At 45.6% G+C, this 129,132-nt stretch overlaps 6 protein-coding genes across 7 annotated transcripts; 2 read left to right on the top strand and 4 right to left on the bottom strand.

Moving 5' to 3' along the window:
- Window positions 1-16,543: 16,543 nt before the first annotated feature.
- On the bottom strand, window positions 16,544-21,484 carry thoc3 (THO complex 3). Its single transcript, XM_023797713.2, has 6 exons — window positions 21,286-21,484; window positions 20,203-20,359; window positions 19,838-20,042; window positions 19,369-19,530; window positions 18,603-18,703; window positions 16,544-17,452 (listed from the first exon to the last, which is right to left on the bottom strand). The coding sequence occupies exons 1-6, from the start codon at window positions 21,463-21,465 to the stop codon at window positions 17,289-17,291; spliced, it is 969 nt and encodes a 322-aa protein (XP_023653481.1). The 5' UTR covers window positions 21,466-21,484; the 3' UTR covers window positions 16,544-17,288.
- An 845-nt stretch (window positions 21,485-22,329) lies between these two features.
- shtn3 (shootin 3) lies at window positions 22,330-50,539 on the bottom strand. Its single transcript, XM_072717636.1, has 17 exons — window positions 50,164-50,539; window positions 46,596-46,656; window positions 38,127-38,221; window positions 37,130-37,292; window positions 36,481-36,578; window positions 35,155-35,236; window positions 32,565-32,659; window positions 31,896-32,042; window positions 30,601-30,754; window positions 29,962-30,121; window positions 28,956-29,026; window positions 28,749-28,852; window positions 28,360-28,374; window positions 26,857-26,919; window positions 26,229-26,349; window positions 25,287-25,455; window positions 22,330-24,785 (listed from the first exon to the last, which is right to left on the bottom strand). Exons 1-17 carry the CDS (start codon window positions 50,245-50,247, stop codon window positions 24,629-24,631), a joined length of 1,839 nt encoding a protein of 612 aa, XP_072573737.1. The 5' UTR covers window positions 50,248-50,539; the 3' UTR covers window positions 22,330-24,628.
- A 1,470-nt stretch (window positions 50,540-52,009) lies between these two features.
- On the bottom strand, window positions 52,010-54,808 carry tmem216 (transmembrane protein 216). 2 transcript variants are annotated; one of them, XM_023797685.2, is made up of 6 exons: window positions 54,730-54,808; window positions 53,856-53,869; window positions 53,648-53,741; window positions 53,332-53,424; window positions 52,776-52,977; window positions 52,010-52,387 (listed from the first exon to the last, which is right to left on the bottom strand). In XM_023797685.2, the coding sequence occupies exons 1-6, from the start codon at window positions 54,740-54,742 to the stop codon at window positions 52,372-52,374; spliced, it is 432 nt and encodes a 143-aa protein (XP_023653453.2). In that variant the 5' UTR covers window positions 54,743-54,808; the 3' UTR covers window positions 52,010-52,371. The 2 variants fall into 2 exon arrangements, with proteins under 2 accessions (XP_023653453.2, XP_023653452.2); XM_023797684.2 differs by having other exon boundaries at window positions 53,856-54,793.
- Window positions 54,809-55,135: 327 nt separating this feature from the next.
- Window positions 55,136-80,962, bottom strand: matr3l1.2 (matrin 3-like 1.2). The gene is made up of 39 exons (XM_072717047.1): window positions 78,450-80,962; window positions 77,861-77,922; window positions 77,635-77,673; window positions 77,206-77,309; window positions 76,425-76,471; window positions 76,193-76,309; window positions 75,736-75,861; window positions 75,477-75,638; window positions 75,185-75,309; window positions 74,457-75,030; window positions 73,954-74,068; window positions 73,466-73,485; window positions 73,215-73,337; window positions 72,938-73,066; window positions 72,727-72,849; window positions 72,435-72,565; window positions 71,979-72,306; window positions 71,554-71,698; window positions 71,264-71,379; window positions 70,635-70,666; window positions 67,648-67,874; window positions 66,155-66,312; window positions 65,758-65,819; window positions 65,613-65,651; window positions 65,407-65,483; window positions 64,659-64,705; window positions 64,416-64,532; window positions 64,132-64,257; window positions 62,446-62,562; window positions 62,230-62,354; window positions 61,388-62,057; window positions 60,853-60,973; window positions 60,694-60,719; window positions 60,446-60,577; window positions 59,951-60,081; window positions 58,756-59,158; window positions 57,953-58,097; window positions 55,886-56,007; window positions 55,136-55,501 (listed from the first exon to the last, which is right to left on the bottom strand). The coding sequence occupies exons 1-39, from the start codon at window positions 79,281-79,283 to the stop codon at window positions 55,439-55,441; spliced, it is 6,360 nt and encodes a 2,119-aa protein (XP_072573148.1). The 5' UTR covers window positions 79,284-80,962; the 3' UTR covers window positions 55,136-55,438.
- Window positions 80,963-81,872: 910 nt separating this feature from the next.
- LOC111836424 (polyadenylate-binding protein-interacting protein 2) lies at window positions 81,873-85,389 on the top strand. The gene is made up of 4 exons (XM_023797687.2): window positions 81,873-82,031; window positions 83,245-83,409; window positions 83,876-84,055; window positions 84,347-85,389. Exons 2-4 carry the CDS (start codon window positions 83,272-83,274, stop codon window positions 84,401-84,403), a joined length of 375 nt encoding a protein of 124 aa, XP_023653455.1. The 5' UTR covers window positions 81,873-82,031; window positions 83,245-83,271; the 3' UTR covers window positions 84,404-85,389.
- Window positions 85,390-95,892: 10,503 nt separating this feature from the next.
- Window positions 95,893-96,945, top strand: neurog1 (neurogenin 1). The gene is made up of 2 exons (XM_023797443.2): window positions 95,893-96,037; window positions 96,149-96,945. Exon 2 carries the CDS (start codon window positions 96,159-96,161, stop codon window positions 96,810-96,812), a length of 654 nt encoding a protein of 217 aa, XP_023653211.1. The 5' UTR covers window positions 95,893-96,037; window positions 96,149-96,158; the 3' UTR covers window positions 96,813-96,945.
- The last annotated feature ends 32,187 nt before the right edge of the window (window positions 96,946-129,132 follow it).

Here is a 129,132-nt window from a genome sequence, read left to right on the forward strand (position 1 = left end):
TGGCATTTGTAATGAAAGACAAGCGAATGCAGGAAAATAATTGAATAACAAAGCCATCAGCGGCCAAGGGGGATTTAAGGGGGAAATGACAGAAGGGACCCAAAAACTTCACTTAAGTTGGGAGTATAAATATATTTTGCTGTCCTTTCTATGCTAATGATTGATAAAATAGTTAATGAAAGACAAGCAGAGTTTCTGAAAGGGTGTTTGAAGAGTTCCCACTTAGGTAATACTTTTAAAATCCAAAATGATGTACAATTCCACTCATTTGCATAAATGGATTTTTCTTCGGACCGGTTCAGGTTCACTAGGCCACCCTGCTCTGTTGCTCTATTTACGACAGTTAGCGTGATCCCTTAATGGAACCGCTAACCTTCAAACTGAAAGTCATCGCCTGTAACCACCGTGATTAGCTGGCAAAGGGATACTGTGTAGCTCAGCGGCCCAGTTAGGGATCAGCGCCCGCGTCTGGAACATCGTGGCTTAGAATCCCAGCCGGGATTCCTGTGCAGAGTAATTATACCACCGTTGGACCCTTGGGTAAGCCTCTTAACCCCGATGCCTCCTGCGAGAGGCTAGTTATGCTGTCGGATCTCCACTTTCCTCACGACTTGGATAAAAGCATCTGCTAAATATTTACTTTTTTTTTTTATTTAACTGATGTTTATATCCGAAGTGACTACATTTATCAGAAAGCAGGGTCTTGGGAGAGATTTGGGCTTAAGATCCTTGCTTAATGGCCCAGTGGTGAAAAATGCTATTCCGACATCTGAGACTCAAACCAGCAACCTTCCGACGGCAGACACAGCAGCATAATCTGCTGAGCCGTGTAAGCGATATGACACCAGCTGACCACGTCCATCCATCTTCCAGCTGCTTATCAGAGACATGGGGCTGTGTTTGTTCGAGCCTGCGAGGGGGATTCCTCCCTTCCCTGTACGGCCCTTTCCATGTTCAGGCCCGATGGCTGAACACACTGGAGATAGCAGTAACTTCCGGCTCATCGTCCGTCATTAGCGGGTTGCTGCGCACAGTGGGGGCTTTAGACTGGGTCAGGGGAGCCAAACTCACCCCCTCTATGGAGCAATTATCAGCTGTCCTGCTGGCCCTCCTCGCGGTCAGGACTGTACTTCCCCATGCCAGTGGGGCTGATTGTCATCCACTAGGGTTTAGCAGACCCCCGAACCTCTCCCCCCCCCCCCCCCCCCTACCCATACCCCTGGCCTCACAAGCCTGGAGGAAGCTCTGGCCAGGGGACACCCCGATTGGGACACAAACCTAACCAATACCGGCAGCACAGGATATCAGTTCAACTACTTATTTGTTTTTGCATTATGGGAAAAAATCAGGTTGTTTCCGAATGAATTCTGCATATTTATGCATATTTATGACTTATGAATACACTTCATTATGAATATACTTATGATTAAGTCAATACAAAAGCGTGTCACAGGAATTGTAGGGATTTAGGAATCACAAACAACTTGTGGGATTTGGGATTAAGTTGTCAGTCAAGGCGTGTTTAAACCAATGCAGGTATTACCAGAATTCTGTATATTGGGAATAATTATCACACTTTTCCGTATAATTAGTTTGCTATGCATTACATTAGTTTATCTGTTAGTTACTTTGTTTTTACATGCCGTTAATCTACAGCTTCAAGAAAAATAGAGACACATTTATAAGCCGTAATAGCACAGCCTCTTTGAGCCCTCAGATCAGGGGATTTACCAACATTCATTAATTCGTCAGACACGGCAGGACACGGTGAAAGTCATCTGTGACCTCCTGGCTTATTCGCGGTTTGGCTGAGCGACGGGTAATGCGTCATGTTAGCGCAGGCTGCTCCTGGATCAGCTCCAGGGAAAGCCGCTATCTTCTCCCGATTCGGTGCCCGGCGGACAAATTGTCTTCCATTCGGATGGCCTCCGCAGGCTACGGGCACACGGCCCCAAGAGGAGAAGGCAGGATGTCACACGACCAGCGTGACAGGCGGATATACTCATAGAATGATATTGAAGATGCCACAGTTTACAGTTTCTTTTCTGCTGTTGATCAAGATAAACCTGGACTCAAATAGGGGGTAGAATCCCGGCCACGTAAGGGAGCATGGCCTCTGTGGTCCAGTGGTTCTGTGCTAGAAGATGTTTTCACACACATTGTGGCGTATAGTTTTTATGTTCTTTATAAAGTATTGCTTTTTTAGTTACGGATCTTTTTTTACAGGTGCCAGAGCAATTGGTCCAGAATCACTAGAAACATGAGAAAGATTAAAAAAAAAAAAAAACATGAAATAGCATATTTAGGGAAAATTTTGCTTTATTCTATTCCTTTGGGTGCTGTTTAAAGTATATTTTTCAGTCTTCTATATAATGCAACTACAAGAATTATTTCCTTTTATGGAGCCTGCATGACCACCCAATTAATTAAACAAGGTCTAGGGACCCCTATCATTAATTTTTTTGGGTCCTGCTTGGATATTGTACTCTCCGTGGAGAAAGGTCACCCTAGAATATTTTTTTATGCAGGGATGGAGCAGGTGGTTCATAGCGCGGGTGGCTCATGACACAAGTTGCAGCATAAGTAGAATGCATGAATGTACCCACAATGCATTTCTGCGGGTGCCCTGAAGCTCTTCTGTGGAGGGAGACGCAAGTGTAGAATGACAACAAACACAACCTGTGCTCAGGGGCCAGTTTGTTCCTGTCTGATAAGCCAAGCAGCCTGCTTCACTAAAGAGCGATTCAGGCAGCAAGACCTACAAACGGTCAAGAGGCTCAACGAAGCACTGGAGCGGCTAAGACACCTGATCTATGCGCAGATCAAACAAGCAACAATCAGTGCTGTCGATGGTATTATAATGGGCTCGGGAATTAGAATATAAATCACACTCATCGACCGTCTGACATGACAGCGACTCGGACTGGTCGATATACAGGATGCTAGAGTTCCTTTATAAGGCTACACTTATAAATATGGATGGAGTCTATAAATAAAGGCATTGTGTCTAGAATTGCCCATTGTATTAGTAGATGGGGGAAACCCAGTTAAGTCTAACTAGTATAAAATATTAATATGATTTTATATAAATCATTAAAGCTGCTAAATTAGGCAGCGTCCTTTGATTGGCCGTAGCGTGACCGTGGGTGTGAGCATGTTATCTGTGAGTTTTCTGGGATGGTTTTACTGTGAACCTACAATGGATACATGGAAAGGATGGTTGGATGGATGGATGGATGGATGTTAAACACTGAATGTATTATGACAATCTCATATAACAACGCGGATCCTTTTGCGCTGTTTGAAAGATCGTTCAGTTGGAATCCTCGATCCCGGAACAGCCGACATCCGGTTTTCGCTGCCCTAGTAACCGTCATGGGCAGAGTGATGGCAGCATGTGCAGCTGCTCGTGGGCTGTGGAGGCTCAGGCCTCATGGGAAACACGCAAGACAGGCACAGATTTAGCAGGAGGCATGGAAGGTCGCTATCGCTAAGGGCCCTGGCTCCACCCTCCTCTGTCTGCACACGGCTCCCTGCTCATTAGCGGGAATCAGTCTGCCAGTGGTGTCACCGTCTTGGCTGGCAAACAGGGAAATTGAAACACATGTTGAAATGCACAGCAATTCTAATCTGAATGGAGGTATTGCGAAGGTCTAGCTACTGACATGTACCCTAAATTTCGCCTATTCTTCCTGAGGCTTGGTTAATGTTCGATTAATCATGACGACTCTTCCTACAGAGCCATTTGACAAGTGTTTTCTTTACACCACTGTGTATGGGAAACATTTTGTAGTCCGTTTATTTGAGATCCATCCATCCATCATCAATTCATCAGCCACCCATCCTCCATCCATCCATACATCCATCCACCTTCTAACCTCTCAGTCTGAGCAGGGTCACAGGGGGCCTGGAGCCAATCCCAAGGCAGCACAGACACATTCACACTCGTACGCTCTGGGCGATTGAAGGACGGTAATTAGACTGGCTGTATGTCCGTGGACTGCAGAAGGGAGCCAGAGAACCCAGAGAACACGCAAGGAGAACACGCAAGGAAAACATGGAAGGGGAACACGCAAGGAGAACACGCAAGGAAAACATGGAAGGAGAACACGCAAGGAGAACATGCAAGGAGAACATGCAGACTCCACATTCATGCAGAACAGAGGTGAGATTAGAGCCTTCAACCCTGGGGTTTTGAGGAACCATACCGCCCACCTCATGGAATTAATCTTTGATTAGGTTTTATTTTCCATGCAGGATGTAATGTTTTATACATCGCCATTCGTTTCACTTGAGCAATGAAGGGGTTTTGATCGCTTTTAGCCCCCACATGCAAACAGCCCCCCCAGAAGTGACGGTGGAAAGGTAATTTTCTCCAGTAATAGGGCACGATTGATTTTGACAAGCTTGGATAATCAGAGTGAGATATGGGCCGGATTTTGGGAACTCAGAATATCGTCTGAAAAGCGTCCAGATTGCAGCAGAGCGTTTAGATGTGTGAATCTTCAGGGACGCGCGTGCCAGATCTGCCAGCCAGCTACATAAATTGTTTTTGTATCTATCTATTTATTACAGACGTCAGAGTTAGACAGGCTGGTCCGATTGTGATTTGACGATTCATCTGGTACATTTTCTCATTATTTCTTCCAAGAACCATAAAACCTTTTCATTTCATTTACTCATTTATTATTTATTTTTCGTTTGTTTTGTTACATCTGGACAAACCTGTAGCTTTGTGGGTAGCGCTGTCGCCTCCAGGGTTGGGGGGGGGAATCCCGCCTCTGCTTGGTGTGTGTGTGGGCTGCATGCCCTCCCCATGTGGCATAGGACACCCCCCCCCCCCCCAAATAAATAATGATGGGCATGTTCCTTATCCTTTATTATGAATCTACGTTACTGAGGCCAATTCTCTGTGGACGACCCACATACTGAATGAAGATTGTAATCCTGTATCAGACAAACTCATTTTATCACATGGATCAGTTATTTCTTACACATCGTCCTTTCACAATGTGACTATTGCATGTGTGTCCACTACATTGTCATGATACACATCACACCCTCCCAGGGGCAAATTCAAGGCCCCCAATGTGAAACTGTTTCTGGCATCACTGATTAGCACCCTGACTGGGGTGGTACTCCAGCCCCTGTGCTTCTTCAGATAGAAATCCTGGGCCCACGTGACCTTGGAGGAGAAGCACTTGGGAATGGATGGATGGATGATCGTAAAAATATTTATCTAGATATATTATCATTAAAAAAATTAAAAGATTGTGTTTTCTGAAAAATGTGGAGAAAACCATATGAGGAATATGAGAACGTAAATGCTCTCAAACCGCCCTTAATGCCGCGAAGAAGACGGACCCTCAAAGCCCTCAGATAACTGATGAGGCTCTCGGCCCAGTCGGGTCCCTGGTTCTTGGTCTGGAGGACACCCTGAAGAAGAGGCTTCAGCAGTGAAAGCAGCAGCTCCGCCATGACAGAAAGGCAACCTTCTGGAATTGTGTGTCAGATACACACGGCTACTGCGCTCTACTCGGAAGCCTTTACTGGCCACATCCCATGTATCGTTAATTAGATCTGCCTCTTTGAAAATGAACTGTGAAGGTGGAACTGAGGATGTCGGCTGTGTCAGCTGGTAAATAAGCCCAACGCTTCACATAAGTATTGATGCCATCCAGTCAATGCCTGTCAAAGCCTGACAGACAGGAAGTGGTGTGCAGAGCAGTTTATTCCAAAGCAGATCTAATGTGGATCTGAACCACCCCCTTCACTTCTTCCAGTACAAAAAGGATTATTGCTTTGTCATTTATGCTCAGAGCAATCACTGCCCCCAGTAAGGTGGGCTGGAATTTGTAGGAGCACTCTGATTTCCCCTGACTCCCAATAAGATGACCTTGGATTGAAGGCAGAGTTCCCTTTTCAGTAAGATGGAAGCAGATTGGGCCCCATCTGTTGCCAATGCCTTTGTGATTTTGAACAAGCTGAGTGTGGATTGGTGGAGATGCCCGGCAGTGAGTAAGATGGAGGCGAAGTGATGGATGTACACCTCGCCACCCTCTCCGCATACAGCTGACCAATCAGGGGGGCTCTTTCTTTTCTCCAGCGGCCGCTGCTGGAAGAACTGCTGGCCCAGTGTGGAGTCAAAGCTCTGTATTTCTCTGCCCGGGGCGATGCAGCAGGTGAAGGACATTTTGCCCTCCAGGACACGCGAAACACAGAATATATAAGCTGTTGCAAACCTCTGCAGAGCTCTGCCTGCTTCTGCTGTGGCTCTGAAGACAGAGCTGCGGTTTGAAAGCTGTCCAGAAGTATCAGGAAGCTCAACAAGCCTCCAACAAACAGGATCTCAGACACGTCAAGGAAGGCATCTGTCATCTCTGTTTGGTCAAGTGTCAGAATCAGAATGATCAGTATCGGCCAAGACGCAAGGAATTTCACTTGGTGGTTTCGTCCCGATATAACAAATAATATGCAAGACAATTCAAGACAATATACAAGTATGAAATTTTACACATATTTTTAACACTAGACTGTCTACCTACAGTTAGGAGCAACATGGATGGAATAAAGAGCAAATGTAAACCAAAAGAAACAATGACATGAATGAATAAGCAGATTAGATAGACAGACAGACTATATGGACTAAAGTATTGGGACACCTTTCCATTACACCTACAGGAACTTTTATGACGTCCCATTCTAAATCCACAAGCATCGGTATGGAGTTGGCCCCTCATTTGCAGCTGTAACAGCTGCCACTCTTCTGGGAGGCCTTTCCACAAGATTTTGGAGTGTGTCTGTGGGAATTTTTGCCCTTAAATCCAGAAGAGCATTTGTGAGGTCAGGCACTGATGCTGGACGTGAAGGCCGATGGGGTTGAGGTCAGGGCTGTGTGCGGCCAGTCAGGTTCTTCTACACCAGACTCACAAAAGCATGTTTCTATGGATCCTTGCTTTGTGCAATGAGGCACAGTCAGGCTGGAACAGATAAGGGCCGCCTTCCCCAAACTGTTCCCAAAAAGTTGGAAGCATAGAATTGTCCAAAATCTCTGTGTGCTGAAGCATTAATAGTTCCCTGCACTGGAACTAAGGGGCCAAGCCCAACCCCTGAAAAACAACCCCATACCATTATCCCTCCTCCACTAAACTTTACAGTTGGCACAAGGCAGGTAGTCGGTCAGGCAGGTAACGTTCTCCTGGCATCTGCCAAACCCAGACTCGTCCATCAGACTGCCAGATAGAGAAGTGATTCGTCACCCCACAGAACACATTTCCACTACTCCAGAGCCCAGTGGCAGTGTGCTTTACACCACTCCATCTGACGCTTGGCATTGCGCTTGGTGATGTGAGGCTTGCATGCAGCTGCTCGGCCATGGAAGCCCATTCCATGAAGCTCCCGGCGCACAGTGTTTGTGCTGGAGTTAATGCCAGAGGAAGTTATTGAGTCAACAGAGCACTCAGCACTCAGCAATCCCACTCTGCTGGTTTATACGCTCTGCCACTGCATGACTGAGTTTCTGTTGTTCCTAAATGTTCCACTTTGCAATAACACCACTTATCTAGCAGGGAAGACATTTCACAAACTGACTTACTGCAAAGGTGGCATCCTGTGACAGCACCACACTTGAATTCACTCTTCAGAATGACCCATTCTTTCACAAATGTTTGTAAACCTGACTGCATGGCCAGGTGCTTGATTTTATACACCTGTGGCAATGAATTCTATTCAATGATTGAATAAGAGGTGTGTCCCAATACTTTTGTCCATATAGTGTAGATGGGGAATATAGGTTACCGTATCACAGACAGCATATCACATATACTGTATACCCTTGCATTGATCCAGCATTGATGTAATAAATAATGACAAAGCAGGTGAGCAGATGTGTTTCTCTGGGCAATCAGCCCTGATGGAATCAGACTCGGTGACACTGCATTTCTGCAATTGTTCAGAACAGAAGGATTCTGGTGCTGGTCTGTTTAAGAGTAAATGCAAGCCAGGTTTTGCTTCAAAATAAATTGAAAGTGTATAAGTAAAATGCTGCTAAATATCCATCCAGTGGAGGGTCTGGAGCCTAACACTGGGCCTGGAACCTAACCCAGGAAGCAAGGGCGACAGGCACAGGACGCCCTGATTGGTCCATCAAAGGGTGTATGTGTGATATACTGCATGTTGGCCATATCTTGCCTCACCACAAGCACACCTCTGATTGTGAGTGCTGGGTGCCATTAAATTAAGCACAAGAGCTCCCTCTATCCTGACCTGGAGAAACTGCATAGATCTGACATAGACGTTAAAGATCCCAGGAGAGAATCTGCTGTCTGCCCTGCACATGCTGAAGTTCACCGCCTTGGTTAATGGCCTACTTTGTAGGTACTTTACTACTGTAGATAAACGAGAGCACAACATAAGCTGGAATAGAACAGAACTACCTGCTTAATTAATGCCTTTAAGGAGAACGGCATTAATGTTTTAGGAATTAGGAATGTTTTATAGGGATGTCACGTGTTCAACAGTGCACACTGCACTCTGAGCACAGCACACTGTAAGCTGTATCCTACTGGCAGTGCCAGAAGCATGGCACAGCAACACAGCAAAGAAGACATTTCCTAATTGATTCATTTAAATATTTAGTTCTAAATCGCTTCAATCGGTGTCTATAAAAACCTGTACTAGACATAAATTTTTGCTGACATTTTCATATACAGAGACTTTGAACCTTCAGCTTGTGTATTTATAGTGGAAAATATTTAGCCATCACAAGAAAGAATGTCAGACATTTTAATATATATTTATAAACCTTATCAGTGCCCCTTCCCAGAGTGCACCTCAGTACAGCCGAGAGCATGCTGGGTCATGGGGGGGCATTCAATAAGCCATTTTGAAAATGAGCTTCTCCGTGGGAGGGCTGGGATCCCCCTCCGACAGCCTTTGCAGGCGTCCCCTTTCGGAAAGCGAAATTGGCCGGCTTCTGTCGTAATCCGTGATCTCGGCAGGAGGTTAACAGGAGCGCAGGGGGGGTGTCAGCTTTCATGGCATAGCACAGGGCCCTCTGGGGTCCGGCAGGGCAGCTTTAGCAGGCCGCTGTCATTCCCACACGGAGCAGACTAAGGGATTAGAAGTGTCAGCCAATCAGCTGCAAGCAGAGTGCAGCCTATCAGGTCAGTTTCTCCAGCGGATGTAGAGTCATACCATGTTGGTGTTAGCCACAGCTACGTATTAAAACTAGACCGACCAGCTAACACAGTAATACTAAAGATATAAAAAATATTCTTTGTCTTATACTCAATAAATTTAGATAGCTACACAATTATACATCGTGATGATGATGTCCCACTACCTCTCCCCCCCCACACATACACGCCCCCATCAGACAGCAGGTCATGGGAACAGGGTCATATTTACTGCAAACTAACCCCCACCGGCTTCTTATGAGCTTGGTGACGGGGCTGGTGAAATGAGACAGGGGTGTGGGCGTACAGCACAGTGAGGTGTATTTTTACGGATAAGCTGGAACAAGCTGTGGGGCCACATTCTGCTAACGATGGAGGGCTGATCATCCCGCTAACGAGGGAGGGCTGATCGCCCCGCTAACGATGGAGGGCTGATCATCCTGCTAACGAGGGGGGGCTGATCGTCCCGCTTAGGGTGAAGGACTGATCGTCCCGCTAACGATGGAGGGCTGATCGTCCCGCTTAGGGTGAAGGTCTGATCGCCCCGCTAACGATGGAGGGCTGATCATCCTGCTAACGAGGGAGAGCTGATCGTTCCGCTTAGGGTGAAGGGCTGATCGTCCCGCTAACGATGGAGGGCTGATCGTCCCACTTAGGGTGAAAGGCTGATCGCCCCGCTAACAATGGAGGGCTGATCATCCTGCTAACGAGGGAGGGCTGATCGTCCTGCTTAGGGTGAAGGACTGATCGTCCCGCTAACGATGGAGGGCTGATCATCCCGCTAACGAGGGAGGGCTGATCATCCCACTAACGATGGAGGGCTGATCGTCCCGCTTAGGGTGAAGGGCTGATCGTCCCGCTTAGGGTGAAGGGTTGATCGCCCCACTAATGATGGAGGGCTGATCATCCCGCTAATGAGGGAGGGCTGATCATCCCACTAACGATGGAGGGCTGATCATCCTGCTTAGGGTGAAGGGCTGATCGTCCCACTAACGATGGAGGGCTGATCATCCCGCTAACAAGGGAGAGCTGATCATCCCACTAACGATGGAGGGCTGATCGTCCCGATAATGAGGGAGGGCTGATCATCCCACTAACGATGGAGAGCTAATCATCCCACTAATGACAACTGGCTGATCATTCCATTAACGACAGAGGGCTGATTGTCCCACTAATGATGACGGACAGACAAGCAGCTGGGTACAGAAGAGTAATCTGCCTGTATATGTGCTCTGGTCTTCCTGGGACAGACCCTAGACTCACCATCACCCATACTGGATAAGCAGTTATGGAAGGCAAATGGGGATAGATTTAGGCATACTGTCAATGGAAAGCTTGTTAACAATTAGTGACAAATATCTACAGGGAAGGACAGGTTAAATACAGAAATATAGGCCTGGGAAGAGAATCAGTCACCAGTCCCTTTTTATACTGTCTGTCATGGGTTTAAAACCCCTATGTTTATTACAGAAACTTGTTATTACAATAACTGGCCCCTTGAACCATTTTCAGTTGTATTGTGAAGCTTTGCATTTCTGACATACATCTTCAGCCTTCCCATAATACCTGTACTAGACCATCATGGATTTTCTTATGAAGATGTATCTCTCACAAACCCATGCTCACTCCCAACTCTGCCCACATCTGTGACACCAGAAGGTCATGGGGTCTACGCCTATGCTTTATTACGACCTTAACAATGTCCACCGAGCACAGTCAGATCACCACTTTCATAGGCAACGGGCACCTTGATTTATAATGGCTGCCTGATTAACCATTTAACGTCATTTGATGAAATTTTGGTCACGCTTCTGTCCAACGGGCTGAAGGAAACAGGATATGTCCATGACATGAGGGAACCAGGTTTGATTATAGCCAGGAAAGCTGGGATAAAACAGAAAAATGTGCGATTGGATGTATGATTAATTCCCTAACAGCCATTATTAATAAACATGGTTAATTACTCAACATTACACAAGCAGGAAATTATTGTTTGGGCAGGTTCACGACAGAGGGAGGACATGCAAACCCCACAGGCAGAGTGAGGAGTCAGGATTCAAACCCACCAGCCTGGGCAGACATTGAGCCACAAACAAACCCACACCATGTATCAGCAGCTACATTTGATTGATAAAAGTGAAGAAACGAGCTACATGTCACACAACGTCCATCAGAAATGCCCCCGGCCAGCATAAAAGTGGTACGGTCCATTTGTCCTGAGGCCAGGTCCAGGTTATTTTGTCAATGACAGTGTTAAACATCAAATGGCCATCATCAGAACCTGGCCAAATGCATACAGCCTCTGCCTGGCTTTTAATTTTATTCCCCTGCCTGGTTTGGCATGCGACGGGGGGCTGGTAAGACCTGTGTGACCCCCTCCCTTACCAGCCCCCACCTTGTCATTTTTAATAAAGGTGCCTGAGGCACCGCTATCTTTAAATAAATCTACTCACTCCCCTCCCCTCAAATAGGCAGCGCTGTGCAATTAATAATACCCCCCCCCCCATCACCAGGGACGTCACATCTGGGCTGTTAAAGGAATGGTAAAAATAGACCTTTTGGGGAGGCTGGTTCACGTTACCCTTTCTATGCGGAAGGTGCCGGATCACCAATGGCTCTTGCTGAGATGGTCCACAGTAGCCTGGCGTCATGCCCTTATATGGCGCTGCTGCATGGAGAGCTACATAAGGTCGTTCCTACCTTTCGCCATTAAACCAGGGGTGACCAGCCCTGATCCCGGACTGCCGGATGGAAAACCTGCTGGAGATTGGCAGACCGGGATCAGGGCTGCTCACCCCTGCATTAGACTCCACGATGAGTCAGCCTATGGCAGTGGAGGACGACCAATCAGAAACACTTGGGCCCATCCACTGAGCATTCATTTGTTCACTGTTCAGCCCACCGTGCAACATTATTCATTTCTGAGCCATTACTAAAGAATTCCATGCAATACTTTCTCTGATTTTCTTTGCACTGTTACTTTATTGTTGCTTATTATTTATTGCTACTGTCTATTAATGTTAAAATGTGTTCTTATGGCCTAAAAGTCTGTACTATAATATTGTAAAGCTGTGATTTCCTTTAATAAAGTATCTATCTATCTATCTATCTATCTATCTATCTATCTATCTATCATTTACATGCTGGGGCCTTCAGGGATGTGTAGTGATCTGCTGAGTGAGCAGCAGCCCCGTCAAACTGAAATTTAGAGTGTACCTGCTGTCAGACAAACTCTGTGATTCCGGTTTATCCCGCCTCATCATTTGAGCTGAGCGCCAGCTATCAGCCATTATTGGCCAGTGCTCAGGATCTTCGGCTCGGTTTACAGAGACACGGGCCTGTCCAGACCGCGGGGACAGCAGCTTAGCCGGGTCAATTTTCCAGCGCTCCAAATTCAGGCCGTCGGTGCGGCTCCATCCCGTGGAGTGAAGACTTCCCCCCCCCCCCCCCCCGCTATCCGTCTGTGCTCTGCAGACACAGGACCAGAGCGAGTCGGTAAGTCTTCAGCAGCAGTGGTGTCCGGCTGTGTGAGAGAACGCCGGTGATCCATTGGGGACGATCTTCACGGAACAGACTCTGGACGAGACCTCGTTTGTGGAAGGCAGACTGGCGGAGGGATGGTTGGGTTGCGCTTAAACGACGGCGTCAGTTCAATCCGCAGCCTTTACCACTGTCGTCAGCCACTTGTGGTTGTTTCTGGATTTTTCTGCTCATTACCAATGTTCTGTGACTCAGTCACCTCTCTACTGTATGTTACTCACACACCTTTCTGTGAATCATGCACCTCTGTCCCACATACATATCTGTGACTCATCTTTGTGACACATATACTTTTCTGTGACTCACATACCTTTCTGTGAATCATGCACCTCTTTGTCCCACATACATATCTGTGACTCACACATCTTTGTGACTCATATACCTTTTAGTGACTCACATACCTTTCTGTGATACATATATTTCCATCACTCACATGCCTTTCTATGACACACACCCCTCTGAGACGCTCACCTTTCTGTGACTCGTACACCTATTTATCCCATGTACGCCTTTTGGTAACTCATACATCATTCTGTGACTAGCACATGTTTCTGTGACTTGTGCACCTTTCTGTGATGTGTACATCTTTCTATGGCTCACAGGCCTTTCTGTGACTCACTCTCTGCCCCTGCTGTGCTGATGCTCTTCTGCAAGCCCACGGTGGGCCGATCCACCAAAATCTGATCACAGTCTGTAAATAGTTCGATCAGAAAATATCAGTCGCTTACACCCACCCTGCTAAGAAAAAGAAAAATGAACAGCATGGTGGGTGCCGGACTTTTAAGGATGAAGGCATGACAAACCCCGGGTGTGTGTTCTGGGGAGATTTTTTTTTAAGCCCAAACTGCCGTTACTTTTTAATTGCCCTCATATCTGCATATCCTTCCCTGTGGGGGGACAAGACCACCACCTGTCCTGAGGGGAGGAGGGCAGGCTGACTGGGTTTACTTGTATTGATTCATCCACCTGTCCCTCGCGGTCAGCGATCTGGACCCATTGCCCTGTTCCGTTCCGGTTCACGTCCAGCAAGCCTGCTCAGATTCCTGGTGCCAGCTCATGCCTGAAGCACAGGATTGAGTTTTTTCGGCCCTGTTTCACACCCCCATATTTGCAATCTCCTCTCACCCCCCGGAGAAACAGCCAGCTTTGCTGATTCTAATACCCCCATAGTACCCCCTCTCTCCCGTCACGTTTCCCGGATATATGGACCGGTCCGCCGCCTGGGGGCCCCATTGCAGCTTTGGGAGCGACGGCGACTCCGCGAACGCCTGAAACGCAACGGCACGCGGATGACACACACGGCACAGCAGAGGGAGGACGATCGTAACAGATGATTGCTCATCGACCAACAGATGGCTGTCCACCTCCTCTCTCAAACACCGAGACCGCCGAATGTGTCACGTGGACGAGGTGTAATAACGCCCCCCAGAGCTGCCGTCGGGGGGGGGGGGGGGGGGGGGGGACAGTAGGGAAAATGTCCCAGGCCCAGGGTGGCCCAGGAGAGGATCCAGATGGGAGGGGATGTGTGTCATTGGGGTCTGGGAATTATGCACGGCAGCCCCCCCCCCCCCCAGAAATAGCAACCCACAATGAGGAAGATTGATGTCACCAACAAGGAGTACATGCTGGGGGGGGAGCCGTCCGTTTGACAAAACAAATTCCCCTCGGCCATAAATCGTCATCTCATCCCATTAGGACCATGGCAAGTCTCTGTGTGCAGCTCTGGGGCGGAGGGGGGAGACGGAACTCCGGGATCGATCAGGGGGCCGTCCGCCAATTTGCCTGGCCAATTAACGAGACGCGACCTTTTTACAGAGTCTGGTATCCCAGTCCGGCCCGTGGGACGCCCAGGCAGGAAAACTCAATTACCGGGCCACAAGCAAGAATCAGACTCCATCCTGCCGCATGTTTGGGACCTTTGGCAGTGTATTCCGTCGCATGGCGGGCTGCAGTGGCGATGGCACAGTAAGAAACCCGATATCTACTTCTGGACAAAGCAACAGGGGCGATTCTGGGAATTTGTATGGTGGAGGGCATCAGAGAGGCCAGTCTTTAGCCAATGATATGTTTTGAATTGGAGAGTGACAGAGGAGGGGACCAATCAGCTGGGGTCAGTGCCTGTGGCCCCGCCCCAACATATACCCTAGAGAAGCTGAATCCCTCCAGCTGTTCCTGGCTAATTAGATTTCTGCCAGTCATTTTCATTCCAATTTGACCACCCACCCCGTAACAGCCACAGATCCAGCCCTGACCTTATCAAAGTGCCGATTACGCCGTGCCTCCCCACCTCAGAAAGTAGTCTGTCACCCCGGGCTCCCACTGCTACCCAGATTTGATGTTAAGATGTGTAGCCTCTTTACCCAGGGTTCCCCTTTCCATGACGCTCCAAACTTTAAAGCTCCTTTTGAAGCTCCTGCTTTGATGAAATATTTCATGTTACGCAACTTGAAGATGAAAACATTAACGATAAAAAATGAAAACCTTTGCTTGTAGTGTAAAATGCATCTTTCAAGTGGTCAGAAATGTTACAGTTCATGTAAAGAACTACAGACATTTGTAAACACGTTAAGATCTCTAGGAAAATATGCAAGGTCAGCTACCTGAGATTCAATAAAAATAAGTGCTCTGTTTCGCGCTGCATGTCTGCAGATCCGCAGAGCAGGATTCACATACATTACCTTAATGCTGCAGTCGACTGCGATGACTCTAACAAAAAATCGCAGCTCGGAAACTCAGGTGTGTCATGTGACCAGCTAAAGGAAGATCAGCGGGTGCCCCCCCAGCGAGTGCTGGCCGGCGAAGCCGAAACAGGCTTTAACTAAATTAATTTAAATTAAGGAGCAATCAGAGAGAACTTGTTCCATCACGCTGGGTGCAGGAAGTTACGTACGCAGACATCCTGGGCCCCGCGGTTCTGGAAGGGAGCAGCCAGCTGCCACGGCCCAGGTGGAGGGCCCCCCCAATCTGGGCACCGCAAGCTCTCATGCTGGGTGGGTCTGTCACCGCCGGGGGAGATCAGCACCGCCGCCCGGGCCTGGCCCCAAGCCTCCTGAAATACTGGCCCTGAGTCTGCCCCTGTCTCCTGACCCCCCCCGGCCCGCCCGCCGGTACCACACTGTGCCAGGACCTCCGCACTGCCGCCAAGGAAGCCTTCCCTGCACGCTGCCTCTCACAGTGCAATGTCCGCGGCACGAGAGGGTCCAGAGGTCACCTGCCCACCTGGTCTATTTTAATGGTGCAGCGCAATGAACTCATCCTGCAGGAAACGTGACACGGCAGAGAAGGGGGGCAGAGCAGCACCAAACAAACCCACCCACGTTTCCATTGGGTGGAGGGCGGAGCCTGGAAGGACGGAAACGGACCAGGGAGAGTCGTCACGGAAACCAAGCAGGACTCTGAATGCGGCAGGCGGGGGCCCTGAGAAGCACATGGCATGCTGCCACCGTACCCGAGTAGCTGTGTTACCATACCATGCCCTCGGGGGGGGGATTGGGGTGGGGCCTCCGGCCACCACGGTACGCTGAGGAGGAACAGAAAGGAAACAGCCGACAAAGACTTAAAGTCCGGAAGATTTACATCATGGTCAGATCAACAGATGCATAATCAAAGGGATGTAAAAAGAATATTTTATATCCACGCAGGGAAACACAGTATCAGCAATCTATTATTATTCTAGGCCATTAAAAGAAGCAATATTGGACAGAGGAGGAGGAACCTTAACAGGGATGTTGACCTCAGAAGTCCCCATAACACGGGGGGGGGGGGGGGGGGGGGCAATGTGAGCGCATGTGTCATTTAAGAAAGGAGTGTAATATTTATACAATGAAGAATATCATATGCAATTTAATAATGTCAAGTACAGAGATGGACCTCACAAGGGGGAGTTTAGCTGAATCTGAAGATAGTGAACAGCCCCCCCCCCCCCCAGTGGGCCTAGTAACACCTCACACCTCTCCTCAGATCTCATTTACAGTATCGCAGCGGCGCTTGTGTGCCCAGATGAGGTCACACAGGCACCTCAATACATAAGGCAAACCAGACTATGTGACCACAGACCATTTTTACAGACTAACAGACTCTTTATTTTCCTGTCAACCTCTTTAATACTATTAAAAAATTCCTTTACGGTTCATAAAATATGGTACAAAACAAAAAAAAAACAAATATCACACCATTATGACACAGAAAAAATACTAGACACAGGTGATGGAGAAAGAAAGCCCCCTGGTGGCTGACAAGAGAACAGCAACTTTCCAATCTAGTCACCATCCTCAGCTAGTCCACATTTTTGCCGCGTTCCACCACCTACACACCTAATTATAAGGCCTTGTGTTACCTGGCTGCAGCATGCAGACGGCGACTAGAACAAAAGCACGGGGCAGCCGTTCCACCAGCTAACCAGGATCCCTTCTTTGGTGACAAGCTACTGACCTTTATTGTCCAGGGGGTGGAGGGTCCAACAAAACTATTATGGTGTGGGCAAAAACACAAAAAAAAGGATTCCCACAAATATTCAGTTCTCGTGGTCACACGGGGGTTGGACCCGGTCAGGTCCACGACGCTCCTCACTCCTCACGAGTCAGTAGGCAAGCCGAAGAGCTTGACGGTGCCCGCCTCGCGGTTGCTGTCGTATTTGCCGTCCTTGTCGTCGCAGGCGTACGCCAGCAGGGGGCGCCTGGGGTGCCAGGCCACCGTGAAAGTGGGGGACTCGCACTGCACCTCCCACAGCTTCTCTCCTGAAAACAAAGGACAACAAAAAAAAAAGGGCTCGGAACGGCAAATTCTTCCATCCTTGGATGAAATTCCGCAGGCAATTCAGATCCTGGGATACATTAAGGTGCCCGGGCACAGGGCCAGCGTTAGCGTCAGAGCGGATCCAACTGACGGCCAAGTTTATATTTTTATATATACTGTATATATAATGTCTAATTTCAGGTCAAAGGCATATGTCAGATGTCACAAACACTTATTAAAACTAAATACCAATATATGGTTTTCTTCCCCGTTTGCAAATATTGAACTATTCACTATAGATATTTTCATTATTCCAAACAGAAGACTGAGACAAAAACACATGATGCCTGCATCAGTGCTGCAGGAATCTGATAAAGCAGCGACACTGACAACCACAGAAAGTGAACTAAATTGGAAAGACCATCATTTTAAATTATTATTCTACACAAAATAAAACAAGAATCGGAAATTATGATATTTTAAACCTGCGAGCCACGTGTCAATGTTTTGAAACAAAAAGAAATAAGTAAGAATGATTCCTGGCCTTCCCCTCCATTAAAATCCCCACAAGATGCTAACTGAATGTTTTTTAGCTGTGAATATTCTGGACGTCACGACCGAAGCTCTCGTATTGTTTACAACCGGGAAGGAAGACAATTGGTTTTGATCAAAAATCATTATTTGAGCCCTAATTTTAATGCACAATTAAAGCATGTCAATATAAACAGGGTATATCTCATTTTGAAAATATACTGATATATCGTAAAAATTCGATATACTGCCCCACCCTAGGTGAGGGTAAATATTGTTGGGGGGGAGGAGGTGGATAAGCAGACGATCTGTAGCTACACCTCTGGGAGAGGTCGGCAGATGGGCTTGTTTGTCTTAGGGTGAACACCTTTATTAAAAAAAAAAATGAAATAAAATGAAAATGAAAAAAATTATAGTCGATGACCTTCATGGGCGGTACTGGGAAGGGGGCACAATGGCTCATTGGGGGGGAAATTACCTGTGAATGCCCCCCCCCCCCCATGACGCCTACCCTGCAGAGGGTCCCAGAGACTCGCTTGGTGTTACAGCAGTCGGTAGGGGGCGAGAACCAACAACCAACGCACTCAGGCAAACGGGCAAATCACGGGCCGGTCGGCTCACCAGTTTCCACCTCGGCGATGTCGATGAAGTGGTCCTCGGATGCCGATGCCAGCATCTTGCCATCGTGACTGAAGCTCAGGGTCCGGACGGGCCAGTCGAGCCTGACCAGCATTTGGGGGGAGGGAAGTTAACCTAATGTCATGCTCACTGTTTTCAAAATGTTTTTGTTTTCCGTTTTTCAGCTTTATGATGATTTGCTACACTGGGATGGTTACTGGTCAGCTGAAGCCGAATATGACATCACCAAGACTAATGGGAACATTTTTTTATCTTAATGAACAGACAGCAAATTTCCTCCCAAACTGTCTCCCATGTAGTAAATGATTAAGCTTTTCAGGATTTAAACGTCACTGCTAAAAACGGGTTCTATCCTTAGGCTGCACGATTCATGATTTCATTATTACGGGTGTATATAATTATGCACGGAGGCAGAGACTGCTCTAGTTTTCAGTTCTGTGGTTTAAAGAATATCCCTAGTTGCTATGGAAAAGTACTGAACTGAACTCAAATTCCTGTCAGACCATATTTATCCGCAACTAAATGCTTCTTCTGCTTTGACTAGAGCTGGATTAGAAGCAACACAGCTTCCTTCCCAAACCACCCCAGGCAGCCGCTGCTTTTCCCCTGTCTAAGTCCAAACACAATCCAGGGTTATGAAAACTCCAGCCTCTATGAAGAAGCCAACCTAAAAAGCTCATCTCACTGATTCTCTGAGGTCTTCACAGACTTGACTCATTTACAGGTCGGAATGAACCAGCGCCCTCACCTGGAGAAGCAGCGCACGCACACCAGCTCCTCCACGTCCCACAGGCTGACCAGGGCATCCGCGCTGCCTGTGGCGAAGTACTTCCCCGTGGGGTCAAACTTGATGCAGATGCAGTTGGACGGGTGAGCATTGATGGACTGGATTGGCTTTAACTCAGGGTAGCTGAAATGGTCAGGGGTTACATTTTGTGCTGTTGGCTTGGTTCGGATACAAGATTTAAAAATGTAGACTTTGAAACCATAATCCACATTAACATTGAGCACCAATCTACATACTGCCCAGTCTTTGCATCACGAGACGACATCATGCACAAGAGCTCCGATTTCAAAGGAAAATTTAATTTGTTAACATGTACTGCAGAATGTCACATGACCTTTAACCAGCGCGATCTTGCCTGGGCTCCAAACATTTACAGTGATGCTAAGCGAATGCTAACACGAGGCGTCCCCGACGTGCGCGCCGCCCGTACCTGAGCACGTTGATGCAGCCGTTGCCGTTGGTGAGGAAGAACATGTCGTTGTCGTTGTTCCAGGAGATCTCGTTCACCTCGAACTTGAACTGCTCCTCCGCCCGCGATCGGTGCGTTTTGGCATCGATGAAGGTCACCACGTCGTCCTTGTTCCCCACGGCGATGGTCTGCCCGTCCGGACTCCAGCATATGTTAATGTTTTCCCCTGCAGGCCGAACAGCCGTCAACGGTCAGAGTGCTGGATCGTCGCAACCCAGACCGCTTACATAAAAACAGTTTTACTTGTTTTAAGGAATTGCGTGAACTATCAGACAAGTATAACTCCACCATCTAATTGCAAAGCATCATTAAAATTAAGGTCTTGCCTTTCGTGCTGACAGACGCGATGCACTTGGTCGTCCGAACATCCCAGATGCGGATGGTCTTGTCCCCTGAGGCGGTGACGAACAGGTCCGGGTTTGTGGGATGCCAACACAGCTGGTCGACGCTGTCTCCATGGCCGCGATAGTTGTTTTCCTTCACCTGTAATGAAGTGCAACATGGTATCCTTCTACACAGTTACCCCACCCCCTCATCTCATTTGTACAGCTGATTGTTAGTCAGTTACTACACTGAGTGTCCATTGCAATCTGCACACCTATATTTATGACTACACCACTTGCGCTCTCCTCTCCTTTGCAGCATAAAATGTATATTTTCAATAAATAATCATTATATACATCCCTATTTACATTCCATGCACCGCCCCCCTTTATATGGTATTTTATTTTAAAATGTATTTAAATTTCTTTTGTACAGTCTGAAAATCAACCAAATTTGCATTTCACTGTAACCTGCAGACCTGTATATAAGTTGTATAACTATATATGCCGAACAAAAATCTTGAATCTCTTGGACTGATTAAAATATCACGGAGCGGACTTTAAAGGCCCAAATGTGCGCTTGGTTTACTGGACACGAAAAGCCAGTAGAAAGCTCCGTTAGTTTTAAAAATCCTGCCCTATGAATACTGGGAGTTCCACTAGTTTGTGAGGAGGTTTGTATAATAAAAAAGAAAAATGGACGACATCAGCATTGAACCTTCTGGTAAGGCGGAGTATTAGCGGTGCAGGTGAACAGTCTAATCGGGGAAACCAAACAAATAAGCCGTCGGACATCGTGCCCTTTTAGCTTTATTGAAACGTCCTGGTGTCTCCACATAAACACCGCCATGCAAAGCCGTGTAACACCGAGCTCCACATTTACAAACCTGCGGATGGAAGACAACCTGCTCTACAACTGCAGTTTCATTGCAGTCAATGAAAGGCTAATTAAAATGATTTAATCTCACATTATATTTCCGGCATTTGAGCAGCGTTTATAAATTCGCTTATCAAGTGTTATTTTCCCATTTGAGAGTGGCTGCTACCCAGTGGCTAGGCGTTCGTTAGCATCGAATGAAGACGTACCAGGCGGTCTTTCTCCAGGACAAACACGCTCGCCGTCTTATCAAACGATCCTGAAGCCAGACGCCGGCCATCACAGCTCCAAGCTACCGAGTGAACTTTAGCGCTGTGGGCCGGAAACTCGCGACTCTTGTTATTATTTTTGAAACTCTCCTGCATCTCTTGGTAGTACTGCGACGCCATGTTGGAGACGTGAGTAATATCGAGGAGGAACGGGGGGGGGGGGCGAGATTAACTTTCAAAAACATTTACTTATTAACCCCGCATTAATGTTATTGATAAACTGAAGACATTTCAAAGTGTATATGTTTCGTTCTTTATTTAATACAATATGTTAATTTGGATAGGTTTTAGTAACTGAGATGAAATTGCAAAACCTTAAAACGTCAAATGGTTCAGTCCATTCAAAAACGAATAAAACTTTATTTAAAGTCATAGACATTGATATTCGTCCATTCAACTGCTGTTTTGCCTATCGTCGCTAGGGGGCTGTTCTAGGCGTTACAAAGCTGGGGTTTTCATAAACAAATGCTCCTTTCCTGGTCTTTAATTTCATCCTCATATATTACATATGGATCAATAAGGACATTATACAAACTCAAAAATAGTCTTAGTAAACTGGTTTGCCATGGAATTTATTTCATTAGCCTCAATTCCGCAGTACTCTGAACTTCTAAACAAATATGGTATTTCTATCGCAAGGGAATGTGCTTTATTTTTTCATGCAATCCTTTCTAGTATCATGATGATTCTTAGAAACATCACCCCTGGATCCTGTTGTTACTGGTGCTGATCGCCTCTAAAACAGCAATAATTACCAGGATATACAAGCGTTGTATCAAAAAGAAATTATTTACTGGAATAATCTTACTTGAGACCTGGACTGGAAGAAAAATTATGTGCTGTCTACCTTCTAAACATTTGATTACAAATTAAGTTAAGGAAGTGACTCTTACAATAATAATTTTATACTTACAAGGTATTTCTGAAGAGGTATAAAGGTATAAAGGACACTGCTCATTTTGTCAGCTGGTTCCAGAAGATTTATATAATTTATTTTGCTCTTGTTCCAACACTGGTACTTTTGGCAGGTGGTCTGTACCTTCAGTTCCCAATAGCTGTATTGATTCAAAATTTTCCCTTTCCTATAATAATGTATTGTTTTGCTTTTTTACTTAAAATTTACTTTTTTACTACAATTCAAACAATATATGACTTCAATCCTATACTGTCAAAATAGGAACGGTAGTAAAACCTTGAATTTTTGTTTATCATTTTTTAAAATTGATTAATTAGTTAATTGACCACTAATATAGAAAAAAGGTTTTTGCATGATAAAGCATGTAGTAGATTAAATAGTAGAATGAAGTAGTACAACGATTGTCTTGTTTAGTGTGGTTATTAACATATTCCAATAATATTGTTTAAAAATGAGACATTTGGATAATTTGAGGAGAGCTTATAGACACTGACAGAGACAGATGGGGTTGAATTTGTAACAAAATAAAGCTGATGGTCTTTAAAATGCATTCAATTATGAATGGAACAAAGACAGTTGAGTATTTCAATGGCCAAACTTTTATTTCCTTAACTAAAAAAGAATGCTTAATGATTATGAAAGCGATGAAAAGGTTTATAAACTTAAAACTGAGGACAGTCTGTTTTCCATCTTAAACACACATTTTAGTCAAGGTACAAGCACACTCGCACAAACAAATAATTACGATAGTGTTAACGAATTGTCAGAATAAAAGGAAGCTTTAAGGAATCTGAAAAGGTTGATAGCCAATCATTGCAAATCAAGGACATCCTAATATACAAATTTTATGAGAGGTGGACAGAAGCATTTTTGTTGTAGCTTTTTGCTACAGCCCAAAGTTCAGATGTTCAGATCTCCTCTGTCCACATCTTTTCGCTTTAATAGACAGATATACAATATGCAAGCAAATAGATAAGGTCAATCACTCTTATGTTCATTTTCATTGATTGGATGGGGGCACGCATTTATAATTGGTTCTACATTATGGAAATGTTTCGTTTTTATTGCAGAGATGGAGTAACAGATCTTCCAGCTTTTTGTTTCAGTCCACAGACTCCAAGGCATAGACAGCACTGCTGCAGAGTCACATCTGAAGGTGGCGTGATCCTGCCCTATCACCCCAACAGTGCCTTAATGCAAATAACTAGTGATGGCCAAGTGAAGCTATGAACCATATGCTATATTTTTTGTCCCCACTAGGTGGCTCTCTTGGCTTGCTTTGGGCCATGCTTTGAGCCTTTTTTTGAACAGACGGCGCCATCTAGTGGGGTCAGAAAAAAAGTAAGTGGTTCACGAAGCTTCATTTGGCTATCACTACAAACACCATCAGCTCCTCGACTGCTGCACCTTCCGTGCATCCACATATAGCTTGACCGCAAGATATAGCACCTGGTCCCCAGTGAGGCAACGAGAATGTCACAGCGGATGCTTTACCCCTGAATTCTCAGGCGATCACTTAGAAGTGCAAGATCCTCCAAGGAAGGAATGGAAGACATTTTTTTAACTATGTGGTATCGCTCCCTTCCAGTTATTACCCATTTTTCCGAAGTTAGTAGATGTACAATTTAGGATTAGTCAGGAGGTGAAGTGTGTCTGTTTGGAGGTAGGCTGAATACATTAGCACTTGTTTCCAGGTGTGCGGAGACACCATCCTTTTTTGGTCGGCTAGATCTGCTGACATCAGGTGACATATGAGACACGTGAATGTAGTAAACAAAACCGGGTTCACGTGCCCCTAGGTATGTTTATGTGCAACGCTCAACGCTGTTGATTTGTCGGGGATTTAACTAATGGCCACTGTAAAACGACCAATGGTCACCATATTGTTGTTGGCGCATCAAGCGTTTTAGTACGTTCTGAGATATGTCGATCCAGTTTTAGCATATTTTAAGAAGGCATTAATACATTGCAATTATAAAATTAGAACTGAAGGCAATACTTTATGTAATTATAAGAAGAAAAGTAATAATATCAAAAGCCAGTTTTTAGAAATTATGAAATAAATATGTGAATGGGTTTTCTTACATGTGAGAGAGCAAGTGTTTGAATTTTCTATTTTTCCTAATGATAGAATAAGGGCACAAATCTATTGTATATGTTGCATACTAAACAGGACAATAGTGCATTCCTTAATCAGTAAAAATCCACACCAGATGTCTGTGCAGGTAAAATGAGAAGGAAAACTAAAGCTCTTCAAATCATGTGTCTCAAGTTACAAACTGAAGTTCTGTGCAAATAGTGCAACCGTCCTTGCCCTGTCCTGCTCTGCTCAACACTGCCCTCTAGTGACCACCTATGGAACTGACGTTAACACTCTGCATCAGTGCCCCCGATCAGCGGGCTGACACCATCTGGTGAGGCTGGCGTGAGCATGGCCTGCTTTTCCTGGTTCAGGACGGTGTGATTCTCTCCATTAGACTCTGCTGGTGCAGGCTTCTCCTCATTTGTCTTCTCCTCTTCCCCACTGAGAGAAACAAACAAGCACAAATCAGCACAATTTGCTGCTAAGGAGCAGGATGGTGGAGCCCTTGATTTGTGCCCTGGAGGTTTACAGGATGCACTGCTATTGTACTCTTGAGAAAACTCTTGATTTCCCCTTAATTGAATCCGTAAATATCCAGCAGACTCCCTTAAAGTCCCAGATCCAGTCATGTGACCCATTTCAATCTCTTCCATCAAGGTGAGCTTGGTCACACTCCCTAAGGTGTTTGTAGGGACAGGGTTGCAAGCAGGTCCAGGTCCAACCCCCATGTACTACCTTTCATCACCAGACACAAAAACATCTTATCTATTCACCATTGTATGTGATTTCTCAACTGGGTTAACATTGCTGAGTTAAGAGTTTAAGATTTTGATTGTAATCTCTGTCATAGCATGGAATATGGCTAAGAATGATTGGTAGAACAGCAGCACCCCCTTGAGGGAGGAATCAGTATTGCAAAGAGAGGACTCTGAGGAAGACTACCTGTCACAGCTGCCATTGGCGAACAGCTCAGAGATGCCCTTGTCCGATGAGGAGCTCCTGGTGCTGCCCCCTCGCCGTGGCCCCCACGCCTCTTTGCCCGAGTCGGAGCTGTGGCGGGCGTTCAGGCTCTCGGAGGAGGACACCTTGCTGATCTCACTGTCCTTCTCATCTGCAGGAAAAGTGCCAAGCGAGTGCCAGAGGGAGTGTCAGAGCTCGCAGATTCAGGGGGACTCTGCTCAGATCTGTTGACTTTTCAAAGCGTGAGGAGCTGCGATAGATGATGAATGATGCAAAACGGTCTGCTGTGAATAGCTAGTATTAGCGCAACAGAGTTTGGAAGCTGGAGAGACTGCAGTGGCAGCACATTGATATTATTTCCACTGCCTTGCTGATGTACTATAATGTGCCAATTTCAGCAGTCATTAAGGAAATTGGTAAGCCATGCATGGTACCAGTGGAAGCCCATGTGGTGCTCTAGGCAAGCTTCAATGCCGGCACCCCCTCAGAAGATGGCACTCTAAGCCAGTGTTTCCCCACCCGGTCTTCGGGAACTCCCAGCCTGTTCGTGTTTTTGCTCCCTCTCAACTCCCTGCCAGACCACATTTTTGCTCCCTCCCAGGTCCAAAAAACTTGCAAAAATGTGGATTATCTGGGGGTTTCCAAGGACCAGGTTAGCAGCCACCTTTGACGCCTAATGGTTTAACTGGCACTGGCCATAAATTCCATAGGCTGGAGCGTCGAGGGCATCCCCTAACTGCCAGGTGAATAGGGCACAGTTGAGGGGGTACCAGCGTGGATGTGGCTTTGGGGGTGAAACAGTTGGGGTGGGTTTGTATAGGTAGGGACAGAGCCTTGAACCTGGGTTTGAAGGATTGGGTGTGGTTTCAGGACACGCTCTGGGGGCCGTGGGCGCGGTGGGGTCACCGTGAGACCGGGCATCACCTCCAGCTGTGGCATCACAGGCCTGCTTACGCCTCCTCCTGAGAATCACCTCCAGCTCGCTGTCCCTCTTGCTAGGTGGAGCCTCCGGGAATCCCCGGCTTGGGCTCCTCTTCACTGTCTCCTGTGGGTCCAAACAGAGCACATAGGGGGCGCCACTGAGTACCACTAACTGACAGTGGGGACAGCATGCATATATGGTCACCCAAGACATAAAATTGGGTCATTAAATGTTATCTACCACCATTATATTAAAATATCTACCCAAGTGCTAAAAACAAAGTTGAAGAATATAAAGTATAGACTGTGTATGTAATTTTCTCAAAAATAAATGCTGCCATTATAAAAGTAATAAGTGCCACTCCTTGTAAATTAGCATTGGTCAGAAGTGGCAAGTTCAGGTTCAGAAAGTACAAATCCAGACCAAGTTTTACTTTCAACCAACCAATTGAGTACTCTGAGAATGTGACTCTTTATACTCAACTGGTTGGTTGAAAGAAAAACGTGGTGTGGATTTGTACTCTCTAAAGCTGAACCTTCCACCTCTGGCATTGATACTCTGATAATAATATGACATGTGAGTTGCCTTAGCAAACATGGCTGCTGGATTGATGACATCTTCGCACCGTACCAGGATACCCTTCAGCTCCTCCATCGCGCTCTCCTGCTGCTTCTCTTCACCTGCTGGGGGAGGCTGGGGGGGGGGGGGGGGGGGGGGGGAGGATAGCATAGTGTCACCCATGAGACCGCTGTATGTCACATGGGTGGAGCCCAGAGGCCCCCGGTGGTGCTGGTGATATTTCTCAGCATGACAGCAGATGTGCAGTTTCCCCCGTGACCCCTGACCCCGCGTCACTATGGCCGCCGCGTATTGACCACACTGTGATGAATGGCAGTGGCCGAAGTAATAAATGTGAAGCACGTGCTGGGGTCCCTACAGGCCATGCTGTCCTCCTGATTTCACTCACGTCACATGACCCAAGTTGCCATAAAATGATCCACAGGGACAAGACAGGATTATTAGACAATCTGCACCCCCCCCCCATACTATTCAATATGTGTTAAACACCCTATATTTGTTTAACGCACTCTGGGGGCAAGGCTGGCCATCTCTCTTCTTCCGTAGATTCCCCATAAAAGCATGCCCTCTCTCTGTTGTCTTTTTTTCCCCCGACAGCGACTCTTGACTGCTTTAGACGAGCCGCCTATCTCTGAGGCTGCTGTTTTGTTCCAAAATGCTAAATGCTAAGTCTTACGGGGGCCATAACATTGCAGTAGCTGCCATAAAAAGATTAACTAAATGCACCATCCCGTCAGGCAGAAATAAAATTTCAGTCCGGTGGTTGACGTCTGTTTGACTACTGGGATTAATCCCGCAATCTTTTGGATCACCACTCGATAATGATGTGGCATACAGCTGATTTACATGCATTAAATAACGGCAGCCATGGATGAAGGGTGTTGTGGTGGTGCAGTGGTTAGCATTATTGCCTCACATCTTTGGGATCAGGGTTCAGGACTCAGTGTGTTTTTGTATACACACAAGAAATCTATGGATGGTTATGAATAATACTGCATGTACCCCACAGAGCTAGTAGTAAAAATCATATGCGTGGATGTTTTAAATGCTTGCAGTTTAATTTATACAAAAATGTTCTGAGGGCAGACTGAAAAATTATTGGTTTAGAGAGATAATCAATCAGATTGTTGAGGAGGTGGGCCCAAACAACTACTGGAGGTGGGACCAACCAATCAGATGTCTTGGTCCCACCTCCTCTAGTTGCTTTGACCCACCTCCTCTACATTCTGATTGGTTATCCCTCTTAACCAAACATTTCTTTTGTGTAACTAAAACTCCCATGAGCTTTAAAGTTAATCAATAAAGGCCGCTCAAATCAGAACATCCCATAACCCTCCAGGAAATTCCAAGACAGCCAAGGGAAAGAGTGGCTTCGAGGAAACAGGAGAGGCTTTCTTCGATATCAGATTTCAAAAACTGAGGCTGAAAGGGGACAGCCATGCTGCTCGTTGCAGGCAAAAACGCTTGCATTTGGTTTTCCAGTTTGTCCTGTGCACATGCCGACGTCTGATCAGGGATGGAAGATGCCGGGAACGGCACCATCACACGGCTCACCTTTATGCCGAACCTCTTCAGGAAGACCATCCATCAGCACAGAAACAGAACGGGGGAACCAAAAGGAGAACAATCATTAAATACAGACTAGTGTGTCAACTGCTAGAACAAATAACAGCAGAGCTTTGTATGAACCATCCACCTCAAGCACGTTCATTAAAGTAAAAAAAATATATCCATCGATCAACGTTCTACTCCACTCACCCAGACGACTTGCCGACCCTGACTAGGTGTCTCCATCAGAATATGGATGGATAGACAGGTTATGCAGTTGACGATCATGGAGACTATGAATATGTATCAGGTAAATAGACCTGAAAGCTAAACCAGACACTCCCCAGGCCCTACACCGGAAGAGATCACACGGCGGTCTGGCGGGGGACGCCCACCTTGGTGTCCTGTCCCTTCACGGGCCGCAGCACCACCCCGTGCTTGATCCGCTCCATCATCTCGTTGACCGCCTTCACCTTCACGTCGTCCATGCCAGCACTCGCTTTATGGTGGAGAGAGGGTGTGGGAGTCACAGCAGTCACAGACAGAACCCCCCCCCCCCCATGTGAGATTTGGTAGCGACGGGCCTGGAGGAGGACACTTACGTGGGGCTGGCTCCATCTTCAGCGGCCCCTTGGAGCTCTTGGAGGACTTCCTCATTATGGCAATTAGGGAGCTGTTACACAGGAAAAAAAAACACTATAATCAATAAATTAACAAAATTGACCTGTTACATACAATATTTCCCCTCTTGAAATAATTACGCTCATTAGAAACATAATAAAAGGCATCTTAATAACTTTTACCATTCTGTGCTTGTTCATGTGCAGATTAAATCCCAACTCCCCCCCCCCAAACCATGAAAGCATACATAATAGGTCTGAGTACTTCCTACTAAGCAGACACTGTGGTTCCCCACTGGGAGGGGTAGTAGGAAACTGGACCCCACCCATAGTTTTCTGTAGCACTTATGGTATATTCACACTTGGCCCGATTGCCTTGTACTGTGCCTGAGAATGATTGCTCCACCCCCCCCCCCCTCCACTCCCCTGCTGGTTTGCACTCACATTGTGCTTAAGATTCTGGGCTAAATCACGCTTTCATCATCAGCGTGAGACTTTTGATACTGAAGAAAACATAGGAAGCGCTACCACACAGCACAATGGAGTTCATGATTAATGTTCTTATTTTGTGGTTTATTTGGAATCGTTTTGCATGCAATGACACATGGCCCTCTTATGAATTTATTAAGTGCACATAGCAGCGATTTTCAATTAATTATACTGCACATAATGGTATATTGGTATATAATGGTATATTGTCGCATATTTTGCCAAATTATCTTGGAGTTTCTGTGTGCTACATCTAGTTATTCCTAGTTACTATCGTGAGCTCAAATTTACAACAAACACTGCACCTCTGACATAGACTAACATCATCCCTTCGCCGCCATGATTGTTAAATGGCCAGTCATATCATGGACGCCATGTTTGTATATAATGCTAGTGATCACACTGGTCAAACTGGACTTCAGGACTCAAATGTGCTCGGGCACAGTACGGGTCACCTAGTGGCAGTACACCCTTAGAGTTCCGGACGGCCCAGAGTTACCTGAGGGGGTTGCACCGCGAAGGAGGGGGGGGGGGAGGCGGAGGCGGAGGTGGGGGAGGGGGTGGGGGGGGCTGCGGTGGGGGCGCAGGGGGAGGGGCAGTCCCTGGGGGTGGCCCGTGTGCAGGACTCCGCTTCTTCGGAGCCTCCAGTAGCTCTTGCACTGTGAGACAGGGAGAGAGATAACCTGCTTGAGTTGGGGACTATTTAAGCATAAACATATGGCAAAAACCAGTTCTTAAAAATGTGCATGTTGTGTTTCCAGTATAACGGCGTACCGCTGAGACAGATTATGTGATATAAACATAACAGGTGTTTGGTGCATGGGGTAACAGTCATGAGGCAGGTTATGGAATATAAATGTACAGCAGGTGTTTGGTGCGTGGGGTAACAGTCAAGAGGCAGGTTATGAAAAATAAACGTAGCAGGTGTTTGGTGCGTGGGGTAACAGTCAAGAGGCAAGTTATGGAATATAAACGCAGCAGGTGTTTGGTGTGTGAGGTTTCAGTTGAGTAGCAGGTTATGTGACATGAACCTGACAGGTGTTTGGTGAGTGTTGTTTGTATGCTGGATTATATGACATGTACAGCTATAAGGCCGCTGTGCCTCAGAGTCACAGTCCGGGTCACTGTCAGCCCCCACCTCGGTTCTCCAGCGTTTTGTTCTGCTTCTCCACCTCCTGCAGCCGAGATTCAACCTCCCGCTTCTCCTCCTCCAGTAGCTCCATCTGTTTCTGAACTTCCGCCAGCTGCCTACGGAGGGCGCACTCCTCCAGCTCTACTTCTAGGGCCTTTACCTGAGGAGTGATGGAGGTCCTTCAAAAGCCAGAGCCAGATGTCTGCTCCTTTTATCATTTTTGAAATAAAATGCAGTCATATTGCTATTTAATGTTTTTTTTCTCTTTCCTGTGTCCATTTCTTTCTGACATCAAAGCCATTATTACTTGTATCACATCTAGATCCTGGGAACAGCCCATATTAGGAACCGCATGTCCATTCAGGCTGCAGATGGCCACACATCCAGAATGCACTTGGATTTGCATTTTTATCAAAACACTGCCATCTGCTGGCAGTGTAGGAAAGTTGGGAAAGACTGAGCTTTTCAAATGCTTTCACATCGGTCGGCTCGGGAACTGAGCAGGTCAGCACTCTGCTTTGGAGCATGAAATGATAAGGAGACGGAATTTCTCGATGGAGGACCGGTGCATGCAGGTGATGACAGAAAAAGTGGAGCCAGTGTTTGTCACCATTCAGGTGACAAGTTTTCTAGTGAAAACTGCACAACACATCATCTGTGCCCCCCCCCGATTTATTTATATCCCCTCTTGTAAATATTACCTCAAAAGCACCTTATACTACTATTTGCACTTCTGGTCAGATACAACACTGCATTTTGTTGTGCTTGAACTTGTCTCATGTGCAATATCAATAAGGTTAAATCTTAATCTTAATCTTTTGGGGAAATTGCAGCTGTGCCAGCTGGTGTTCTATGTTAGTGAACTTTGGGAACAACTTGTATGTGGTGGTTGCTGGAAGCAACCAATGTTCTGGGACCTCCTTGAAGAGCTTGGATCCTGGGGAAGCACTGCAGGTCGAGGTGCACGAGAGACAGTAGAAAGTGAACGGGCTTTCTATCGTCTCCATGCCTTCTCCTGGGTGATCTGACCAATCCCATTCCGCTCAGACAGAGCCCATGTCTGATTGGATGATTCTTATGGCTGCCATCATTTCCAAATTAACAGTTGGTTTTGATATTTCAAGCCCTAAAATAAGAGTTTTTTTTAGCCACCAACCATGTTGTGATGAACAGAAGTCGACCCACCAACTTTCAAAAAACAGTGGTCTGGGTTCCTGTAATACTACCCCAGGTAGACCACCAGTCCTTCAGGGATGTGAATACCCAGGCGGTGTGGGCTGGATGCCAATCTGATGGCCTACCTTCTGCTGGTGCTGCAGGCGTTCTTGCTCCAGCGTCTTGGTGAGGTGGGCCAGGTCCTCCAGGGCCTTCAGCAGCTGGAGGCTGGGCTCAGACTGCTGCAGCAGCACCATACTCTGCCGGTTGGCCTCCTTCTGTTTCACCAGCATCTGCACAATGGGGGGGGGGGGGGGTCGATCACTTCAGCCTATCGACCCAGAGCTGTGCGTCTCCCCAAGCCGGCGGCACCAGTGAGGCACCACTTTAGGCAGACCTTGGCTTGTACACACACACTTAAAAAAAACAAGACCCTGAGCACCTCCTACAGGTTAGGAAGGGTACCACAGTCTGTAAACAAAAAATCAATATCCAAACACACCTGTCGCGAAAGCCGACCGTTTGATTATTAAAGATACCAGCAGCTTTTCAGATCATATTTTAATTTTAGACAGATATAAGTACAGCATTACATACTGTGTGAATCATTTCCCATCACATGTAATCCCTGTTTTAATTTGATAATTATAATTTGGTCTTGTTTGGCGGCTGGGTTGCCAGGTGCTACTGCCTCATATGAAGTCCAGGGCTTCGTCGATGAAGCCGAAGATGATGATGAGCAGGACCGTGAGCAGCAGGGCCAGCAGCAGTGCAGTGGGCCCACGGCCCCCGCAGCGCGACCTCTGACCCCGTACCTCGTGCGCATAGCTCTCCGCCTTCTGCCTCAGGCTCTGCTCCAGGTCCAGCTGTTCCCGCAAGCCCTCGTATTCCTGTGCAGCCATCATCGACACTGTTTATTTGTGCAGGGGGGAGGGGTGGGGAGAGAGGGCAGGGCAAAAGTCAGATAAGACTGTGCAAGCACATTAACACAGTATATAACCCTGTGCGGTCACAGAAAGCCAATATCAGTCCCTGTGCAGACACAGCAAGTCAGTGTAAGGCTTTGCGCAGACACATTAACACAGTGTGCAACCCTGTGGAGACAAAGAAAGACTGTTTCAGTCTCTATGCAGACACAGAGGGTCAGTATAAGGCCTTGTGTAGGCACATTAAAACAGTGTACAACCCTGTGCAGACACAGAGAGTTGGTGTAAGGCCCTGTGCAGACACAATAACACAGGGTACAACCCTGTGCAGACACATGAACACAATGTACAACCCAGTGCTGACACAGAGTTAGTGTAAGCCCCTGTGTAGACAGACACATTAACACAGTGTACAACCCTGTGCAGACACAGAGAGTTAGTGTAAGCCCCTGTGTGGACACATTACCACAGTGTATAACACTGTGCAGTGACTCTGTATTCTGTATTCTGAGTACATCTTGGTCGAGAAACACAGTATGTAAATATTTGAATCTGACCAATCAGCCTGCAGAATACCCCCTAACCCCCAGCGCTGTGCTGGAAATGCAGACTTATCTCTGGGGACCTGGGACTCTGTGCTGATGCTCCTTTATCTAGGTCACGGGAAGCACTGTGTTTTTAACACCGGGGGATTTCATGCTCAGTCTGCTGCACCAACAGAACAGACTGAGGTTCAGGAATAACAGTGTCACAGGTAGTTCCATTTAATGCTCCAGTGAATTATTTTACAGACATCCCATCCAGGGTGCACCCCTGCCTTGTGCCCTGCGCCGCCTGTCATAGGCTCCAAGCCCCACCCACATGACCCAAAGCAGGACAGGCGGTCGAAAGAAGGATCAGTAAATGGATGATGTATTTTAGTGATGCTGTGTGTTTGCCCAGAGACGTGTGTATGTGTGAGTGAGTCAGTGCAAACCAGATGCACAGAGACCCTCTGGGAATGACATCATCATCTGGCTGAGCTCCGACATTGTTCCTGGGTCAAATTAATGGCTGTATGAACATGGACCGGATGCCCTTGGTGACATACTAGTATACATTTCATTCCCATCACCGCAGGATCTGCTGTGGCCCTGTCACACATTTATGTACAGTGTCTGCCCCACCATTTACCAAAGCATGGCCAAGCGTGACCTTTGACCTCGGGGGGGGGGGGGGGGGCGACAATGGCTGTCATTCACAGTTAGTGTTAGCATCAATTTCCTTCAGATACTATTCAGCCAATACTGACGCATGAGAGTGATTGTGGAAATGGTCTACATTTAGGGGAAGGCGGGGATCCCGATACTGTCATCCAATGAGATTTAGTGACACGTACTCTTAGCGGCGACCTGGTGAGATTGATGGCGACATAAGCAAATGGCAGTCCCTTACTCATTCTTCATGCCGTGGCTTTGCTTTTATGTCAAGACATTTCGATTACAAGAATAGACTAATCCCCCCCAGAGAAAGTGCATGTTTCTGGTCAGAATTGCATCGATCCACACGGTCTCCGCTTCAGCTCGCTTGCTGGCGGGTTCTGTCTAAGTTCAGCAGATCTGTTTCACTGCCCCTGACCCTCTGAGGCATCACGTTGCCCTTGAAGATGCTACAGGTCACCCCCACTGCCAGGATCCACAGGTTCACCTAAGCGTGCTAAAACAGGAGGTTTGTTTTTAAATGCTGCACACCGTAAACACCTCGGAGATGATGAATGTGACTTCAGGCAGGTGAACGCCTGTGTATGTTTAGGAGTTTGCAGGGTAGGCTACACCTCAGCCGTCGTCCCGGTAACAGAAGAACGGTGCAAAGACAGTCCCGCTCCAGCTGGGATTGGGTGGGGGGATCCCTGTCACCATGGATCTCCCCAGACACTGTCAGGACACCCCATATATCATAATCTTACTGCTACCATGACACACTGCTCTACCAATGGCTCAGGTCCAGCTTTAAGATATGGGGGAGGGGGGCAGAGATGGTGTTTGGCTGTGAGAGTTAGCTTGTCTACCTTTCTTCCTATTTACAATAATATATAAAATTTGTGACTGGCTGGTATTTGCCTGGTTCTGAGGTCTGCCCCCCATCGCCCCCCCCCCTCCACGGAGTCAGCCTATCCTCTACCTCACCCCCCATTTCAGTGAGTTCAAGCCACAGGCCCACTGTCCCGTTGGTGTGGGGTGTGCTGGTTGTGTGGGGGGTCGTTTGTGATGCAACACACCTGAGCTTGTCTCAATCCATGGCTTTTAACCTCACTGTAAAGGAGAAGGATCCGCCTGGTCCATTGACTGTACTACAGCTCCCTCCTAAATCCTAAACAGATTATCGCTAAGGCTCTTCTGTTTCGTTTATCTTACTTTCTCTTTCAGCTGGTGTCCTTAAGTTGGTCTTTAGCATGTTTTTGGACACAAGTCTGGTCCCCATCTCAGTGTGCCTCGCTTACCTCGGTTAAATTTCTTGATAGTCCTGTTCTGCTGCTCCATGGTCTTCTGGAGCTCCTTTATCTCCAGCTGGTCCTTCTCCCTCTGGAGAAAGGAATGGGACAGTCAGAATATCAATGCCTCAGAAGTAAGGGCTGGGAACCTGGGAAATTGCACTTAAAACATTTGTAAATGATGTTGTTTGTAGTATATATTCTTGTTTGTTTTCCAATGTGTTCTGTAGTGTAGGAAAACAAACAATACTCATATGAAAAGTGTTTAATTGTTCTTTTTTGTTCTGACTGAACATCTGTGTATCCAGACAATTTCTTGCTGAGCTGCTTCACACAAACACAAACACACACACACACACACACACACAGAGGTTTATCTTTGTGGGGACTCTCTATTCATTTCTATGGGGAAAACTCTAATCACAACATGACAACCTTAACCCCTACCCAGCCCTAACCTTAACCGAAAGTAACCAAACAAAATACAAGAGTTTTGGCATTTTTACTTTTCCAAAACACAGATTTGTATAAAATTGAGGTTATCCAAATGGCGACCTGAAAAAATGTCCCCAAAAGTAAGGAAGTTTCGGGGTTTACCACACTTTGGGGACATTTTGGTCCCCAAATGTGATCTATGTAAACCCCCTCCCCCCTACTCACACACTTTGTCTCAAACAAACACACCCTACCTCAAACAGACACACCCTACCTTACATACACTGCCTCACTCACACACTACCTCATATACTCACATTGCCTCACACACCCTGCTTCACCAATACAGCCCAGCCACACACACACACCCGCCTCACTTGTACAGCCCTGTCTTACACACACCCTGCCTCATCCGTACAACCCTGCCTCACTCGCACACCCTGCCTCACCCATACAACCCTGCCTCACTCGCACACCCTGCCTCACCCATACAACCCTGCCTCACTCACATACCCTGCCTCACCTGTAGAGCCCTGCCTCACTCACACACCCTGCCTCACTCGCACACCCTGCCTCACCCATACAACCCTGCCTCTCACATACCCTGCCTCACCCATACAGCCCCACCTCACTCACACACCCTGCCTCACCTGTAGAGCCCTGCCTCACTCACATACCCTGCCTCACCCATACAGCCCTGCCTCACTCACATACCCTGCCTCACCCATACAGCCCCACCTCACTCACACACCTGCCTCACCTGTAGAGCCCTTTCACACACACACACCCTGCCTCACCTGTAGAGCCCTGTCACACACACACACCCTGCCTCACCTGTAGAGCCCTGTCACACACACACACACACACCCTGCCTCACCCGCAGCGCCCTGCCTCACTCACACGTGACGTCAGCTCCTCGATCTCCCTCTGCTGCTCCTTCAGCTGACAGCCCAGTTGCTTCTTCTCCTCCAGCAGGGCATTCACCATCTCCTGGAGGTCTGCAGAGGCACCGTCAGCCAATTAACACACACGCGTTCCTTCAGCCGATTAACACACACGCGTTCACCTGAAGCACAAATCAGTTCGGAGTACAGCTTCACTGCCCGTGATACATCACACACACTCTAAGTAACACATAGTCTGAACCGACACGCTGAGCCCTGAATGGAAACCCGACGTCCTCACGATCTCAAAAACATACCAAAGCTGGAGCCAACATACTGACACACCTGACATACCGTCACGATGAGCGACGCCACCGCTAACCGCTAACCGCTAACGGGCACAGTAAACAGAGCTGTCTGCTGAAACCGAGTCTTTGCTATTGGCCACTGTAGCTCCGATGGACCAGCTTGAGTCTATTACGTGGATTAAGTTACTTTCTGGCCGCCGATCCTCTGTACATGCCTGCATTCCCAGTGCATTGTGGGAAAAGCCACTAAACAGCTGTATGAAATCGTTTTACAGCTTTAAAAATCTATCGAAATTGGATAACGCGTCTAGGCAGTGCTCCGTTCCACTAGCCAGTGGCTTCCGGGCGCTCTCTGACCTTTGACCTGCTGCTGGTACTGTGCGTAAGGGTCGGGACTGGTTTCCTGTGGCTCAGACTCCTCGTCCAGGGCTATGCAGTCGGAGATGCTGGGCAGCAGCTCGTCCAGGCAGGGTCGCGAAGACAGGCTCAGGTACTTCAGCTTCTTGTTCTCGCAGTTGAGCTGCAGGCACACGGGCATCTGTTAGCGCGAAAGGCCGTGGACCACGCAAACGCGCGCCCGCCGGGCGTTTATCAGGATCCTGCAGCAAACACGATCGTCCGTCACTCTGCCAGACAACGTGTCCAGATGGAGATCCAGGGTAAATACATCCATCCGTCTTATCCAGAACAGGGTGACCGTGAGCCTGGAACTTATCCCAGGAAGCACAGGGGTGTGAGAAAATGGGATGCCGGTACATCACAGGGCACACACACAACCTCACAGAACCGCATGTCTGTAGACAGTCAGAGGAAACTGGGTCACCCTAAGGATCCGTGCAACACATGAGGGATTCAAACCTATGATCCTACTGGTATATATCGAGCGGCTCTGTCACCCAAATCCACCGTATATGATTTTGATGCTTTTTAAAGCACGTTTCACCGAAGAAACTTTCGTTTCACGTTTACCTGCTACTGTCATCTATACCAGGGATCCCAGCCCTTTGACGGCCACGGACTAGCATATGTTGTGCAAAAGTTTCACAAACCAGTAAAACTTGTCAACCAGGGAGGGGAGGGAGGAGGTTGGCTCCGAAAATGTTACTATATCCATTGTTCAGATGCAGGCAGCACACACAACCATCACAGGTGGTAAAACAAAGGTGTGGCTTAGATTATTCTTAGAAACCAACCAAACCCCCATTATCGTGCAGCCCGGTGGACTAGTGCTGGTCCGTGGACGGAGGGCTGGGAAGCCCTGTTTGGGTAAAACATGGACCAGCATGAACATCGATAAGCGGACCGGCGGAATGGGAAAGGAGTGCACGGGCCCCCCCCCTCACACGGTGCCCACCTTGGTGGCCAGTGCCTCGGCGTTCTCTCTGCAGGACTTCTCGATCTCCAGCTGGGTCTGCAGGACACTCACCTCCTCGATCACCATCTGGGACACTAGGCGGGAAAACAGAGCGGTCAATAAACCCGCCCCTCTGAGGACCAGCTCACGCTGGGTCGTTTAGGCGGTTCCCACGAGTCACGACGGGACGGCGGTCAGGTCCGCGGGTCGGGAGTCTGGGAGGCAGCCAATGGCTAATCGGGTAGGAGGCGCCATGGCGATGACCTTTCCAGTGTGGGGCCCTGCCAAAGTCACCCCACCAATCAGAAGGGCTAGGCTCCCCCCCGCCCACCCCACCAGCTCAGGTTTGGGAATTAGCATGAACTGACAGGCAAAAAAAACCCCACTGCAATTTAAAAATCGTTCACATTGGGTTTAGCAGACACTTTTATCCTAAGCAACATCATTTTTTTTAACAAAGTGAGGTCCGACAGTCTCCAGATCAATTTGGGGGGTGCTTAAGGGCCCAATGGTAAAAACCACTCTGCCCACCTTGGGATTTGAACCAACAACCATCTCCACAACAGACCAACATTCCAACCCACTGATCCACACACACCACCTGCACTGCTCTGATATCTATGTGATATGAGCCAGAGCCAGAACAAAACAACAGTAGCCTGTCAGTCTGTCCATTACCTCTCCCCACTCACAAAGGGAGCCTTCTCACAAAGAGATACAGGCAAGGATTCTATTTGTCACCGTAGTAAGACTTTTTATAAAACTCTTTATTATGCTAATTTATAGTGCTGCCTGTCCTAGTGTTTGAATTTTGTATTAATGCATTTTTAATAGAATTTTTTGGTGTATGTGTTTGCCTGATTTAAACTCATTTTACCACCGTGGAAACTGGAGACCTTTGTGTGAGTGTGAGACAGACAGACAGACAGACAGACAGACAGACAGAGAGACAGACAGACAGAGAGACAGACAGAGAGAGTCAGTCTGCAGTATCTAACAGCTCTAACAGTTTGCAGCTTCCAGGACCTGTCATATTACCATGTTTAAATATACACATGAAACAGCATACATAATTACATAACGGCGCCTTGTGGAAAGGGCATTATTATAGAGTTTAATCAAGGGACAGCATTTCCTTACAGAAAGCCAAACACAGACCCAATTAAGCCCCAATAAAATATGGATTTTCTTTTCAGGTAATAATTGCTGTTTATGACAAAAGGATGTTTTTTTCTGACAAATTGACATTTGACATTGACATTTGAAATTGACATTTGTCAGAAACAAGGGATCAGGCGCCTGGCTGAAAGAGCAGCTTGTAATTGTGACGACCTGGAGTGCTTTCTGTCCAATCTGACGGAACTTAACCTTTGACCTCTCGCTTGTAACACACCCTCAAACGGCAGGGTGACAGGGTGATGGAGGACATTTCAGATTAAGACGAAGATGGATTTATTGATCCTAGTGGGAAAATCTGGGAATGTGTAAACCTTGTTACACATCAGTGTGTTTTTGGACATGAGAACAGTGCAAGATGCCCTCACTCGTATTTCACTGTTAAAGCCCCAGTGTCCTGTTGTGCTTCTCTATGAAATCAACCCACTAGCACAGTACAAGTCTAACCCACCGTCATCCACAGAGGTGCGCTGTTTCCACGCCATCCTGTCACTCATAGGACCGTCGGATCCATTCCCTGCCACTGACAGATCGTCTCCAGAGTCCTGCCATTCAACCCATTTGTTTTTTTTACAGCTTCCAAAAGCAATAATATTGATTACAGTTTAGGAACCGGAACGGGGATGGGTTCCACTGTCTTAAGTGAACGAGCAATAATGAGAGTCACAAACATGAGGGTAGTGTGTGGTTCAGCAAGTTAGTGATGCGATTGGAAGGTCGCCATTTCAAATCCTGTGGTCAGCACAATGATGTCATCGTCATATCCTTGAGCAAGGTCCTTCAACCCAAACATACAGGTGAGAGCAAATTTTGGGATCAGACCACAAGATCGCACAGCATGCTACACCCCCAGATGAGTTGAGGTTAAGGGTCTGCACAAGGGCCCAACAGGGGTATGGTTATACTGCCGGCCACGAAATTCACACCCATAACTTGCAAGATATGGGGTCAGATCCCAGAGCCTTGAGGAAACTTCCCAAAACAACACAGGCCTACTCCTTCCCAGGAACCACCAACTTAACTTTAACCCTACAACCCACATGGTGTCAGACAAGGGCGTCGGAGAGAATTTGATATTGGGGCGGGGGGGGAGGACACACAACTTAATAATTTAAACACAAAGGTCTATTTATTAAGGGGGGCGGCAAATAAAGCCAAATTACATATTGTGTGGCACACATCCCCCCCATCTCTCCCCCCGGTTGGTACGCCCCTGGTGTCAGATTCTGTTTCATAGGATGAGCAGAGCTGCTGGATCTCCAGCCAGTGGGGGTGGGAGGTAAACTCATGCCTGGTCCCATTTTTTATATTTTTTTTTTGTCTGTTAGCACGCATGCCCGGGGCAACCTGAAATGGAGGACAGCCTTCAAATGGAGTCCGCAGCCGTGTTCTGCGGCTGGCTACACGCTCCATAAACCTCGGACGGCTAAAATCACCCTCCATTAGGGGCGTCCCGCGTTAAAACACGCACCCTACAGGCTCTGCGTGTCCCTCTCGCAGACCGACTGCCTCGCGGGGACCGCATGGTCGACACACTCTAATGGAACCATCATCCATCATTTCAAACAGAGGCCGATTCCACCTTGAAAGTTCTGCTAAAAGGTATTGAAGTAAATGGTGCTCTGGTACAGGTCAGTCATTGTACACAAGGGGGAACTTCACTCCTCTAGGGTTGTGGGTTCAAATCCCATCCCTGCTTGTGTGTGTGTTTGTATGATCTCCTGGTCTCCTGCAGTCCTAAGGCATGTGGTTATGTCACCTGTTACCCCCCCGATCCATGGTGACCCCAGGTATAGGGTCCAGCTACCACCCCAACCCTGAACTTGATAAGAGACAATGGAACATGGATGGATGTGTGTTTGTTTGTATACTTATTCCAATCAGAGTGAATTTTTCATTGATTTTCATTTAAAGGAGTTTCCACTTACTAATAATTGGTTTATCCTTCTGTCCATCATCAGTGCTGGTTTGTCTATAACACAGGAAGGGGCGGGGGCTACACTGTGAGCTTCCTGCTGTTTTTCAGGTTAGACCTGGTATTAAGCTGGCCGTGGTTGTGGAGTCCCACCCGGTCTGCAGCGTATCCTGCTTCCTCCCTCAGCCTCAGGTCCTGATTGTTTAACTGACGCTATTCTTAGCTGTTCACCTGGTTCTCCTGGTGTAAATCAGTCACTAGCAGTAAGGTAACCCAGAGACCCACAGTCAGTGCCCCCCCCCCCCCCCCCCCTACGCCGTAGGAGATACTGAAATGGACCATCTACTGGAGGACAGAGAAGATCAGGCCACACACACTTCCTGAATGTGGGGGCAGTGTGTCGCTTGGTGGGTTAGGACACTGTGACCGGGACCGGAAGGTCCCCAGTTCAAATCCCAGGGTCAGCAGAGTGATTTCACCTCTGGGTCCTTGAGCAAGGGCCTTAAACCCAAATGCTCCAGGGACTGTATGACCCTGTATGATACTTTTGACAAAAGCACCTGGCAAATAAATGAAAATGCAAATGAAGGTGCCAGCAGAATGAGGTTACCCTCATCGGGGCACTTCTGAGGAAGCCTGCATGGGTCGAGGGGAAACTTCAGCATCTCACGGCCAGCATGGTTGCTCCCAATGTGACATCAAACAGGGTCTCCTGATTTACCCCCCAGGCAGGGATGGATCTCCAGACCCTGGGGTTCTGTTTGCGTGATCCCACACTGGACCAGACACTCCAGGTAGACCCAGAAGCTGTAGTCACCTGTTACGGCAGGTGTAACGGCCAGGCCTGTGAGGGTTTGGGGAATAGCCTCCTCAACCCCCTCCCCCCCCAATTATTGCATGGCCACGAGTGACCCTCTGCCCATCACGCTGCCTGGACAGCGACATGGCTGGCTCAGAGCAACCCCTGCAGCACGGACACTCAGCCACACCAGAAAGATGTCAGAGCATATAAAAAAAGACACTCTCAGGAAATTGATTTAGGAATGTTCCGGAGCATCGCAGATGCTGTCCATTCAGCCCTTTAGTGCGATTAAGGGAGGGTGGGGCCTGCCCCTCTTCCAGGAACAATCCACTCCCCCAGCGTCATCTCCACACCCACCCACTCCCCCCAACCCCCCAGCTCATTTTAGTACGCGACTGACAGAGAAATCAAGGGCATAACTTTGGATTGAACATTGTGGAGATTGAGGTCCCTGATTCATCATGACAATATGATTTTTTTTTTTTGGGGGGTGGGGGGGGGGGGGGGGTTGTATTGGCCAGTTCTGATTATTTGAGGGGTTACAACCCCCCCCAGAATCACCCCAGAGAGACTGAGCACAGCAGGAGTGGGAGCTATCCTCAGCCCTTAAATCCAAGTATCTCCGTGAGTGACTGGCCACCCACAGGCGTGGTGAGATGCCAAGGGGAGCAAGGTGATGGTCCAGAGGAGGAGATGAGCTCTGGGGATGGGCCTGTGTGCCCCCGCCGGCTCGGCTCTCGGACCCCCCGCCCGGGGTTACGGAGCAGCATCCAGGCAGGATTCTAGGTCACTGATTACTTACTGCTTTAACTCGGCTGAATTGAATTTTCAGAAAAAAAGAAGAACATAAAAAAACAAAGCCTCTGAAACTGGAGAGACCACATCCTCATCAGACGAAAATAATTTCCTCTCCCGGGAACAGAGAGAAGCCCTTTGTGTGAGTGTGTATCTCTGGGGGCAGGAGTCATGTAAGGAAAGGACCGTGGCTCTGTGCGTGTTCAGTGCGTGCTCAGTGCGTGCTCAGTGCGTGTTCAGTGCGTGCTCAGTGCGTGGAGAAGCTGTTCATACCTAGTGAAGCACCACTTCAAATAAGCTTGCTCCCCTTAGTCATACGCTTTTCCCTGAACACAACCTTGCGAGATTAAAATCAGACTCAAAGTTATCTGTCATGCAGAGCTAATTTAGAATGTAAAAAGGAGGCATTCAGCTGCTGCTTAATTCAAACAATAGCAAATGAAAGCATCCAGTCAGTACCTGCACTGGACCAAAAAACATATCAGATCAAAGAATCCAACTGGGAGTAAGAGGCTAAAATGGCAAGTGACAGGAAAAGCTTCAGCGTGATGTTTTGCAGCATGCATGCGCACCTAGTGCTGCTTTACCCAGCATGCTTTGGGGCTGGAGACGACGGGCAAGCCAGCCGCAGAGCCGGCACATCGCAGGTAGTCTGCAGCACGCGCAGAATCCTGCACTCTCTCAGCCAATCAAGGACGAGCACAGTGGCCGGCCGCTTGTCGACCGGAACGGGGGGGGGGGGGGGGCAAGCAGGGCAGCAAAGCATTTCCTGCGCGCGCTGAGCACCACGTCGAGCTGAGGAAGACGCGGGCCGCTGAACAGGAAGCAGGAAGACTCTGCATGCACTGGAAACCTGGATCTTAATCCTTTCTTATCAAGGTCACGGGATGCGAAATGCTTCAGGATAACTGCTGCAGGTCGGATGCAGCGATGCGTCGCTGATGCTCTCACTACACCAAGAAGAGACATGAGGTGAAGTGCTTAACGCACCTTTAACGCACCTTTAACGCACCTTTCCCTTTTTCGGCTTAAATCCACCTTAAGTGACATAGGAGGGGGGGGGCACCATCCAATAAAAGAGCAGCCGAAGGCAGCTTTGTGTCATACCGTATGGATGGATGGACGAACGGACGGATGGATGGATGGATGGATGGACGGACGGATGGATGGATGGACGGACGGACAGATGGATGGACGGACGGACGGATGGACGGACGGACGGACGGATGGATGGACAGATGGATGGACGGATGGATGGATGATGGATGGATGGATGGATGGATGGATGGAAGACACAATCACACTACGTTCATCTAAGACTGCTGAGATCTTCAGAGCTGGATGTTATCATTTCAGTGCAGTAGAAAATACACAATAAGCCCAGCAGGCTTTGTGTGAAAGTGAACGGGATGCAGATATTTAGTCAAAGAGAAAAGATACACAGGAGATGCACTGTATGCCCCAGTACCTTCCCAAAGTAACTCTGCATAGGGAGGCCTAGTAGGTGCAAAGCTTTCATCTGTTTACACGAAAGCAGCCCGGAACAAACCCATGCGCTGTCTGCTACGCATGGCGGGCAGCCAGCCTATTGCATTCCACCGAATCGCGCTCTGCACTTTCATCGCCTTTTCATTCCACAGAGCGCCGTGGCTTTATGGAGCTCAGCAGCCTCTCCTCTCCTCTCCCTCGCTTTGTTCTCGCAGCACCACGGCTCTGAAAGAGGCTCGTCATTAAACGGAGCTCTTTCTGCAGAGTAACCAGACTGCAACCCGGTAAGCAGGTAAGCAGCACCGCGTCTGGCCCACAACAAAGGGCCGTAAACCTGCTCTGGACCTTCATTTTCTAGCCATGCATAATTTATAATTGGAGATTTTAATAATTCAATGAAATAACATCACGGGGGAAGAGTACAGGGATCACTGCTGTCTACACTCATTCCTTGGGGGCTACGGGACAATTCCTGTTGAAAGGATGCCGCCTCACCCCTCGATCGCTGCCAAATTGCGTGACTAATCTCTCGCTTTCTTTGTTCATCCCCATCTTGGGCAGTGTTCAGTCCTGCGTCATCAGGAACCTTCACAGGTGCGGGAAGGAAACCTGATGGATCTCTGGTCCCTAACAGATTCATACTTAATCCACAGCTGATGCGGGAGGAACTTACTGTCAATAACTGAAACTCACTTCATCCCAAGAGATAAAACCACTAAAATCATCCAAATTAAATTTGATTTAATTTTAAAAAGTAATTTGTGATACTTATGAAAGTGTGTATAAAGCATTTATTTCACTGCTTTGGGTAAATACCTTCATAATGCATTATTATGTTCAGTATAAGCATTAAGGATGCTTTGAACTGCATTATGAAGGTATTTATAGTACATTGTAGATGACAGCTTCATAAGGCAGTCATAATGCATAATAAAAACATCTATAATGCTTCATGCCTTTTTATAAATAGTTATAGCTGTGTTTATAATACTTTAAGAATGCATTATGAAGGTATCTATCACATACAGTACATACTGTTTAGAAGTGCTTTTATGTTATACACACAATCTCTCTGCACTGCATAATCATCAAAAGGTTCACGGAATTGTTTTGAACTCTTCTTTCCTTCTGTAATTACAATAATCAGTAAAAGTGCATTTTAAGCACCAGGGTTTTGTTTTCTGTAACTCATCCCTGCCCCAGACCTCAGTAATGAAATACATCCTGCAGCATTACACACACAAAAAGCGAAGGCCTGTTCTGCAGGAACAAAAACAAAGGCTGGTATAAATAAAGTTTATAAATAAACACTGATACGGCATCGGATATTGAGGAATATTCTGTATCTAAACCCCCACATGAACAGTCAAACAGGCTAATTACCTGCAGCAGGTTAATGAAGGAGCAAAGTGGTATAGGTGAGAGGAGAGATAGAGTGACGGTCTTCCTTTACCTCACAGTATTGTCTTTGCACCTCAGGGACACCTCCAAGCCGTCTCCAGCAACCCTAGGGGCCCGTCCACCAAAGCTAACGATGATTCTCGATCTTTAGGTGTCACTGGTCGGGGACCAGGCAAGGCCGGACATACACTAATTCTTCGCTACGGTTGGCCGGGAGTCGGCATGGAAACTGGGAACCCCCTCCCCTTTTCTTCGATGCTGGGATAATAGCGTGGGGGGGGGGGTAGGCTCGGGTGTGGGCATGACAGCAGAGAAGGGCAGGGTTGCAGGGGGTGCGTGCGAATGTTTTTAATAAGGGGGCTATTTGACAGTGCCATGAGTGTTCCGGCTCTTTCCACTGGTCTCCGAAAAGACGACGAGAGTTGCCACACACAACCACTCACGGGTGCTTTAGCGCATGATGTGGGCGGAGCCCAGGTCACCTGAAGTCACCCTTAGCGACAGATGCGGGGCCTTTCAAAATCCTACTCTGGCATGGGACACATGTCACCCATCACGGGTGTTTTCCAGTGTCTCATGACTTAGAATCCTTTGCACTGGACCCCCTTTCCCAGGAATGGCAGTAGAGGAACGATGCGGCTCAAGTCTGGTACGGGGAGGGAGGTGTTACAGCATGCGCATCGGAGCTTTCCTGCAATGCAGCAGGGGTCCGGTTTGAGTCAGAGTGGTTGCAGGTAAGTGCAGCACACAACAGGGCCGAGTTTCAGCTGACCTGCCCGTGTCACTGTCACTGGGACCAATCAGGGACGTTTGCGGGCGTGCAGACTCTAGCATGCGGGAGATTTTTTAATCACCGTTCGTCATCTCGACTCCAGAGACGGCAGATACTCACCGCGCTTGATGTGCTTCAGCTGCCTCTCTGCTTCATCCCTCTCCTCGGTCAGCCTAATGCACTGAGTGACAGGAGGAGGCAGTTAGATTCACTGCAAAGGCAGGTCAGGCAGGGTCACCCATGTGCACAGATATTCATCAAGGCTCCTATTTAGCAGTCATCCGCATTAAAGCTCTCTTCTCTTTTTTTGGGATCACGCAGTTGTGTGTGGGTGTGTCCAGGTGCAGACCTGAGGGGGGGCAGGGTTGGTCCTAGTAAATACAGAGCACCCCTGCAGCCATCCCAAATTAAAAAAATAAAAATAAATTATTTTACGTTCTAAGTGGGACCATAGAGGAGACACGCTGAGGTGCTCACACTGCAGACACTGCCTTTACGAGCTTATCAAACATGTCATCATTCATTTCCCTTTTGTTCCATGTCACCCCCATAAATATAAGTGACCCCCGATGACCCCCCTAATCAACATTTTCTGCAGGCACCACTGGGAATGTCCATGTGAGGCATGATGCGGGAATTCTGGCGCCACATTGAACACAAACACTCCGGGATAAAAGTCCTGGGGAAGGCATTGGGAGTGTGCGTGTTCCTCTCATGTTTGTGCACATCCCACTATGCACTTCCCATCGTGCACATCCCACTATCCACTTCCCATTGTGCACATCCCACTATGCACTTCCCATCGTGCACATCCCACTATCCACTTCCCATTGTGCACATCCCACTATGCACTTCCCATAGTGCACATCCCTCTGACAGCCCGAAAAAGGCACATTTAGGTGAACTGCTGTCTCTAAATTGGCTTTAGAGCGTGTAACTGAACGACCTGAGAGGGACTGGCATCCAATCCAGGATGCCCGTTTTTTGTTCCCAGTGGGTTCTGGGATATGGTCTAGACTCACCATGATCCTATACTGGATAAGTGGTTATTGAATATGGACGGATGAATATACCAGTGTCATATATACGTTAACCAGTAGATAGCATATTGATACAAAGAACAATCACCAATGTGCATGGATAATATTATCACAGCTTTTCTTTGCATACAGGGAGGGAGAGAAAATAAACAGGAACAGATCTGGGGTCTTTTGACATTAATTCTCCCCAAAAGGCCGATTAATTTTTGCTGAGATCAGCAGTATTTATGTACTGTAACCCTATGCTATGGTCGAGGTGAAATATCCTTTTTTTGATTTGTACAAAAGTACAGGATGTTTTTACTATTAATTTCAGCACTACCACTGTTCATTCACATCCAATACATATTCCATGTATTTGGAAGAAAATATTTGCTCTTAGGTCTAAGTCTTGCTGTAAAATAAATCTATCTGCCTCTCAGACACTTAAATTACCACCAGGGCAGGTACTTGCAGTTAATGATCTCTTACTAAAATGTAACGCTTTTATTTCTGTGTCTGGGTTCCATGGACTGAAGATTTATACTATATATTTCTTTCTGGGGGCTCATTATGGGAGGTAGTTGAACATCAGAGTGCATTTGAAAGAAACCTCAAAGTAGAGAAAATGCTGGATCATTTTAAACAAAAACATGGCGTTGAGGAGGAGATCCTCCAGGACGTGCCCAGACCACCCCCAGGTCATTAAAGGCCTGACTGTCTTTGTTTATTGCTTTTGATAGTTGATGCCTTTTCTGTCTGAGTATTCCCAACCAACATCTTCTCCCCGATGCTGTTCCACATGGAAAGAGTCATTCTGGATCAGGGCAGTTCGGGAAATATTTCCTTTCTCATGGTCTGTCCTCTGAAATACAGGGATGATTTCCCACAGGCTACAATAAGCCCGAAAAATACATTTCTTGGCAAAGTCATGAATGAAGATACTATCTGATACAAAAATGCTCTAAAATTTTGCTAATTAGCCAGTTAAGGTATTCAAGCCCAGTTAAGTGAACTAGGTTTGTTCAAACACTTGTTCAACTTGACTGAGGAAACCTGACCTATGACCCCCCCACAGGGTAACCAAACTCACTCCCCTGAGGCCGAATACCCAAGAGGACAGATACATGATGACACTGACATAATCGCTGACCTGTTTGAGATGAGGGATAGTGAAGGTAATCAAAAACAACATCAATATGCCTCAGGACTGGAAAATTGACATAGCATTTCAGTCCCTGCAAACACTTCAATTATATTGCAATAATAACGCCAGTCATGCTACAAACACCTTTTGTATTTCTGCTTCCTGTTCAGGCCCCAAGCACTAAATGCACCAGCAGATGGCTCCTCTGTCTTTTGTGACTGTTTCTATATCCATTTGACAGCCGTTTCCTATGAATTTGAAAGTTCCTACAAAGACAGGTGAACACAGTCACCGGGACTGAGACTTCGCAGTGTCTCCACCCACCGCGCCCCCCAACGCCAGCCACCTGCAGGACAAAGTAAGGTCAATCCTGACTTTACAGGAGTCCGCAGACCAATACAGCATGCTTTCTGCAGCAGTGGAAAAAGTCCTAAGTCTGGCTCTTATCTGCAGCAGGAGTGTCTGTCCTTAGCGCAACACTAAACAGGCATATTAGACGATATCTGTGCACATTCATATTCACATGTATTTGGTTGTTGCACCATTTTAACGATATTTTCTCAAGACTCCTGCAAAGACCGTATCATCAAAAGCATCTTTCTTCATTCCAAGTCAGAAATTAAGTCACTACAGCAGCGTCTACTACTGCTGTCCGACATACTCCCTACATTTAATCCTGGATGCAGCGGCGCATAACCCACTTTTTAAAGACTTCTGGAAAACTTCACACCACAAAGGTAGAATTTAGAGACATTTGCGTTTTTCAGTCAGGCGACAGACCTCTTTCTGTGATCCCTTCTCAGGCAGCTACACCATTACAAAGGTGCGACCAGTCCCTTAGTTGTGAGCAGAACGTGGTCCCGCACATAATAACTGCAACGATGGTCTTAACGTTTCATGGGAGGCGACAAAAAAATACTCATACCCGCTGTAATATTATAATGTAAAATACTGAGATCGGCAATGTTATAACAATAAAAAAGACATCTATTGCCGTCTCGGATGTGAGTTTGATTTAAGCGATTTTATTGCACTAAACAGCACATCGCTATGCATTTTTTTTGCTGGGCGTCGGCAAATGTAAATAGATTAAAGTGGTGACAGATCACTTTCCCTCGTTCATGCACCTAACCCCTTGTGCAGGGGCACACATGGGTGAAATTATAGGCCAAATGTTCAGATCCATATTTCATGATTACATTTTAAACGGCGATAAATGCAAACCGGCATTTGTCCCTGTCATTCCGCAGCCTTAAGCTTACACCCCAAACTGTTAGCCGGCATAAAGGAAAGGATGAAACCGTGTCTGCGTCTAAATGGCCGGCTCCCTAAAGATTTACTGAAATGTTACAAATATAAATATTAAAATTATAATATAATAAAGTAAAAATATATAGGGTAATACGTCTTTTTTGAATATTTAAGTAGCGCTGCACGTGTATAGTGCCTGTATCAAATGATCTGCATTTAAGCCGGTAAGCTTTGTGAATGAAATTCTTTGTTTAATTGCAGCGTTTCTTACCTCCGTTTTCACTTTCTGTGCTTCTTTCTCATCGGAACCGGTGCTGTCGCTCGCCGCCGTAGGCGAAGACGGACAGGGCAGCATCGTCTCCCCAGATATATGAATTAAATAACGGACCGGCTAAACGATCGCTCCGGCGTGAATGATCCTCTCTTTAAACCAGCAGAGCAGTATTTCAGGTGTTTCTTAACAAAGCATCAGTTCAAAACCAATGGGCATATTCCTCCAGACCTGACGTGGAAGAAAAGGCAGCGCCGCCTCCCAGACGCGCAGCCTGCATCCGCGGTACCCCCGCCGTGTCGCTCCGTCCTGGGCTTTCCTAGCTGCAGCCCTGAGAGCCAAGCTGCCCTCGCCGTGATGCTCGGAGCTCCACCCATCCGGGGGGGGGATCCGTACAAAGAGCCGAGGTTCGCTCAGCCCAGCCCTACCCAGCCTCGTCTGCGCCCCCTTTCCTCGCCACCTGCGCCCTTCTGGGCTCTGCTGTGACGATCTGCTTTTCGCTCCTGCCTGTATCTGTCGGCAGGCTGTAGTGTCCTGGACGTCCATGAGCAGGAATCTCAGCTCTCGTACCAATAACCTGCAAGTTTTATTATTCACCCTGCATTTAATCCGGCTTTCTGCAGACCATCAATAAACAGCATCAGGCATGCCTGCAGACCCGACATGCATAAAACATTTAGCGGATGCTATATTTTCACTTCGAGTATGAAATGTTTTATTTAAATTGTTAAAAGTACAATGAAGATGTGATGTTAGGTGTGGATGTAAATCTGAGCAATATGACGGGAAAACAGTTGCTTCCAGTCCAGTTCGAGGTCACCTTAAGTGCTTTGCTGCGGCAGTTTTTAGGGCAGTGTGCCCTAAATTACCGTATTTGGTTGGGATTATATGGGTTTCCGTTGATGCGGATTCAGCTCATGTAAATATACGGATGCGGATTAGCCCATCCTCCAGTTTAATCCGGATTAGTTAATCTGCAACCTCGTCTTTAGGTTTATTAAAGATCACAAAATTGGCTCATGAGGCGTGATTAACTTTCCGTTTCTAGTTAGGTATTTTAAAAACGTTATGTCGTGCTAATATATTGCTACAGGTTATTCTGATCGTTCTCATTTGGGAAAAGGTTTGCTGGATTTTCTCATTATATTGTCCATATTGTGTCACTATGAAGCATGACCAGCTTCATTACAGTGTTCAGCAATAAAAACATCAGTGATTTATTTTTTCCTGATGAAGCAATTCATCCAAACGTATTTCATACCTGATGTGCCTGAAATGGGCTTTTGTAGAGTTTCCTAATGTATTACCTCTATATTTACTTTAGTTAGTAGTTACTTTCGTCCAAAACAACACACAAGTGAGGCATATAGCGCATTACAAACACACTGTCAGAAAAAAAAAAGAGCACCAATTTGTAACTTTGCTTGTCACTGGGGCTGACTATAAGGAACAGTGACAGACCCAGTGACAAGCAAAGGTACAAATTGGTACTTCTGACAGTGCGTAGTGCAGCTAAATTGTCAGAAAAAAAGGGTACAGCCCTGGAACAGTTTTGTTCCCCAAGGTACAAACAACCTTAATGTACCCCCATGGTATAAAAATGTTGAGTCCATTTCTGCACCTTAACTTAGACAAAAAGGTACATTTACCTGCAGCTAGGGTACAACTGGCAGACGCTTGATGATACAGACCCTGTGACAAGTAATTGTACCCTCAAAGGTACAAATTGATACTTTTTTCTGATCCAAAGAATGCCTAGATACAAGTGTACGAAGTATTCGAACAAGAGCTACACATCGTCTTTCAAAGCAAGAACATAAATAAATCTAGTATTGAAATCAGCAGGAAGTGTTACATTGACGTAGCTTTATTTTTTTTAAAAGGTTGTATTTAAATACAAATAAAAAGCATAACAATAAAAATACTGAAGAGCAGTATTGAATACAAAGGAAATTAATTATAATCTGAATTACACAGAAAGACAAAATGACAAAAGTGATCATTTAATTCAAACTATTTGTACCTATATATAGTTTCTTGAAAAAATATAGTGCTGTATCTATATACATTTATATCCAATATGAATACATATCAGCTATTGATACCACAGCTGGAATTCCTACATGTCTTGAAGACTTAACTACCCAACAGAAACAGCCGGAAAGAGCTTCCCATGAACAGTGAGGTGTGTCAGATGGTTCTGCTGCATTAGTACACGCTGGCCCTGGGACATAAAAAAAAAAAAACAAGGGAAGACGTTTGATTGTGTTGATATGGAGCATGTTTCAGACTCAACATCCATGACAAACACTGCCTTTGCACAGGAGTGGACTGAGCGTTACCTCACTGTGCATCTTTGGGAGCACAGAAAGCCAGAAATAAACAGCAGAAGACTGTTTCCATCTGTGCAAACTGAGCCACAGTCAAAGGTGAAACCCTCTACCAAACAGGAACTCATAAAATACATACATCACAACACTTGTTAGATCGCTCACCACCTTTAACAGCTACACGGGGTTTCTGAAGCACGTGGGGGGGGGGGGGGGTTGATGACCACATGCTGTAATTCGATGCCGTTCCTGCTGTTAGATGCTTTACGCAACAATGTGTACCTGGAGAAGGCAGAGACGGTGACAAGACCCAACAGCAGCTCCAGGCTGTGGAAGCAGAGGAGCACGGCATTGAGGATCACCTCCAGGCGCAGGACGAAGGTCTGCAGCAGCAAGTAATACACGCTCAGGACGGCACAGGGCACCAGCACGCCCATGCTGACCACCAGGCTGAGAGATTGCTGGCACAGGTTGCCTTTCTGGCCTGGAGACACACACATGCAGAATCAGCGCTACACAGAACAACGCAGTCGCAGAGTCACACAGAAAATGCAGAATCAAGGAGTCACACCGAATCATTCAGAATTACAGATTCACACAGTCATTCAAAGTCACAAGAATCATACAGAGTCATACAGAATCAACAGAATAAGAGACATACAGAATTGCAGTCATACTGACACACAGATCTGCGGTCACAGAATGACACAATCATACAGAACAACAAGTCATGCAGAATTGCACAGAGACCACATGTTCAGTGGGGAAATCAAAATCTTCAGTTTTTGACAGACATAAAAAGACAACTAACAGAGATACTCAAATACTCCAGACCGACCATAAAAGATTCGGAGAGTCTCCAATCCGAGGAAGAGGAACAGCAGCACTATGTCCAGGATTAGGTTAGCTGGTGGATAAGGAAGCAATATTCCTGAAGAATAAAACATTAAACACCCACTCAGTGCACTCAGAAATAATCTGAGGCTTAATCATAGTAACATTAGTACTGAGAGATCATTTAAAATAAGAACAATGTTACTCTTATCATATGACAAATGAATATTTATGCAACTTGTGTAACAATAATAATCTTATCCTCCCAAAAATGCTACAAATACACAAGTATGAAAGTGGCTCATGCCAAAACGTCCAACCTTTGTAAACAAATATGAGAATCTCAGCAAGGAAGTAGGCAGCAAAGTACCAGCCGTTGAGCTGCAGGAGGACTTGAAGGGGCGCAGAGGACAGCTACCGGTTTACCAGGTTAAGGAGCTGACAAGTTAAAAGGCTGGGAAATTTAACAGTTCAGCCACTATCAGAGTTCAATGCACAACATCGTTAGCTTTTACGTATGAAGGATACAATTACACTCCTCCCTGCAGAAAAAATACATACGTTACAGAAGTATTCAATATAAAAACTGCAATGGCACATATGATTTAGTTTGTGTTTTCCCCATTCGGACAATTTGGGTTGCGTACTCGAATTCTGCCGCCGTGTGTAGAATTTGTGTGTTTTTCTTTAACTTCTGTTTTCACTCACAATCCATAAATTAAAAGGTGCGTTTGGGTCACCAGTTCTCCCCAGATGGGGATTGTGTTTCGGAGTGTGCCTTGCCAGGGTATCCGCTGCTTGGCGCCCTGTGCTTCCTGGGATTGAGCCAGGCTCACCACGACCCTGCACCGACCACTGGTCTGGATTTCCAGCCCTCTCTCCGGACTGCTGTGGGGTCTCCTCCTTTTGCCCCCTTGTCCCCCCCTCCATCAACTAGCGCCACACTCCCCAATCCCTCAAGCACAAAAAATACGAAACCCGCGGACACACATACTACCCCGTACGCTACTATATTTGCTCTGTATAACAATATCTGATGATCGTAGATGCAAAGCCAGATGAATTCAATTAATCCATTCATTCATACCTTTTCGTTATCCGCTTATTCAATCAAAGTCGCGATAAATTTAAATTTGTTACATTTGGTAACCATTGTTAGTCCAGCAAAATTGTCAACTGAATGTAATCATAGCACCAACTTCTAGAAAATATGCTGCTAGAGAGCAATGTCAATGCTACCGCCTTGAAGCTATTGGTTGAGAAAAAGAACTTCTTCTTTTTCGACTTTGTCACTATGTATGTTAATCGTATTCACAAACGATATTGCTTGCTTATTCTCATAATTGCTTTACAAAAGACCTGAAGCAGCATGCAAACGCAAAGCTGCTATTAGGTTACTCACCGGACGCGGCCATGTTTGCTTGCCATGGAGACAGCGTCCCCTCCAGATTACCCAAGATACCTTTCGATTTACGTCATATTTCTGCGACAAAGACGCCTGTGCCACATTTAATAAGTTGGACAATTTAAATGCGGTTTAAATTAGAAATATGTTGTAATCGACCATGTGAAAACGCGTAAGTGCAAGACAAGGTCACATTTCATGTATAATGGAATAAGTGCTGGATAGAACACAGCATCACCAGGCACTAGAAATCTCCTAAATGTACTAAAGTTTATATTACAGGTTTGTATATCAGGACATCCATAAGAACACATGTAATTTTAGAGAATTATGAGTTAAATTTGTTACTTTGGGGGAAACAAAGGTATCTTTGGCTTATATGGGGTTCTCAAAGATGCGTATGTTTCATAAACAAACCCAAATACACAGATTTATTGAGTCACATGTGCTTCATAATAACACTTATGTACACGATAAGGAGCTGGGAAACATCACAGATCTCAAACTATCAAGTTTTTAACTTTTTAAAACTTAGTACCCCATAATACAAAAAGTTAACAGAAAAAAGAAAAATTCTTTAACAATAGACCTCAAATAAAGTTTTTGAAAACAATTTTGTTCCATCCCCTGGGATGCAGTATCTTGGTCGCATTGAAGTTCTGTAGGGTTCTTCGGGTTTCCTCATTACGATAGCAGATAGACCAAATTACTCTGGCAGCTTCTCCATATTGAGTGGGAGTCCTGAGGTAGTGCCACGCTCCAGGTGTACCTATAACACAGAACCGGAGAAATGGGACAGGCACAGTAGAAGCAGGAGACACAGCTGTTCTTGCCCCTGGAGGGAGTCTGCCTCCCCTGAGGCACTTGCTTAACTTGAAATCCGGGCTGAAACACGACGAATTTCATGTTGTTTTGTGTAATTACCTAGGAAAAGCTCTCCTAGCATGACAGGTTAAAAAATTACTTTTGCCTTTTTAAAGCTTTCAGTTATGTTTTTAGGTGATATTTAGGTGTGTGATGTCCAGCTTCTTTCACTTTACCAAGCTGCTTTTCTGTTTGACACCTTGGTGCCAACAGCAGCAACAGTCACAGATACCAGGAGCAGCACATCCCCTCAGCGTCACACGGGAGAGCACAAATTCTGACAGTTCACCTTCAGCTTCTCGTAGTGAGAGAGGCTGCTGCAGTGCTCATTCTTCGCTTCATCTTCACTGGTGTAGATGGCATTGCAAAGTCTGCAGATGTAGCAGACGACAGGGTGCACAAATTCTTGGCCTGCAACCAAAGGGCAACATGGTCCTCAAGGACACAGAGATCCTAATTTTGCACTTTATTTCTTGCTTCTAGCAGAAATCAGACTGACATAAACAAATGGAATCAGTTCTAACTACCCCCCATGCATGCTCAGTTTAAAAAAAAATTAATCATGATCAACCCAACAATATTAAACTTGTACTCTGCAGACAAAATCCGTTCTGGAGGAGAATAATATAGACTGCAAGCACAAAAAGCATTACATGAATTGAGCAGCACAGAGAAAATGTTTTTATTCTTATTTTGCATGCATGCAATCCTTAGTAGCCACAGGGGAGACCGTAGGTGCAGTCTTGGGGGAGCCTGACCCACCACTCCATAACGCCCCTCTATGAATCAGCAAAGCAAGCAGCCAATTGCCTAGACTCAAGTACGTCTTGCATTCACACCACATTCCATTGTTTAGCACTCTGCCCTACTTTTACAAGGCTGTGTCGTTACACACGGTAGCTTCTGTTTAATGTTTGTTCATGAATTGATTTTCCATCTGTTCACCTTCCAGACACTTGTACTGCTCAGGGCCTGGAACTATGGCTGCACGGTGTCATGTTGAGATTATACGGTGCATGAGCAATAATCGCCAGGGCTTTAGGTGACGGACGAAAACATTTATCTGGATTCCAGCTTTTCGGTACTATACGACCGTTTAGTTATGTCCACAATTTGGTTAGCAGATCAGTAGTACAGTGGTACCTTGGAACACGACCTTAATTGGTTCCAGAAGGCTGGTCGAGTTGTGATTTGGTCGAGGTCCAAGTCGAATTTCCCCATAAGGAATAATGTAAATGAATTTAATCCCTTCCAGACCCCCAAATGACTGCCTATTTAAACTTATCTACCTACGTAACTAATGATAAAAAGCATTAACAATCAATATAAAACTAGTACAAACATGAAAAAGCACAGATACAAAAGCAATAAACATGAAATAAATGACAATCCCGTGTCCCGAAGCAAGAGCAGACACACGTGCACCACGTTCAAGTCTCACTATAATTTCCTCTTTAAGTTCTACAGTTACTAACACTGCTTTCCTCTTTGGTTTGCTGCTATCACTGCTCACTTTCTTAGGGGCCATGATTACTGTATCACTAAATGTACTGTAGGTACAGCACAAAAGAATCACACCGAACACTGGAGGTACCGCCAGACTGAGAGCGATTTATAGGCATCAGCATCCCAGCAGGTCCGTCTGCCTTTGTTTCAGCCCATCAGAGACGCGTCTCGATCCGTACAAGTTTTAGCAGGTCTGTTTTGTTTTTGTCGTGTTCTGAGTTTTCGGTCCAGTTACGGTTATATTTTTCTCGACTGACCCGTTCGAGGTCCGAATTGGTGCTGTTGAACGCATCTCGACCCATACAAGCTTTAGCAGGAACGGTCAAGTTCCAAGATTTAGGTCAAGTACAAGTCAAAAAACAGAGCTGGTCGAGTTAAGAGGCGTTTGAGTTCCAAGGTTCCACCGTAACTGTAAATATTAATTAAAGGCGTATTGTGACACCCAAAAGTTAGTAATTTGTATAAATTCGGCAAACCCTTATATCTAACAAACTTGTCGGACTTTAAACTGCAAAAAGTACTGCTACATCACCGGTGTCTTGTTTACCCACAATATCTCCTCTTTTAAAGGACGCTGTGGCTGCTGAGCTGTCCCTTTCTTCACTGCCACTTCAGTGACTATAGCGTTGTGATATCGTGCAGCCCCACATGGAACCTATCCCAGGCAGCACATGACACAAAGCCAGGCTGCAGGCTGCACAGAATACTAGTTTATTTACATTTTACTGCCATCTTTCACATTACTCACATTCCACCCCACACACCCTCTATTCACGCACTGACTAGCTAGCGGTAGAACGTCAAATGCTGCAGAACCTTTGAGCACCTCTCTTGGCCCAGGCTAACTTACCCAAGGGGGTGTGAGGCTGGTATGGTACAAGGGGGTTAGCGGTAGGCTCTGCTGTTGGCTCTGGCTTGTCCTTCGCTTTGTCCTCTGTGGTGTGACCCTCTGGTCTGTCTCTGGCCTGTGTTATGGGGCTCTTAGGGCTGGGAATCTGCAAGGAGTTCTGTGCATCAGTCAATCACAGCTACTGCACCACCCCAATCTTTTTACCAGAGAAATCTTCATTCAGAGCCCAACAGACTAAAAACTCAGATCACAAGCCCGCGCCCTTAAAAGCAACTGCACAAGCGTAAATAAATTTGACAGATCTTAATTTGGAAAAAGGCATAATTATATGAAAACATATGCAGCTCTCAGCAGTCTGCCGTGAGTTTGGTTATGCCATTTCCATGAGGATTATACTACACAGACTAACGAACTATGACCTGTGTGCTGATGTACCCTTGATCAATGTATATAAATTGTTTTACTAAAACATATTCATGGGAGTTTTACAACAATGTTCTGAGGGCAGAAATAAAAATGATTGGTTCAGAGAGATAACCACTCAGATTGTAGAGAAGGTCTGCCTAAGCAACTAGAGGAGGTGGGACCAACCAAATCAGATGTCTTGGTCCCGCCTTCTCTAGTTACTTGGACCCATTTCCTCTACAATCTGATTGGTTATCTCTCTGAACCAATCATTAATCATTAAGTAATACTCCCAGGAGCCTAAAACATCCATATAGGACTTGGAAAATCTTTGACGTCCATTTAAAATGAGTTGGATTCAGTTTCATTTTTACCTCCTAGGGAACGGCTCAACTCACCTGCCGCACGTCCCTCCCACCATCCAGGCAGTCAGAGGGCTGGTTGGCCTTTGTCTCAGAATCCTCTGTAATTAAATTAACCTCCTTCTGGCTGCTGCTCCTCTGCTGCTTCTCCTTCAGCTTTTCCTGCTGCTGCTGTTGGGGCAGTTGATGCTGCTGTTGGGGCAGTTGGTGCTGCTGTTGGGGCAGTTGGTGCTGCTGTTGGGGCAGTTGTTGATTGCGTGCCTCAGGCTTCTCAGGTGAGGCCTCTTCCGCCCGCATGCACTGTCTCTTGGCAGGCACTTCCTCCTGGATCCCCGTGGACTTAGACGGTGAGTCAGAATAGCCGGTCTCCCTTCTGCTCTTCATCCTCTGCTCTGTCCTACTCTCCCCCTCCTCCTCACAGTCAGGCTCAGGACTCCACCTGTGGATGCAACAGCACACACCCTGAATAACCAAGCAGATTCCTAGCCAGGCTGCCCCCTCCCTGCAAAGCCTTGTATAAACCTGCTCAAGGACAGTAATACAGTGGAAACTGCTTATAGTGATCACGTCTGTCTGGGTGAAACTGATCACTATAAGCGGATGATTGTTATAACCAGTTTTTTTCTTCTACTTTATGTGTCTCGACAGCGCATTTTTCCAATGTTACATTGTCTCGTTTTTGGCAGTTTGTCATAAGCTTTTATGAGTCTATATTTGTCATTGAGAGAGAATGACTTTTTCCCATCTTGTTTTCTGTGCACAGCAGGCAACTACCCAGAAGCAGACAGGTTATCGCAAGGCAATGTAGGGCTATGAAAGTAAAAGAAAAAATAAAAGAAAAATTGTTTTAATTTTTTCCATACGTTATGCTTAAAAAGACCCAAAATGAACACTGTAAGCAGACTACTTGATTACTATAAGTGAATTAAACAGTATTTCTACAGGAATGATTCTGTCCCAAGCTTTTTGATCCATATAAGCAGTTGATCACTATAACCATGATCACTATATGCTGTTTCCATTGTTTGTGCATATAGATACACGCATCAGCAGATAAACCTTCCACAATTCAAAAAGACTAAAACTTTTGTCCAAAGCAACATGCAAGTGTCAGAAGGGCGATTGAACCATCGCCCTTCTGACACAGGTACAGAGTCCTAACCTTCAGGGCCAGATGTGACCAGAATTATCCTTTCTCTAGATGGTTCTCTCTCACACCCCAAGCACTCACCCCCTTGTCAGTGCCAGGTACTTCCTCGACAGCTGGAAGACCAGAGGGCAGCCACGTATCTCCGTCCGCCTCAGCACCAGCTCCTTAACCGCTCTCTGGGCTTCCTCGTGTGTCTCCATTTCGATGAAGCCCTGGTCCAGAGTCAGAAATGCTTTCAGTGCAGATCTTAACCAAGCTAGCTTGGAAGAGCAAAGAAGGTCATGCAAAATTCCTCTCTGGAAACAAATACAGTTTCTGAGGCGTGCATCAGATGTACATAATGCCTTTGAGAAGTTACCAGATACCTTCTTGTGGCAAATGGCATTGACTGAAGGGGCAAATTCTTACTGCTAGAGACCCACCTGAAGGAACCCTTGGCAGGTTCACCCTCCCACTCAACCCAGAGAAACCAGCTCTCCTCAAAACCCACAAAAAAGGCCATTTTTACTGGTAGGACTATGTGAGAAGCTCCCCATCTGTCCATCATTTTCCTCGTATCTGCGAATCTCTAGGCACCTCTTGCCGAGTACGAATCAGGAAGTAGCGCTTCACCGTCCCGAAACCCTTCACGATCTTCACAAACTGCGAATCGGTGTAGTAGGTTTTGGGAAGGTTTTTGATGTAGATCACTTTCCCGCTGAAATACTCCTGAGAAGTAAACGCAAGGCGGGATTTTAGCAATAAAGTATACAAGCAAAAAAATTTATTCTTAGGCAGAAATAAAATGGCATTTAGCAACATTATTATTATTATAACAAACTGACCTCAGCTTCATCCTTGCAGGTTTCTTCTGCAAAACAAATACTTGGAGTTACAATTTGTCCCAGAAATCTGTGCACCATTACTTGCAGCAGGCTTTGGAGAACATGCAAGCCAACATATACACCCCGACATTCACGGAGCATGGCTTGAAGCAGGAGTACCTGCCGCTTCTTCAGAATCGTGCATCGATATAGAGGCCCTCCCAAGTTCCTCTTCATCTTCCTCCTCAAGCTCGTCCAGAGTAATGCACTGGTCCAGACTCTCAGGGACACCAGGTTCCTCCTGTGAGTGAAGGCCGATAAAACTTCAGTATAGTGATGTCATGATGATGTAATAGACATATGTGATGACAAATTATCAGCCCTTCGAACAGCAAAAGCCTAGGAAATTACTTATTCTTTATGAATCAAATATTTTAGCAGACAGCCTTATGTTGATGTCAGCCATCAACATGATTCTTGAAAAGAGAGGTAAGGAAATACTATACTAAAAATGTAGGGGATATTTTTACAGGATGTATTTAAGGTTGGTGGGTCACACGTTGCCATCTGTGCTATTCACAATATTTGCCTGGATGTTTAGCACCTCTCAGACAGCATATAAACGTAGACATTAGCTGCCAATTTTGTCATTGATTCTACTGGTGTCTAAAATCTAGATTCAAAAATCTTGAAAAAATATATAAGAAGGATGTACCTCCTCAATGGCTATTTGTACATGAGCCGGCATTCCGCTTGCTGAAGGTGCATCACTGGGATCTTCTGTTTGAAGCTCTGGTGACTCATAGCTCAATGTTGTAACTTCAGTAGTCTGTTTGTCCTCAGGCTGGAAGTCTGAGGAATTAGCCTCCACAGGACCAACCTTTACATCTTCCCTGCATTCTCCTTTGGGCTCTGCTTCCTCCACCGAATTTCTGCATTCCAATTCTAGGAGAACTTCATCAGGCATTCCTTCCTCCTGATCCTCACCAATTACCTCCATGCCTTCTATGTCACTGTCCAGATCACTGTGTCCTTCCCAGTTCCTTTCCCGACACTCTTGGTTCCTGTCTGGAGACGGTGAGGTCCCAACATCAAGGCAGCCCTCTGACTTCACAATGTCACTGTCGTTGCCTTGGATTTCCAAAGGTGTCTCCTTGACTGAGTCTGCTGGAGTCTCTGCTTCAGACAGAAGTGGGAGCTCGGTGGTGATGTCTGGAGGCTTGGAGCTATCCTCCATCTCACTGGACTTCCTCCTTGGGCTGGGAGACCTCCTCGGGCTGGGAGACCTCCTCGGGCTGGGAGACCTCCTCGGGCTGGGAGACCGCCTCCTACAGTATGAATTTAATGTCTCGCTTCCTTCGGAATTCGTGTCAGGGCTCTCCTCTCTGGAGACAGGGGTTAGTAAGAGCCATCAATATATTAAGTAATCCTGAAAAACCAAGGCTACGAACCACTATGAAAAACAGGATGTGTGAATACTGATCAGGCACATTTTTCAGACACAAATTACAGAGCATTATATTAAATAGCAAGCAAAAGAAAAGCAATCAGCCTTACTTCAAAGTGCTGTACTCTGTCGAGTAGGAAACAAGGACATTTTTGCCTTTCATCTTGAGAGGATGGGAGGCATAATGTACCACCAGCTTGTCTGCATCATCTTTGTTTGTCATTTCCACAAACACCTAAAGAAAATGTAACAATAGTGATTCCATAGCACCACAAAGACGTCAATGGACAGGTGACCAATGAAAGTGATCAGCGCTGCCATTTTACCCGATTCGGCAGGAACAATGAGTGTTTCACTTGTCCGAAACGTTTCGCCATTGCGATCAGCTCTGTGTTCTTCTCCTTCCCGGGTGGCAGCCTGGAGAAGCACACGACTCTGGAGCTCTGAAAATCAGACCAGGCAAAACGTTCAATCGTAGCCAAGTAAACAAACACCTAGCGACACATTATGACTGAGGTTAAACAGCAGGTGACCAGTGTCTGGTGAGTGCTGTGCTTACGAGGGCTGGTGCGGTGATTTAGGGTGACTCAACACGATATACGGTCTGTGTGTCTGTGTATATATATATTTGTAAATGACTTAATTTATCCCAATATTAGTGCTCTAGAGTGTTCTAGGGCCCGTCTGCAGTCCGAGATGTTGGTCATAAATTAAAAAAAAAAAATCTTAAATAAAATAGTAAAAAAAGCATGCTGACATCGATGTCTGTACCTCCGTAAGGGTCCAACGATCGACATAAGTCACAGTCGTTTATTAAAAATAAATTTAAATTTAAAAAACTACTCATTTACTCGGCATCAGTGACATCATCCATGTTTACACGTGGATTTCAACATGCAAGCTTTATATACACTTGATTCACTTTCGCTTTCACTGAAATTATTTTCTGAATAAAAGATTATGATAGATACCGATCACTGGACCCTTACGGATTGAAACTCTCCAGCACCCAGCATATACAGCTGGTGGGATTAATTACACTCTTGATTAATTTTCGGTATGAATTTATTTAACATTTAATTAACATTGCAAAACAAGGACGAATCCTCATGGGGAAAAAAAAGAAAAAATCATGAGCATAGCGGTTGTGGCGGTAGCTTGCTATCCCCTGCGCGTGTCAGTAGCGTGGTATTGCTATATTGCAGTTACTACGACAGCCAAGTCCTTAGAGCACTGCCTTTTATGTCCGACTGCCCCTTCCACAATAAAATGTTCAAGGATCTACTCACAATTCGTTTTAGGATTGTCTCAAGAAATTGCAATGTAAAGAGACAGAGTCATGCCAGGTAAACAGCATGGGCGTTCTGATTGGCCGGCGGCTACGCAGCTCCATACGCAGCACATTCCCATGACCATCATTAAAATCACCTGCCCTTAGTGCCAGAGTAGCCCTTCTGTTGGTTCGTACCAGACAGGATAGTCTTCCTTTACATCCTGCACTGACGAGTCTTGCCGCCAAACATCCTTTTGGCGGATTGTGGTCTCTCCCCACCTCAGGCCCCTCTCCGTACTGTAGGTGCTCACCACGGCTGGCTGACAGCCCCCCACAACCACGGCTGGCTGACATCCCCCCACAACCACGGCTGGCTGACATCCCCCCACAACCACGGCTGGCTGACATCCCCCCACAACCACGGCTGGCTGACATCCCCCCACAAGCCTCGCAGTTCTGGAGATGCTCTGACCCAGTCACTTGGTCATAATGATCTGGCCCTTATCAAAGGCACTTAGGTCTCTACCCCGTGATCTAACATAACCCAGACCTAAAAATACACCATTTTTGCCAGATAGTCATGGTTATTTGTTAAAATATGTTCTTTATTAAACATTAGGAAGACATAGGCAAACTCAAAAGAGTACAACTCATTTTCCATTTTCAAGAAGAGTAAGACCAATTTCAGAGACGGGCAACATATCTGGATGTGCAAGAACAGAACAACGAGACTATTTACCTGGGAAAATGTATAAGTGGTAGACAGATTAAACTGGACTTGGCTGTCATGCACCATAGCTGGATTCTTGCTGAAGAACTTCACAATGTCTTCTGCCTGCTGGAAAGTCTTCATCTCCAAGAAAGCCTGAAAATTGAGAAGTCACTCCATAACCCAAGCAAACTGACCTGCATGCATCTCATCACAGTAATGTAAAGATTTGCATTTAAAAGCGATTGAATAAAAATTCATTCAACAGTTCATTGAAACAGGGTAAGAACAGTCATGATTCCAGCCACGCGCACCTTTGTTGGGAACACTGAAACATTTACTATGCCCCCAAATGGTTGAACCAGCTTCATAAGGTAGCTCTCATCCACAGCATCAGGGAGGAATTTCACACGGATTACTTTACTTCTCTCCTAGATGAAAGAAATAAAGGGAGTGGATCTCAAATTAACTCAGAAGGGGCAGGCAAAGGATTACCCTCATTGCAATTAGCACTTAGCTTTCTTGAAATAACAAGATCAAATGTAAAGTAAACCTACCTCATCCTTCCCAGATCGCCATTTTTCACCACTGATGGGTCTTGCAGCTTTAAAAAAATAATAATTACGTGACTGTCCTGAACTCTGTCATTCACAGTATAGCCTGAGCAATGGAACTCATCTTGATAGGAGAATCCATGTATTCACTTTGACTGTTATCACAGGGGCTGTCAATTTCCTGTCAGACACAAGTTCCTCAGCTGTGGGCTATTTAGCAGAGCTGCTCGAATGTGGCAAAAACCATCATCACAATTATTTTGGTCAATATTGAGATCACAATTATTTAACAAGATTACTCACTGACTTTTGAAATATCATGCATTTTTGAGCGTTCACAAAAAGTGTCTTTTCAACAGTGCATTTCCTGGAACTCCATGATTTGACTGAAAAACAAATTAAAAGGGTCTGCAAAGCGGAGCAGTTTATGTATGACACACGACAAAATGGGAACATCACTGCAAAACTAAATGAGGCACAATAATAATTGTCTCTCGATTATTTGATAATCTTCGGAAGCCAAAACCATATTTAAAATATAAATTTGATTAATTGCCCAGAGCTACTATTTAGTGGGATACAATCTGGAGGACCACACATCAACCTAAAACCTGCCTAGCCTTATACATGGTGAATTATTATAGCTTATCAGATATAGAACTCAATTTTATTAATCTGGACGACTGGGAATGCCTGTATTGTGGGGATAACAGAAAAGTCATTCATCTAAAAGACGAAAGCAGCCGTTTACCTGGGAGTTGAGCGGATCCATGTCTATTCCTTTCAGCTGTGTCCACCTCCCTCTTTGCCCCCAACTGTCTCTGGCCCCTACAGGAAATGAGATCATATTCACAAGTCAGCCAGTGTGTGGCAGCATCAGACTTATACCACATACCCAGCAGAGCTGGTTACAGGCAGATTCTTCCTAAACCGGTGATACTCAACACCAGCACTCACCCTTTGGCTGAGTCACTCCGACAGTCCCAGTCCGGGTACCTTCAAAGTCATGCAAAGAGAAAGGTTAATGCCTTTACTGTTCACAGCTTCCAGTAAAGTAACACATCACCAAAGTACATAAAATGGACAATGAAAATATACTTACATCTGAAGCAGCTTGAGCTGACTGTCTGCATGTTGAGACCCATTTATGTGTGAAGTCCAGTCCTTAAGAAGGGAAAAAATTACTGAAAATACAGCAGTTTTGGGATGTATTAAGCCTAGCTGTTTTAATTGTTTGACTTTGTAAAACAAACAAAAAAAATACTATACCTACTTGCCATTGTCAAAGTCAATCAGACTTGCATGTCACAATGTTTACTCACGCACATTCCAAAATTTTACTCACTGTGACAGGCCACAGTGGAAAACCTACCTGATTAAAATCGACCTCAAAGTGACATGAGAGGGGAAGGTCAAAGTTACAAGCAAGAAGAACCAGGGCCATGAGATGTGCTTCCTGCTTGAGGCAGAGAAACAGGAATGTGGGCACCCTGACTTACCCTTTCGGAGAGCATGACGATATCACAGAGAGAGCATGCGTAAGGAAACGCTTGGGGCATCACGCCGTGGAATTCGTCCGCCTCATGTTTGGAGGGATGCCTAGGGAGGATGTCAACTTTCTTTGTACTGGCCATTGCCAAAGTTCGATCTCTTTCTACTTCCCAGTGATCAGTGGAAGACTCCTGGACATACCCAGCTCTTGTGCTGGCTTCCAGGCCTCTTTGGTCAGTGGATGGCTCTTGGTGGATTCCAGTTCTTCTGTTTCTGTCTAAACTTTTGTGATCAACTAAATGTTCACGACTACTTCCCACTCTTGAAGCTCTCTCTACATCCTGGTAATCAAAATTATGTTCACAACTATTTCCCATTGTTGAGGTTCTGTCTATAACGTGGTAATCAACTAAACGTTCACGACTGTTTCCCACCCTTCGAGCTCTGTCTACATCCTGGTAATTGACAAAACGTTCACGACTATTTACCTCTCTGGAGACTCTGTCTTCATTCTGGTAATTGACTAAACGTCCACGACTGTTCCCCGCCCTCGCAGCTCTGTCTACATCCTGATAATTGACTAAATGTTCACGACTATTTCCAGCCGCCGCAGCTCTGTCTACATCTCGATAATGAACTAAACTTTCACGACTACTTCCAACCCTCGTGGCTCTCTCTATATCCTGATAATCAACTAAACGTTCACGACTGTTTCCCACTCTCATGGCTCTGTCTACATCAGGGTAATCAACTAAATGTTCATGACTGTGTCCCGCCCTCGTGGCTCTATCTACATCCCGATAATTGACTAAACGTTCATGGCTGTTTCCAGCCTTTGCAGCTCTGTCTACATCCCGATATTCAACTAAGCTTTCACGACGGTTTCCAGCCCTCACAGCTCTGTCAATATCCTGATTATCAACTAAACGTTCACGACTGTTTCCTGATCTCGTGGCTCGGTCTACATCCTGATATTTGACTAAATGTTCACGACTGTTTCCCGCCCTCGTGGCTCGGTCTACATCCTGATATTTGACTAAATGTTCACGACTGTTTCCCGCCCTCGTGGCTCTGTCTACATCCTGATAATCTTCTAAACATTCACGACTGTTTCCCTCCCTTGCAACTCTGTCTACATGCTTATCACTACCTCCTTCCCTTGGCACATTATCCTTCCCGCAGTACTTGGCTGTGTTCCATCCACTCGCAGCTCTAATACTTCTGTCTCCCCTATGGTAATCTGAAGTCCTGTCCCCACCATTCCCAGTTCTCATGCTGTTGGATGGCCTCTCATGGCTTCTACCTTGTTCATCCCTAGAATGGCCATAGTTATAGTCCCCCGCATAGCTAGACTTGGAATTAAGTGGTTCCTGTGGTAAAAAGCTAGACTGACTGGGTGGGGGACATCGATCCTGCCAGTTCTCAGTCTGTTCTCCTGATGGTGGGTATAGTGGCCTAAGTGGAGGGTTTGCATCAGGGCAAAAATCAGTTCTGCCCTGACATGTATCCTTTGGGGGTGCGCTGGACGACACAGACTGTGCAGACTGGCTCCCTGCCTTTTTCTCCTTTATTTCCATGAGCAAATGTGGGAGTGTCTCCACGGTGATCAGGTTGTCAGGCATCCCAGCAAGCAGAGAGAGGTCTTCAGGATCCAGCCCACAGCTGGCCAGAAGGGTCAAAGCGTTTTCAACAGTCGAGGATCTCTGGGAGCAGTAAGACTCCAGGGCACTTCTCGAGGATGAGAAAGAGGACACTGTGCGAGTAGAAGACTCTTGAGAAGTTCTATAAGCATCATGCTCTCCCAGATGTGGAGGTTCAGAAGAAGGAAAGGGGCCTGGTGGAGATTTTAAGTCCTTTGAAGAGCCTCTATATGGGTAAGACATGTTGGTGGAGAACGTACCGGTTCTCTGTGGAAATAGTAATAATGTTACCAATGACGAAATGGGGAGGAGTCTTTTCTGAGAGTAGCATACCAACAGGAAATATTTTCTCAAGCAGAACTTCAGGAACAAATATACCTGCAGTGTTTTAAGCAATGTAAATGTAATTCAGGAATAAATACACTTTCAAATACGCCCAGCGTAGCAACTGAGTATGAAAGTTATTGGGATTGATATTTATCTTGATTCCGCAGGTTTCTTAGCATTAATGTTGATTAGTTTTTATATAATTGTAAGAATAGTTTTGTCTGTTATCCAGCTATTCACTGTACAGTTGCAATTCCACATCCAGATCTTACAGCTTTGCGAGATCGTTACTTAAGCGGTTATTTTAAATGAGTAAACTATGGGCGGTTCGAAGTCGTTAAAAATGAACAGCAATGAGGTCTTCCGTGATCATTTTATGAAAACTCATAAAATAATCATTTATCATGAAAAATACATATATGCTTACAAAATTTAATAATTGCAACAACAAAAAGACAATAAATATAGGCTACGACATTTTCTGCATTGTTACTGCACACAGATGCAGCTTCGCACCGAATTGTAACTATGGCCGGGGGACAATACAAAATGAAACTCGACGAAGGAGACTGAGCATTTTCAAAAACAGAAAACTACGCTTTCCTTTCACCTTTGGTGTTCGGCGGCAATAACACGACAGGTAATATCACAACATACGACCAGCGGATGGCAACTCATTCATTCTGCTCAAATCACTCTCTACATTCACCGTGATGTTTCAAACCCATTTGTCTTCTATTAGGGTCATTTATTTATATAGAACCTATATGCCAGATTTAATCGTACGAAGCTACTAGTAGCAGTAGAATTTGCGATCAGCTGTTACCTTTTCTGCCGGGTAATTTCTGGTGTCTTCAATAGTAGCTAGCGAACGAGTCGATAGGATTTATGGCTGATTATGTTCAAAGCGCTGTATGGGTGTTTTATTCTTATATAACGTGTGTCAAATTATTAGGTTTCTGGATGAAAACCACACAGCGGTTTTACGTCCCCCCAGGTAGCCAGTTATGAAACCATGGGTGTTCATCAATATGTGTACTTGATCGTTCTTGTGTTGTCGCTGACCCGTTTGACGTCATCTTTCATTGCTGAAGTACAGTTCCAATACTGCAGAACAGAATTACGGAGGACGGTTAAAAATAACAACAAAAAAAAAACTGGTTCTTGCCCAGCCTCAAAAGTCAAGGGGCGTAGCTGTTGAATCCTAGCCAACGAGAACAATCCAGTGATCCACTGCGTCCCAAGTTAGTTCTTGGGAGGCAGGATAGCAAAATCACTCTTGCCAAGAAAACAAGTACGTTCTTGGTGTTGATAAACACCCCACGCATACGACTTTCAGTTTGAGACGCGCTGACAGCGTAACTACGCAGGGTTATAAAACGTCTGTTTGCGGGTCGTTATAGAGCGAGGGGTTCCGGTTCTTACCGTAAAGACAGCGCTCGGACCTGCTCACAATGCAGCAGATGAGACTAATGAACTACCGCCGCTGCTAGACTGCTAAGAAGGAAGGTTTCATATGTATGGGCGCCGCGACACCGGCCACCGTATGCGTCATCTTACTTCTATGGTTGGTCCCTCAAATAGCGGGGAACGCGGCCCGCAGCAAAACGCCACCTTCAGGCGCGGAGGCACATAGACACGGCTGTTGGACCCTCATGATTTGCCGTTTCAGGGTCCTGGTGACAGTTGAGATACCTGCTGTATCTATAAATACGCTGTAGAATCTGCACTGAAACACGATAAGGAGAGAGATGTAGAGTTTTTTTGTTTTTTATTAATATGGGCCTTGTTCTTTCACTCCTTTAATAATACATTAGATACATAATCTGCAGATCACAGTAGAATCTGTTCTTTCCCCAATTTGTAGCACTTTTAATTCTTGTTGCACACAACTGCTAAATAAGATTAACCAAATAAGAAGATGATGCCCACTTGCTTCAGCGTCCCACGGGACTGTTGATGTCACATGAGGTTTCTGGTGACCATCTACGACTTTGGTATCAATGATTGCTTTACAAAAGAGACGCTTCCATGCAATGCAGTCTTTAAGTCAATTTATTAATTAAAAGGATAGTCTAACATCATTTAAGGTAGTACAAGTATATTTTAATGGCACTTATTCTCAAAAGGGGAAGGCGGATGAAGGGAGAAGTGTTCATAACTGATGTGACCTGGCAACCCACAATAGCATACTCATATGATGTTTAGCACTATTGTCAAAAAAAAAAAAACAATCCTGTCAGTTCAAACATACTAAAACGTACATACTACTCAAATAATACCAACAAAACAGGATAGTAGTACTACAGCACAAAAAAAAAATTGAAGCGTTACAAAAAGTAAATATATATATATATTTTCCTTTGGAAAACCCCTCAATCCCCCTATCTACTCCTGCTATCAAAATCCAGAGGGGCCGTAATGCCACACAAAGCCAAAGCAGTACAACATCACCTCCAAACTAAAATTAGATACCAGTCATGCAGCAACACTTTAGCAGAGTGAACCGTTGGCTTCTCACTGAGTTTTGGTCTTGTCTTTACTGAGGTATTTCTGTAAGGAGAAAAAGAGGGACGAATACAATCAGATACAGAAGCATAAAACCCATGGTTCATTGTGCAACTTCAGAAAACGTTCACATGTTGTTATTTCTCTCCCTATATCAGAAACCATTTTCATTATGATTTCCCCCCCCCCCAAGATCACAATGTTGAGGGCGGTAGATGTCTAAGGCGGAATGACACCGACACCCAGAAGGTGGCACTGTTGCCTCACACCTTCAGGGCTGGAGGTTTGAAGCTGGCCTCCTCTTTCTCTCTCTGTAGCATTTCCCTGTTCTCTTCGTGTTACATGGATTTCCTCTGGATACTCTGTTTTTACTCCGCAACCCAAAAGCATGCAAGTACGCCAAGTTGTTTTTCTGAATTTCCGATAGTGTTGGCATGCCTGTGCCTTGCAATTGTTTGGCATCTGATCTGGATTGCACCGTAACCTTCGGCCCTGCGCCACCTGGGACGGGCTACAGGCCACCCGATGACCCTGACCAGTACTCCGAGTTGGCAGATGGATGGTTATGCCCAGATTCCTCTCTCCAGATATTACCCACCCTCTGTAGCATAGAGTCTAGTTCCCATGCTGTGCCCCCGTTACCTTGAGTTTCTCATAATGGGACAAGCTGCTGCAGTGCACCTTCTTGGCAGTCTCCTCGTTGGAGTAAAAGAGGAAGCACACCCTGCAGTAGTACCCCATCTTCACGTACTCCACACCTGAAACACACACAATTCATGGCACTTCTCATGGGCAGAAGCCTCAGATGTAAACCATCAGAAAGTGTCATGTTAACCTTGAGAAGTAGGTGTTCCACCATACCATAACAGCCTGAAATACTCTCTGATCCTTTACTGCCTTCAGTCAGTTTGGACGAGGTCAGGAGCTCTTACCCACGGGATTGTTGGGCTGGTACGGCCCCAGAGGCTCTGGCACACTTCTCTCGGCCTGTGTCTTGGTGCAGGGATCCTCCTTTTCAACACCTTTCTCACTCACTCCATTCGTAGGCGCGGTGTCTGTGCTGTCGGCTTTACACTCCTAGCAAAGAGCGGCAGAATCCTTCAGCGGGACGGCTGGGCATGTTGCTCAGAATTCTCTGGATGTTTCCGTACAAATATTTGTGGCACACACTGATTCTTACATGTAGCAGATGGATAGAGAAGGAAAACCCAAAATATAACTGCAAACGTTTAGACAGAGGATGTTGGGTGCCAGTAATAATGTGTAGCTCAGCACATTACAGGGAGCTACTTTAACCAAATCACTTGCACTCATTTGTCCCCAACATGCTCTCCCTTCCTCTGCGGGTCCTGCTCACCTCCTGGGCGTCCTTCTGGCTGTCTGCCGCACCAGAGGCCTGGCTGGCTTGTGGCTCAGAATCATCAGTCTTCTGGTCACTGGGGGCCTCAGTGTTACCTCCCTGACCCTCCTCATCTTGCCGTTTCTCTCCCTCCTGCTGGGGTTGGTCTTCATCAGGGGAACCGGGCTTCTCTGCAGGGGCCGACTCTGCCCGCACACACGTCTTCTTGGCCGGGGGCTCCTCTTCCTTCTTGATCTTGGGCTTCGGAGAAGCGTCCTCCTTCTCCTCTGATCGCTCCCGCTTCAGGGGTCTCTCCTCGTCAGAGTCTGGTTTTGGTGGTCTGTATCTGGGAGGAGGGTGGCGACCATTGAATGCTCAGCACGCTCAACAGCAAACATGCTTTCAAAAGTGCACCATCGGGCAACACCCGATCCTAAAATCCATCGTAGAGAGTTAGATGTTCTTCATATTTACCCATGTTTAAGCTGCTTGTACTTCCGACTCAAATACACGGTCAACCGCTTCCCATGAAATTTTGGTGGATTGTCCTTGTAAGCACTGGCCATTCTCTCCGCATCCTCATCTCTTTTCATTTCGATAAAACACTGGATAGGAGACAACAGTTTTCACGTGTTGACGGACATACCAGCAAACTACCATGATATGTAAATGACAGGAACTGAAACATAAGAAGGCTTAATAGTATTATACTTCAATGAAACTGTGCAAAAAAAAAAAAAAAAAAGCAAACAAGCAAAACAGGTACCTCGTTGCGGATTCGGTTGAGGAAATAACGTCTCACTTTCCCAAAGGGCTCTGCAATTTTCAGGAGCGAGGCATCTGATGATTGGAAGGGTGGGAGCTGGCCTACATAGATGACCCGTCCGTTCTGTGGAACGAGAACATTTATAACCTATTCAGAGATCAGAATATAAAATTATTTTAAAAAACGCACCTGTATTAAGATTAACACACACCTGGATCGTAGCGTAGGTCTGTGAATGGTAGATCTTGACGGCTTTCCCGCACACCATCGGCGTCACGTTGCCGCTGTAAAAGTCAACCATCGCTCTTGCTTCCTCTTCCGAAGACAGTTCCAAGAAAGCCTGTCACACAACGCAAGACAAGTTTACAAGACCTACAGGTGCAGGTATAACAATCAGCGCCTCAATCCCAGGAGTACATCCAAATGTATTTTACTATTCATACGTATTGCTCAGAGCAGATATCAAAGGAAGGAATAAAGAGTCTTACCTCGGGTCTCACTTTCAGCACCAAATGTCGAACCACTTTCCCAAAAGGTTTAGCCAGCATCAGGATTTCATCAAGGAAGTTGTAGCCACGTTTGAATCCTACCACATTGACGACCCTCAACCCCTGGTTGTAATTTATGAAAAAGGTGCATTATTCTACTCCAACAAATACAAACACACAAACCGTAAATCAGGCTTAAAACGTTTAACAACTTCACATCATTTTGGGAGAAGGTAAAGGAGTATACTAACCCCACTTCTGCCTGGGCTTCCTGAAAAAAAAAGCAAAAGAAAAAAAAAGTCATTTATGGATAATCTGCATGCAATCACTAGGAAAAGTGACACGCTAAATCTTGAGAATTCAAATAGGAGTAGTGGGTAAAACTGCCATCTTAAACACTGTCCAGTAACTTCAGCTAGCAAACTGTATGTGTGTCACAAATGTAATCATTATCGTTGCTAATTAAGATCACAGGAAATTCTATAACGGACTGAACGGTCTAAGTAACACTTCACAGTGGTGTATGTACATTACGGGTACACGCTGGGTAATTATAAACACTATCTGGCATCAGCCCCATTCTGATACTCGGACTTTAGGACCGGAAAACACAAGTTTGTTTACTTGCGGGAATTTCATCATGACTTTCACTTTAATGACCCCCCATACGTCTCCAAAGTCGAGGACACGTACACACGGTGAAAAGTGCCACGTTTAGGATAACGAGCGAAGGCTGTACCTGTAGGCGCGTCCCCCGATTTCAGCTGGGTGTCACTATCCTCCTCCTCTGCTACCTCATCCAGAGTCACAAAGTCATCCATGTTCTCTGGAAAGTCCTGTTCATTTGGGACATCCTGGGAGGAGCCCAAAGGAAGCGCACAAATGGTTAATAGCGATGTTTTATGGAGACCACTGGGGGACGATCTGCCATCCATAACAGACTTTCATGCCCTTAAATGGGTCTAGAAAAGGTTGCTTGTGCCAATTACAAACCTATTTCCTCTTTTATTCCTTTTGTAAAAACCCAAACTCCAAGCATTAAGACAGCTACCTTGTGAAAACATTCAAACTATATTACTCTTTTTTTTGTTTTTTGCTCAAGACAACATCACATGTGGCTTCATTTACTACCCGAGTCATTGGTACCATGTCCAAAAGGCAGTAAGAGTAACTCACTGCCTCCTGGACACTTAATCCCACTTAATCCCATGAAAATGGCTGGCAGTCTGGGCTGACACTTGCCTGATCTGGCATCGGCTCCTCCCCTTGAGTCTCCAAGCTTCCAGAAGGTTCTGCGGGCAGCGAATCACCTTTGCCCTCAGCTTCCTCCTCAGGGGAAGCCTCTGCTTGTTCCACCTGCTCCTCCTGTCCCAATGGCTCCGAGGCAGCTCCGGCAGACGCGTCCAAGGACCCCGCATCGCCAGCTTGCTCCGTCCCCATGCCGGCATCCGCGGCCTGGGGAGGGGGCTCTTCTTCCACCTGGGCCCCGGCCTCCAAGGCGGGAGGCTCGGGCTGGTCCAGGTCCATCTCAGCAACCATTTCCTCCTCGTCGCCGGCTTCCTCGTGGTCACCTTCCTCTATGTCATCAGCCTCTATCACACCAGCCACCTCGTCTCCGGAGCCCTCACCGCCCTCCGGCATGGCGATGTCGTCAGCCTTTAGCTCCTCCTCCTTGGATGCAGACTGCTCCTTGCTTCTGGCAACCCTGTCCCCAGAAGATGGCGATTTTTGGCTCTTTGAGTAGCTTCTGATGCCTGAGCCACTGCTGCTCCTTCTGCTGAAATCCTGTCTGTCCATGTTCCTGGAGGGGTTCACTCTGAAAGACCACAAACAATACAGTGAGGAAAAAAAAATTTAATAAAAAAAAACAAACACACACCCACAAATCTACAGCCCACCTAAAGGCAAGTTATTATGGCACAAAAACGATCACAGGAGATTCCTCCACGCTTATGAATTAACTTGCTTACATCAAGGTCTTATACTTGGTGCAGATGTTTAGCCTGATGCTCCGGCCTCTGATGGTCAGTGGGTGTAGAGTATAATACTTCACCATCATTTCAGCATCTTCAGGGGTGCCCAGCTGCACAAACGCCTGGGAGAAAAGCACCAAAATATGCTGCCATTTAACAAAGGCCCAACAGATTGCTGGCAGGGACTGTTCAACATGCTAGACACGTGTATTTACTCCGATAAATCTTGTTTTTAGCAGTGCATTTAAGACTAATTATTGACAATTCTCGTTTGTTTCGGGCACTTTACCTCTTCGCTCAGGAATAGGTATTTCTCCACCGTGCCAAATCGCCGTGCCAGAGTCAACAGCTCGGACTTCTTCTCTCTCTCCCTGGGCAGGTTGGAAAAGAAAACCACCTGGCTGGCCTTGCCCTTCACATCTCTGGGGTCTTTGTCAGGTCTGTTGCCCTTCTAAGAACAAAACAGAAAACGGCATCAGTCCGCACTGACAGCTTCACCATGTGAACAGACACTGTACCTGTCAGAAATGCCACCGCTGTTTCATTACCTCGATTACCACCAGCTCCCGGGAAAGGTAGAAGGTTATCTCCTTCCCGTGCATCACGGCCGGCTTGCGTTGGTAGAAGGTGACCATGGCCACGGCCTCCTCGTGAGTCTGCATCTCCAAGAATGCCTGTGAAATGACACGGAGGCGTTAGGTCAGTTAGGCCGAGGCAGCTGCCACTGCAGCAAAACTGCAAAACTGCATTAGTGCTGCCAGTAAACACAAGACCACAGTGTTGTTCAGGATCTAAATGAAAACTCTACACCTACAATATACTATATTGTGCATAAGTCATCATCAATTGTTGAGTGTGTGTGAACTGGTGGAGAGAAAAAACAAAAACAGCATTTGCGAGCAATGTCACCAGCAGAAAAGTCACTGATGAAGAGTGAGCCCTTCTTTTCCCGTTGCCGCACACAGACTCGACTCGTCTGGCCAAGGAGCACGGCTCTCCGGTTACCTTGTTCTTCAGCACCAGGTGCTCGCAGACGGTCCCGAAGGGCTGTGCCAGCACCAGCAAGCTGTTCAGCGTCAAAGGCTTCCGCTCGTACTTGGCCACCACGACTCTGCTCCGTATCTGCGGCCACAGGAAGGAGGGCGGTTGTACATGCAGCGGGCCATCACCAGCACCGAGCACATGCCGAGTGAAGCTCTCACTAAGGAACGTGCTGAGAGATACAGGACCGGTTTACCTTAGGTGGGGGTAAGAGACCCTGTCCTTGGTTCATCGCTCCAAGACCTTCCAAAAAAACAAAAAAAACAAAAATGAACACTAAAGCCTATCCCCATTAAAACCATCACAGATGCACCGCGCTTTATGATGGTCCAACATGTGATATTTTTACTTGGATTTTGATCTGTTCCAGGGCTGCCGATATGCTGTACGACACTTTCTACTGACGCTGAGCGATGGCAGTACCCACCCAGCCATGCTTCTAGTTTGTGTAGCAATGACGAGCGTAAGCATCTCATACAGTGTTTAACAACATACTGTAGGGTGTTTTCTCTCAGTGTTTAACCAATTTTTCCCAAGCCCAATATGTCTATTACACATCCCAGTGTGTCATATCATACTGGATATTTTCAACTTACAATGGGTTCATTGGAATGTAACCCCATCTTAAGTTGAAGAGCTTCTGTATTGTCAACCAACTTTCAACATAAGTAAATCTGGACTTATGCAAAACCAAAGGATATTCACGATAGCGCCAATGCAAAAAGGCATCATAAGCCTGCAGGTAAATTTACATTCTCTTTTCATTTATTTAATGTTCTTCAGTGCATATTACTATGCTCTAAGTTCCTTGACTGGTATGAGAAGGTAAATCCCACTTACATAAATGTGACTTATGCATGAGTTTACTTGCATCAGTTAAGAAATGCCTGTGTTATTAAAACCTAAGACATTAAAAACATGTGTGTACTGCAGTCAAATGACTGGCACCTATCATCTCTCATTTCTGGGAGTCATACCCCAGTTGGAGTTCATCCCGCCTCTATGTGGACCCTGGACAAGGGGAGCCGGACCCAGAATTCCATCTGAACGGTTGGTTGTTTCCAGCAGGAGTGACCCTGACCTAATAGAGGACATGATCACAGTCATTTATGGCAGGACATAAACATGCAGGAGCCCTTAAATGGCGTTCCTGATATTCTAATGCATTGACCTTAGACACCATGTGGCGTCCAGCATGAACACTGATATAAATTTACACAATGCTGCTATGCCTCAAATTAACCAGTGTTAACGTACGACTATCATAACAAACAGACCAGATTACTCATCATCGATTGATCAGCGGAGGGTCCCAACTGCATGCATGACAACGATGAACATCTCAGTGATAACACAAATGTCGCCTTACCACGCATCACAGCATTATAAAGATATGAGCCACTCACACTCTGCTTGAGGCCTCTTGTGGTCGCCAGTCCGGATACCTGAAATATGGCGAAACAGCAGATTTCGTCATACTGCTAATAGGAAAACCAAACACATCCCAACATCTACACTGTATGTACCCTATATTTTTGCAACACGTTTTTTGCACTAAATGTTTGCAAAACCAAAAAAAACCACCCAGCATCTTATTTCTGCTGCCCCAAGATAAACAGTACGGAGCCTTACACTTGGAGGAGGATCCTACGGTTTTCACTGTGTCGCAGTCCATTTGTGTGCTGAGTCCATTCCTGTAAAAAAAACAGCATTTTAGGAGCGAAAGAGGACTGCTTTTCAGAAAGCATGCCCTTAGTGTGAGACCCCTGAAATTTTCAAAACATACTGATCAAGTTCAAGTACAGACCTCAATTAAGAGATTAAAAATAACAAAATTTAAAAAAAAAAAAAAAACTAAAATGATTAGTGTGCAGAGAAGGTGAAATTCCAGTGTCCTCAAGGAACAAGTGAACAATGGTTTCCTGAAACCAAAATGGTAAAACTGCAGGTTCTAACCATGAAATGATTTAATAAGCTGAACATGAGGGGAACACAGCAATACAAGAGAGGCAGCATCAACCCTGCACAAGCACTGGTGCATTACTGCGCGTGTGTTTCAGAAATGCTGGAGCGGCCCCATGAAAGCCAAATACAACCCTTTACGGATATGAGCAGAAATAATCAGCAAACGTGATCCTGGCGGTGAGATGTGTGCGTAGGTAATAATGGCTCTGAATGGGCTGAGAGTGTTTCTGTGCCGGCTGTCACTCGGGGTACTCACCATGGTGGAGTGCACATCAAAGTCACAAAGAGAGCACACGTGTGGGAACATTTGTGGCATGACTCCCAAGAAGTCCTGCACTTTGCCGTGGGAGGGGGCGCCGGTCCGTCGCGGCATAAAGCTGTTAGACGAGGATGAGGATCCCAAGCTGAGGTCACCGTAGCGATCGCGGGAAAGCTCGGAATACGGCCGGTCCCTGCCCCCTCCGCTGCTGCTCTCACCATAGTCTATGCGATCGTAGCCCCTAGATGGGCCTTCCTGCATAGAGTTGTAGCCGTAGTCAACCTGCTGGCCATGCCCAAGGCCCTGTCCTCCGGAACCACCCATGCGGCCGCCCCGGATGTCATCCCAGTCATCCCGGCTTGGCCTGTATGAGCGTTCAGGGGAGAGGGATGGCAAGTCCCGGGGGTCACTGCCCCCCATGCGGCGACCGGCCTCTGCTTTGCGGCTCTTCAGCTGCATGATAAGATGCGGCAAGGTCTCCACGCTGATGTTCTCCTCGGGGATCTGTGACAGCGCGTCCACGTCGGTGGGCGAGAGCCCCAGGCTGTTAAAGAGCTTCATCGTGCTGCTAAGGTGGCCGCCGCCGCTACCGCCTCCACCAACTCCGCCCCCCCCACCGCTATGGCCACGCGACATCGGTGCATCACGGTCTTTACCCTCCCCACCACCAAGAGCCGATGCCATGCCATAAGAGGGCCGGGAGGGGATGCCGTAGAGCCCATCAGAGCGGCGCTCGCTCATGCTGAAGTTAAGGGTCTCGGCCGCGGCCAGGAGCCCCCGTCCCACAGCAAAGCCTTTCTGCGCTCCATCAGAAGGAACCTTCTGGGACATTGCCTCACAAAGGCTGGAGGATGACTCTGCAAGGTGGGAGGAGAGACAGGCCCAAGAAGGAAACAAAGCCGCAGGCTCAAAAAAAAAAAAAAAAAAAACAACAAAAAAGTCTCAAAGTCTCAGATGGTTGAGGATGAATTCAGTGGATAAGCCAAACTTTTAAGACCAAAAGATAAAGTCAACTTAGTGAAAGGGATACTCCTCTTCTGTGATGGTATGCAATATCTCTGCAGAAACACAATCATTCAGCATTTAGACCTAGCATACTCCATAGCACACATCCAGTGCTAGCTAAGAACAGCTCATGAACGTCCACCAGGATGATTTCAAGTTGAGTGTCGCTCTGCGAAGTAGCACACATTCAAATATCTGGAATTCAGCAATCACTGGCATATGACCATCACACTGAAACAAAAACGGGAGGGACAACGCCAAAGCTCTGAACGGATCTAACGCAGAGTCGGGAGAAGGCTACAGGCCTTGCATGTGTGGGGGAGGGGAGATCGCCATTCAAATGGCTGCAGATATCATTCAAAGGGTTGAGGAAATGCAGAAGACAGATTATAATATCCCGAATGAATGATTACCTAATCATGTAAAGGACAACTGCATTAGCTATTTTTAAAGACATGGGACATTAGATGACAACTCTTAAGCAAAATGACATTCAAGCAAGAAGACTGAAAACAATATACCAGTAAAACAGTAAGAAATCCCCAAAAAGAACTGTAAAAAGTGTGGCATTTCTTATGGGGCTAAATGTTCTAAGAATATACTGAGCCTTCAAATGGAGCTTCATGAAGGAGAACGAGAGTCGACCAGAAGTACAGTAACTGCATACACCCCCCAAAACAAAGCAGAAATTACACCAAAGGAAGCAAGGCTGTGGATCAAAATACCACCATGAGAGAGGTTTTGCTAGAAAGTATAAAGCTTTCGTAATTATTTTAGCAATATTATTGAGGAGGGCACCGTATCTATTAAGGCGCTGACGGTGGAAAAAACACCCAAGCACTCAGTCCACGATGCCGGCCCGAGGCAGGACGGTGTACGTTTCGGTCAATTGTGGACGAATAAGGAGAAGTTAAACATACATAGTACATACATATTAGTCACTCTCACACATACACAAACTACATACAGACAAAGATTTGTATATACTGTTCAGGTGTTGCCTACCGTTTATAAGGCTTAATGTTTACTGTATTTGTTTATAAGAATTAATTACAGTAATCTAAAGAATTCAATCCATGTAAATACATGGTAAACAAACACTGCATATCCACGACGACTTAAAATGGAAAGTGAAATTTTACCGGCTAATGCTAACTCCGTTAGCAGACTACCGAGATGTGCTAAAGGAGCGTGACTCGGATTACCGCGCGCTGAATGCGGGTAACATTAACTAAAAAGCCACAGGTAATTTTAACGAGTTGTTACCGTATTTTAAAGGCTCGGTTAAATAAACAAGCTTAGCCACTCGGCTAACCGACGTTGCCAGGTAACAGTGGCGCGAGATGTTTCGCATACAAACAAGTGCTGCTTCGTCTCTAGTGAATTTCAATTACACGAACGATAAATGGCTAGAAAATGTAACGTAACATTATAAAAGCCCCGCCTGTGTTATCCTGGACATTCTTTGCTATGCATTTCGCCTGCTATTTTCCGACAGTCCGTCTCCTTACCTTATCGCTCAAGGCGTGAATCTGGGCCTTTAGTGAAGAAAATGTCTTCACTTCCGGAGTGAAGTCCAAACTATTTCTGATTCGCTCAGGCCACGTTATTAACTTCCGTAAAGCTCACCGTCATACACTTTGCAAGACAACGTGCGGTAGAAATTTGCATTATATAGTCCTCGCTCTTTTAACCAATAATCTGATATACGTATCATAGTATATCTATATAATTTGTCTTGTGCATTTTCATTGATAACATCATGGGCATTGCTAATATTCCTATACTGTGACTCAATAAAAGGGACTGGAGGTTTAATGTAAATAGTATGCACACTCGGCGTTTCTTTAAGCCAAAATGAAATCATCAGCTACATAGAAAATTAATTAAAGTTGTCGACTTTTCCTGTTTGTGGTTTTAGCGTGCATGTAGTATAACCAAACGTGACCTTTGTTTTCCAGCCCTGGAGGAGTTACTACCTACTTTTGTTCTGTCTCTAAGTTGAAAACTGTCATGCTGTATGGAGTGAATTCTGGTCGAGGAAGTTATTTTTCTTGTTTATTACAGCACTAAATATACTGAAACATTTAAACGAAATGTTTTTCGCCAGACTCTTTAATTTTTACTTAATGTTAATTTAAACTTATCATAGAAATAATGCATCACCTCATTTTACGTAAGAAAATGTTCGCTGTGATTACTAGTTATTTATATTTCACCAAACCATTGAGTAGATTTTATCATAACAAAGACCCAAATATTAAAACATGGACAAGACGATGATTCTTATATTTCAAGTCAATGTCTTTCACAAAAATCACAAGTCACCCTCGGCGAATCCAGCCGACAGCCCTATGGCGCGGTGCAATAAATAAGAGGGCGTGGGCATCCCGGGGCGGAGCCGGCGCATGCGCCATATGTGTGCCAGAGACGGGTGGTAAGCTAACTGCTAAAGACGCTAAGCAATCAAAACAAGAACGCTGGGCGGCCATTACACCTGACCCGAAAAGAAGAAAGCCAGTCTCGCTATCAACCATTAGACGCTTGGTACTTTCTTGGGCTTTACAATCGTAGGTAGGAGGCCTTTCTCGGTCACTGGGAAGTGCGTATACCTTTGGTTAGCAGCCCGCAAAATGATCTGAACGGCGCAGGTTTTGTTGTTTGCTGCTACACCTGGTAGCGACTCGTCAAAATGGCAGATGTCTGAAACTAGTGAATGTAAAAAAATAGTTGTCCGGGTTTTTTACGCATAGGTCACCACTTGTGTATTTTACTGTTACATTAATTTCCTTTCTGGGAGTCTGAAAATAAAACTGTTCAGTTAAACGAATTGGTACTGCAGTCTACCAGCTTTCACGCCAGCTGAATCTCAGCTGACAGCTTTTGTTTTGTTTCAGTTACGTTATGCGACCTTTACTTCTCAATGCATGTGTTAAGTCTGCAAAACCTTCCATAGCCACCAAATCCATCCAATTGCCTGTTTAACTAGACCAACTACCAATCGGATTTATAACGCATTGCACGGTTTTTCTTGTAGTCTAACTTTCATGAGGGAAAAGTAAACAAAGCATTGTTTAATTCATTGAGCTTATTTGGTATCTAGGGTTATTTCCTTTGTGGGCTAGCTCTTTGAGCTACTAAAAGATACAGAAGCTGTCTCCTGGTAAATCATTAGACATTCTGTCTGTACTTTGTTTTTTTTTCTTAGTCGCTTTGCATATATGTACAATGGACGTCGTTTTGTATCACGCTCGCCAGGGGGCACTAGTGGGTGAAAAAATCCGTCCGACGCTCGCGAGTTAAAATGTTGGAAATTTTATGTTAAACTGTTCTAGTGACGTGTTTCAGTTGTTTCGGAACCAGGTACTGGGAAATCATTCTCGGCCCTCGAGGAGTGTAATCACTGCCGTGATGTACAACACGAGGATACGCCTCAACTCTTAGTGAAAAAGGACAATGGGGAGTTGGTCAACTCCCATTTAATCTCAGTATGTTGCCAAAGATTGTTTAATGACCTTAACAGACGTGCGGAGCGGCGAGCAGACATACCTTTTTCATAGGGAACGGCACCTTCTGTCCACGTTATAGCAAAGGGTAAACATTTAACAAGTGGGAACTTTTTAACTTTCTGTTCTGCAAAACTTGAAGTTGTTATTGTTGGCTTTTAGAGAAAGGAAAATGGATTTATATGCAGCCTAAGGGTCTTTGGGAAACGAAGCATCCAGGAATAAATAAACTTTACGATCGGCTTGAGTGTTTAATTATGGTTTCCTTTCTGTTGAAAAAGGGAACCTTTTGGGGGCAAGAGGCAGAGATGAAAGATCCAAGTCGCAGCAGCAATACACCCAGCATTATTGGTGATGACGTTGTCATCAGTGGCCAGTTCCACAATGAGGAAAATCCGTTTGCTGAGTATATGTGGATGGAGAATGAGGAGGAGTTCAACAGACAGGTGTGGAACATGTTTACAACATCAAGCTTGTCAGCTGGTTTTTGCAGCTCTATTCCCCCCCCCCCAGAAATTATTCTTGATGTATATCATTTGTTCCAAACAGCAACTTATTTTTTCTGCTATTAGTCACAATTGAAAGAAAAGTTGACTATTTTAATCAATCAAGCAATCAGTGACATGATCAGTTTTACTTGGGTGTATCTTTTGGTCAGAAACAAGATAAATCTTAGCATACAGGCTAAAGGCAGGTTTTAAGTTCTTTTCAAGTACTGTTTGTTCAGTTCAGCAATCCCATTCACCATGTCACCATGTCCCTTTTCAGTGTGCCGGGTTTTCTCAGATTCCCTTTGCGTTGTTTTATTTTAATGTCCTCTAATTAATTAAGTACAGTATGCTTTATAGTCCTGTGCTGTTTGACTGTGTGCCTAATAATATAAGTAAAACTGCAAAATTATCCTTCTTGAAGATTGAAGAGGAACTTTGGGAGGAGGAGTTCATTGAACGTTGCTTCCAAGAGATGCTGGAGGAGGAGGAGGAACACGAATGGTTTATTCCAGCCCGGGACTTGCCCCAGACCATCAACCACCTGCAGGAGCAGCTCAATGGACTGGTCATTGGTGATGGAAACATCTTGGAGGACCTTGTGGTCAGTATCTGTCAAACCTGCCATTGAACAAGCTTTGTGTTTCTTGTGTACAGGCCAGATTCATTTCTAGCTTGAAGCTTGAACGAGACCTGTAGTGGTTTGTCCGATTACCTTTTCTGCCATGTCTTCAAATAGGAATTTAAAACTGGCTTGCAGTTTGAAATATTTACCTCTCCAGTATGTGCTGGAGAGCAGTAACACTGAATCTGTCAATATCTTTCACGATGCATATTGAATTTGTCACAGCAGTGTGAGGAAAGTAACCCAGCATTTATTTCTCTTTAATTTCAGGTCAACAGCAATTTAAACCCCAATGCTAAAGAATTTGTACCTGGTGTTAAATACTGAGTTGCTGCCCCCTGCTGGATGTAGCCCTTCACCACACTGTGAAGCCAGTATTCGAAGCATTGTTGTGGAATCTTTTTCTTTTTTCACTGTGTTACACTTAATGCGACGCCAAGTTTTCAGTTAGTCTTGCATGCTTAAAGTTCCGAGAATGTTCAACATATATATGTGTATATATAGAGAACTATATATCCATATAAACAAGTATATTCTGAAACCTTGCCTGGGTACAATGGGCGCAAGAGGCACTAGGAGAGATGGACAGAGCGGATTCTGTCATCACCGAAGCAGTTTCCCGTGGTTTGTTTGACATTAACTGTTTTCTAGGTCATATTTTAATGGCTTAAGTGAGTGTGTACAATTTCTGGGCTGCAATCAAATTATTTCTGGTTCAGGACACATGGTAAGAAGTGGGTTAAAATAATTCAGAAATGTTTTTGTTATATTGCTTTCTTAATGGAAATATAAGCCTCTTGAGTTTCATGTGGGGTATATTCATGCCCTATAATTTCTTTTCCCGTCAGAGCAGCTTTATATCACTGGACTTTCAAAAAGGTGGATGTACAAGCTTGTTTATTTCAGGTCTTGTCCTCCTGAAGTTTGTCTGTAAACATTTCATGCATGGGCCCCTGGTAGCTGATCTCTATTGCAATGATTATTCCTGACTGACACTAACTTGAACGGCGCCTCTTGGGGAAAAATTGCTTAGAACTGAGAGGCTCCTTATGTTCTATGTTGTGGTCACTTGCTTTTATGGCAGAATTGTCCAATCAGAATGGCTGCAGGACTTGTTGCCCCCCCTCCTGCCCCCCTTGGGCATGTCTCCGCCCCTTTTCTTGAACCATGTGTTCCACACTGCCATGTCTGTTGAATGTGAATAGTGCTTAAAGCAAAAAGGCACGTTAAAAACAAAAATGTTAAAAAAATATATATTTTTTCAAAAATATTTAAAAAAATAAATATTGGTGGAGTATTTTTTAGTCTGTCAAGCTTGTGTTGTGGTATTTCTTTGGTGTGAAAAGGATTTTGGCAATGACATGGGTAATGGGTGATATTGGCTAGCTTTGTAAGTACTGAAGTTGCAATACATTCCTCGTGGGGATTTTTTCATCAAGCAGTTTTGGGTAACGGGTCTTTAAGCAAGAATATTCTTGTCATCCATTTACTGCAAATTACATAGTTGCCTATTTTCGTGTTCAGGCAGTTCTAATGAGAACATCAAAATTATATTCGTGTATATTTTACATGCGATTACAACCTGCTATTGTTCGCTTCGTTAATTGGCGCCTGACCGTTTAGGATTATTCCCAAAATGCTGGGATTCGGCCCTGCTGGTTTGGTCCTGATCCGTTTTTCGGTGGCACGTCTGCTAGCTGATGCACAATGTTATCCCGATGGTCATGGGAGATAAAGGGGAAATACAATAAAACTTCCTCCCTGGCGTAAATGCCGTCATCGTGATTTCCGACAGGCGGATACGAGTGAGGAACGTGTATGTGGAATATATCTGAGGAAAATGGGGAGGTAGGAGTCTTCACAACCTGCCGGAAAAAAAGGTGTGAGGTCCATTCTGTTTTAAAATCCCCGATATGTTTTTGCAAAAAATAATGAACCTAAATTGCATGGTAATTGGAAATGTCTATTTCGTTTTCTTAAATTACTTTTACGTAATGTATACGTCATTAGTGTTGAACTCGTCATTTCATAATTTCCTTTTCGAGAGCCGCCGAAATACAAAAAAATGCTGAAAATGATTCGTGAAATAAATGAATAATGGTACACACTTCTGTGGGAACAGCGTCTTTCTAAAGAAAGTATATAAAATCATATACTAAATGAGGGGGAGCCGTTTCCCAAAGCTATGTTCAAGCAATCGTTATGATATTTACAGCGGACCGGACCTCAGTTTTGCGAACGGCTGCGTCTCCGTGGCCGGTTCTAATTGCCATTAGAGGGCGCTGTAGTCCGCATTGTGCGTCTAAAACCTCGAGACTGGAAAACGATTTCCACCAGCTGTGGAGACAGGATGATTAACTTACCGCGTGTGTCTTCATAAGTTGCAGAAACTCCTTCATTCAACCCAAATAAAAGCAAATAAAAATCAAAAGCAAATAAAAAAATAAAAGCAAATAAAAAACAATGCTTGTAGCCAAAATTGTACGTCTAGATAGAATATACAAGGATAAATTACCATTAAGCAGATGGTCCTGCAGAAGAAATGTTAAGCATTCTTTAGTTACACCAGGCCAGTAGCTAGTACCATTGTTTTAAAATACTGTATTTAACACATACTGCATCATTTGCTTTTTATTTTTACCTCATTTGAAATTGTCCATTATGTATCTACAAGTAGGATAATTTTCTTGGTAAATGAATGTTTTCCCCTGAATATTCACAATCAGTACAAAGTAGTATTTGGTAAGTAATTATTTAAAAGGACGACCACGACGCGGGGAGGGACTGAGCCCCCTGCCTGACCACGGCTCGTCCATCTGCCCACAGTTGTGGTAATAATGCTTTTAGCTGTGAACTTGTGCGTCTGAGTGGGAGGGCCGGGTCTCTGACAAAAGGTAGCGAGCGCACGACCCACACGGTATCCGTCTTGTCTTACCCGCACCACCTATGGACCATTGGCCCACACGCCCCCCTGCACTAAATTCATGTCTTCTGGACAAAGGGCCGGTCGCCCGGGGACACGGCATCGCCATGGACGAGGCAGTGGCAGGAGCAGAAACGGGAGGACGAAACACGAGTTCCTGCCACAGGTTGAAAAGGACCCCATTTTTTTCAGCAGGCACATTGAAGGGCACCCCCTGAGTCCACAGCATTGACGGTGGTACAAAGGCCAGGGCTGTGGCACGCCGTACATCAGACTGCTTCCCTATTGTTGGTGGGCAGGTCAGGTGACCCTCCCCCCCCCCCCCCAACTGAGGCTATGCATGTTGATGAAGTTGGGCAGATGGCTGCAAATGTCCAGCACCACTGAAGGAATGCTCAACAGACCGGTCCAAGCCCCTGTGGATGCGTATCCTTGGGGATGTCCCTCCTTTCCACACGCGACATCCTGATGGGAGAAAATAGGAGACCGGGTCATTAACCTTTACATCATAAAGGGAAAAAAAAAAAAGATTTGGACAAACCGCGCAGATGCCACCATCCAGTCACTAGTGCGCCCCCTTTAGGACGTGGCCAAGATTTGGTACCCAGGTCATATGCAAAATCCACCATTTCTGTTTCCAAATCGAATTCCAAGTGCTGCCATATGTCAAGGGACGTCTGCAAGTGTGACAATCACTTTAATAATCTGACTCTCAAACCGTTATGAAGTCATGATTTAACGAAAAAAGGAACAAAAAATTCGATTTGGCCATTTCTGATTTCCACAAGTGATCAGTGCCAATTCAGCTCCATCATTTAGCTCAGCATCAACGAAGAAATAAGATTCAGGCGACACGGAGGCAAGAGGCTCACCACGCTGCAGATTTTGAGCGGCGTATTACAATCACAATGCGCTGAATGGAGGTCGTCGCCGGAGAATACGACAGGAAGGGATTCCGCTTTTTCCCACTGGTCTTTATTCCAGTGTCGGTGTGAGAGGTTCTCCACAAGGGCCCCGGGTTTTTGAAGGGACCACTTGATGGCTTCACAGCAGTGCGAAAGGGGTCCTAGACTGCGACCCGAACCGAATTAAGACACAAACAACGAGGAACAAAAAAAGAAGGAGAAAAAGGAGGGGAAAGCCCAGCAAATCCCACTCCCCCTTAATTCCCAGAAAACTCGAAAACCAGCAAGTCTCCATTTCAGCTCACTGGATCGCCGTCCCGTGAGCAGTGTGCTAATCTCTTCTCGAGAGTCGCTCCGTGCCTCGGAAGAGGACGTGTAAACAGCAACGGCACCCTCGAACCCCTCTCCTTCACACCTGCTTTCAGTCCTGCGGCCCAGCAGATTATAGTGGTGGCTGTGTGGGGTCATTGTGGCGCCGTAATTGCAGTTGCATAGCCAGTCAGTGGCCTTTCATTACTTGGCGGTCCAGCTACCCTCGTAGAGACACCTAATGTAAGTGTGGTACCATTGTCTCTAAGCTGCCTTTGTCTGCTCGCATTCTTTCAAGTGGCTCTCGTTTTTATCGGGGATTGTTTCGACCTGGCATGGGGGTCTGGTTCTAACAAAAGGGATAATAAACACCTTGGTGGGCCCCTGGGTCACTGAGAAAGGGGGATAATGAAAGACAAGTATATTTCTCTAACCTGTTCATTTCGCTTTTGGAGTGAAGCTTCTTGTTGTGAAACATTTTTTTTTTTAAAAAAAAAGCAAATCGACGGAAGAGGAGGCAGGTGGAACTGAAAGAACGTGTTAAAAGTTCTTTTGCTGTCCGTCTTCGGGGAGGGGGGGGGCACAAAAGTGCTGTTTGACGTGATTCTTCCATGGTCAGAATCAGCCCAGGAAAATGTCACAGCAGAAGTATGGAGGCCTGAAAACTCTAACTGCTTCCTTGCATATGAATCATTTGTTATCCTCTTCATGCGTATGGGAAGCATTTGACCATAAATAAATTACTTTGCATTTAAGTGGCGGTTAGTTTTCTCAGGGGGAAATAAAGCTATTTAGAAGCCAAACAGTCTCTATATTTTGCATTTTAATTGTGATATAAAAGACATGTATTTGCCATATTGGGAGTTATTTCAATTCAAGCAATTTATTAATATTAGTGATGAAAATCAAAGAATGGGATCCATCCATTATCGCCAAATTTAAAACATATTGTCTTGATTACCAATCACGTTGAGTTTTCAATAATGAATGTTGTCTCATTAAAAACTGTAGTGTCAGTCGTGGTAAACATGAACGTACAAGAGATATAGTAGAGAGAAGCTGTAGATGGAGAGTGCACCAGAGGAGCAGAGTGATTGGTGAAGGCAGCTTCTAGGGAAAACCTACCCAGATTTCTGACGCTAATTTTTTAATAAAGACTCTATTACATCTAGCAGTGACTGTGAACGCTCCTTGGCTTGGTGTCAAATAGCGTCTCCCATGGGAGGGAGGGGGGACGCCACGCCTCTCTGACAAACCCCCACCCCAGCACCACCTCACAGAACTCTGCTTTCACATGCTAAGTAAGCAGACATATGGAGAGGGGGGGGGGGGTACTCTTGCCCTCCTAAAGATTCAGATTGTTTGACAAATCATGTCCCAGCCCCCCATCCACACACACACTCTCAGACACACACACGCACTCACACACACCTCCGCACAACAGCTTCATTAGACTGAAAGAGGGAGTTTCTTTGCAGCTTTGTCAAGTCAAACTCAGACCCCCTTCTCAGTTACACCATTGTTGGCTCCAGACTCAAGTTATCGCTCTCCAAACCATATGGCTCATTTGGGACCGGCACAAGCGGCACCACCTCCGCAGGATCGCCCATTTTAACAGCCCACTGGGCCTTCTGGCACCGGTACTGAGCCACTGAGCAGCACGGGCGACCGAAACCCAGGAATGATGTAAACAAAAGGGATGATGTAACTATCAAATTAGCAGCCACTGTAACTGTTTGGATAATAGTGGGTCAGAGGAGTCTTGTTTCTGCACAAAACTTCGTATACCACATACAACATACACATATTTTATTCCCAACACATACGGTGCAATCTCTTGCGACCTGTTGTAATTCAATCCACTATCCATCCGCTCTCCTTGGCCACTAATCTAATACTGAGTCGTAGTGTGATTTAATCTGTTTATCTATAATTATTTCTGTTTTAGTTCAAGCGGGGACGGTTCACAAAGAGGCATATGGCCGTGTGACGTTCCCAGAGCTCCTCTTATTTACTTTCAAGCCGCCGGGTCAGGTGTACTTTGGAATTATTTTTGCATGGTGGAACAGTTGAGGCACTACTTTTCATTTGTTTTCCCTTGAACAGGACATAAACTGAGAAAGCCATCGCTTATTTTCCAACAATAGTTACCAGGGTTACACTGCATTTTAAGGTCCCCAGAAAGGGTTTTTTTTTTATTGCGCAGGCTAATATAGGGTAAACCGGAGGTAAATTATGCACTTGTACAAATACGTGCGGACAAGTGAATGGCTGGCGGTGTCCCCTCTGCATTTAGGGCAGGACGTCTGATTGATAGTGCCTGGTTCATGAACTGGCACGCTGCTACAGCCACGCTCATAGTGAAGACATAAAATTAGCATGCAGGTCGGATCCAGCCGGATTCCATCACTTCAATGGTAGCGCCTGTTTGAGAAGAAAAGGCTGAAATGCACCAAAATAAACATTTCAGGTAGGAGAAATGTGCCCGTCACCGGCAAGGGTCACGGCGACAGCAGAAGCATGTGTGTCCTGGCCAGGCTCGCACCCGAGACCCTGCCTTTGTCTGCCCCAGTATCTCCTTTCAGTTGGCTAGATTCTTCATGTGTCTTGCAAGCCTTTGTCGTCCCGGTTTTGTTGTGAAGCATGACACAAGCTTCTGGTGCTAGTTAGTCAATTAGGATTTGATTGGCCCAGCACACTAAAAATATTTGGTATTTGGACTTTAATATTTCTATATTAAATCTGACGCTTCCCAGGTGATTAAGATAAGACTCTATTGATCCCAAACCAGGGAAATATACTTACTTGCTTATAAATAACTTAAAAAAAACGATAAAAAAAAAGAGTTCAAAAGATATCGTAAGAAACAGAAATAAATAAGAAAAATCTGTGCACACAATTACACATATGACATGGGTAACTTCACAGATGAGTGACCCAAATACAGACACAGCACCACGTGATATAAAGTTACAGGTTAACCTGTATATATATATATATATATATATATATATATATATATATATATATATATATAAACCTGGTTATAAAACCTGTACGTTTATATCACGTGGTGTAGTATCTGTGTCTGTTAGATATTGCACCACGTGACTGGAGGGAGGTTGTGTTTGTGTGTGATGATGGTGTTGGGGGTGGGGTGTAAGTCAGAAATTATCCGTAGTTATGCTCCGACAGTGAGCGCATGCCCTGTGGCAGACCTACTCACGAGGTGATACATCCATCGGATGTTATTAGTTAAATAAGCCAAGTCAGTGTTGACTTCAGGTATTGCAGGGTCAGGTATTGAATAGTACAATATGGCAACGCTGATAAATATCGGACATGGATAGTTTATGACGGCCAATTTCCTATCGACCACGGTGTTAGAAAGATATCTCGTTACTATTTATTTATATTGCTAAATGTTTTATATTTACTTTTATGACATTGTAGGTCAATATAGATACGCATAATGATGGTTAGGATGACGATTCGGAGGCTGCCGCACTTATGACTTTTTTAAAAGTTCGAAAACACCTGATTTCTACGATTCTGATACGAAGCAATAGATGCATAAAGTTGGAAAAAGTCGGTCGGTGAGAAGAAGTATTCCCCGAAATATGTGCGTCAATTATAATTCATAATATTCCATACGTTACAGCATAACTTGAACAATTATAATATTATTATAATTAATGATATATCATAAAGCAACTGGGTTTCATTTACATCCTGGGATAATACCAGTTAAACCACAGGGTATATATTGTAAACACACTGTCACGACTCTGACAGCATAATAAAACGTATAATAAAAGTCCTAAAGTCTGTCATTTTATAGGGATGTACTGAAGATAATCTGAAAAGGAGACAGAATGGCAGGCACGCGTGACGAGCACGTGAGGAAACACATTATAGCGAACTGTACACGTCTTAAGGAACTGCATGGTAGGGTCCCTCTACCTCGATATTGGATTATTACACTACTCTTGTAAAGTCTGATATACTCGTGTAAAAGAAGGCCTACTTGGCAGCCGTACAATTAAATATAGTAAATAAGTAAGTATATGTGATGCAACTCACTACTACAAGTCAAATCTTAGTTGTGTAACATTAATTCCGTTACGAGAGGGATAATCTCCGCTGCAGGAACGTAGACCTTTTGCGTTGTGTTTTGTGTGTGCTTATTTCTTCCCGTCATACAGACTCACAGACTGTCTTTATATGAAACTGAAAAAAAAAATTAGGAGAACCCAGAACTGAACTAGCGAAATTGCGAAGTAGACTCTGAGACACACGTAGTTTGGCACCAACAAAGGAGCTGGAAGCCGTCGTTGTTGTAAGCATGGACTCTGTTTTCTTTGTCTCTTTCTAACGCCTTTGCAAAGATGAAGGAGAGCTTTTAGATTGTGGAGAGCAGTATCCCGATACAATTGGAGCATTGGAGTAAAGAATTAATTACCATTCAAAAGTAATGGCCCTATTCTGCCATGCTTGAGTTTTTTTTAGTCAAGGAGAAAGGCTGTCGTGGCCCCGGTCTTGCTACAACGCCAAGGGAAGGGATTATTCCGGAGATTAACATCAGAAAACACCTATCAGACTTTCTGACTCAAAGATCTTTTGCGGACAGTAATCGCATTAATACCCGGGGATTAATGCTTTGCAAAATTGAATTTTAATTCGAATTAAATAAATAGATATGAAATAAATTGAGGAATCTTTCGCAAGAGAATGGAGAGAGTCTATCCCCCTCGTCCCTTTGCTTAGTTTTAATGGCGACGGGGCGAGAGGAACAATCGGTAGGCCGATCCACTGGGCATTTAGTTTCGGATCCGCGGCGAGTTTGACACCTGCCATGATAATGTATATTCTGTCCTTGGGCTAATCATTTCAGCAACACGCCGCCCGCTTTATTTGCCAGTCTTATGTCCAATATATGATGCCCAGAATAGAAAACCAATAAGTAGGCCAACAATGTATAACAATACTGTAGGTTATATATTGTATGTTATTTTTTAATTATTGGATATTTTTTTATAGAAAAAGATATTTAACGTAATATTTATGTCACACACTTATATAGTTATATATCATTGTTTATAATGTTTATAATGTATAAATATTAAGTTATAGTTTTTTATTCACTTTATTTAAGCGTGCACATATATATGCATAATCCTTGAATATCGAAAATGATTGGTTTTGAGTTATTGAGAAATGGGAAAGTTTTTTATTATAATATTATAAGTTTCTGTTTAATCCTATTGATTACAGCACAGAACTTTTTGAATTGTCTAACAAGGATTAATCTGTCCTCGGGCAAGCCGATTGTTTCTTTTTCTCATTTGTTTCTTATATTGAAATGCAATCACATCTCGTGCACTTGCGCCTAATCCTATCAGGGGATCTCCCAGGCAACCTCTCTCGAGTGTGGGCAGCAAGTGTGCATTTTGGAACCCCCAGTAGGATTCACGAGATTCAATTCCTCCAGTTCTCTCATCGTGCGGAATTGAATTCAAATCATCCTGTGAAACCGTTACTTTTATCACTTTATACGGCCAATAAGCATGTTCTCAAGAAAGACTGCTAATGTCCCAAATAAGGGCAAAATAAGCAATCAAGATGCTTCGCGCCTTTCATGTTATTGCTAACAGGTTGGTGTTGTAATAAAAACGAGCTGTACCTTTCATTCAAATCGGCTAGTTTTTTTTTACCGGAAGGTCTAAAAACGACAATTGAAGACAAACAAACAAATGAACGAACTAAACAGTAGAAATTGCTGTTTTACCATATCAAGGCTCACGCTGACGTCTTTATCTACTTATGAAAGAAACCAGCCGTAAACAGTGTTTACCACACTTACCCGACATCGCGTTCATCTTAGTCTAAAATGTTTTAATAACACCACCCCTTAAATATATCATATTAAAATTATTCCCCTTTACAAATGAATAAAAAAGTTAAAACGTGATACACCTTCATAAAAAAAAATTATACACATGAATATTATAACATTCAGGTTATAGAACAACTATAATCATATCAGCATTTAATATTCTATTAAAACACCTCTATTAGTCGTACTATTATTGATATTGTCATAATTATAATTATTATTGGTATTTTTATTATGCTGCCGCTGCGTAATATTGAGTTCGTTGTTTTCGTTGCTGTTGGACAACATGTATAAATTTAAGATGGAACAGTACAAACTTGCGACAGAGGCGGCGTGTTTTGTTCACGCTGGGACTATTTGAATAAGCATAATACTATTGGACTGTTGCGGGCAGAAAAAAAATTGAGTGACAAAAGCGGAGACGAGCAGAATTTGGAAGGGGGACAAGGCGTATGGGACTGAAAAGAAGGGAGGAGAGACGTTTACAATGGAACAATTCACCTTATAATCGCTTTGATATATTATACATGCCTGAAGACTCTAAACATTGTGTAATTATTTATACATGGCTGTCCCCCCCGTCTCATAATAACCAAAGGGAGAAAAGGCGCGGCAGGTCTCTCCACAAACTATTGCTAAATAGTGCCCCCATCCATCGCATTCAAAAGAGAGGCGAGATGCTGGAAATTGAATAAATGGAATAATTAATGGACGATTGTATGGCTGTCTCATAAAAATGTCTTTAAATTAACTAAATGAAACTGCGTAAAGCGAGGCTGGATAATTTTCATTCTAGCCTCTCCGCGAGTTGAATTTTAAGTGTCTTTACTTGTCCATCGTTATTTTCAAACTACAGGCCTACGGGTAAAAATAAAAATCACAGCAACGTGTAAAGTGTCTTCTATCGTTAATGAATTAGTGAGTTTACGGTCTACGGCTATTTTCTGTTTTCTTGAACAGCGAGATTTTCCAAAATATTATGTGTTGCATCATTGATTTAACCTGGATTTCTTTAAACAACACTATATAAAAATATTTAAAAACTAAAACGAACAAAATTAATATGGCCCATATTATTTTTAGGACAAGACTGCATAAAATTGAATAAACGAATTATACGTGTAGATTATGCGTATACCTTCGGGTAAAAAACTACAGAGTATATGTATATTATGGAAACATCTTTCTTATTTTAAATGGTCCTTCAGTGTGATCAAAATGTACTATACAGGCAATATTATAAATAATGTATTTTAAGAAACCTTTTTAAAAGTTACAGATAGTCTGTATATACATTTTCCTTCCTGTGAGAATAAAAAGCAGTGCTTTCTAGCGCAATTATAGCAAGCGCGCTTATCTGTTTTTCCCAAAGCATTGCAAGGTGTCCAGGTGTTGAAAAAGAATAACTCCCCCTAAAAGTTGCGGAGTGCGCCCCGCTTCGGGAGCTAAGCGCTTCGATTGTTTGGTCTTCCTATCTGTTCATTTTTCCTATTGAAGACTGGCTTAAAGTGCGCTTGGTCCTCGGTGGGCTGATAGCAACAGTGCAGCTCGCGTGGCTGTGCAGCGGTTCCGGGCTCTGATTGGATAGCCGTGATTACAGGCACGCTTCGAAGGGCGAACAAACAACAGGCATAAATTATGCTAATGAGATGGTTGTGCGGCACGGGGCAGACCTGATGCAGCCTATTCATTATTCCTTCACAAAAATGCAAAAGCGAGGGGGGTATGTCTATTGTTTCATCAGGGTATATAAGGGATATGACGCCAGTCGTGTGCCAGGCTCACTGGCTCACACGAGCTGACTGCAGCAAGATCAAGACAGACGCGTGCCTTTTACTCAGCGTCCGAACACTTTTACCAGACTCTGTCTCCCTGAAGGACAGCCTTCCCTGATACCGTCTACCACTTGCAAGATCTGCACCAACGAAGTAAGTTTTCCTCGTCTTCCTCCGATCTTCGAATGTCGTGCCAATTGACAGTTGTGCATTTACTGCCGTATCCACGTTCTTAACAGTTATCCCTTTTCCATTACTTTGCAGCTTGAACGACATGTGCAGCACCATGGAGAACCTCTACTCAGACTTGGACAGCTCCAGTTGCGACCTGTCTTACACGCACACGGATGACGAAGACTCTCGCAGCAGCATGCACGTCAGCTCACCGACCTGCCAGCCGTCATCACCCATCAGCAACAGCCAAGATGCGCCGACCCCCGAGCAGCAGCAGAAAAAGAGACGCAGGGGACGCGTGAGGAACGAGGCCACCGTGCATGTGGTCAAGAAGAACAGGCGCATGAAGGCGAACGACCGGGAAAGGAACAGGATGCACAATCTGAACGACGCATTGGACACTCTCCGGAGCGTCTTGCCTGCCTTCCCGGACGACACAAAACTTACAAAGATCGAAACGCTACGTTTCGCCCACAATTACATCTGGGCGCTCTCCGAGACCATCAGAATTGCGGACCAGTGCCAAAGCAAGACAAGGGACGCGCCGCTGCTCCCGGCCGGGCTCGGGTGCATCGCGGATGCGCCAAGTCCCGGCAGTGACGCTTGCTCTTGGATGTCCAGCGCCTCATCCTCCTCTTCGTCCCCTTCATACTGCACTTCAAACCCCAGCAGTCCCGCCGTTTCGGAAGACTATGGCTTTTTGCATACAGATAGTCTGTACAGCTACCACAACTTTGTGTCAGGCATCTTCTAGGAAATGGGCTTGATCTTGTTACGCGATTGTGGCCTTTGGCGCGCGCTAGGGACGAACTGAAACGCCACTGCCTTAAGACGAAACTCAGTTACTCAGTTTAGAAGAATCTAAGTGCGATGTGAGGGACCGTAGATTATTCTAGCAATTCACTATATGCCTTAACTATGTTTCACAGGATTGTTATTCGATGAATTGTGTCTTTACATATGTACATTTTTCTTGAATTTGCAGTGAGATTGCTGTCCATGAAGGCGTGTAAGAGAATAATTTTGTTTTGTGGAATTTCCAACGGTAGCTTTTGCTTCAGTTCTCCTTCAGACCACTGCACTTTTTTTTGCCGCGTCCACATATAACAATATCCACTCTCAGAATCTTGACCCCTACCTCTATTAAAACAAAATTCTAATTAAAAGGAAGAAAAGACAGATTTGCTTTAGCAGAGTGAGGTGAAAAGTCAATTTTACAATTTGTCGAATGATAATTAGGAAAAAACGAGCGTGGAAATTCGGTTTCAACGCTCTGACAATAGCCTGAAAGGCCGTCAAAGAGGGCGGATCTGGCCCTAATGCATTATGTATTTTGACCCGCTGAAAACGGCCTTCGTGGTCTGCAGAAAGACGCAATCCCTCAGACAAGCAGCAATGGTTTCTCCAGCATTGACTTTATAGTTTTGTTTTAATTTATTCAACGATTTGCTTTCATATGAAAATGTATTTTGTATATAAAGAGATTTATTCTATTATGTATTTACCTCAAAGTTTAAGTCTGGTGCAAACACTGTTGTACAAATAAAATTATAACGTTTGTAAAAATATTTGGTGACATCACTTCCATTTCTTTGAATCAGTGTAAGAATGTTTCTACTGGTAAACGACTCATTTAGACCTCGGATTTTAAGTTGCACACATAGGTTACATTTGGGTGATTGTGACTTATTTGCTTACCATCAATACTGTCTTAATTACAACGATAATCGTTGGAGACACTCCACTGTGTATCTGTCTTCGTGAGTCTCCCTTAAACAAAAGAGATGCGAGGCATTAAAAATGACGGTTAGAAAGAGTCACAACGGCAGGTGGACACACTTGTTAAGGAAATTGCTGCCGGGTCGTTTAGTCAACCGATCAACATTGTTAGTTTACTTCGATCTTTGTTTTGGACGAAAATAAATGCTAAAGTGTAGAAATATCTATTATTTTACTAGCAAAAGAATCCAATTTGTTTCCTTCAGATTTCTTTTAAATAATTATCAAAAGAAAATAGATTTAACCTTGACTTTAAATAAATTCCTACGACAACATATTGTAGCGACTGAATTGCCGTACTTATAAACTGAAACATGTTGTCAAACGAAAAAATATAAAAATCAGCATTTAATTGTTGCAATTTTGCTGAAATTGCTAGAATTCTGAATGTATCGTATGATTCGATAGACTAATTGATTATACAGTAAAATGATTCTTAAAGTCATGGAAAATACTTTTTAAATTGCAAATACAAATCTTGTCTGATACGATTTTTAAAAAATTAACCTTCCCTTGCTTCATTATAAAATCTTCTCCTGGCTGGAATGTTGTATACATTTGTTATAATGCATATGATGCAGTTTATAAATCAGAACTATATATTTCTTGCCAACTGTTACTTTAGAACGCCACGCGGCTTGGTGGTAACTAGCAGTTTTTCTTGTTTTCGTCTTTTTTCTGATTTTTGCGGAGGGAAGTCAGTCACACTGATTCTTTCACACTGATATGGCCTTAAAGAGGTTTTGATTTGGAGCTCTTTGTGATTTTGGGATCATTTTATTTCTGAAGGGGCTCAGGTTAAATCCTCTATTTGTGAGTTCGGCATGAGGTCCGGCCAAGTCTCTTGTATCTGCACGTGTCAGGGATAGACTGGGATAAAGGGAGTGGCGCGAGCCCCGGGAGAAAAGCACATGCTAACCAACGTTAAAAAGAAAGAAAGAAGCGAGTCTGCACCCTGTCTAATCACGAGAATGGAGGCGAGCCTAAAGCTTAATCTGACGATTAATTATTTCGTGATGGAAAGTTTCAGAATACGTAATAGCCTCATACTAGCTCACGCGCATTCATCATAAAGAATAATAAAGATTAGCTAATTATTTACCATGTAACTTGACTGAGCCTCCGCTTGCTGTGCATTTTTGTAATTTTGCCATTTTTTACATAAAAAATCGAAAAACACGAAAGCCAATATTCCTACAAAATGACAAACGCCCCCGTAAACATCAAAAATAAAAACATAGAGAAAACACCAAATTCCTGTGTCGTTCAGGATTTAGGATATACTACGTAAAAAATGAAACATTTGCAGTGTAATATTACTTTTTTGTAATTATACAGATCTACGAATAATAACATATATCACATATAACACATTATTTTAAAAAGCAGAGCAAGAACAATATCACTGAACAACTTCGATTACTTTAAATTTAACATGTCAATAAGTTTCAATTATTTTCGCTGTGGTACGCTGCCGCCAGTACTATGCCACCTGTTTCTGTTCAGCAGGCGGATAAAATGGGTGCCGATGCATGACAGCGGTAACGCGCAATAACGCGCGTATGCTTTATGAATATGCGCCTTTGTCCGCAAGCACAGGACCATAAGCAATTACTAAACAGAGCAACCGACGCCAGAGCCACGGGCTTGGTTCGCACCTGCAAACCAATTAACGCCGCCTTCAGACTCTATAAGCCACGCCATTGTCATTACCCATTTGGGAAAAACTTAAATCTCATTAACGAAAACAAAGCAATTTATTTTTCCGTTTTTCGGTATTTAAAAAATAATTAAAAGTTGTTTAGCGTTCGCGTCCCCGATAAACAGGGACATACTTGTTAGGAAGGAGGATATAATGTTTAAGTTGATGAGACGTATAGCTTGCTTCTTTAATGGATTTCAATGGTTTGGTTCTGTTCCAGCTTAAAAGTACCGACGCCAAATGTCCTACTAGCTAGTAAATGCGTGGAAGACACATCTCAAGATATCGCAAATAAAATTATATAACAATTTTAAAACACGCATTTGTTTAAAGCTGTACAAGTGCAAAACAGATCTGAGGAAAAAAACAGACTGAACACTATACTATTGAGAAAGAATAAAACGATGAATTTCAAAATCAGTGAGTATAATAAATTCGACACCCTATATCCAGGTTCATTTCGCTTCTTATCTCCAGCTAGGCCGTCTTGTGCTGGAAACTGAAATCCTATTCCACTACCCAAACACAGAGATTAATTTTGTGTGTTTACCCCCCCCACGCAGAATCCCTTAGGCTGTAAGCCGGCACAGGGACGGAGGGTCACAGGGCGTCACTGGGGTGGAGGACCCCTGACCCCCCCCAGAGAGGCCGCTTCTGGAGTCAAACGGTAACAAAAACATCAAACCGACCATGGAGCGCAGCAGTGGGGGAGTGAAGGGGGGGGGGGGTCGCCTAGCCCAAATCCAGACACCTACATCTGTCCCTGCGAGTGACACGCCACACAGAGCACACGCGTAGAAGGTCTCAGCGTCTCAGTGGCTCCCTGGATGGGATGCCACCGACTCAGCCTGGGATGTGCCCCCCCCCCTCTTCTTCACAGGGGGCATTGTTTCATCCCCGGGTGGCCCTGACTGCTCTCCCCCTGCCCCACCCACTACCAGCATCCCCACCCACCCCGCGCACACCTCCGCACCTCTGGCTCATGCCGCTGTTTATTCACACAGCTGGAGCCCCACAGAGGAAGAGCACTTTGCTCAAGGGCACAGCAACAATGGTCCCGCTGGGGGGGGGAGGTCTGGGGTCCTGGAGTCCACTTCCCCGGGATGGCATGTGTGAGCACAGTGCCAGTATGTGCTGTGTAACGGGCCCTGGAACTGTCCTAAGCCCCCCCCCCCCCCCAGTTTATAGCATCCTGCATGTTAATAAATGTATTCAGGGGCCACTTAGTCTTTTTGTTTTTTTATCTGAGCTCATCCCATGTGTGGGCCGAGTCCCACCCCCCCCCCCATCGCACCCTGAATGTATACTTACAGGAAAACCATTAAATATTGATTGTGGCTCCATGGAATTGCTAGCAGGACACAGAGACTCCAGGGTCCCTTTGCCCTCTGGGATCTGGGGGGGGGGGGGGGGGCAAACTGCTTCCTGACAGGAGATAAAGCTCAGCTGGGCAAGAGGAAGGACAGAACCACCCCCCACCCCAGGGCTTAGGAAGAGCCATAAAGCAATAGTAGCTGCACAGTATAAACCACAGTGATCTGGGACATAAAGTAACTGGACAAAAAGCAAAGAGGGACACAGTAGTTCCTTTGTTCTGAGATGAACTTTTAAAAGGACAAAGGGCAGCTCTAACTGGCATATGATTGTATGAACGACAATATCAGAAATGACTCTAGAGTGGATGCAGCCAAAATATGTCAAAATACATCCCAACAATGGATTCTTCACCATAAAAGGCCCAGGGCTGTTTTCAAGCATCTGGATATCAGGTTTTGAGATGCTGCATCCCCCCCCCCATGGATTATTTGGGGTTGGTTGAGCCTCTCCAGGAGTCCACAGTTGCCAGGCTGATGCTGTTAGGGTGGAATCCCCAGGAGCGATTAGTGGAGCGCCTTACCTGTCCTCCTGTCACTCTCCAGCCCCGATCTGCCCTCACTGTCACCAGCTCTTCCTTCTCCCCGCCGTCTTCACCAACGGCCCAACACCTTGATGCTGTAGGTGGAAGCTCAAAGCTCAGCCCGACAGCGAAGGCTGCGATTAAGGTGGCTAATGATCTGTTGAGCAAATAGAGGATTATTTTCAGCGTAATTGGGGCTATTAGTACCGCGAACGGCTTAGTGCCCGCCTTGGCCGAGCAGCCCGTCCAGGTTGACAGATGTCCAGATAAATAAATAAACAGACGGATAAATAACTCACAGCGTTTCTGCACTCCCTGCCTCGGAGGCGCACATAAAAGAGGCCATTTGGGTCCCTAAAAATGGAATCTTTGGATACTAATTGACTTCAGTCTTTGGCTGTCTAATAATAAAAGCTTACTTTAGAGTCAGCAAGGGTAACGTGATTTAAATCCAGCAGGTACAGAGTAACCAAATGCCGGATCAGATATTTGCTAATCAATTAAACATATGAAATGTAACAGTCTAAGTGTTATTAGCAGATACTTAAGAAATCTGTCGTGAAAGCTAGTTACATTTTTAACGTATACAGGCCGAATTTATTAATGGATAATAGAACTTTTTGTTTAAAATTCTGCATGAAGAGTTCAGGCAATCACAAGATTTGTGTATATGAAGTCCTTTGATTCATCAGTCCACCTACATTAGTCTAAGCTAGTTAACAAATTCTAGATCCCTTTGTCTGATGGAAGGTAATCATCGACAGCACAACCCAGACCGCCCACCTCTCATAGTGGGGAATGAATGAATGGACGGGTCTTTTTTTGTCTCCCTCTGACGGCAGGAAACATGCTGACAGGTAGAATGTTCCGGCTTCCCCACACCTCATCCCACTCCTGCCACTCGAGCGGGATCGCCTCCCCACTGCTCCAGCCCCTCCGATCAAGCGAACCTCCACCCCTGTAGAAGACAGGAAATGGGACAATTATTGGTCTGTGTGTTTGACTAGCACTTGAAAGTTGTTCAAAGGGGGTGATGTGGCCTGTCACATATCTCACTATTCAGACGCCTGTCCCCAGAGTGGGAGACAGACTCTGGATGGTCAGACCAAACCTGAAAGACGGCAATGCCCAGTGACAGTGACAAGGGGCACTCTGAGCAATCCTCACCAACACATCAACGTTGAGGATTAGGACATGCAATTCACAGATTTACATTGCACTGCAAGTTATACCAGTATCACTGTGCATGGGACAAATAACATTTCTTAAATCTTGAAATATTAATTCTCTTATCTTAAATGTTGATTCTCTTACCTCATGATTGTCATGCCTCCTTTACTCCTCATCCAGTCTATGTTATCCTTGTTGTGAATTTCTCCATGCATATATATAAATATTTTTTGTATATACGTCACATTTATTTATATATTTATTTATTATTTTCTTTATATTTTATTTCTTTTTTCTTTTTTCCTCTGCATTGTCCATGGAGTGGCATAACAAATTTTGATGATAAAAATATTCTATTATATTGAACCTTCAAAACTTCAGTCTTTGATTTTCTTGAATCTTGATCCTCCTGAATCTTGATTCGCTTGAATCTTGAAATTGTGGTTCTTTTGAATCTCAAGTGTCTTGAATCTTGAAATCACGATTCTCTTAGATCTTGATTCTCTTGAATCTTGAAATCATGATTCTCTTGAATTTTTATTGAGTTGAATCTTACATTTGTGATTCCTTTAAATCTTGATCAACTGAATCTTAAAGCTCTAATTCTTTTGAATCTTGATTCGCTTGAATCTTGAAATTGTGGTTCTTTTGAATCTCAAGTGTCTTGAATCTTGAAATCACGATTCTCTTAGATCTTGATTCTCTTGAATCTTGAAATCATGATTCTCTTGAATTTTTATTGAGTTGAATCTTACATTTGTGATTCCTTTAAATCTTGATCAACTGAATCTTAAAGCTCTAATTCTTTTGAATCTTGATTCCCTTGAATCTTGAAATTATGGTTCTCTTGAATCTTGAAATTATGGTTCTCTTGAATCTTGAAATCTTCATTCTTTTGAATCTTGAAATTGTGGTTCTCTTGAATTTTGAAATTGTGGTTCTCGTAAAATCCCGAGTCTCTTGAATCTTGAAATTGTGTTTCTCTTGAATCTTATAATCTTGATTCCCATGTAATAGAAAAGCTACTCTCCCTTCAGACTGCACCGCTAAAGCAGCAAAGAAATGGACAGCAATGCTTTCTGAGATTTTTGTAGCTTTTAAAAAAAAAAAAAACATTTTGCCATATAGCTAACCTTTAAGGCTGTGACACATTTGTAACAGGGATGAGGTGTTTCAGACATGGGATGAAGCTTTATGTCAGAGATTCTGGAGCAGAGCTTACAGTACATCACTAACTCAAGACTGTTTAAATCATGTTCACAGCATTCGACGCTCTGAATTGATGAAATGCACAGTACAGTCCAATCACCCCAATACCTCAGTCACATTTGTCTCTACTTATGGCCATATTTGTAATAACTTGAAGAAGATTGTGTGGCATCTGTGGCAAATTGTAAGCAAGAGTAATATTAAGCAAAGTGCAACATGTTCTTTGTTCTCTTAATTTGTAATCTGAAAATACAAAAACACACGTAAAATAGTAACAGTACACAAATTAAAAGTAAACTAATACGTGTACTGTTACAGCCCCGGTAATGTGAAATATTTACAAAATAAAAGCTTGCCCTAACTTTAAATAAAATAATAATTTTGTGATTTACATGTTATAGTGTTAATTGTGAAAATTAAAAAAAAATACTTTTGTAGCATTATTAACATAATGAGAGCTCAAGAGGCTGAACCTGCAGCGGTGGGGGGGGGGGGGGGGGTTATTGCTGTTCTGTCATCCGGCACTGCGATATGAGGTTGTGAACATTTGTAGCGCGATTTCCGTCCCAGAACCGTTTCCCACTTTAATGTCTATCCAGGGTTTCCCACTGAATTCGTGGCGGCGGCTGACAGGGGTGCCGGTGTTTGCATGCGCAAGCGGACACACTCACGCTTTCATACACTGATCATCATAGCGCATGAATTTCCTGCTTTGTTGTACAATTGGGCACCCAACACGCAAACTCAAAGAAATGTTTTTCAGATAAAACACTCAACGAGCAAAAACAGAACCAGCGTCAAGTTCCCCATTTGGTTCTCCTTTTCACAGACTCAGTCGCTATGAAAATTTGTTTAGATGATAGAAATTAATTTTGTCAACAAAAGTAGCTAGCCTGATTCATGGCTTATGCCATATATGACAAACCACAAGATGCCTGAGCATGTCCGTTGAAATTAGCTAGAATGTCACTAGCAGGCTAGCAAGTTAATTCACAAGTTCTAGAGGACAGCACTGCTGTCTACTAATTGCTCTATTTTTCTATCCTATAATGACACTCAGTGAGCAATATCTGATAGTATATTTTACTGCATACTTTACCCTTAAGGCAATTTACACCAAGCACTGAAGCAGCTTCCTTCCTTGGATTACTGGTCACGGGAAAACTGAGTTTACAGCAAGCAAGCTGAGCCCAACAGGATGTGTCAGGAGATTTACTTGCATCTAGCCAAAGACAGTTATAGATTATATTAAAAAGTCTGTAAGCCTGTTGATGAAGGTTCATAAAATGACGGAAAATAAATACATAAAATTACATATTTTATTGAGTATTTTAAATATTTGAAATGCGTAAAATACAACCTGTCATAGTATTTTGTTACAAATTGCATATGATTTTTTCATCCAGCAAAATACAAAATCACAAATTACTCAAAAATAATTAAATACATATTTGAAATACACTTAATGGAAATTCTACCCATCTCTGTTTATGTCCCTTGTTACACAATCTTGGAACTACTCAGTCATGCATTTCACTACACAGAGTATGACTGTGTATGCGACCAAATTTTGATTGATTGCTTGATTGATGGATTGAATATGAGAACCCATCTGCTCATCTTTTATCCACACTCGGATTTAAAAACAGCAACAAAGCTGATACCTGAGTCTGCTGGTGTGTTGGGTCTACCTAAGGTTACCGAGTTTATAGCTGGTTAATTAAGAAGAAGATAACGAGGAAAGGACCTCCCCACCCAAGATATACTCAATGCCTTTCACAGCCCTGTACCCGGGAAGAGCCCCACAGGTGAATCCCATAGACGAGTGCAATTCGATCAGGTGGAACATGAGCGTAATGGTGGGCCTGGTTCTCCCCGACGTTTGGCTCGCTCGATCGAGCCACAGTGCCACCTGTGTCACAACAAAGCGAGTGCAGATGCGTCTCCATGGTACAATAAGCAAATGCACCGTGCGAGCAGAGCCGGGGGGGGCCGTGATGTTGGGCGTCTGGAACTTCCACTTAGGACGGGCAGGAAACAAAGGCCTCTGTTGCCTCGGGGGCGTCCGTTTCAAGTGGCTGCCCCCTATCTGCAAGGGTATCCTGTCTTCATTTGTAAAGGAGAGCAGTGCTCGCACACGCATGCACGCACACGCACACTCTGATGGATTGCCAGCAATGGAGGCACTGTTGACATCGCACTAAATTAAAATACATCGTTAGTGGTACCGGCAAGCCACCCTTGCTAACGATGTGCTCTTAGGCTCCGGCCGAGAGATTAGTCAGTCATTACAGATCTGTCGTTATGGCCACGTCGAAAATACAAAAGACAAATACAACTTTATTTATTTACTCTATTGTTTATTTATTCATTTGTTTATCGATTGTTAGCTAAATACTACATATATTCCACCCCACTATCCTGCAACTAGATTACTCCTTGTTTACATGCACACACATTGTACTTTGTACATAAACCTTTGTGTCCAGCCCCCCTGTTTTGCACTGTCCTATGTTTTGCACTTTGAGTATTGTGAAACTCTCCCCCCCCCTCACTGGCTGTCTGTATGCTACACTGTGGTCCTGGGGAAATGCTATTTCATGCCACTGTATAACTGTTTATGGTTGGTATGACAGTAAGCCTACTTGACTTGGTTTGACTTGAAAAACCAAGGAAAATTCAGGAAGGTCAGGGTTTCAGTTATGGTCAACAGCAGTGTCATGTGACATTCATTGGGACCTCGTGATAGTGACGGCTGGCAGGCTTTGCGATCGGCTGGGACAGTCAGTTTACAGGCGCTGCTGCTGGTAAGAAGGGGGGTGAGAGGAGCAGTGGGAGGTGGCCGGAATGGGCAGGCAGGGCCAGGTCAAGCGGGAACGGCACGAGGAGCAGACAATGCAGAGCTGGGTGTTAAACGGCGGTTACCCTCAGAGGGGTTGAGGGTGCTTCTCTCTCTGCTGTTTTACAAGTTCAGAATACAACCTTTTTTGGGAGGACATACGCAAACCGCCCCCCCCCCCCCCCAGCCCAAACACACACACTCCCCCCGGTCTAAAGTGAAGTGGCTGGCAGTATGTGTGGAGTGCTCTCGACCATGTTAAGTGCTGTCTAATTAGCCTGGAGTGGTCTGGGAGGGGATGATAAAGGACGGGGGTGTGGGCGGTGGAGGTGTGCCAACCTGCGTGGATGCACACTGTCACCTGTGCTCCCCCCCCCCCCAGCCCAGTGTCACCTTTCTCCAGGGCTGTAGGGGAGCATTCGTATGCTTAGATACCCAGGGAAGTAGAACAGAGACACAGGAAAATGTCAATCAGGGAGGTAGCCAAGACCCCCAGTCCTGGAAACGAATGACTTTCTTACCCCCTCCCTCTGCAGGGGAGTTGGGGCAGGGTGGGAGGACTTAGAGACTCCAGATAGAAATCTGGGAAATCCAATCTCACCCAAGGCTGCAGATAAACAGATTTTTTTTTGTTGTTGTCTCGTCTAGAGCCATGCGAGATAACCTCTCCGCCAGCCGACTGCACCTGTAGGGGAACTCTCCCGGGTAGTTGGGGCACGGGGGGAGCAGCACAGCAGCCCCTCGCTAGGGGTGACGGTGGAGCTGCCCTCTCTCCACCCAACGCTGCCGTTTCGGCTGGATGACCTGTGACAGACACCGGTAGCGATCCCCAAAACGCTCTTGAGGGTCACCATTGTCCCAGGGAAAGAGTACATTGAGAGGGGGAGTGTTGTAAATAAGGGGAGTCATTCTTCCTGCCCTCATCCACGCACGGATATATACGCCAATCCATCTTAGCTCTTATAAACATCCGAAAGCAAAGCAAAACACAACACAAAACTCACGCTGTTACACTCTGAGCGGAAATACAAAAAGAACAATTGCCTTTGTTGGGCCCTTGGTTTCTGGGGGCACTTTTACACCCACTGTTATCTTTCAGGAGGGTGTCTGTCATCCACACGCCCGTTAAGTATGGCCGTCCCCCCCCTCCCAACCTCACTAAGACTCAGAAAAACACAAGAGCCCCCCCCCCCACACCAACACCATCACCAATAAAGAAAGGACAGCCTCCTATGGCATTTAACTGTCTAAGGCTGGCAAACCCCTGTGACAAAAAAAGGGACCCCCCCCAGCCACCCCCTTGGAGGACCTGAAAAGAGGAACCATAAAAAAAGGGCACGGCCAGTTCACCGGCTCACCCGTATCATTGCCCCCCCCCCCCCAGCACCGCCAGCAATGACGGCAAGCGAAACGCGGGCGGTGTACCAAAGACAGGCGACTCAGCTGTCCGAGAGTCTGCCAGAACCCAGTTCGGCTTCCAGGACCCGTCGAGAACAAAAACGAACAACAAAAAACGAAACAAAACCCGAGCCCGCGGGCGATGTAAGTGCACCCGGCCCGAAACGGCCGGCTCCACTAACGATGTTGGCACTCGGCCGCCGCGCCAGGCCGGGATAAAGCGTGCATCTTCCGCGGGCCCTTTGAACGGCCGCCCATACATCACTGCAGAGCGTAAATGCAGGTTTAAATCCTCAATTGTTCCACCGGCTTCCACGAGCCTGGGGCTAAGTGAGGGGAACGATAATCAGTGTCAGCCCTCCAAGTGCCTCTCGAAGACGCCGGCCATTATTTGCCTCTGGTGGCCACACAAAAAATAAAGCCAAGGAACTCTGAGGACCTCAGGAGGTGAAGCAGGATCACAAAGGGAAGATGGTGAAGTGCGCAGCTTCCCTATGTGCGTCGGAGGTGCTTCGCACGCGTGCAGAGAATGTTCCGGATTCTCAGTTTGGGGGTGCTGCCTTCTTTTTTTGGGGCCCCATGAGGTGTGCGGGGGGGGGGCAGGTCTGCATATCTGACCATGTATGTTAGCATGACCTATGACCCCACCCTAACAAAAAGCACCATCCTCAGTACATCCATCCTGGGCAACTTTGAAGCCTGTGCAGGCAATATTTTATTTTTTCTGCCCCCCCCCCCCTTTTTTTTTTTTTTTACAGTCGGGGTGCTGTTGCCAGGATGAGGCCATGAGCTTTTGATGAGAACTTAATCAGGGACGCAGAGGTCGAGTCCCTCCTCCTCGTCTCCAACAATTACCATGAAATTGTTAATGTCCACACCGCCGTGGGGACTTCAGAGTTAGACGTGTCATCCAAAGGACGAATGTTCGAGGGGGGCTGCCCCCCCCCCCACCCCCACCCCTAAAGCCCACCCTACCCCCATCAAGACTAAGCTGGAAAGCCTCGCTTCTTGGGGTTCTGTTGAGAGTAGGTGGGGGTCCAGCCTGGCCAAAGATGAACCTCTGACCTATATGCACACAAGAAGGGGAGGGGGGGGGGCAATTTCCAGGGCTGTAAAGAGAGCCGTGGCAACAGGCTGTCAGAAGACACTGAGGAGGGCTAACACAGATGCAGAGCACTTTGCTTTGCGTGTGAAACGTGCACAGTGCCGCCTTCACCACCGAGGGAATCACACATGAGGTCTGCCTTAGCTACGCAACCCAAAATATTACCCTGCTGAGTTATAAATTCTTCACACAGACCATCAGGGAGATTTAAAAAAAAAAAAAAAACGTAAACCCCATCTTGAATTTGACTAAAACTGTGCAAGATCCACGCTTTAAAAATCACCATCACAGCCCACAATCTACAACCACGTCTGCTGCCACATGTTAATTTCACGAAATTAAATTGCACCAAAAGTTTTTGAAAATCCACATCAAAATTGTTTCGCTTCACGTCTCAAGCTCATAAAATAGCGACAGCACTGACTGAGTCCGATCTACTTTCCCCCAACATTATAGAACTGAAACCTCTGCTCTTTAATATTCTCTGCTGCCTGGTTTTTTTTTCTACCTTCCTCATTCACCATGAAGAAAAGTATAAATCAGACATTTAAGTTGGTCTTGCGCATGGCTGGCAAACAATACTGAAAAGCCGGGGGGGAAGAGGAGGGTAACGCCATAATGTAAAATAGTTAAAAGCTTATTAGAAGCATTCATAGGCAGAGTGATTTCCACTTTGTTTCGGAACACCCAGGGCTCAGGCTTTCAAGTGATTCTGAAGGGGGCAATTCAGCCCTCTTTTGGTCCATATGAATGAAGGCCTCTTGAGGCTTCTTTATACGCAAGCAAATTCCCCACAGGCACATGCCCTTTAGCTCTATTACTGATTTACCCAAACCATTCATCTACAGCCTTCTGCTTCTCTCCCCATTGTTCAGGCCAGCCACCCCAGCACCTGACAAATCTAGCACCAGGCTTCTCCCTCCTTAAAAAACGCATAGGCCCAAACTGAGATTATTGCTATATATCTTTTATCCTACCCTCTCCCCCCCCCCTGCTTTTTTTTTACTGCAGTAAAAAAAAATTGGAATGGAAAAAAAGAGAAGGTAAGATTGATTTTTCTTCCCTTGTGGGGTATAGAAGTTGGTAATGTTAACATGGATGAGTGAATGAGGTAGAGACCCTCTTTGGGCGCAAAAAAAAAGTGGGGAGCCTAGTCCTTCTTCTTTCATTCTTTCCAGATAAAGGAGTAAAAAAATTCCAAGTGGGCCCATTGCCCGTGTGCTTAGATTAATTAGGCCTCTTTTTAACTCCATTCATCCCATCTCTCAATAAGGGGTCCCCGTTACATTATGGACAGATTTCGGAGTTCTTTGCATTTGTTTAAGACACCCGAAGTTAGTGTTGAAGGAGCACTTGGAGAGGAGCGGAGAAGAAAATAAAAACAAAGCGGACTAAAATATACTTTCGGGGGCTTTTGCGCGACGTTTGGGGCTGTGTTTTCTTTTCCTGTCCAAAGTTAACAGCTCTTTAAGAGGGGAGAGCATGACAAAAAGAAAAGAAAATGTTTTTCAATGCCAGAGTGTAAAAATACCTGAGACTCGTTTTCATGAACGGACATCAAAGGCTTCCGGTACTATTTCTGTTCATGCGTGTCAGTCTGTGTGCAAACGAGGGCTTGATACTGAATTATATACAATAAAATTAAGATGAAATGTCATAGACTCAGCGGTATAAGTAGCAGAGAAAGACATTAGTATACAAATGAACTGAATGGACTTTGTTTAATACTGCAAACTACAAACGCAAACGGTCATTAACACAGCGGGTTTATTGCAAGATGTAGCGCGTTTGTGTCTATTTACATAAATATTGATATTAAGTTTGGATAAAGCAGCCTGGACAATCGAAGGGTTTTGATTGTCACCGCTTCTGGATTATTTATACTGTGCCGCTCCTCGTCTGAGATGCAGTGAACTTTGATGTCTATGGTAGATGTTCCAGGATTTTTTTTCGTTTCGTTTAGTTTTCGTTTTCGTTTTGGGTACTGTTTTTTTAAATTTTGAAAACCGTAAATGAATCATTTCTAATAATTTTGCATGCTACTGTTGTCCCATCAAATTGTCAATTCAATGTATTGGCATTTTTAAAGAGTCACTTTAACATAAAACCAAATTAAAGACAAGTGCAAAGAGACAGACAAGGTAGGGACTTAATAATTCAAACTGCTTTTTCAGGGAAACACTTTCCTTGCTGATTTGTTGAAAAGTGGTGAAATGTGACAGAACAGACGAAGGCAACTCTTAGTTGAATCTGTCAAGAAATAGTTTTTCATGCCCTATGTGTCTGCCTGAGAAAAATCACTGGGAAAAAAACTTTTTTTTCGTAATATTTCAGATGAATTTAAGGTCAAATGATTGTCTGGGAAGAGAGCACTTCTGTAGTCACCTGGGACTGCAGCGGCGCATCCTTAGAAGATCTGACCTCAAGACATTTATGAATCTCGGGCTTGGAAAAGGATTTTCAGGTCCATCTTTAGCTGTTTGCCCGGATCTAATACCAGGCAGCAGGCCGGGCCGATGCCAGTTAAACCGTCTCGGGGTTAACAACGAGCCCACAGGAAGCCAAGTTTAAAAACACGCTCAGCCCCAGAGCCGGCACTGCGACGGTCACGACAGGAGGCCCTCGGGTGGGGGGAGGATTACGGGAGGCTAGCGTGGGCCCTCTGTCAGTGCGTGCCGGGACATCAGGGGGCACGTGAGGGGACACGGGATCAGCGGGACAAAGCGGAGAAAGAGCACCCCCCCACACCTCCCCTCCACCCAGCCACCGACAACACCTCTGCCACCCCGCCGGCAGGGGTTGGGGCGCGGCGGCGGCGCGGGGGAGAAAGGGGGCCCGACGCCGGACAAAAGCGCCTGGGCGTGAGGCTCAGAAGCAGACTGGGGCAACGCAACTGGCCTAATACCGTGGAACAATTAGGGACACAAAGGGCCGGGATGGAGCCGCGTGAATGGTAGCCGTGTGCCCCAGATCGCATTAGGGTCTTAGAGCCGGGGCCCGGATTAAGCCTTAGAGAAAGTGTCTGGGACGGGCAAATAAGAAGCCAGCCCTTCTTAATTGCATTTTTTTCCTTTTTTTTTAAAACCCCCCCTCCCCTTTTTTTTTTGCATTGCCAGGGAAGATCCGTGTCCCAGGCTACTTCTGAAAGCATAACGAGTTAAATGAAGCTCTGTGATGGGGCGGGGGGGGGGGGGGGGATATAGTGGTATCCTTGATAAAAACGACACACAATCCCATGAGGGTAGACAGACACGTTCGCTCATCTTTTTTCCGTTACTATTATAATTATTATTATTTTATGTGCTAGGGGGCGTCGTTTTGCCACCCCGGCGAGCTTCATAAACCTGACTGAGCGTCGTTTCCTGGGAAGGTAATTAAGGAAACGCGAGGCACCTGCCATCCAGCGGATTGTGCGTCACGGGGAGACGCGGCGCACAAAAGCGCGGGGCTGCTAACGAGCGGCTAATTCGGTGCCAACGAAAGGCCACTGAATGTTTCTTGCCTGGAACAAGGATACATTTCAAAGGGATTTACGGGTGGGGGTGGGGGGGGGGCATATAGCTGTATCAGCTTGGACGGCAGCTTCTTAATTCCCTGCTGGAAATTAAAAGAAATCGTGAAGTTTAAGTCCACGCTAGGCTAACTAGGATTTCCTCCGGATCGCTCGCCATATTTCCTCACTCAGTCGCTTTGAGTAAAGGACTCATTCTCTAACTAGTTAGCTAGTTAATTTGTCTGGAATTTTCCTGCAGTTTCTTGGCAAATGATACACAGATGCAATTTAAATAAAACAGCAAAGAATGTCTTTGAGGAGAACTGGTCATTTTTGTTCAATAGTGGGTAATTTTAAAGCTCAAACTTTCCTTCCTGTCACAGTTTGACCAGCTGCTACACCTGCATGTTCAGGTACTGCAGTGTCCCCCTACCCTGTCAGTGGGCACAGATGCCCACCTTTGAGCTGTGGAGGTGGAGGGTGGGGGGTTAAAATTTGGGCTTTTCATTCTCAAATGAAAGGGATGGAGCAGACAAAGAGGTTGATAGAATGGAGACAGTGTATTACAGGCGCATGCAACATGGAGGTCACCTGTGGACACTGATCTTTCCTGCCTCACTACCCCCCCGATAAGCCTGACAAGTCCTCCTTTGCTTCACCTTTGGCAGGGTCCTCACCTCTGCCAGTCCTCGAGGGAATGGCAGTCGTGTGTGTTTGAACCCCGCCCCCCCCCGACTTCCTCAGTGCGCCAAGTGAGTGCACAGGGAGGGTCACCAGGGGGCATCCCAAAGTGGATGACAAAGCTTTGAAAAGGTTGGACGCTCAAGGGTCCTCCCACACGTCCCCCTCGATCCACCCCCCAACCCACGTTTTTCCCCCCTCCCTCCACGTGCGGAAACACACAATGTTGACTTTACTGTCAGCCCTGCCTACCCTTGCGTCAGGCCTGGGGGCATTTCTGGGTTCACCATTAGGAAAAAGGAGCCTTCCCCGCCACCTGCCCACTGCCCCCCCCCCCCCCAAAAAAAAAAACAAAAAACACCTGTGTCCTTTCTGATCCCCGTCCCTCAGGAGAGCAGCCCGAGTTTTGTCCAACAGCAATATTCCTGATCAGGAGGCCTGTGCTTTCAAATCCTTTGTTAATTGTAGAAATGGAATGTTGGGCAGCGTCTGAAGCATTTGTCCCTACAATCGACAGCAGTCATTGATCCGTGACCCTCCTGAACCCGGACCTTGGATCACTTTGATGGCTCTCCAGTGCTTAAAGGTCTCAGTTGCCATGTTCTCCCAGCATCAGTGTTTATAAGCTGTACACTAATTAAGGTCGTAAGAATATGTCTACAAATGCAGACCAGGGTGTAATATATGAAAGACATCCTCCATATATATTGACACACATGAACTGTGAATTACATATTTTTTAACCATGGGTGACCAAAGTCTAATGGCTTGAAGAATGCAAATGAAAAACACTTTGAATAAAATTGTGACATCCTATTTTGGACATTGATTTCCCTTATCCATTTGTCGGCACTAAGCATCACTTAGATATTGCGTATCTCCAACATCTCCCGGCTCAGAGACCCACACGAAGTTCTAGTGCCGTGCTGTTGACTGGTACCCATGACATCACCCATTGGCTACAATCAACATTACCCTAGGTATGACATCATGCAAGGCCTAGACCCTAGCCTTCTTTTAGCCATAAAAATCACTAAATTTCTAGACTTTGCCAGGACAGCCTCTCGTCCCAGCATCACCTATATCTCTGACGTCTCCACCTGACCCCGAATGGAACCTCTGCCCTGTTGACCAACAAGGTCTGGGCCTAAAATTCAGTTGCAGCTGCATTCCCTCCTGGCACCAAATCTCTCTGTGGGTCACCTGTGTCCTCCTGAACACCCGCTTTGGCCCTGCCTATCGGCATCACCTCCCCACCCCCAGATGGGGGCCGAAGTGTGCCGCCCGGCTGAAAAAAGAACCGTCCTGAATGAGCAAGAGCGGGATCAATGGAAGCACCCGGAAAATCCCATTACGTCCCAAAGGGCCTCATTGCCTTGGCTTAGACCTCTGGCAGCCATGCCCAGGGCTACATCTCTCTCTTTGTGCATCTTGTCTTTTGCTTAGATTTTATCACATTAGTTCCAGGGGGAAGATGGAAGTCTGGAATAAATACGACTCCTGTGTCGGTGGCAGGGTGGCAGGGCACGGGGGGGGTGGGGGTGGGGGGTAAAGGCCAAACAGTAACCGGGGTGTGTATGATCAAACAGCAGAGACGTATCTTTTTGTGGATGTGGTTTAAACAAAAAAACAAGAGAAGGAGGATATACTGAGAAGGCTTTCAGGCAGAATGAGAGGCTCCTTTGTGGAGGGACGTCGGACTGCAGGAGAGCTGTGAATCAGTCCTGAGCACTTTAGACCTGAGCACAGCACTGAGCCAAGGCCGTCTCCTTTGAATCCAACGGATGTGGCCCATATAACATTAATGAAACACAGATATGGGATCCATCCATCGGACGCCCATAACCGCTTATTGGAATGGGTTTGCTGAGCCGGGGTTTGTCCCAGGGAGCCCAGGGAGCCCAGGGCACCAAGCAGGGGACACCGTGGATGGGATGGCAGATATGAAATTGCAAATACGGCTTTGCTAATTTTCTAACTAATAAAAATTAATAGCTTATTGCATTAATTGTCAGGAGAGCAGAATTGAATTGGCAGAAAAACAATTTGAACTGTAACACAATGGACTCTGGGTTAAATCACATTATATTTAATTCAACATTCAATACAAATACAAATCATAGCAGCACAAACCAGATCATCCCACCCGTTTGATGATGCTTTCTGCCTGAGGGTTCCCAAGTTCATTGAACATGATACCAGGTGGCAGCCAAGACGTCTGGCTGCTGATTGGATGGGCAGAAGACCTCAGATGTGGAGATCTGGAGCAACGAGAAACTGGACCCAGGACATGGTGGACAAACACGGAAACCAATATGGAAGATGACATGAAACGGGAACACGACAACATAAGAATGGTCAAGTATGCATACTGGTAAACACCCACAGCCTAGAGACAGGACTCTGGTCAACCAACACTGGAAAGGTGGTTGTGGTTAGACGCCATTCAGCCAGAACCAGAAACCCAGAGACGAGACACAAGAAAAGAAATTCATGCAGACAAGCAGAAGCCCAAAACCTGCAAGCAAGAACCAAAAAAACAGAACCAAGTGCTAGGTCTCGTGCTCAAAATGCAGCAAAGACACAGCAAAGGTCTCTGCTCACTCTGAGAAGAACCTGCAGCCCCTACTTCTGGGTCAGAGCAGGGTCACATGGGCCTTCCTCAGTCCCGTAATTGATCAAATAGCTGTGCAGGTGAAATAGACTAGTTTTGCTATAGTAATTATTATTAACCTGCAAGAGACAACAACAAAAAAATCAGTATCAAAAATTATTTATATCATGTTGTATTATATTTTATATTGCATAATACATGACACAGGCGCGCTTTTTTGTATTCTGCTTTGAGGATTATCCCAAACCTATGGCATCATCCTGGATTCAGCTTAACCCCCCCTCCCCCAAGCTGCCCCCACCCCACTCTCCCATCTGTCCCATTTATGCCGGGGGAACAGGAAGGAGTAGGCGCTGATCGATCGCTCCCTTGTGCAGTGCTCAGGAGATACACACTTGGTGACGACCCATTGGTGAGGATCCCTGCCTCTGTGGGATGGCGCTGGCCTGGTGCTGGGGGGTGGGGGGGGGGGATGCCGAGCTGTGCAGGCAGGCCAGCTCCTCGGCCGATGCACCCATTGTCCCAAGGGGGTCCTGCGGAGCTCGTCGATCACCCCCAGTGACGCGTGGGATGGAGGCAGACGTCCGTCACGGTTCTGCGGCGGATCTCATTGGCTCCTCGCTGTCACCCTGAGTGACGAGCCGATGATTAACCTGCTCGCGTCCCATTAAACGGGTCGCCGGCTCCCCACCCCCCTCAGAGACTAGAGCGGCCTGTAAACAGCGAAGATAGGCCACCACTGTGATAATGCCACAAGTGCCGTCTACCGGGGAGGCTGAGTGTTGGTGACATTGCATCGACACTCACCAGGACCCCACAGTTAGGAAGCAGGTCCTCTTAGCTTCGATATCAAAGGTTAAGGATATCAAAGGAATTGCTAATTAACAAGTCAGCGGACACAATGATTCAGTTCTGCATAAGTGGCACTGCGTTTTGCCTACGGAAGCTGTGAAGCGTTTCCAGAGATGCTGAAGGATTCTTCTCATCTGCAGTCCTGGTCAATGCTGCTTCTTACACAGCAGCACGGAAAGCCAAATGTCTGTGTGGAGATCACTCCAATTAAATTATTGATATCTAGATGATGATGTATCTTTATGAGATAAATTGCTTCCAGTCCTCTTAAAAATGTTGTTAAAGATATCAATAAAAATCCATCCATCACCCATCTATCCATCCATCTTCCAACCATTTATCCTTGTCAAGGTCGTGGGATCAATAAACAATGTTAAATGCAAATTACTATGATATTTCTTTAAACTGATAGCAACAACTTGGCACATCAAAAAATTATAATCTAATTTTAGATATCTCTAGATAATATGAAGACATATTCTAATTTCAGACAAAAAAAATTGAACAGTGTACCCTGCAATAGACAGAAATCCCCCCCCCCAGGGTATCCCCCTGCCCCACGTCTCATGCTGCGTGGGATGAGGTCCGAGACTCTCCAGAGCTCCTGTTTGGGATAAGCAGCTAGAAGATACAGCATCATTCAATCAAGAGAGCTTCTTCCAATCTGCACATTCACTCCTGTCCTGTCTGGCCAGCTGAAGGGTATTGTTGACACCATTCACAGCAGATTTAGATATTTCACAAAAAAATATGTTCAAAGCAAAGCAAATTAATTTAATTTGCACAGCACATTTCATACCATTAGGCAATTAAAAGCGCTTTCAAAAAATGATAAAACACAATAAATTGCAAATTATAAGGCAATAAAATACCTTTCAGGTATACAATTCAGGTAATAGTACAGCGTAGTACATAAATCAGTCAAACTCCTAAATGTTTTGGAAGATCATGACATCTTTGTGTGGCACAGTGGCGAAAGGCTGTTTGGATCTAACCCCTAAGGATCATAGTGGTTTATACTCAGCTAACATCTCTGTTGTGTATTCTGGACTTAAGACATTTTATGACATATCCACAAATCTTAATATCAATCCTGACCGGAAGCCAATGTAGAGATCTGAGAACTGGAATAATATGTAAAGATTTCATAAGACTGGCAGCTTTGAACAATTTTAAATTATTATGCATTTTTAAACGTGTTAGAAATAGTTGAATGATATTTTGTAAAATATATACTCAAATTCTGCGATGGGCTGGCCCCCCGTCCAGGGTTGTTCCCTGCCTCATGCCCGTTGCTTCCGGGATAGGCTCCGGAACCCCCGCGACCCAGTAGGATAAGCGGGTTGGACGATGGATGGATGGATGGATGGATATACTCAAATTAACTACTCATATACAAAATATATGGGGTACATTGCAGTAATCCTCCCTAGACAGGGTGCTAATGGCAGGAGACACAAACAGACACACACAGATACACACAGACACACACACACACAGTCGGGTAAACATATCATTATGGGGACCGCTCATTCATTTCTATGGGAAACATGCTAGTGCTAACTATGACAACCCTAACCCCCACCCAGCCCTAACCATAACCATAAGTAACCAAGCAAAATACAAGACTTTTTAGTTTTTTCATTGCAGTCACAGCTTTTTATAAAATAGAGTTTTCCCTGGTCCCCATAAGGGAAAAAATGGATATTTATCACTTTGTGGGGACATTGTGTCCCCATAAGGATAGGTATACCCGCTCACGCTCACACACACACACACACACACACACAGGTGGAATCCAAAGCTCCTGGTGTATGGTGACAGTGCTTCCCTCTACACCAGTGTTTCCCAATCCGATCCTCAGGGACCCACAGCCGGTCCACATTTTTGCTCCCTCCCAGCTCCTTGCTAGGCAGTCCACAGCAAAAACACGGACTGGCTGTAGGTCCCCAAGGACCGGATTGGGAAACACCTCTTTATTATGCCATTATCCACTAAACAATTAACTTCAATTAGCACCAGCTGTGTTTCCACAGGATATGAAAATAAACTATTAAAAGTGCCATTTGGCACAAAGTGAAATGCGGCTCACAGGGTAAAGCTGCAGTCTCATGCAAGGCTGTAGGATGGAGTCTGTATGTGTGTGTCTGTGTGTGTGTGTGTGCGTGTGTGTCTCTGTGTGTGTATCTGTATGTGTGTTGTATGTGTGTGTGGATTATGTTTATATTACATTGTGGGGACCAAATGTCCCCTCACACGTCATAAAAACCTGTAACTATTTACCTTGTGGGGGCAATTTTCCGGTCCCCACAAGGATAACCTCAATTTTTAAAAAATCTGTGACTGCAATCAATAACCTAAACATGCTAAAAGTCTTGTATTTTGTTTGGTTACTTATGGTTAGAGCTGGGTAGGGATTATGGTCCTCATTGTTGGATTAGGGTTTTTCCTGTAGAAATGAATGGAGAGTCCCCATAAAGACAGGAATATATGCACTCTGTGTGTGTGTATGTGTGTGTGCCTGTGCCCTGCAATGGATTGGCATTCCATCCAGGCGACCTTGTGACCCCAGTGCATCTTAGGATATGATCCAGGTTCACCACACTGGATAAATGGAAGGAAGATCGATGGATGGATGGTTGGATGGATGGATGTTACAATTGTAGCAGTATGGTTTTTGCTTCAGTTATATGATAAATCAGCATTATTCAGAATATTCCCACAATGATGCTAATTAGCAATTAAGAAGTGAATTAACAGTCATTCACATCAACGTGAGAAAATGGCCACGCAACACACAGAATTATCCAGTTTTTTTACTATTTAACAGTAATGAAGTAGGGATGTGGATTGTTATTTGTCTTTGTTAAATCTGGTAGTGTTCTTTAAATAAATCACTTATAAATAGATCATGACCCATGTGTTTGGTCAATGAAAGATCAGGCGACAGAATTGTGAAACATTTTTACGGCAGTAGCACTACCTGCATCTGCTGGCTGTTGGTCTCCGTCCATTTTAATCCTGTAAGAAGCATCTAACGCAGGCAGGAAACACTGAAGGGAGCTGGACTACATTTCCTGGGTGTGCACATGTGGTGGTGGGGGGGGGGGCTTGCCCCCACCCCTCTTGTCCCTACACATCCCAGATTTCTCACATGCAACCCGATCCGGCTGAATCCTGAACGCCGGGCCTAGGTGGGGAGGGGGGAGTGTAGTACCTCTCTCACACCGGGCCTTTGTCTCAGGCAAAGATTATGTGGTCGCATTTAAGAGTCCAAGAGAGAAGGACCCCCCCCCCCCAGGCATACAACTGGATATGGCGTTCTGCGCTGGGGAGGCCTGACGCCTTCCCTCAGGTTGCTGCAGTCACCTGGTGTCCCGACCGCACAGCAGGACGCACTTTCATCTTTTGTTGCCGAGGAGGAATGGGGGCGTTTTTTTTTCCCTTCTCTTTGCCATGCAGCTGGTTTGGGCTGGCTGTTCCCATTCCCGCCCCCCAGCCCCACCCCAAAGCTCCCCACCACCACTTTGTCAGTTCAAATCTTATTTTTTTTTTGCAATATTTCCCATCAGGCCCCACTCTGACAGGGGGCAGCATTCATGACAGGAAGTCGCACGGCTGGAGTCGTGCTGATTGGTCCTTAGGGGGTCGGGACTTAGATGCCAAGGGGAAGATGGGCATGTGGGACATGGTCTCCCAGGGTCTCTTTTGCTGTGTGTGTCAGGTCCCTGTTTGGTGTCGAGGAGGCCGGGACCTCGATTAACCCCGCCCCCCCCCCCCCAAAGGTGATAGAAAACACCCAGAAGAACAGGTGTGTCATGCCATGTCGTACACCCCCTGCTCTATCGGTGCCAGGTAAACAAGCGCTGCCCCCCTACCCCTGAACCTCTCCCTAAGAACACTCTCCCCAACACCCCCCCCCCCCCCCAACATGATGACAAAATTCAACTAGAAAACAAAGACACGTGGGGATGATCTCTGGCACGACTGGTGCCCATCACACGCGGCTGGCGGGAGAGCAGGACTGACGGACTTGTGTCATGACGAAGGTCAGCGTGACGCGGAGATTAATTAAGGGTGGGTGAGAGGGACCCTTGGCATACCCACAATGCAGCAGCGGGCTGGCCTGAACAAAACGCAGGGCTGTATCGGATCCTCAACGAAACAAGGTGTTGGCTGCAATGAGAAACATCACCATTTCATTATACTTATGAGAATGCAATTTATAATAATTAATAACAAAGGCCGACGAGTAGCTACAGAGTTAGCAAAGGAGAAAAACCATATGATGGAAACATTGGAATTGCATGGTATGCATTGCATTGTTTATGGTCATGTAAACACATAATAAAACAAAGCTTTTTTATAAGGGAAACAAACAATTTAGGAAAAAGTATAGATGAATGGATGATGCATATAAAATTATATTTACCGATTAGCTAATGTTACAACATGTAAACTTGTAATAGAGGAACACACACCAGCAGGTAAGTTACTTATTCTGCATTTTCTCTGCATGTAGGCATTTTTCATGTGTCTTAAGGGCCACAGAGTGGACACAGAAAGGGGCATAACAAACACGTTCATGCTCATACATTTGCAGCCCCCATGGGTTCTGAAACTGCGCCATCTAGTGCCCAGATGTAAGCATTTCATTGTGAACCTTTTAAATGGGCGATCTCAGTGCCTACTCTTTAACATCAACAAAATGTCAGCTGGACGACTAACTAATTTTCTTATTGGTCACAGGATCCTTTAAGCTCTTTTTTTTTTTGCCAGATTTGATCTTACAAGAGGCCGAACTGTTTCTTGGGTCTAGCAGTTGTCATGATTGGACAAATTAGCCACATGACACTATTAGCATGTTACAGTCTGAACTGTAAAGTAACAGCACTTTCAGGGGCGGCAGTCCCATCGGGAGGCTCTCCCCAGCCATCAGTCTCCATTTCTGCATCTATCTCGGAGTGGGAGCGTCATGTGACACAAGGGAAAAGACAGATTAAAGAGGAATTAAAAAGCAGGGAAAGGAGAAAAGAGGCGAAACATGGGGATTATGGTGAGGATGCCATCTTTTATATGCTGAAAGTCCTCCCCCAGATGGTGGGGAAGAATTTCCCGAAAAGGCATTCAGTTTTTTACAAAGCAATCTAATTGTGAACAAACTGTTATTGAATCGGTGGGGACCATGACCAGGGACCGCAGTGGGGCTCGCTCCAGTGTCCCCACACGCTCGCTCTGACTGACCGGGTCACAAGGCGGCCGGGGCCCCTGCCTCTCGGCGGCGCTGGGGGCCCTCGCGGGCAGCTGACTGACATGAGGGCCAGCCTGGGATAACAAGCACGACGGACCGACACAAAGCGGCCTGGCCCATCGCCAGAAAGGGGGGCAGGACCCGCTCAATCGACTGTTAAGTCTGAGGAGGCGAGAAGGGGGCCGGGGGGGCGGGGGGGGCGAAGAAAAGCTGAATGAACTTCAGGTTTGATAAATGAAAAGGCCCCCACATTATCTAGCGGCGGAGAGTCCGAAGCAGCACGTAAGCCGGACACATAAGTACAAACGGCGGCAGCAGAACCGACGGCGGCACCATATTTTCCAGCATCCGGAAAGTTCCGTAAGCTTGTTTCCGAGAGGTGCACGATGCTGCCAATGGCTGCTTTGAACCTGGGGCTAAGTGGAAAGGGACAGAGGGGGGCCCGGGAACCAGACATATCGCGGCAGTGTTAAATGGCGGTTTGGAGAACTAATGTGCAAAGCCCCAGAGGCTGGACTTCAGGTGACTGACAGCTTCTTTGCAGGTAATCTACAGCACGTGCGGGAGATCAGCAGGGGGGTGGGGGGGGGGGGGGGGGGCGATGGGGGCAGGTGACGCGTGAGAGAGAGGCGAATGATGCCGGAAGTGATGTGCTCACACCTGTTAGGGTTCCCTCATGACCTCGTGTCTTTTTGCTGGCCCTGAGCTCCGTGGACGAGCAGGACGGGGTATCTGTGTGTGCGTGAAAAGAGGCCACGCTTCACCATTCCGGAAATTCCAGCCAAGTGACGGCTGGCGACTTCAGAGCCGGACCTCAGTAATACGTAGCGCCTCTGCTCCCACCCCTCGTCAAAATAATTAAAACGAAACATACATTATTTCATTTTTTTAAGTGGCACCATAGAAGAAACACAGTGTGTTGCAGCTACCCCCATATATATAACCGCCCCCTGATGGCCACCCCAATCAAAATTTTCTGCAGGTGTCACTGGGCGACTTGCCCCCATAATTAATTTCCACCCACGTTTTTGCTCTCCTGGGAGAGCCTTCGGGTTTCCGCAGGAAGTCAAGCGGTGTACAATGCGCCTGACCAGACTAGCAGTGGGTCACATGTAACATTTGGCAGCTCTTATGACCTGGGTTTAATCTAATTAATTGGCTGACATGAGCCCATAACCACATGCAAAACAGAGCCTGCAGCACAGACAACAAGCATGTGAAAGGCAACAGGTAATACAACCATCTCAGTGTTGACAGGGCATATTCACAGGTAGAACAAAACTACACAATAATGTAGAATCTTCTGTAGATGTGTGAAGTCTATAATAATTATAGAATGCTAATGATTTTTGCTGCTCCATATCTAGGCGGACATTTTTTCTAGGCATTTGTGTAATATCACAATAAACCAATGGGGATGCCCCGTTGTAAGCACATCAGTGGCTACAGTTAATAAATATAGTACAGGCCAGTCGGATATGATAATAAGCGATATAATGATGTGTGCTGCTACATCTGTCGGGTCAGATTAAATCCGCACCGCAGGTCAGCACTTCAGCGCGGACGGCAGCCCAGAATGCCGTCGTCCTCCTGCAGACAGCGGGTTAATGATTGGCCCCAGTCAGGCGCTAACATGTATGGAGATGAAGGTTCATTGTAACCCCCACAATGTGGGCTTGTGAGGGTGGCACTGGCCTCACTTCTGCCTTTCCTTCACTTTTCCGAGCAGACAAAGGCCCCCGAGCCAAAAGAGGCCTGCAGCGGACCAAACAAAAGCCTGTCTGCAAAGTTACAAAAATAACAAAAATAAGTTTCCAACCCGTCCGAACGGATCATAAATCATTGGTAATGTTGCACGTCCCAGTCCTGATGGGCGATTTTCATGGATATTCATGGCGAAGGTCAGCATCTACCCGTTCCAGCCTTGATCTCAGGACACTCACTGAGATCAGCCTGTTTTTAAGCCCTCTGCTGTGTACACAAGAGGCATTTTCTAGCACTTTCCTTCTTGTTTTTATAGGGAATTTCTACTAATAGGTCTGATTTATTTAGCCTTGGGCCCTTCATGTAAAATACCAGGTTTCTCAAAAACTGAGAACAGAAGATGCTGCTTTTTGAAAGAGAGAAATATTGAAAAGAGAGAATAGAGATATGATAGTGTGCTGTTTGGCCTTGGCGGTGCGCACACCCCTTTAAGGCGCCTATGTCCTGGCTTAAGGCGTGTGAGCGGCAGGCAGGCCGCTCCAGGGGCAGATTAGAGGAGGGGGCGGCCTGCCTTTGGGGCCCGACGTGGCAGGGCCTAATTAAAGGGATCGCCACTCATATATTTTATTTTGTTTGTATAAACAAGGGCAGCGTGCCGGCGATGGGCCACAGCGAGTCCTGATTATTCCTCCCCGAAGTTCGCCCATCTGTCCCGGTTTATCTGCCTCGGGTCCCTTTCAGGTCCCTGACAGGGAGCACGGGGGGGCCCGCTTCACACTCACTCACCCCCCCCCCCAAATGTGCCCTTCCACACCAAAGCACTCTTGTATAGCTTTTTGATAGGCTTTCAATCCCCAGCCCACTGACTAGGTTTTGTCCGCAGGAATAAGAAGCCGTGGTTTTTTTTGTTAGGGGCGTGAGTTTTGGTGGGGTGGGGGGCAAGGGGGGGGGGGGGTTGGGGTAGAGGGGGGCTTTACTTTGGAGAGAGTTGTGGAGATGTAGGGAGGGCTCAGGCGCTGGGTGGAAAAAGGGCGGGGGGGGGGGTGCGGACTCACGGCGGAAAGCAAAAACTGCAGCAGATGGGGCCGATTGTGCTCTTTCCACACATTAAGGAGGAGGACATCTGCAGCAGCGAAACACTGGTGGTCTGGAGCAATTAAGGCCCCCGGGTGTAAGGGTGCGGCCAAGAGGGGAAGAGAGGAGAAGATAGTCCTGCCTGCCGGTGCATGGAGATGGAGTCAGGCTCACATTACAATGAGGCCACTCACAATAGGGGGAGCCACAAACGAGAGATGGGGGGGCTGGAGATTAATGTACAGGGAGGCGAACGACAACAGTCTGTGCGGTAAGGAGAGGAGGAGTTTGGGCTGGAAGGTTGGGTTTGAGTTATAAAGTGTGTCCTTTCTGCCTCTGCCGGGGTCAGTGACGGGGGGCCGCTGGGTGAGGCCAGCTTAGACGTGCAGTGTTGTGGATTTAATGCGAGCCCCCCCCCCCCCCCCCATTTTGCTAGGCTCTCGCGAGGTAACGACAAAGCCGGGTCATCCCTAGGATTATAGCCTTTTAATGTATTCTTTATTTATTGATCGGGTGCTTGGGGGACTATGTGAGGCATAGGAAGAATGCAGCCACACTGTTTACAGCCCCCCGCGCCCCCCCCCCCCAAGAGGATAGATGCATGCAACAATCAGATCCCTCTGCAGATTTGCATAACTCATTCTAATCCACACAGTATACAGTTGTCTGAAATAATTGGTGCAAGTAACTGGATGAAGGTGCCCGTGTGCGCTGTCGCCGTCAGGGCACGGAGCCGCTCGCTAATCAAACGCGTGTTTATTTATGGACGGGCAGCGTACAGGACGGCAAAAGCTCCCGCCTAATATGTGTACACACTGCACAAAAAGAGTCATAGCAGCGAGTGAGAATTGCGACCGATCTCGCAGTTTGAAAAAAAAAAACACACCGGGAAATTCCAACTCATTCTGTGAAACTCTTGCCAACTCGGGGAACACAAAGGACGACTATTGTGGTACTGATGTGGTTGTCATGGTGACAAAAGTCCATTTGGTGATGATTTGATTTGGAAAACTGCACAGTTGGTGAAAGACTGGTTAAAAAGGCCGGGGCGGGGGGGTTGGTTGGAGAGGGAGGTGGCAAGAGTCATGGCAAATAATCTTATAATGACAGGATGCAGCTTCCTTTAAGGCTTACTATGATGGTCACATGACCACTTGGGCTTTCTCCTGTCTATCAATTACTATCAGCAGAGAATGGAGTCGAGGGGCTTTACGTTTATTGGTTAATGCCGGCTACAGGTTTGTATGCTAATTATCAAGTGGAAAAGCGAAATTCAGCGCCTGTTATTTGAGCGGCTTCCTCGTCTTTGATAAAAACGCGGCTCCAACAAAACTCCTAATTGCTGATAATTGCCATGTGACTCGCGGAGCTGCAAGCGTCTGAAAGAGGAACCGGGACTCTGCTAATCCTGCGGTTTCTTCCCCTTTCACCTCCAGTGAATCGCAAGCCCTTCCAGTGCCAGACAGGCTCCCAAGGCTCAGCAGCGGTGGCATCACTGCGAACGGCACCATTATATAAACCAGCTCAGAACCACGGCATGGAGAAGCCAGGGGCGAGCCTGCAGGATTTCTTCTGGAAAGTTCCAGGCTGTGTGAAAGTTTCACTCAGGGAAGATCAGCTGACAGTTCCCGTTTGGAGATCCCAGAGTCACGGCTTCCCTGGTGTTTCGCTGACTATGGCTTCATTAATCATCATCTACTGGGACACTTACATTCTCAGAAAAAAGGGCAAAAATTGTAATCATACCTTTTAAGGTACAGTAATGAACTCTGAGGAACATCTCAAAAGTACAAACAGCATTAACGTACCATCAAGGGTACAGAAAAGTTCTTCAGAGTCCATTTCTGTACCTTAAAAGGTACAATTCCCTACAGCTAAGGGTACAATTGGCAGACTCTTGAGGGTACAGCCCCAGTGACAAGCAAAGGTACAAATTTTTCCCCTTTTTTTCTGAGTGCACACAAAGCCATTACATTTACAAATTTCCAGATTTGTGTTTTGTCTTTCTATCAGATTTTCAAAAGATTCGTTTGCAGAAGTTGAGTTTTTTAGAAGAAACTGAACAAGAGCTGAGAACTTATACTCTTTCTGCGGAGCCGTATAACACAGTTGAGCTCCGAGTGCAACTTGTGCGACTTGTACCAAAGTGTTTACATGGGAGCTTTTTTGGCAGGCTGTGCTTACGGCGAGGTCCCACCCCGGCGGATATTAGCGGTCAGGCTTCCTTATGATTGTTGAGGGGAGAGAATCGGCACATTCATACCCTTGGTAGAGGGCACCGCTCGGTGACAAACTGGCACTAAGAATGAACTTAATCCCCTAAGCTCTTGTCAGGGCTTGTTCTGTCTCTCCCTCCCTCCCTCTCTCAGAAACAGGCTCCAGCCCAGAGACACAAAGCCGCTCGGCTGAGGAGCCCCACCGAAAGCCTCCAGTTGCCTGCTTCTCCTACATAAACAGCACTTGACAGATCAGTTTTTTTGTTGCTTTTTTTTTTTGTGCTCGGCAGACGGGAAACTAACACACGCTCTTGTTTGAGGGCAGCCGACGACGTCGCCATGCCAGAAGGCTGTGCAGGTACCTGCTAAGGTTCTAAGAACGGCATGCTGGTTATGCTCTCCTCTTTCGATCACAGTTATCCTTCTGCTTTCAGAAACAGAATTTTGTGAACCGATAAAAGCAATACTGTTAGGAACAGAAAGCTGCCTGACGGCCGCATGTCAAAAGGTTCTCTTTGAGAATTTGGACTAAGATTAAACCCTGGACGATCCCTTCAATCCTGTTATCCTGCACTGAGTCGGTTAACCTTCTCTATCACCCCGTCAAACATGCGCGAAGCAATCAGGCCACAAGACAACACAATTTCAATTTCTGAAATGCGTAACGACTCGTGGCTGTTTTTTTTTTCTTTTTTAAAGGTCACCTAGATGCGATAATCACACATTTTCGTGTCTATATTCTGCATTCACCTTCCTTTTGGTCTCAAGTGACCTTTGACCCTTTCAAGCACGCCTCTCAAAGGCACCTTTAATCTTATAAAGACAGGTATGTCATGGCTGGGATTTCTAAACAAGAGGGTTAAGAAAGAGGTAAATCCTAGCATGGCCCCCCCCCCCCCCACCTCAGGCCTCACAGACCAACTGCTCCTGTTAAGCAATAATATGAACTCAGCCCGAGGCTTGGGGGGGAAAAGTGTTGTCAAAAATGAATAGCCCCCACACAGGAAAACATAATTAGCTGAGCTAAAGGCCACAATGGGAAGAAAGATGTTAGTGTCAAACTGTACAAAAAGGATAAAATGCCCGAATGATGACACAAAGGCCTTACATATCCATTCACTCTACATAACAGTGCCAGAGAAAGTCATTTTGGGGAGAGTGCAATGTGTGTTAGGCGGAAATAAAAATGGATTTAGTGTTGTTTGGAGCTGACAGGATCATAAATTACTCCTCGTATTTTGCATTCATATCTTAGCAGTGTGTGAGCACGTCTTCTTTCAAACACCTGCGACAAGAGTGAACAGTCAAACACGCGACATCCAGAACAACAAGAATATACTGGACCATCATACTTTCAGTGTCTTATGTAATTTCACATTAATTCATTGAATTTGTGCAATGTGGATTAATCTTTTAAGGTATGAGGATTTTCCCCTTATATTAACAGTGTTAATTGTAACAGTAACACTTTACTTACGGCCATGATTTTAGTTATTTATAAACACATTCGTACTAATTTAATAATGCATTCATAAAGCATTATAAACATAGCTATAAATATTTATAAAAAGGCATAACATTATAGCCATGTTTATTATGCATTATGAATGTCTTATGAAGCTCTAATCTATGATGCACTATTGATACCTTTATAATGTAGTACAAAGCATCCTTAATGCTTATACTGACCGTTATAGTGCATTATGAAGGTATGAAATGCAAACTGTAAATAAATGCAAATGGAAAATTTCTCTGCTCTCAGCCTGAAGCGTCCCAGGTTACTGAGATTCATAATCAGACCAGCCTCATCTGTATGCCTTGTTCATACCGGGAATATCTGACTGAATTATTTCATGTTTCCAGCTCACAGGAGGGACGGTGGAATATACACAGAAATGGGAACAGCGAGTAGAGAGGACAGCAAACAGGAAGAATCTTTAAAAATTCCCAACAAGAGTATTGCATGAGCTTGAATTATCTTGCCAAATACTTAAGACAGAACTGGAATCCCACATCTGTTTGTATAGCTGCTCTTTAACATGATGACACACCTCTTACTCGTCTGGTTAACTGCTGGACATCAGCAGAGA

The sequence above is a fragment of the Paramormyrops kingsleyae genome, chromosome 10, assembly GCF_048594095.1.
Source record: "Paramormyrops kingsleyae isolate MSU_618 chromosome 10, PKINGS_0.4, whole genome shotgun sequence".
NCBI lineage: Eukaryota > Metazoa > Chordata > Actinopteri > Osteoglossiformes > Mormyridae > Paramormyrops > Paramormyrops kingsleyae.

Excerpts from the sequence above, each read along its gene's own strand:
- neurog1 (XM_023797443.2), top strand. The coding sequence starts at position 96,159 with ATGTGCAGCACCATGGAGAACCTCTACTCAGACTTGGACAGCTCCAGT.
- thoc3 (XM_023797713.2), bottom strand. The coding sequence starts at position 21,465 with ATGGCGTCGCAGTACTACCAAGAGATGCAGGAGAGTTTCAAAAATAAT. Across the intron at positions 20,360-21,285 it reads TCCTGGAGAAAGACCGCCTG|GTGAAGGAAAACAACTATCG; the intron begins GTACGTCTTCAT and ends ACTTCATTACAG. Across the intron at positions 17,453-18,602 it reads CATCGCCGAGGTGGAAACTG|GAGAGAAGCTGTGGGAGGTG; the intron begins GTGAGCCGACCG and ends CTTTGTTTTCAG.
- tmem216 (XM_023797684.2), bottom strand. The coding sequence starts at position 53,927 with ATGTGCCATTGCAGTTTTTATATTGAATACTTCTGTAACGTATGTATT. Across the intron at positions 53,425-53,647 it reads TCTCATATTTGTTTACAAAG|GAATATTGCTTCCTTATCCA; the intron begins GTTGGACGTTTT and ends TTTATTCTTCAG. Across the intron at positions 52,978-53,331 it reads GACTCTCCGAATCTTTTATG|GCCAGAAAGGCAACCTGTGC; the intron begins GTCGGTCTGGAG and ends GTGTGTCTCCAG.
- matr3l1.2 (XM_072717047.1), bottom strand. The coding sequence starts at position 79,283 with ATGTCCCAGAAGGTTCCTTCTGATGGAGCGCAGAAAGGCTTTGCTGTG. Across the intron at positions 71,699-71,978 it reads GCCAGAAGGACGCCCAGGAG|GAGTGTAAAGCCGACAGCAC; the intron begins GTGAGCAGGACC and ends GCTCTTTGCTAG. Across the intron at positions 60,720-60,852 it reads CGATTCTGAAGAAGCGGCAG|AAGAAACCTGCAAGGATGAA; the intron begins GTACTCCTGCTT and ends TTTGTTTTGCAG.
- LOC111836424 (XM_023797687.2), top strand. The coding sequence starts at position 83,272 with ATGAAAGATCCAAGTCGCAGCAGCAATACACCCAGCATTATTGGTGAT. Across the intron at positions 83,410-83,875 it reads AGGAGGAGTTCAACAGACAG|ATTGAAGAGGAACTTTGGGA; the intron begins GTGTGGAACATG and ends TCCTTCTTGAAG. Across the intron at positions 84,056-84,346 it reads ACATCTTGGAGGACCTTGTG|GTCAACAGCAATTTAAACCC; the intron begins GTCAGTATCTGT and ends CTTTAATTTCAG.
- shtn3 (XM_072717636.1), bottom strand. The coding sequence starts at position 50,247 with ATGCTGCCCTGTCCGTCTTCGCCTACGGCGGCGAGCGACAGCACCGGT. Across the intron at positions 35,237-36,480 it reads TCGAGGAGCTGACGTCACGT|AGGGAGAAGGACCAGCTGGA; the intron begins GTGAGTGAGGCA and ends TCCTTTCTCCAG. Across the intron at positions 30,755-31,895 it reads GCCTGCAGCACCAGCAGAAG|GTAAAGGCCCTAGAAGTAGA; the intron begins GTAGGCCATCAG and ends ATCACTCCTCAG.